At 36.7% G+C, this 144,179-nt stretch overlaps 4 protein-coding genes and 1 long non-coding RNA gene across 49 annotated transcripts in view; 3 read left to right on the top strand and 2 right to left on the bottom strand.

Moving 5' to 3' along the window:
• The window catches only part of LOC136836843 (protein tincar-like), a 559,592-nt gene extending 542,910 nt beyond the window's left edge, over positions 1–16,682 (top strand). Inside the window, exons 14-18 of one of the 4 annotated variants that reach the window (XM_067101418.1) lie at positions 5,168–5,350; positions 12,708–12,917; positions 13,191–13,956; positions 14,758–14,830; positions 15,746–16,682. In XM_067101418.1, coding sequence (XP_066957519.1) covers positions 5,168–5,350; positions 12,708–12,917; positions 13,191–13,956; positions 14,758–14,780 — 1,182 coding nt within the window. In that variant the 3' untranslated portion in view covers positions 14,781–14,830; positions 15,746–16,682. Of the gene's footprint in view, positions 1–5,167; positions 5,351–12,707; positions 12,918–13,190; positions 14,030–14,757; positions 14,831–15,745 lie in introns of all 4 variants that reach the window. The other 3 variants (XM_067101332.1, XM_067101564.1, XM_067101499.1) reach the window with 3 other exon arrangements.
• A 6,494-nt stretch (positions 16,683–23,176) lies between these two features.
• On the top strand, positions 23,177–47,036 carry Lamtor3 (Late endosomal/lysosomal adaptor, MAPK and MTOR activator 3). 4 transcript variants are annotated; one of them, XM_067101140.1, is made up of 5 exons: positions 23,177–23,318; positions 37,354–37,388; positions 40,197–40,255; positions 42,700–42,833; positions 45,735–47,036. In XM_067101140.1, the coding sequence occupies exons 2-5, from the start codon at positions 37,357–37,359 to the stop codon at positions 45,870–45,872; spliced, it is 363 nt and encodes a 120-aa protein (XP_066957241.1). In that variant the 5' UTR covers positions 23,177–23,318; positions 37,354–37,356; the 3' UTR covers positions 45,873–47,036. The 4 variants fall into 4 exon arrangements, with proteins under 4 accessions (XP_066957241.1, XP_066957318.1, XP_066957405.1 ...); XM_067101217.1 differs by having other exon boundaries at positions 23,212–23,357; XM_067101304.1 differs by lacking the exon at positions 23,177–23,318 and adding an exon at positions 27,598–27,620.
• LOC136836329 (5-hydroxymethyl-dUMP N-hydrolase-like) lies at positions 46,161–99,770 on the bottom strand. 6 transcript variants are annotated; one of them, XM_067100778.1, is made up of 5 exons: positions 99,584–99,770; positions 61,266–61,436; positions 60,520–60,582; positions 54,500–54,610; positions 46,161–47,010 (listed from the first exon to the last, which is right to left on the bottom strand). In XM_067100778.1, exons 2-5 carry the CDS (start codon positions 61,423–61,425, stop codon positions 46,850–46,852), a joined length of 495 nt encoding a protein of 164 aa, XP_066956879.1. In that variant the 5' UTR covers positions 61,426–61,436; positions 99,584–99,770; the 3' UTR covers positions 46,161–46,849. The 6 variants fall into 6 exon arrangements, with proteins under 6 accessions (XP_066956879.1, XP_066956701.1, XP_066956792.1 ...); XM_067100600.1 differs by lacking the exon at positions 99,584–99,770 and adding an exon at positions 73,649–73,766; XM_067100691.1 differs by lacking the exon at positions 99,584–99,770 and adding an exon at positions 66,894–67,034.
• On the top strand, positions 89,592–95,168 carry LOC136841638 (uncharacterized). Its single transcript, XR_010854049.1, has 4 exons — positions 89,592–89,689; positions 91,337–91,390; positions 93,024–93,189; positions 94,049–95,168. It is a non-coding gene; the product is annotated as an uncharacterized lncRNA (long non-coding RNA).
• A 90-nt stretch (positions 99,771–99,860) lies between the features above and the next one.
• Positions 99,861–142,408, bottom strand: LOC136835422 (transformer-2 protein homolog alpha-like). 34 transcript variants are annotated; one of them, XR_010852309.1, is made up of 12 exons: positions 140,492–140,689; positions 130,908–131,002; positions 127,099–127,260; positions 126,603–126,720; positions 126,391–126,453; positions 125,410–125,585; positions 124,830–125,017; positions 111,897–111,957; positions 108,149–108,600; positions 103,969–107,700; positions 101,949–102,056; positions 99,861–100,368 (listed from the first exon to the last, which is right to left on the bottom strand). XR_010852309.1 is itself a non-coding variant. In XM_067099054.1 (8 exons), exons 1-8 carry the CDS (start codon positions 142,182–142,184, stop codon positions 109,602–109,604), a joined length of 864 nt encoding a protein of 287 aa, XP_066955155.1. In that variant the 5' UTR covers positions 142,185–142,408; the 3' UTR covers positions 108,621–109,601. The 34 variants fall into 34 exon arrangements, 7 of the variants coding, with proteins under 7 accessions (XP_066955155.1, XP_066955494.1, XP_066955232.1 ...); XR_010852316.1 differs by having other exon boundaries at positions 103,969–104,136; XR_010852338.1 differs by having other exon boundaries at positions 124,830–125,014; positions 140,492–140,648.
• Positions 142,409–144,179: the final 1,771 nt, after the last annotated feature.

Below are 144,179 nucleotides of genomic sequence, written 5' to 3'. Positions count from 1 at the left end.
CGCATTTCGTTTGAGTCAGGAAATGAGCATCGCATTTCGTTTGAGTCAGAAAATGAGTATCGCATTTCGTTTGAGTCAGGAAATGAGCATCGCATTTCGTTTGAGTCAGGAAATGCATATCGTGTTTCGTTTGAGTCAGGAAATGAGTATCGCATTTCGTTTGAGTCAGGAAATGCATATCGTGTTTCATTTGAGTCAGGAAATGAGTATCGCATTTCGTTTGAGTCAGGAAATACGTATCGTGTTTCGTTTGAGTCAGGAAATGAGTATCGCATTTCGTTTGAGTTGTAGAAACACATCGTGCATTTCGCTTTGAGTCAGAAATACGTATCGTTTCGTCGGAGCTGTGTAAACGCGTATTTACTCGCTCGAGTCGTAAATAAGTATTGTACTTCGTTTGAGTCAGAAAATGAGCACGCATTTTTGCTTTGAGTCAAAATGTTTATCGTGTTTCGTCGGAGTCAGAAATGAGATGGTCATTCGCTTTAACCTGCAAAAATGAGTATTGCATTTCATTTGCCTCAGAAAATGAATAGAGCATTTCATTTGACTCAGGAAATGAGCATCGCATTTCGTTTGAGTCAGAAATGAATATCATTTCATTGGACCTCCCGAAAGAGCATCACTTTCATTTGACTCAGAAATAGTATCATTTTCCATTTGACTGAAAATGAGCATCACTTTCCATTTGACTGAAAATGAGCATCACTTTCCATTTGACTCAGGAAATGAGCATCATTTTCCATTTGACTCAGAAAATGAGCATTGCTTTCCATTTGACTCAGAAAATGAGCATCACTTTCCATTTGACTCAGGAAATGAGCATCATTTTCCATTTGACTCAGAAAATGAGCATCACTTTCCATTTGACTCAGGAAATGAGCATCATTTTCCATTTGACTCAGAAAATGAGCATCACTTTCCATTTGACTCAGAAAATGAGCATCACTTTCCATTTGACTCAGAAAATGAGCATCACTTTCCATTTGACTCAGGAAATGAGCATCACTTTCCATTTGACTCAGAAAATGAGCATTACTTTCCATTTGGCTCAGGAAATGAGCATCACTTTCCATTTGACTCAGGAATTGAGCACCACTTTCCATTTGACTCAGGAAATGAGCATGACTTTCCATTTGACTCAGGAAATGAGCACCACTTTCCATTTGACTCAGAAAATGAGCATCACTTTCTATTTGACTCAGGAAATGAGCACCACTTTCCATTTGACTCAGAAAATGAGCATCACTTTCTATTTGACTCAGGAAATGAGCACCACTTTCCATTTGACTCAGAAAATGAGCACCACTTTCCATTTGACTCAGGAAATGAGCATCACTTTCCATTTGACTCAGGAAATGAGTATCGCTTTCCATTTGACTCAGGAAATGAGCATCACTTTCCATTTGACTCAGAAAATGAGCACCACTTTCCATTTGACTCAGGAAATGAGCATCACTTTCCATTTGACTCAGGAAATGAGCATCACTTTCCATTTGACTCAGGAAATGAATGTGGCTTCCATTTTAATCAGGAATGAATCAGAGATGATTGTTGGTCTTCATTTAACTCAGGATGATAAGATAGATCTTCATTACCTCTGAAGATGAATCTTCATTTGGCTCAAGCAATAAATGGATCGCCATTTACCCCAGAAAACTTATGTAAATTTTCATGTGATTCATGGGATGGAAATGGCATTTCATTCGGCCCGACATTCAGATTAATTAAGATGAGTGTTTTTTTTTTTTTTGTTTCATTACATCTCTTAATAAATAGATAAATAAATAATGACTTTAAACATCAGTCGCTTAGCAGTAACACCATTATATGTAAGCAGTATTTTTAATGAGACGCACATACATACATATATATATATATATATATATATATATATATATATATATATATATATATATATATATGTGTGTGTGTGTGTGTGTGTGTGTGTGTGTGTGTGTGTGTGTGTGTGCATCTCAGTAAATATAATCAACAAACAAGAGTTCTTACATTTTTTCGTGCGTAACACAATATTTATAAAAAAACTTTTAAATCCAAAACCCTAGATTATTGGCTATCAGCTATTTTTAACTTTTAAAGGGATAAGCTTAGCAACTACGACTTTATGCTTCGGGGAAATAACTTAGCCCCAGGTTCCCTGCTGATATTAGATCCTAAAACATGGTTGGTCCCAAAAAAAAAAGTCCCAAAAGGCCGACTGCCGACCATTTCGCAGGCAGCATCAAAGTGTTCCCTGGGGATAGAGGCTTGCAAACTACTCTCTCTCTCTCTCTCTCTCTCTCTCTCTCTCTCTCTCTCTCTCTCTCTCTCTCTCTCTCTCTCTCTCTCTCTCTCTCTCTGTACAAAACCATACCAGATGTGGGTTTTTCTGATTATTTCTCATTTTTAAGATTAACAACTCGGTTGCACGTGTTTATACGTACAGTATATGTATAAGTAGCAGTCTATAATTTGATTAACTTTTTATCTGCCAATTCATGCTTGAAGGCAAATTGCAAGCGACCATACTTAACACCATGTGACCCCAGGCACTAGCTATAGCCCCCGGAAAAGACTTGCTACGTAAATACTGGTCACAAAGTGAACATCAACTAAAAAGCGTAGCATTCCATGTTGAATAAAGCAGCTTTGAAGAAGTTAAAAAATAAAAAACACCACGACTTAACTGCTCAATGTATGCTGGTGAGGTGTAGAAAATATCCAAGGATTGTCGGTTTTGAAAGCGCTCAGAGGTTCAGAATATGTTAATCGCTGCCGAACAGTTTTGATTTATATGCATAGCTCCCCAGCAAGAGCATTTTTAGTTTGTAAGGTATGCAGCAGCCTTTTATATTCAAAATAACGTTTAGGTAATTTTTTTTTAAATATTCTTGTTGACTTTCTGCAGATAATGAATGTTATTTTAAACATCAGTAAGAATGGTAAGATAAAAATTACCTATTAAATATTAAATAGGCATTCGAGTAGCAAATAAAACGATATATGCATTTCACCGACAGCCATTTCTGCCATCTACATGCAGTAGTGTCATGATGAAACTGAGATGAGTTTTTAAGATGATGATATTTTGAATAATAATCCACAGCAGTATAAGAGCTCTTACAATAAATGAATTCACGTTTCATGTTTAGCGTTCACTGACCTACAAAATCTGGACGGAATTGCTCATTGGGCAATTATTGCGCTGTGGATGTGAAATGCAATTTATAGTTTTGTGAATATTGGTGGAATAAAAGGTATATCTGCAGAAGGCTGCCTGCGATGAAAATAATATAAGGGATTTGTTTGTTGTCCATCCGAGTGTCATTTGGTTCTAACTTGATGTTTAGTGGAAAAATGGCTGATATTACATTTTTAGTGATACTATTGGCACTTTTACTTATTGAGCATAATTTAGTATATTTTTATTATATTATGTTGACTTTAGAAGAATAGAAAATATTTCGTTATTATGCTCATCACTTTTAATGTGAAGACTTATTGTTGCCCTTGGAAAAGTCCTCATGCTGGATGCAGAGGTCCTCATTAAAAAAGAATATATTATCATTACATAATTTTGATAGTTTTCTAAATCTCATTTCATGAAGTCATTTTTCAGTGTTATACGGAGATTCAATTACTATATTATTTATCGTTTTTTCTATTGGGACATACGCGAACAGTGATGTAATATCAATAGTTGCAAACACAGCACATGGAGGAAAACTCCGATTATTCAAGATGATTGGAAAATCATAGCAGTTTTTTTAAAGCGTACTGCATATGTGCAAGATGAGGGAACATAGGTATAATAGACTTAGCCAGATAAGTATCGTTATCTTATTTCCTAAAAAAAAAAAAAGAAAAAACGTTACTTCCTCGGTTGCCAAAGTTTCCAGCAACTTCCTAAATCCAACTTTCCTTTTCTCATCCCCCCCGATGGTCCTGTAGCATGCCCTGGAGGAAAAGCTGCTGTCTTCAGCTCCCATTTCTAAGCTAATTTTTTTTCGCAATGATTGTGGTGCTCCTGATCTTTATACTCTGGCTCTTACTTGCCCTATGTCGTCTGCGCACAATATTCACGGCTCACGAGGTCTGTAGGGTCCGTGCTGCATCCATACAGATGAGGAAGGCGTCTAGCATATTCCTCTACAATTTCCTGAGGCAAAGAACTCCTGGGTATAGTAAGAAATAATGTAATTATTGCAAGGAATCTGGTAATACAAATTAGATCCAAGAAACATTAGAACAACTTCGTAGGCAAATCCCTTCAGAATATCTAAAGAAATTCAGCCATTGCAGAACTTTAAAAAATAAAATTTAGTGCCATCTAGTGCAATTCTGACCAGATAAGTGAACTATACTTAAATATATTGAGTATATTTATGTGCGCTTGCGAAATGATACGTGCTGATTCCAGTTTACTTGTCATTTATCTCTCTGTTTTAGTATCAGGTAATTGACTTGAATATTGAGCCCACGGGAGGAAAAAGTTTGTAAAGATTTAACTTGAAAGTTATTTATTTTAAACGTATGTAGTTAAAGGAGTGAAGTTTCCAGGGCTTCAGGAGAAGGAAAAGAACAAGAAGGTCAGTATTGAAAGCTTGATAAAGTCATCGTTTTTAGCAAAAAAAAAAAAAAAAAAAGCATGAAGCAAGCAAGGATAGATAACAAGGTTAGTACAAACAGCATGATCCTGTCTTTTGGTTTTAGCAGAAGATGCAGCAGCAAACAAACACATTTTGAAATCACTAATGACTTTAGTGCTTTTGTTAGCTTGGCTTCAGTAACACTTGTCTTGGAGTGAAGAATTTACTTTTATATTACAACAACCAGACATTTTGTTTTATGAGAGCTTGAATTTGGTCTGTTGTTTGTGCTTCTTTCAGTAATTCTCATGTACCAGCTTCTTGGTGAAATAATTTTATATGCTGTGCCAAAGAACCCTTGCACCTGTTCTCATACGAGGTTATTACATACACTAGTACTGATAGTGATTTGTTGACACTAATAAATTTGGAGTAGAAGTACTTAGAATATATATATACATGTGTAGAAACTCAATGAGAAACAGACAATAAACGCCGAGACATTAACACCCACAAGTACACACATCCATATCCATGCTCTCACGTGCAACCTGTAGTGACCCCTGATGACCTGACAGGAGGAGGAAACGGCAGCGGCAGTAGCAGCAGCTACGGCAGAGGAAGTGGCACCCCCGCCCCCTGCCGAAACCTCCGCCGTAGTACAGGAGTCTGAGGGCGTTTCCGCGGGCGCCGAGTTCCCCGCTCCGCCCCCCGAACTTACTGACCCCGCCCACTATCCGCCCCCACCCTCGACACCGCCTGTAAGTAACACACTAACCCACTTCTTCCCCGTAATGAAGTAGCACCGCTTTTTATACCTCGCCTTAGTCGGATTTTTTTTTTAAATAGTTGTTCCCAAGGGCCTTTTTACAGGAGGAATTTTCAACAATGATTGTCATCTGGGTTTCCTCTAGAAATGGGTAAGATTAATCTTTTTCGCCTTGTAAGTACAAACGTGTGTGTGTTTGTTTGTGTGTATAGTATATATATATATATATATATATATATATATATATATATATATATATATATATATATATATATATATATATATATATATATATATATATATATATATTCAGTGTTTTTGTGTATTCATGTTGGTAAACTTTGAGTGATTATATTATGTCTTTTTATTTTAATGTGGGTTCTCATACACAAATGAATCTTTTAAAGTGAATGTTCAAAAATGATTCTTAACTAATGAAAGTTATGCAAGATTAATTGTAAGCTCCTTCAAGAAAAGGTCAAATGAAAACTGGCCAAAAAAAAATTGTTACCTTATTCAATTACACAGAAGTTCACGAACACAGGGGGAATTATCTTTGTAGGAAAATAATTTAAACCGGAGAACTATTGACAAAGTAAATAAGAAGGAATCAAAGCCAAAAACAAAGTACATCAGATGAATATGCAAAACATATGTCCATCACAGAAACGAGAAACTTTAAAGATACTCGTTTTCAGAGTTTTGCGATGAGATGAAACTAAAAAATAAGATTTAAGAGTGGTTACTTTTGAAAATTAGCCGGTTCTTGTATTCGTGGCCATACCATCAATAAGTAAGAACTGAAACAAGTGATTGCATCATAATGAAAGTACAAAATTTAAATACTAGAGGTGTTAGATTAAAGATGCAGGTGAATGAGATACAGAGTAGTCCTTATACAGTATAGTAAGAACAAAAGAGGAAAGTCAAGGCAGTGCTTAGAGGTGGATTTAGTTTTAGTGCAAGGTGGTAAAAAACACGTTGTACAGTATTGCATAAATAAATTACATTCAGGAAAATGTGGCTTTGTTCCTGTTGTGAGAGAAGAATGAGCGTTCCGAACAGAGAGGACTGGCTGGTGTTTTTTTAAATATGGAATAATGTTAGTGCTGTGACATATCAGCTAAAGAGGGTACATAGGACAAATTTTCAAAGTTGTACACTGCTTTTTTTTATATTTATAGTGCAAATAGTTTACTTTTTATCAGGATAAAATATTAAGAAAAGCTTTATGGAAATCATGTTTTTCAGCTCATGTATGTAAAGTATTTAACAGAATTGGATTAAAAATTTAACAGAATTTAATTAAACAGAAGTGTATGTAGTGGTCCCATAAATTTCCCCTTGTAACACTCGTATCAAAAATAAGTAGCATAAATTCCAGAGAATTTTCTCTAACCTCAGCTGCCCACTAGATAAAGATTTCAGATCTTTCATTATAGGAAAGAGATTGTTCTGTCTTTTTGTAAACTTATATAATGCGTTTCATAATTTTTTTATTTGCTTTTTGTAAATAATGGGCCGTTGTAGGTTAAAGTTTTTTTTTTTCTTCAATATGAAAGTTTGTGTATTTTTCATTTACATTCAAAAAGGCTTTCGTCCTTTCACAAACAACTGACACAAGTTTACATCAAAACAGCTTGGAAAGAAGTTATATTTATCACACATTTTTTACAGAAAATTATTATTCGACGCAGCAGAGCGTTGCTTGAAATATCAGCTTATCAGTATTGAAGAATACCCTATGAATAGAGGTACTTTCGTACCACTGGGACGTGCATGCAAGCATGTATACCAATATCCATGTACATATGAGCATAGGTTATGAACATTCATCATTGAATCTTTTGAGATCAGGTTTAGTCTTACTTTCATTCATATGAGATTTGATCATTCCATACGCATATAAGAATGCGTGAACCTGTTGCATGCGTGGAATAATGCACGTGCAAGGAAATTGGAATTCATATTTTCACTACATACTCCGCTCTATGAATTGCACATTATGCAAATTTCATTGCAAGTAATTGCATTATGGAAATTGTTGAATTTGAGTTTATTAGTTTTTTTTCTCTTCATTACCTCATGGTGCCACATCGAGAAGACTGTAAGTTCTTTACCTGAAGGACAGCGCCGCTCCTTTATTGATGGTTTAATCTTGAATAAACGTGAAGGGTCTCCTGGTAAGTTTTTCATCCCATCAAATTTCGTCTTTTTCATAAAAAATGGCCGTGTCTGAAGATGTTTAAAGCCAATATGACATTTGAGATTAACGTTCAGAGTCATACTTTAAAGAAGTATGATTTTAGAGTCGTTGTTTATGTCAGATGAGAGTAAAGTGCACACTTTTAGTTGTTTGTCACTTAGAGGACTATGAATGAAACCAGCCACTTTTCAATGCGAGTACGGATCATGTTTCTATTATTCACATTTGGCGTTGTTCCTGCAGTTTGTGATGATACATTTTATGGTGTTGACAATATCTATTTTGTGTTTAACGTGACGATATGTGATGGTAAATAATTATTAGATAAATGACAGTCTTCACAGGACCATTTTCGTTCATGTAAAAATTACATATCTGGGTTCATAGCATCAAAAAACATGTGTATATAGACAATAATTCAACGCTGTTATCAACCTACAATTTCCAATAGGTAATTTTATCTATACCACTCCCTCTTGACAAACTTGAGGCACATCCCTGCATCAGCAGTCCCGCGATCCCTGATTATCAAGAGAATGACTCGTACAAAAGCTTATGCTGGTGTGCCCAGTCTGTCTAGACAGGACGAAATATCTCATATCCATCTTGCTGTGCCTTCTGGTTGCAATAATCTCCAGCTGGAATGTTAGTAGATATGACTGGCAGTATAACATAAGGAAGACCTGCTGTTGCTCGGTATATATGGATGATGCAGTAAATCTGCAGGCTAGGAAACTTCAGTACGAGTTTGCTACACCGGTTAGAGAAGTTAAGCAACGCTAGTTTGAGCGATGGTAATAAGGAGTTAGGACAAAGGCATGTGACTACCAATCTCCTCATGGAAATTAATTCTTAGAGGCTTGCAAAAGACCTTAGGAATCTTATGTGAGTTGCAGTGGCTCACAGTGAGAAATGACAAGCCAACAAAGTGCGTTCGTCTTCAAGTAGTTATAGTTTAACTTCCTGTGAAATAGAAGAATTAAATGTTGCCTTTGTATTAAAAAAAATGCTCCAGCGAGTTGCTTTTTTTATTCATTATTCATACGAAATAAAACTTCGAAAACTGATCCGATTGGAATCCCTCCAAAACACCCTTCTTTGAAAGATACCATGTCGTATATCTTCACGAATGCATGGTTTTGCCTCATGCATTCCTAGCACCAGCTGCAGCTGGAAGACGTGACTGACATATTATTAGGCACCAGACCAAACGGATGGAAATGTGTTTGTTCATTTATTTGTAGCGGCGGTAGTATGGATTTATACCTTTTCCATAAAGGGTTCCTTAACATAAAGTACCTCCATAAGTGCATAATGATAATATTTAAACAATTCATAAGTGCTTATTCTATGAGTACTGAAGATGCTTAGCATAGAAGTGTTTCCTATGAATGTAACGTTACCCTCACTTAAAAAAGTACCTTCAAGATAGATGGATAATTATAAGATTCTTCTCGACTTTCCCATTCCTATAATGAAAAAGAAATCAGTAACGTAAGTTGTGAGTGGCATTGGCCCTGGAAGAAACTAAAAATAGATGTCTGGCCAATTTACAGCTATGACTAAAAAAATATGCGATGAATAATTTCACTGAATGTTTTAAAGTGAAATGTGATACTCATATGATTACTCAACCTCATTAAGCCTTCTCCTTCTTGTTCTTCTTTCGATTATATGTAATTTACTGAACTGCTTCCCCGTGTAATCCATCTGAATTGCCGATTTCCAAATTACACCGTTACTTTGTACCCATCTAGTGTGACATACATGACGAAATCTTAATATCCACCAAGAATACCAGGGAACAACCTACATCGGGCGTTTGTGTATTAGAGCTCATATGCAGACGATTTTTGTTAGAAATGGAGTATTGAAGTGCTGTGTAATCCGGCATACGGATGTTATTTTTCTAAAACAGAAAGCTGTCTCCACAATTTAGGATTTCAAGAGAAAGCAAAGATTTCCAGAGATTATGGTGGTTGAGATGATCTTGCTTTCTTAGAATAACACTTTCATGGACTAGATATCCAAATTACTCCATCATCCTTGTTAGGAGCATTGTATTTCAGGTTCTTTGAGGGACTGATTTTGCATTATCTTTAGAAGAATTTTCTTAGTAAATATAAATACAGCTTGAATTACCCGGGAAAAATAATGCCTTCAGGGACAAGGGCGTTCCATGTTTCCTTGAGGCAGAGTAGATTAAATCTTTAATATGATCTTTCCAAGACACAGTACTATTTAAATAATGTAAAAGACATGTTTAGTGAAAGCCTTGAATTTAGAGCTAATAACTCGCAACTGTTTTTCACATGATAGAAATACAAGGACCTCTTGTCTCAAGTAAAGACCACTAATACTGGGCAAGGAAAGAAAACAACAGTATTTAGAGAACAAATAAGGCATAAGCATTTCCAAATGGCAATGGCAATATCTCCATGGAGGGAACGGGGTAAGGGAGTAGATTATAATATACAAAAATACATATAAAAGACACATAAGAGACAAGCTTGAGAGAAACTTGAATAGCGCAACCGTATTTTGAAAGCAATAGAGAACGTAATGCCATTTAATCAAGAAAAACTAACAGATAGGTAATATGCACTGGAGGAAGAAGTGTGTGGAAGAGAAAGCGAATGAGGAAGATGCAGTTAAAGGAAGAAGAAGGAAAAGATAAGTCAACAGAGGGAAATCATAAGAACGAGTAAAGCTAAGAAAAAAAAAAAAACTGAAAGTATACAAGAGAAATCGATGGTGACTGTGAGTGAGGGAATGAACTGCGGGGAGGAGGAGTGGATGTTATTGGTGAGGTGATGGGAGTTGGGGGTTGGGAGGGGTGAGGCCTGAAGTCCTTCTCCCCGGCCTTTAAGCCTTTTGGCCCTTTTCAATTTCATTTTGAGATGACTGCAAATATTGCTTAGTACGGACGCGAGGAGGGCTGGAAGGAAGGAGGGGGTATATAGACCGGAAGTCTATAGGGGGAGGGGGAAGGAAGGAAGGCAGGAAAGCTAGGGGTGGGGGCGAAGGGGAGGTTAAAAAGGACATTAAGGATGATGCATAATTTTCCAGGGAATGGAAACTCCTCTTTCGCATCACCATTATAAACGCTACACAAAAAAATAAGAAAAAAATACTTACCCCTCACCTTGGGTCGCCTACTCCCCGCGAAAGCCTTTTTCGTTTCAATAGGCAGAGAAATAACTTTCTATTTCTATTTTTCGTAAAGGGGCTTGAAAGTGTCATTTATGCGAGATTCCATTAGTTGGAGTAATTCTCCCTCAACTCGGTTTGTTGTTTATTCTCTCAGATTTTTTTTCATAGGACTACGGGAGTAATGATGCGGAAAAACTGACGAGTATTGTGAGTGTTAAGCCTTGGCGTAAAGAATAAGTGCGTGTGTTCCTTCGTTTGTGAATACGCATATCAGGTGAAACAATAGGGAGGGAGACGTTGTTTGTTTTTCTGATTACAACAGCTGCATAAATACATCAAAATTAGTTTAGCTGTTGTTACAGAATTAGTTTTTATAATAAAGAATACTCATAACTCTAAGAAAATATGTCCTTTGCCAGAGAAAATTATATCACCTGCTGTGGGTTACATTATGTGGTTATTCTCTGTTTCTGTGACTGCTGACATGTTGATTCTAAATGCAGACCTAATTGTAAAATGTCACTGGAAGATATTTTGTCATCAATTTTCCTCCTTAACCTTTCTCTCAAAAATCGAAAGAAGGTGACAAGAAGAGAGGAAAAGTAGACCAAAAAAAAAGAAGTTCTTCACTTCTTGTACCTTTCTCCCTCACTCATTATTTTCGTTCCATCACGCCTAACAACGTAGACGATGTCAGTGGATGCATTAACACAGGCATCAGCTCATGTTAAAAAAAAAAAAAATACTGGAAAAAATCCTACAGCACAGATGACAGGTTCATAAGAATCTCTCAGGGTACACCAATTTTACTTTTTGTATATATATTTTTATTTTTGTACTACTTTTCAGGTTGTGAAATCGCCCAAGATTCTTGTCAGCATCAAACAATATGAAATTATGGATTTTTCACATATGTGTTAGATAGTTCTGATAGCCTATATGATGCAGTTGTTCTTAATGAAATGTGTGGATAATATAATTACTCAAGACTAGTCTCGCTTGTTCACTTTTGAACATGTTTTTCGTCCAACAGAATAAAATCCTGATATTCATTTTTTGCATTATGAGGTGTAAGGAATCTAGTTTCCATATTATTATTTTCAGTAGTTTATTATTGAATCATTTTAATTTTACCTAAGTATATTTTCTTTCTTTGCATAACTCGTTATTACTTGATAAAAATGTAAAATTTCAAGAGTTAGATTTTTAACTCTATATATATATATATAGTATATATATATAGTATATATATATATATATATATATATATATATATATATATATATATATATTATATATATACATATATATATATATATACTTTTGTTACATCCAACAAAGCATTTAATTAACATTATCGTTGAATACTGGAAAAGAATCTCTTGAGACTCCTAAAGTGTTTTGGGTGCTCTTTTCATTACCTAATTGGCAGGGAATCAGATTATTTCTATAATTTTCAAATTTGCTTTGAAGTGGAAATAAATTTAAAAAAAAAAAACGCAATTTGGGTAATTGAATGATATTTTTCATTTGCCTAAATTATATCTTGAGTTTATTAACACTATTTTAGAATTTCTTGTGCATTCGGCATGTCTTAAGTAGAGTGATAAAAAGAATTAAGGTAGAAGATTATTTAATAGTATCTGCAGTTTCACGCTTGATGAATGATCTAGATTTATAGCTGGTATTCTCATTGCTTCTCGTTCCTTCCACAAATAGTTGATCTCTTACAGTTATGCAAATTATTTTTAGACTATAGTCGTTCATCACTCGAGACCTCATAGTCATTTTAGTTGGGAAGCAGAATTATATTAGTACAGTGCAATCTTCTTTTAAATGTTAGACCCTCTCAACAACTCGTTAGTTTTACTCTGTTTTCATGTTACTGGAATGACATTTCCTTGATTTTTTTTTTTTTTTTAGAATGACTGGGTACCCTGTCCTTGAGCTGAGTAGAAATATTAATGATAGATCATTTTCTCTTGGATAGCCACCACTTCCATTACCTCCTGAGTCTTGTGCCATGCCTGAACCACCTCCTGTAGAGACTCCACCGCCTCCAGCCCCTCAGCCTGTTCGCACCCAGCAACCAGTTCAACCAGTTCAGTTACATCCTTCTGGAAATAATCAGCTTAGTGTTGAACAGCACAACTTAGCACAACCGCATCCTCAGATCAGCGTCCTTCGTGGAAATTCTTTGGTTAGTTCAGAAGTCAGCCTAAAGCTTTACATTTTTTACTTAATATGAAGATTTTAGGCAGTTTTACCTCCTATCCAGATTACTACAATCGCAATTTTTTTGCAGGTTCATAAGAAAATTTAATCTTACGGTAACATTTTGGTATTAGACTTTAGATCCCTAATCAAGTATTTGTTCAGACTCTAACATATTAGTCTTGAGTATCACCTTTTTCAGAAACTACATGTTGCTTAATCTTCAGTGCAAACATTTTATGGGATTTTTGCTTTGCAGGAAAGCAGTCCGGGACGCAGTGGAGATTCCTCTACCCTCTTAGGCGAAGCCCCTCGTTGTTCTGACTCATCGTCCACAGCATCATCAGTTAGTCCCCCTGACAAGCGATGTGACTCTGGGATCCACTCTCAGGCCTCTTATTCCTCTTCTTCGGCATCCCATTCAAAATCTGGATCATCGGGATCTGAGAGTTGTATGCCCATACCTGCAGGAGGACCTCCTCGGTGCTCTAGCGTCGATGACCTGTGCAGAAACCAGCCTCCACCACCCCCTCCAGAACCGACCGTGAAGAGCCTCTCTCTGCAAAGGGGCGCAGTGCCTCCACCAGTCCCTCCATCCAACCATGGTGGACCTCCCCCTACTAGAGTTGGTAAACCCAACATAGAGGTTGTCGGTGGAGGTTATGGATTTTTGCCACCTTCAAAGTTTGTGGCATCAGAGCCAGTCTATAGCGATGCCTCCACACCAGTTGTGATTAAAAGACGAAGTTCTGTGACAGCTGTAGAGCCAGACACCCCTCCTTATGAACGCTCTGGATCATCTTTCACCACATTCACAGAGCCTCAGTTGCCCAGGGCAGTTTTACAGGGACAGCCATACGCAATCAAGTCGCAGACTGTAGCAGCTCATGGAATGAGAGCTCGCCGGCTGCCTGTCGCCGACGCCAAGCATGCCACCATCGCTGGAGTCATACCTCCCAAGGGCTTCCATCAGCCGGGCCACATCGATTCCCGCTACTTCTCTGTGCCCGCCGTTAAGCCGCCAGGTACCCGCGTGCACCCGGCGCCTCCTCCCACCCTCTCCTCCCGCACCCCCTCCCTCCACTAACTCTCACGCCCGTAAGTCACTCACGCCCATACCCCGCATGTGATCCCCAACCCAGAAAAGCTGACCCCCATCTTTCCCCCTCCCTTTTTCCCATTGTCGAACAGTCAAGTCAGTCCTTTAGATTTTTTCGTATTTTCTCTTTTGCCTGGAAGTCCAGCTGTATTCCAGTTATGATTTTAAACGATTTTATCATGAATTCACATCAGTTCATTTCATTCCCTGTGAATCATCCATTATATAGAGAAATCCACATTCATGTCCATACCGAATCAGTTTTTTTTCACACTCCAGTCATCTTATTTGCAAATACACTCACACTTATTCAAGTGTCTGTGTTTTGTACGAGTGTCCACAAGTATTGACTAGTGATCATTCTAAACGTTTCCTTTTTCATTATATCCTTTTTGCTTATACTCATTGATTCTAGACTTTATTACCTATGTCAGATTTCCCAGGCGACGTCATTTCAGTGTTTTCTAGAAAACCGCATGAATTTAAAAATTACGTTTGTTTTATAACCTAGAAATTCCTCTCCCTATTAAAAAACACATCTGGTCCTTTCATTTAGCTTATAGAGCCATTCATCTCTGAGGGCAATTGGCAGTTTTTTCGGAGCATAAGAAATTTGTAAATTCTTGTAAAACATATAAGACTAAATTGGAAGATATTGTGAGGCGTTGTCTGCTTCGAAAGGAAAATTCAAGAAGTCATGTTTTCTGAAATGTGCTTTCTCTTTCAGCTGATGTGCCTGTACGGTTATGATTCTACGAGCCTGAGGCAACCATACAGGAAATACAGTAAAGGACGAATTAGTAAGTACGAAGATTCGCTGAGAGTATTCCAAGGATTTTTGATACCTCAGAGACCCTGAGGTCTTCGTGTGGTCAGTGGAGTAACAGGTGCACAGTGCGGAAAACAGGTCTTTTGAAGTAGCATTAACTACAAACATTTTCTGTAATTAGTAATTGTTGCGAGAATTCTCTTTCCCATTTTCTTACAGTATTTGGAATTTTCTGCCTTCCTCTGTTTTTGTCAAGTCATTTAACCTCTTGTTTTTTTTTTGTTTTTTTTTACAAGGCTGACTTTGCACCCCTTAAAAAGAAAACCCCAGTTTGGGTAACCATATCTGTTGCGTCCTTTCCTGATAAAAATTTATTGATCGTATATCAGTGGCTGTCAACCGGTAAATATTGAAAGCCACAAGAACTTGAAGTGTTGGCTACTGCCTCTCCAGAGGTAGCAGGTATGTGGATATTTAAGTGGTGAAGGGCGCTCCTTTAGACTCAAGTTGTCTAGTAAATCTTCCAAACTTCCATTTTTATATCCTAAGAATAGGTGTCCTCAAGCATGAATATACGACGGCATACATGCGTTTAAAATCCTCACATGGTAAAGAGACTTCAAATGTTGAGTGACTACTGTCTAAACGTGCAAATTAAAATGTAAACTCATTGGTCGTAAACAGAGGCCCGGGAACATTTGCAGTCATTTACTTTTTGCAGTTTTGAGGTAAAAGTACATTCATCTAGACAACAAAAACACGTGTAATCCAGATCATTTAAACTTTTCACGTGTCATGGCTCCTATGAAATAGCTAAATATCTATCTTAGCATAAGCTTAAACAGTTTTTAGATAACTGGAAGCATTCCTGTGTAAAGGTAATTTATGTAATGATATTTCAGGCTTCTTCATTACTTCTATAATAATTTTTCAATCTATTCCGCAGATACTGGTGCAATAGACAAGTGACCAAACAGAAGATTCAAAAACTATTTGCTCTCGTCATTGATTGAACCCAGTGACGGCGGCCAAAGAAATACAGTGAAAAGAACATTAAGAAATAAGGTAAATTAGACCTTCAAATCCAGTGGTTGTCCTTTGCGCAATGAGTTGTCAGGCTTTTCTGTAGAAGATTATAAGCAAATCTATTGGAAAACTGGGTACAGGAGTGAGTGTAAACATAACATTCAACTGTAAGTTGTAACTCCTACATTTTTTGTGAATCATATTCACTTAGTGACAGACTTTGTGTGTTATCGAGGATGAAATTGACCAGAAGTGTCGTCCTTGGTGAACTGAATTACCGAGTGAAGAAACATAAAGAAAAAGGTCACAATAAACTCTCATGAGCAAAAAAGCACATGTGTGCATGTATTGATATACATGCGCAATATATATACATATATATATATGGAACCTATTTCCAGCAGGTCTGGCTACAACCTTTACAGGTGTTGTATTTGTATCATCACTTGTTGAAATTCCTAATCACTTTCAGAATTGGCAAAACGTGAATTGGTATGATTTATCATTCATTTCTGGTTTACAGTATATTGACAAATGCCTTATGACTGATACTTTTTTATTATTATTTTTGTGTTAAATTTCCTGCTAATCAAATGCTAACAAGCAAAAGGATGATTGTAAAAGACAAGCAGCATTTCTTACTTGTTCTTCATTGCGGTATGTTTTATACATTTTAGCTGGTGATACTGATGGGTTTTTTATACATTTCGCTGGTAACACTGATGTGTATGTTTCTGACAATATGTAATTACTAGGACATAGGAAGCTCATAGAGCGTTTCGGTAAGTGTTTTTTCATATCAATGAATTTCATTTTTGCTTTTTAAACAGTAAGGCTGTTCAAGAAACCCAAACAAAGAGGAAAATAATACCTATGGCCATAAATTTGGTTTCATAATAATTCTTCCAAAGACGTGCGTTATTCTCCATTTTTATAAATGCTGTATTTGTGGAATATCATTTCTATGTAGATTTCTATAAGGATGAAACATTTAGATATAAAGAATCCTTGTGTATGGTATCATTTCACGTTCTCAGTTCAAGACAATAGATATATTTATTTATTGTAGTACATACAGTAGTCTGGCTTCAAGTGGTATTACAAGAGGTAACGTGGGGATGAGGTGCTCCTTACACAAGGGCAGTTCCACCCCATGATCGTGCAGATAATAATATTATTATTATACTTTAGATATACATATTGTTAGCCATGGGAATACAGCATCTATATTTTTGATACTTTATTTTTTCTACTTCTATAGAGTTGAGACAGAGTCTCAGACACGTTTCACTCAAGCACTTTTCTCTTCAATATAAAGTATATCATAACTATAAATTATTAGTATAGACATTATATTAGCGAGCACACTTGTACATAGGAGCTTAACATTATAGCATATGATGAAAAAGGGGGCAAGTTTTGATTAAAACAACAGAAAGAAGTGTGTAGCCATCGTACCGAGAGGTTCTTTGTAGCAACGATGCTTTCGAATCTACGAATCAAAATTTCTAGGTAAGACGTCTCGCTCCTTCTTCCTCTCGATGTTTGCATCCGTGCGCTTCCCTGCCCAAGTTATACTAGAAAAAAACGGAAATGAAAAGTTCAGAACAGTTTCTCTCTCTCTCTCTCTCTCTCTCTCTCTCTCTCTCTCTCTCTCTCTCTCTCTCTGACTTGCGTGGGAGACTGTGGACCGTCTGGAAAAGAGAAACTGGAAGGAAAGCTTGTATAGTTTATCCCCTTTGGAAGATCACGAATCTCATTCGTAAATTTGCTCATTCTCTTCATTAAAGAAAACAGTTAGTCGTAACCTGCATTCCCCATCTCATATACACATAACACAGCATTCCATGATGTTCCACAAAACGAGAATTTGCAGTAATTAACAACAAACCAACCTGGAGGTGTGACGTTGCATGCTATTGCCGGAACAGTCGCACGCAGATGAATTTATCCCGTAAGTTGTAGAATTGCCTATACCGAACGCCCACCCCGCCCCCATCCCCAACCTTCCCTAACTCGTATTCGATGAATTTGTTCTTTATTGCAAATGCTGGCTCGCCGTCTGGAACCTATATAGCTGATGCTAAAATATTTATCGTCAACAATTTCATCATAATAAATGAGATTCTCGATAGGCAAACAGTGTCTATAAAAATGTTTACCGTTATTCAACCTATGCTGCATTAGGCTGTAAAAAGGCTTTATATTATGGCTGTATAATGCATATAATGATATATTAAAATGTATGTTTGAAAATACTTTATTGCCTAAAGCGCCTACGGAATCTTACTCAAACAACAAAATCAAACATTATTCCTCGGTAGATACTTCATTTCAAGCAAATATTCAAGTGAAGGCTTTTAGGCATAAAGAGAAACCGAGTTATCACGAGAAATTATTAATATCCAGAAATATAACGGAATGTAGTCACTTCCTTTGATCGGATTGTTTGCAAACATCTAAATCGGAAAACACTTTATTCATTAATTCAAGTTGTTCGAGTAATACTTCTGAAGTTACTGTTCGTATCTTTAGGTGAACCAATTTCCAGTTGGCTCTTCTCCTGAAGATTCCAAGGTTCACGAATGAGACCGAGATTAAATTCACGTAGTCTCTACAAAGGCTTGACTGTTTGATACGAATTGGTTTGTACGAATAGCTAGTAAAGAACGAATATTCCTATATTTTTTACAAGAGCTGTCTAATGCTATTGTTGCTTCAGGTGAGACGAAAATTCTTTATGAAAAACAAATATACTTTTTTTTAATCAAACGCTGTATAGTTTCAACTTCCATAATCATTGCATCGTATTGATAATCCTTTGAATTTCTCTAATCTAACAGCATCTGTCAAAATGCGTCTGAAACTTAAGATCACAGTCGCCCTGTTGACCGAATTCGCGATTACATCTTAGATCTAACTCGGACAAAAGTAGCAAGCAAAATTATTATCTTTTCCTGACTCCTCAACCCCCAACCTGTAACCCGTCTATACCATCTCTAGGATTATGAGGTTGATAGTAGTTCCCATTAGCTCTCCTGCCTGGGAGGGTCACATCCTCTAGCAGACTTACTTCTTACGGCATTAACGCACGAGGGGTGACTTGACCAGCTGGCTATTCTTCATCCGAGCTTCACGTTGTTGACAACCAAGCATACGAGACCACATCAAGGACAAAAGGAACCATTTTATCCGTTGCTCAGGAAGTAGAACTTGAAATCTTTGTAGCAAATGGCTAGTAGAATTTTGCTACAATTTAGGCTTCCCCCGTCTTGCCTTGCAGGAAGACTTGCAAACGTGTACATCCCTCAGACAAAATGACTATTTGACACATACTATCTGAACCTTCCTATCTCCACGGGACTTCTGTGCTCAAGATACATAGATGTTGAACAGAAGAATTTAAGTTTTCATTTTTATACGATAAAATTAGTTGTTTACTGTGTCCATCTAGCAAAAACGCAAAAAATATATATGTGTGTGGAAAGCTTCAAGATTCTTCTAAATCATCATTAGCACATTAGAGATAATGATTCTCTTCGCAAACCAAACTGACCTAACCGCTATCGTACAAGTGTTCCCTTAGAACAAACGTCTGTCGTAGTTGTGAAACCTTTTTAGGCCCAGTATATTAAAAGTAAAAAGTTCAAACTCGATGTTTAGGGCAACTTTACAGTTTAGAAATTTATAGGAAGACAAAGGTTATGAATAAATGACTTAGTTGAATGAAATGATGATGATGATAATCTACCTCTCCACATTTTAAAGCCTGATGCTTGTTCCCGTTAATCTTGTGAATGAGAACGTTGAAATATATCCTCTCTCATCTTGGTATGTCAGGTCATAATGGCTTTCTCTTCGCGTCATTTATGAGAAATATTCTTCAAGGATTGTCCCTATTAACTACAGAGTTACTACAACAAGTTTTACATGTTCCATTTTCTCTCGAAGCATTGCTGGTTCAGACAAAAACGTTTTTGGGTCTAGTGGTTATGCTGAGGAAGCTTCTGGTGTCGGAATCTGTTCGTTCTGCAGGTGATCATTGTCCTCAGTGTACTGAAGCAGAAGATAAAATGTAAAGGGAATTTCATGCCAGCGAAAGGAAAGCGTTTAATCTACAGATTTTCTTGTCAGCGTTATGCAGTTTAGTCCCCTCGACACTTACTGCCTCGACTAGTGGGGCTGGCTGTCTATGGACTGGCTGTTACGTGTACATTCCAGGCATCGCATCTACGCTGCAATGATCACGCCTTTTCTGCAGATCGTCCTCCGACATCGCGAGCTGATTGTCTCTATGCTCTGGTTAATCACGTCTGAACTGCAGCTAATCAGGTCTACTACCCTGGAGTTCACCAGGTTCAAGATGTAATGGTGTATAGGCTGCAGTTCATGATCTCACATTGCGGGGTTGCATAATATTGCAATATGTTAGGTGTAGGATGCGCTGTAAGCCAATTCATTGGATGTGTATACCATTAATTTCCATGATATAGACTTTGACATGAAATCATTAAGCAGTGTCGTATATCACCTGTGTTTTGTAAGTGTGCTATATACAATAAAGTAATGATAATGGCAGTTATGATAATATTTTGATGTTGATATCATAAGACTAAAATGGCCTTATATATATGGCCTTCCAGTTCATCAGAAATTCGTAGATATTTAACATTCAATCATATAGGTCAATACACAAAACAGTACAGTAAGGAATTATAATTTTTAAGTGATTATCATGATCAACTGATTTATATTATGTGACCAGGCAAATGATATCTATCTTTAACACATTATTTTTCATTGATGTTCTCTGCAATTGGAAACAAGTGTGGTGCAAGTATGCTTCTTTGAGGTCAAATTGGTAAAACTTAAGGTTTAATTTACGGCAAATTTCATGAAAATCTTTGTCATTTCCCTAATTTAAGGTTACAACGCTTTAATAAGTGATACAAATGATTATTCTTTTAGTCAACAATTCGATTGTATATGTATGCATATGTACATACGTATACATGAACATATATATATATATATATATATATATATATATATATATATATATATATATATATAAAAAAACATAAACAAAAACGATTTAATTTCGTTAATATAAGACCCCAATCTGAATAACAATGTGGACTATTCTTCTTTTTTTCAGAGTTTGAATAGGTAGATGGTTTAGAATTACGAAATCCATGAATGTAACATATCCTTTAGTCCTTGGCGCTGATGACTTGCTTTGTACGAAGAGTTTGAAACAAAAATCTGCTTTATACCAAATGAAAATAAAGGCCTACGAATAATGGAAAAAATGAAAAAATATCTTAGAATATATTAGATTCACCCCGGAACCATTTCATTGCTAAGGATCATTGCCAATACTTTTTTCCTTTAAAAACTCAATGGAATTTAGGATTAAATGGATTGAATATTGAATATGATTAAATATGGCGAAGGATAATACATATCTGTGTCACCCTTTCCTTGTTTCTGTTTCTCTTTCTTTTGTACTTGTAAACAAATAATTTCCATTGTTTAGATGGACCAAGAATTAAAGAATAGATGAATTATAAAGGTACCCAAAACAGATGTCGCCCAAGTTTTTTATTATTATTACTTTTTCACATTTGAAATATCATGTATAAATCTCTGTGTACACTCCTAGTTGTACTATATCATGTTCTGTACATGAATGTAGCTTTGATGTTGACAGTGCAGTATTACCAATATTTGTGACTTGTCTTTGGATCGAACAGAGAGTTTTACCCTTAAATAGCATTACTGGAGTAACCATTATAGAGTATAACTGCAAAACCCACGCGGTAAGTTGAATTCAGTTTTTTTAACAAGCTCATATGAACTGCAACAAGAGCAGGTATCCAATGACAAGATTAAACCAGTTAAAAATTTTTCACACCTATACTAGTTTTTGTAAGCCTTCGTAAGATTTCCAATACTTTCCACTTTTCTACCTATTAAGGATACTTTTAGGTATGCTGTATGGAAATTGATTTTCAACATTTTTATACCCAGAACATTTTGAGAGAAGTCATTTTTGTGAGTCCTCAAGGAGGAATGGTTTTAAGGTCTTATACTGGAAATAGACTCGAGTCCGTTTATGTGCGGGACGCTCTCGTGAACCTAAGGATGAGCTCAGAGTCTTATATGGGTCGTAAGGAAACGCTGGATCTAGTCTTAAAGGAGACGGAGGGGCTTTGAAAAAGTCAAGCCGTGAGTTGTAAAAAGTAAGATAAGGATAATGTACGAGGTTTAAACGCAAATTGCGGAGGTCGTGGCCGGATGAAAGAAAAAAAAAATAATAGTTCTGTTCGCTCGTTTGCCGTTTATGAGTGGCCGAGGACATAAAGGCTGGGTCTTTCTTCCTGAATACGCCTTAAAGTGTGATTTTGTGCTCTGAGCATGAGTGCCTGTTTAAACCTCGATGTACTGTAGATCTTACAAAAACGATAGATATGTGACAAGCGCTCTATAACAAAAGATTAAAAAAAGAAAAAAAACATTTTATAGGTTGAATATTATTTGTTATTGTATTTGCCATGAATGGTTATGATTTTAAAGATATTTATGTACAAATAACTTAAGTTTATATGTGGCGAGGTGGTGCTATGTGTGTGTATGGCAATGTATTACATGAAGCCATTAAAATGTGAGGTCTCCATTGTTGTTTCAATATCCAATCTCATTTCATATATTTATACCAATTGCATGTTATTTTCGCAAGGAAAGGAGCCACTGTAATCGATATGCAGGCCAAGATCAATCAGTAGATAACGGGATGATGCAACGTAACAGTTTTCTCTTGCTAGCACTATATTTTGGTAGACGAGCATATTTTTAGAAAGAAGGCAAATTTTTCTCAGCATTATCTCTCGAATATATAATGTCCTAGTTCAGGTTTAGAGCTAAAAGCGACTGAAACTTAAACAAGGCTAACTGGTCTCTGCTCAGACACATCTTGCCTTATTGTTAATCATACCCGTGGGCCAAAAGTGCCCCGTTTGATTTTGAAAGTGGCCCGATAGAGAAAAATAAGTAAAAGTATCTCTTTTTTATATACATACATACATACACAGGTGGCCCGGATGACTGTTTTTACGAGTGGCCCTCGTGCTAAACAACTTGGGCAGCCCTGATCCTGGCAAATACCTTGTCTACCTTGGCGATAATAAAGATAAATTATTTTTAATGCAAGTTAATCACAAGTGTGCAGACAAATAAGATTTATATTATACCATTCACTTTACTACACCAGCAATGATTATAATATGGCAATTCATATTTTTTCTTTGACCTATGGTGGATCTAGTTTGTCAGACCGAGAGTCACGGTTGAGTATAACTACATTACTACAACCAAAACGTACACAGTATCACTCCGTCAAGAGTCATAGTTAGTCCTTTCTGTATGGAACGTCGAGGTTCATCGACCATCGACAATCGCTACCGCATATCCTGAACATTTCAAGTCAGTTGGTGAGTAGTAATAGAGAAATTACGCCATTTATAAATGAGGTGAGCAAGTTGAGGGAAAATTGTGAAATTTTGTTTGGGGAATTCACAATCACGAAGTATGCCTAGGCTGGAGTCTGGTTGTGAGAGGGTGGGATTGAGAATGCAGCGCTAGCACGAGGTAGGCAAAGAATAAAGCGTTAAAGTCGAGATGTATAGACCAAGTGGAGGTGCTCTTATAGGCTTAGGTTAAAAGTCAAGGACAGGCGTTGTGGGCTGCCCTCCCGGAGAGTATAGAATAGTTGTCGTAGGTCAAGGCTAGAGCCAAGGATAGGCTAGGCAAGGAGCCAAGATCGAGCAACAGATTAAGACTAGAGTTTCCTTTATGAACAATATCACTTGCTGTATAGTAATTTAAAGCAAAAGCAACAATATGAGTGATTTGCCAGTGGCCAGTAATGAGGTATATGTTGTTAAGCAAGGATAGGTTAGGTTGTAAGGAACAGGACAGGTAGCCCCTGCGATAATGTTTTGAATGGATGGTTTTGAGTAATCGTGTTGTTCATTTTGTGACAGAGCTCATTACTATATGTATTAGTGTTTTTAACATTAAGTCGAGTGACCAAACTATTCCCATAGGCTGTAACCAAAGCCGTTGATTTTTACCCTTAAAACACTGTTAAGTGAATGATGTTCAGTATTTGCCGGTCAGTTACAAAACCAGAGGATTTGATAAAAAAAAGGTAGTTTTATATATATATATATATATATATATATATATATATATATATATATATATATATATATATATATATATATATATATATATAAAGCCAGGTTACTTCCCCTTTTGTCTACAGTTCCTATTTTGTCAATAAGACCAGCGGCGAATTATTTACACGAATATCAACGCTAACGTTGGCTCCGTGATTTATATATAGATATACAGTATACATATATATATAAATTATATATATAATTAGTATATATATACATTATATAAATAATGTATTACTAATTATATATATTTATATATATTTATGTATACACTATATCTATATATATAAATCATGGAGGCAACGACGTTGATATTCGTGTAAATGATTTGCCGTTGGTCTGCTGTTACCATAATAGGAACTGTAGACTTCAAGGGGAAGTAACCTATGGTGACAGTCTGATCAGTACCCTGAACCATTGGGCCCGGCTATTCGTTATCTAGACCTTGGTTCTGTGCAACACATATTAAGCTACTTGGGTAACTAACTTTCATACTGAAATAAATACCCACTCATGTACTGCCATGAAGTATTTTTGTGCAGTAATTCATATATACTTTCCCCATCTGTATTTTTGTTTAGATGTTGATAGATTTAGGCTAATACCTAACTAAATTTATACTAGATTGTAAATAACAAGCACCCGTTATAATGGGTATTAAAAGTATAGGTAACGGCTTGAATTTGATATTGCTGGGTTCCAGAAAAAAATAATTCTGGTCATTTTCATTATTTGAATCTCAAATGAGCTCATTAGACAATCCTAACCAGGAACAAGGAACAATGTTACCTTTCAGAGCATTGCGGATATAGAAACGTCATGATAAAAATTTGGTTTCTCCTCCCAAAGGTTTTATTGCACTTAATGTCCTCCGTGCCAATGCAGTAAGTTGTGTCGAGCACTTGACAAAATAAATAAAAATTAATATTTATAAGATGTATTGGTGTTGCTATCAAAGGGAGAAATTCTAACATTTAGGACCAAAAAGAAAATTTCGAGCAAAGAATATGAGATGGGGCGCAGGTTAAATTTTAAACAGATGATTCTGTGGGGTAATAGTAATAAATATATATATATATATATATATATATATATATATATATATATATATATATATATATATATATAATCAGCTTTCCACATAGCCCCGCGTGTATTAGGTAATACAGTTAATCCGCCTACCTTTTCTAGTTGGGTTCTCACCCGAGTTCAAGAGATCTGATTTCGTTCGTTAAAGTGACCTTTCTCCACTTTTAGCCTTTGATCCCCGATTTGTGATCAGACATATCCTATTTCTTATGAATAAACTATTCCAAGATCGTAAAAAAAAAATCTCAAAACGGGGTTAATGTACGTTTGATATACGGTGCATAGAAGAAATGTAATAATAAAGGCAGGAGAAAGGAAGTTTCATAAATTATGATCACCGCCAATAGTACATCATATGAAAGAAAATGCTATACAGTTATGCAGAATTCACAATGTAAAACAAGTAGAAAATGCTCCGATTTATTTTCGGTGCAATCGAGTTTTCTGTACAGCGGCTACAGCGTATAATAAAGGCCACCGAAAATAGATCTATCTAGCGGTGGTCTCAGTATAATGCTGTATGAGCCGTGTCCCATGAAACTAACCACTGCCCGGTGGTCGCCTATACCCAATCGTTGCCAGAAGCACGAGTATGGCTAACTGTAATCTTAAATAAAATAAAAACTACTGAGGCTAGAGGGCTGCAATTTGTTATGTTTGATGATTGGAGGGTGAATGATTGACATACCAATTTGCAGCCCTCTAGCCTTAGTAGTTCTTTAAAATCTGAGGGCGGACAGAAAAAAAAGTGCGTACGGACAGACAAAGCGGTCGTCAGTATCAGTCTGAATTTTTCCCTCGGAAATATATCGCAGTAAGAGAGGAGGTTGCAGTTGTTAGGATCCATTTGTTAGTATGCCAGTGCGCGCAACTTTATATATATTGTTTGCATTTTCAAGAAAATGCGTTTGATTTTTGTTGATTGCCAATAATTATACAAATGAGCGTACTTTTATCTTTTTTCATGTCAGATCACGCACATAATCCATTAAATCAAGTGGGTCATCATTTTAGAATATTAAAAGAAAACTCACGACTGCAATTTGTTACTTTTTCACCATAATTATGCACTTTGGGTTCGATTGGAGGAAGATAAGTAAATAGTTGTTTTATGTGACAATGCGCCGCTTGGCAGCTCCTTACTTTGATCTTTGGCCACTGGAGTAAAGGACACTAAACTATAATCGCAGTCATTTACGTGATGGTAACATTTTGTCAGAGAGCAGAAAAATATTTAAGGAATCTTTGGGCTAGGCAATTTTCTCAGGAGCAGGCTGGCTAGAAAAGGAAATGGAAGTGTAAGCATTGTCGTGATTACCTCTCAAGTAATGTTTAACCCCATTTACATTTTTCTGTTAATTTTTAACCATAAACGGGGCACCAGAGACGGAAATAACGGGGGGCATTTGACTTGAAACGGGTGGGCCGAGATCACCTGCTACCCCAAGGGCTAGTCATGCTAGTTATTCACGAATCACGTTGCTTTCGTAAACAGTTTACGTTGAATGTGTCTGATTCTACCGATGAAAATATTTTAAGTCACATTATTTTTACGAGTTTGACTGATATGTATTTCCCTATTGTATATGTACTTGAATGGCGGCTAAGTATTTAGCATCTTTTCGTTCATGTGACAGACTACAGCAGCACAGTATAATAAAAACATAACTTATAAACTTGTCGATCGAATTCCTGCGTCTTATATTACTGTTTATGCTGTTGGCCTAGTTTCTATACTTATGACTTGAGTGCTACAACCAAAGCTTGGTCTAGCTTCATTTGCCTTTGTTTTCATCTCTTTGGTAATGCCCATTGTTCCTCTGATATAACTTAACACTCTGTTGAATGCTAGCATGAACGCTTACATTGCATCTGTATGGTATTCATGTACAGTATCCAGTATATGTACAATATTTCCATATAGTGTGTTTTCGAGTTGTTATGCATTTCAAAAGTGGATGGTAGAAGAAAATTTCAAGCAATACCTTGGAAAAACCAAGACATTTTTTGGTTTGGTACTAAAAAAAATACATTGGAGAATATAGAACACGTCACTCATGGATCCGATTTTTTGAGTCAAGAATGAAAAGTTAACCTTGCGGTAATTGCAATATTAGGTTGTGACCTCGCTTGTATGAAAAAATTATTCAAGTTGTAGTATTCGGTCGAGACCCCGGCCTTGTATGAAAATTTGAAGTGTCACTGGAATACTCCTGTAATTAGGCTACATATAAAGGGAATCAGTATTGTTTTGCTGTTTGACAGAAAACAAGTACTAGAACGGTTTAGATGAGAAATTATACCCGAAGTCATATTACCACTTTAGGATCTTGAAACGTTGCATTTTGAACCAAAGCGTTCTCTCTTTTCGTGGGTGAGCACTGAACAGTGATTTCTCTTACCCGCTGAGAGCGAACCTGCCTTTCGACAATCAAGATCGATGGGGCAGGAAATCATAATGTAAGTCTCATCGTTTTGAGTTTGGGGTAATTTATTTTTATTTTTATTTTTCTATCCACTGGATAATATCAAATTAGGAATTGGCCATATCATGGAGTATCGAAAACTCAGTAACTTTGGCTGGAAAACTCAAAATCATAAAAAATGGGTGCGCCAGTTCGTCAAAACAGGAACGATTTGTTGGCCTCAGATCATTAACCATGCCTGCGTCAGGAAACCCAGTTTCCTCAACCTTAATAATCAATTGAAAGAGGAGGATTGTAGGTATATCGGGATCGAAGTTGCACAAGTTGCTTCCAGGGTGTCGCAAGACCTTTGATCACCGCGCACTGCATTGTACAGTAGATTGTGGTCCATTAAACTTAAGTTCCCCTATCATAAATCTTTACTCCTGTAACAAGGTACTCGCCAGAGATGAGATACAAACTCTTGCTGCAACGAGTTCATTGCAGACTCATAATTACCAGGTTCCACGACTCACTCGAGTACAGATAATTATAGGTAGCAAAGGAAGGAAAAGGAAATTGCCGCTGTGCTCATATAAAAATGTAAGCTTACGTCTTAAACTTCGACGACATTAATTAGTAGTGTTTCCACCGTTCGTGTAATTAATGACATGTCAGCACGAGACATTCTTTTTGATCAGGTGTCGGTGCGTAAGTGTTTGGAACATTGCCATTTTTTTCTTATTTACCCATTGTCTCTCTCACTTTTCCCACTTCCGTTATCAACCGGCTATTAGTGTCTCCCTTTTCCCCAGTTGGAACCGGGCGCATCTGGGTCAAAACCATGATTGTATTAATAATATGAAAAGAAACAGGATTTATACAACACCGTTGCCAAGAATTTATTTTTATTGTTGTGTTCATAAAAAATGTAAAATATTGAGAAACTAGTGTAAAAAACACGAAGCAAATCGGAGGGAGGTTGAGAGAAAATTTGACTACTAACTGAAAATATTTCCTATTAAACGTTTGCGTTAGTTTTTCTTTAAACAACCTATGAAAACTTATGAACTAAGGTTCATTACTAATAAATTTTCAAGGTTCAGTCAAATCTGCAGAGGCAATGATTAAGTAAAGCACGTGTAATGCTCATGTTTAGCCTAAGTCTGCCCAGTTTTGGCATGATTATTGATAACTTAACTGCCAATATTATAGTTCAAATTGGGTCGAGATTATATAACTGTTTCTCTTGCCCTTGACCGATACAGGGCACATAGAGAGCTACATAAACATAAAAATATGAAAGGTGCAGTCCTCACGAGTAGATCATTGCCGCACAACTGGCACATTGCAGTCTATCGAAAGAAGAAATTGAAAATAGGAAGGAGTTTATAAAAACTAAATGGTATTACGGAGTCAATAACCTTAAACCCAAGCAAAGGAGGACCCGTTTCATAGGCAAATCCCCTCCCGTACTACTACTACCGCGTACACTAACTGTCAGGTGAGGACCGTCTATCGCAATCGACACTTTAGTACGACGTGCTACGGAAGCCAAAGTTCAGCTAAATACGATGGCAGAGGTAATACACGTAATGGCAGCGCAAATTACAGTTTAGCATTATATTAAACAATTTTTTGGGGTAGTTGGCCAGTGTTCTAGCCTAAATTGACGAAATATGAAACTGCGTTACGGAGAGACGCCCCCAGCCAATTTACATAGGCCTACACGATGCTCCCAGAGTTGACGCTAGGCCTAATTCCAAGTTGTAGTACATGTATAACAATATTTGTGAGAATAAACTGATGTCAGTTTGGTAATTCTAAGCCGTAGTTCCGCGGTGAGCTAGACTATGGCCGTTGACGTTTTCCTATGTTATTTTACTTGCTTTACAAGAATGTAAAGTAATATTTACCGTAATTGACCCTTGAAGACTACACGACGGGGTAGATCTAAGCCGGCATTCTGCGGCGAGCCCCCCACCCCCCTCCATAGCTAATACAGCAAAATTGTAACCAGTAAACGCCCCCAGGGTACGTAGGCTGGTATTTTAAGGGGTGTTTACTAGTTACAGTTTTGCCGTATTAGCTATGGCGAGCCTCGCCGTGGAATGCAGGCTTAGATCTACCCCGTCGTGTAGTCTTCAAAGGTCAATTACAGCTTAGTTACAGCTGGCCTACAAAATATTACTTTAAATTCTTTTAAAGCAAGTAAAATAACATAGGAAAACATCAATTGCCATAGTCTAGCAAACCGTGGAACTACAGCTTAGAATTAACGTCAATTTTTCCCCCAGTTTTTAAGTGTGGTTTGAAGGCTACCAAAATTCAGGACGCTTAGGCCGAGGCTATTCAAGCATCTCACTCCTAATTGGGTTCCTTCCATGACCGATTCTTCTTAGCCTATCTGTGATTTGTACCTTGAATACAAGTCTATTTAGGACAGCATTCTTATGCCTAATAGCATGCAGCCCTTAGCCTAGGCAATACTGTTCCCTGGCCTAACTCAACTGTTACACTGCACAGTTAGCCTGGCATTACATTTAAAAGTGGTATTTAACTTAGGATTTGATATTTGCAAAGCAACTTAAGGAAGAGTATTGAATACTTTCTTACCCTATGTATGATGAGCTCAATTGTAACCACATGCATACATAAGGATCAACTTACATAACTGTTGTCAAAACAATTCTTTGTTCTTTGTGGTTACATTGTGGTAGAATTGCAAAAAAGACTAATAACTTATGGCAATGTGTACAATATCAATTTGGTGCACATCATCTAAAAGAGAGAAATATTGCATTGCAAGTGTATAAAGGGGGTTTCTATTCCTTTCCCCTCTATTGGCACCTAGAACTGTAATTAATGCTTATGTACAGGCAATCATAGACACCCTCAACTTGGAGTGGCCAACTTCACATCTTGATAAAATGAAAATAAATTTTTTTCATTAAAAATGTACTTAGGATACTACCATTAATATTAATGAGGGATTACCTCATTCTATAAGCTAGGTCTACCTTACTCGCTGCTCAAGGAGCAACAAGCCTGTGCTGGTGTACAGCTAGCTTAATCTTCAACAGCAACATAGGTTTACCAGTACTGTGTTGAACAGACCTATAGGCTAACTTATTATATCTTATCAAATCTCAAGTGTAGAGAGGCAAAATATGGGGATTGTTTAGAAATAAGGGCATCTAGGTTATGCTGACTTATGTCTAATAGCCCATACAAATTGTCATTCTGAAAAGATTAGCATAGTCTAGCTAAACTTACTTATTAAAAAACAAAACTAGGCTTGTCAAATATAGTTTAAAAATTCAGGTCATTTTAGGCCTGGTACACAACACAATCCAGAAAACATTAAGCATGCCTGACCTAGGCTATGGCTGATAAAAAGTTAAGTATTTTACACTTTATATATATATATAAAAAAAATTGAGCTAAAAGTAGAAATTACAGTAAGAACATATCATCACAATGTAAGCAGAGAATAATTTTAAAATGCCAACTGGTCCATATCAGTATTATGAGGTTTTGTAGATGTTTTGGGTTGCAAAGTTTTTCGGGAAGCTTCTCCCAAAGTCTTACGCGAACATAGCAGTGACTTTAAAATTAAATATTTTAAGGATTTAATACATATTTATACATATTTACATTTATTATAAAAACGCTTTCAGTTCCACAAGTGATCACATTGGAATAAATTCACATCACTTTGCACTTATCAGAAAGGTTAGATTAATGTAAGAGAAAAAGGATCACTATTCTATAATTCAAAGAGATTAATTGCTATATAGTTAAAGAAAGGGAATGGAAGATACAACATGAGAATTTTTGTACAATTTTAACTCAAGAATGGTTGGATACTGTATTATAGCTCTTCTTTTTATTAGCTAGTAATCTGTTGAGCTCCAATGTCATAATTTCATTTCCCCAAGTTATATTATCAAACCCATGACTTGGTCTTTTTAAATCTATTTAAAATGTTCTGTGGATGTAGAGAGAGTGGCAAAGAGAAATTCAGCTACAAAAATAGTAAAAGAAGTGCGACTGATCCATTGCAGTCTACAGTCCATGAATATGTTAAATTGCATATTCAGAATGCTTATGACCTATGTGAAAATAATGGGCCATTTTTAAAGTTTTTCTGTAGCACAAGTAAAAATGCTGATTAAATCATTCAACTACTAATTATGGTAGAAATGACATGACACATTTTGGCATTCATTTATCATTCTGTATATATTCATTATGTTGTCATAAGTAAATATTGCACAATTATTTAGAGTAAAAATAAATATAAATCTAAACATTAGTGCATTATCTAATCATTCTGTTACTTGATGTTATTGGGATAATTTGGATCCTTAGGGGTCTCCCATGGGAGTTGCTTTCCCCAGAACGACCAGGATTCTACAAACTAGGTATGCATGAAGTTTCATGTATCAGTGCTTTGATAAATATAAAACAACCCTCTTATGTCTAACAGTAAAGGGTGACAGTAGTGAAAAGTGAGTTTTTGCATGGGGAAAAATTAAAACAAGTGAAATATGAGGATACATCCTAACCTAACTTCCAGTAGCCTACCTGACCAGGTTGAGGGGTTTCCTCTGACCTGTGGTGCCATAAATTGCAGCCAACATGTTTCTTATATACCCTAGGTATTTGTGCTTCTTTGTGGCTCCCCTTAACCTGTCTTAGGAGGTGTATACTTCAACATAGATTTTTTAGGTAATGACTCACTTTTGTTGTGTTACTTAAATCCATCGCAGTAGTGTGAAGACAGAAAGTATTCACTAACCTGGAAGGTTTTTGCTTCAAAAAAAGTATCTTAAACTCGAAAGAAAAAATGATTACCATAAATACTATAGCAGTAAATATCTCCAGTAATACAGTATAAAAATATCACAAATTATCGATTGCATTTATGTTAGCAAAAATAACCAAGCCTGTAGGTGCACATATTGTAGGATGTGATTGGAAAAGCTTTGTTTCCATACTTTTAGTCATTTTTGCCAAGTGTAGTGTATACAATTTGTAATTTATTTTCATTACTGAACTTGTGATGTAGCTCTTTGTGCATGATAGGTTTGTAATTATTAGAGAAATGTCTTTATTTTGATGATTTTCATAATAGTTTCAACTTGCCAAAATAAAGGGCAGGCCAAGTTTCCCTACCCTTCTGCTCCACCCATGATTTGCACCATTCTGGTAAAAAATTGTTTATATTTAACCTGTACAGTGGAATGTTATTGGGCAAAGAACATTAGTTTTAACATGTTACAGGAACATTGCAGTATACCTTTTATTTGCACATGGCCCAAGTCCCCTCTCCACTCAAGTTAGGACCAAGAAGAAGGCAGCATTTGTTGTTACTTAATAGGCAGACCTATGCCCCCCACCCCCTCCCTAGCCCGTATGGATGTTAAGGTCATTTTTGCCACTAAAATCTTGTATAGTAATTTCCTTCATATCCAGATTAATACTTCAAAGGCCCTGCTGGATAATGGAAATTTCTGGAAGAGGCATTGAGGAGCAGAGTGTCCAGTTTTCAAGATGCAGGGGAAATATGTTGGATTCATGGCTGGAAAGACCTGTCTTGTCAACAAAGGGTGCCAAAGCATTTGCCTACATTTTAGAGCTGAACAACTGAGTTACTAAAGAAGTGATTGGTGCTGGGCTTGGTTGTAAGGGGGACAGGGGTCTGAAGAAGCTGTCAAGTGTGCTTTAACAATAAGGATGATGATTCTGCTCTGCAGTCACCATCTGCTGCATTTCTCAGATGCCTTCGGCAAATTCCAGGGCACTGGGAAAGGTTTTACATTGATGTTGGGATTCTCCATCACCTCGATAAGCATACCAAAGACCATCCACTTGTGCTTATATAAAGGGGCCGGTTGTAATGCAGACTTGTCGTCGTCATTGCCGTCTTCAGGGTTTCCTCCTCCATCTATCCAGCAGCAACTGCAGCAGCTATTTTGCTGTCAAACAGCTGGAAACCAGGATCACCACACACTTGTCATCCTTGGGAATGTCGTCACCTCCCTTGGTGAATTGGGCATGGAAGTCATCCATGTCAAAGCCTCAGAAGTTGATCAGACCACTTTCCCCCTTCAGGATAAGGTTCCTAGTATGTTCCAACATCTGTACTGTAACATGTTTCCAAGTGTCTGCAAAGCTGTAGATGGGAGATTTCAGTGAATGCTTTTGCAAATTCCCAAGAGTCCACTCCTCTCATGTATGCAAGCCTTGCACTTTATCCTCACCCTTCAGTACCACCTCTTCCAGGAACTTCCTTGATGTACCCATTTTGTTGCAACAATAAGACCTTGGTCCATCGGTTGATTGAGAGCAGTCTTATTAGGAGGCAAAAACATGATCCTAATATGACCTTGTCACCAAGTAACTGGGTTGTGGTAGGATGTGCAGGCGCATTGTTGATGAGAAGCAAAGCAGAACCCAAAATTTAGCAGTTCCAAAGTCCTGTGTCTGATGACACAAAACTTCCTTACAAAAGGGATTAAAGAACCAATTGGAAATATCCTTGGAGGCGAACCAAGCTTTTGCCAAATGATTCTAAATCACTGGGAGACTGTCCATCAACCCTTCATGTGCAGGACATGTGCATTGCCTTGTATGTCCAACTATGATTGGTTTGCACTGATGACTACCAGAAGCATTTGCACATACAAAAGCAGACACACTTTACTTTGAAACCTTTTGCCTGGGTAAATTCATTTCCTTCTTATGAGTGAAAGTGTTAGTGGGCAAGGAACAACAGAACAGACCAGTTTCATCAGCACTGTAGATTTGGCTTAAATGTCTGTTGAAATTCCATCATTCCTTCCCTGAAAGCATCCAGAGCTTCACCAAGATTTTTCTTGTTGGAAAGCCCATGTCGAATCTTGAACTGAACATCAATCCAGCATTACGAGTGTGGACGTTGGCTGCCCTTTGCTGACGAAACCAGATCAAGGTTGACTGTTTAGTTTCCTCATGGAAAGGCTTAGCCATCAATATGCGGGCCTGACTCCTAGGCGTCTTCGTCCCAGAGTCCATTGTGTATTTCTTGAGGTTGTCATTAGCGACTTTGATGTCTTGTAAAGTAGTCTGTGCAGTGCTATATGCCACCATGATTGATGCCATTGACAGCTGGCCTCTGTTCTCTCGATTTCCTTAATTTTTTTTGAAGGGTCTGCACTTTCCTATCCCTCGTAGGTGGTGGTGGGTCACACACAAAATACACAGTGCTACACACAGGAGCAACAGCACCTGCATTGCTGTAGGTACAGCAACAAAAGCCACTTATTGAAGGGAAAAGCATTGCGACACAACACTTAGCAACCATTCAGACAGTGAATAGTGAGAAATGATGCTCACCTGAACAAAGGAGCAAAGTACACTTTGCTACAAATTTTATTGATACTCTTTGAATGTAGCCAATTAGAGAAGGAAGCTTTTAGATGTTATCGTGACGCATATCTCTATCACCTATTCAATACAGTATATTATGACATGTCATAATATACTGTATGTGTTTTTGCCCGGAGCAAGAAAGTTAAAAAAAAAACACGAGTGTTTGCCCACCCAAGCACCATCTACCATACATTTTTGTATTGATGAAGTATCTGTCTAAGCTAATTAAAAGTGGGAAACAAAGTGATGTGTGATGACATATCAAATGACTTAGGGCTTTCAAGCCAATAACAGTTGCAAAGGCTTTCAAGAGGACTAAGGACCATCTACCCCTCCCTACCCATCTTGCCCAGCCTCCCCTTCCTCCACCTCTAAGTCTTAATCTGCCTCCTCTCCTCCTCACAAAATTAGTAGTTCCAGGTAGCCCGCTCACGAGAAATTCCACTGGGCTTCAAAGTGATTGCCTTCCCTTTTCCTAGGAGCAGAAACAGTTCTCGGATCAGCATGCTCTCTCTGGAGATTAAGGTAGAGGCAGTGGTGGAGGGTTACAAAGATAATGTGGCCAAGTCTTCAGTGTTTATTATTGGGAGGAGTTGTTTTTTTGTGTGTGTGAGACGACCTATCCTTGTTTGTACAGACTACAGCTCATTCATTTATTGTTGTGTGACAACCTATCCATGTATGTACAGACTACAGCTCATTCATTTAAAGTATAAATAGTTTGTGTGTGTGTGTGTGTGTACAGTTATGCTCAGTAGTCTGGTTAAACTACTTTAATAATAATAATAATAATAATAATAATAATATGCTAAAACCTGAGGCAACATGATTCTTTTTGTATCGTCCAAAATCTCAGATGCAACCTAATGCCTGCCAAGTAGTGTTAAACTTTTTTTTTCATTTCCAGTGTCATACATGTCGAGAAGTTTGCAAATTCACAGCTAACACTATTTTCCATGTGGTTATATAAACATGATCCCTTTTATGCATTGGTATAATTTGTAATCTGTGTGATTTTTTTTTTTTTTTTTTTTTTTTTACATTGCTTAGCTCAAAGCACTTTGTGATAAGGTTAGCAGCGCTGTCAATGACAGCACTTAACATACTCCTGGGACTGGTCAACATAACTACTTCTGCAGCATTATAACAGTAGACCTAATAAGCTCAACATTCATAACAAAGTTTTCAAAGTAGGAATATGAATTACAACAAGTTTTCTTTGAATGTTGAAGTTTTAGGCTGTGTCCAAGCTACCAGTGTGTTGCAAAATGATATATAGGCCTAAAAAAATAATAAGCCTTCCGAGATGTAGTCTTTGTTACTAAAGAAATTATTCATAGAGATTACCTGTTCTTTGAAGAATAAAAGATGATGATGATTTAAATAGTATGGAGAAGATGGCTATTAATAGTATTAATATCAAGGCCTATGGAACACTTGTTTTTTATCTGGCTTAAAATATTATTTTCTTAAAAGTCATTCTGCTTGCTTTTGGTGTATAATTTATTCATTCATAAGGTGTTGTAGGTTGCCGCCACTTTAATGGTTGCGTCACACAGGCTCCGCCCACCTGTTAATATCAGTGGATGCATTTTAGCTACAGTAACACTGTACTTTCGTATTACAGTACTTATTTACATTTTTTCCAGCTTTGAGGGGTAAAAGTAACCAAACAGGACTATTTGAAATTTTATGGTTGCATTGCAAGTAATATTAATGTTATGACAAATTTTTTATTATTTTAAAATTGAACTGAGGTTTAATGATGACATTTTTTTGTCAAACGCATTGGCGATGAGTGAACAAAAGTTTTGAAAATGTTTCAGAACTGTTTTTCCAAAATTTGGCTACACGTGATATTTTCTTACAGTTTTGAAATATGACAGATTTTTCTCTTATAAACATATTATAGCCTTATTGTTGTATGAAATAATCGTGTTTTTGCATTGAAATAAGAGATAAATATGGAGTATGTTAGTTGCCAGCATGGGAATTTTGAACAGAATCCTTTGCAGTCATGTCATACCGCTTTAGAGCGTGGCTGTACAAACATTTTTATTTCAGAAGTTATTTTGGACATAGAAATTTACGATACATTGTTTTCATATTGATTGCAGACAATTCAAATGTATGTGGTGCAGTAAATGTACAGTAATATTATACATTCAGATTTACATTTTCTTGCTTTATGGATTGTCGGTAAAAGGTTTAAGTATTTTTACTTGATTACAGTAGTAACTTTGCAATTGCATGAAGTTGAAGAGGATCCCCTAATGTAAGCTCTGTGAATAATTGTTTTCACTGTAATGTATGTAGTTTAAGTATATAAAGTTTTTTCAGTGCATACTAAAGTAGCTTCTCTTTTTCAGGAAATGAAGAAGTTCCTCCTGGATATACTTAACAGGTATGTTGACGGACTTGAGGTATGAACTACTTGGATACATTTAAGCTATTTCTACAGGGATTTTCTGTAATTGTTGAGAACTTTTTCATTTCATTGCTCACTTGAGTGTAAAAGACTTTATTATGAACACTAATGTTCATGTGCGAATGTAAATGGCAGTTGTAATCATTGGCAAACTATTCCATTTGTGTATACTGAATACAAAAGGCATTGAAAATTATTTTCATCTTCCTAAATTTGTTATAGGAATTACAGTGTACTGCTGCTTATGATTTACAATTAAATGAAAATGTTACTGTTCCAATTCAGGGTGTATTTTTAGTTATTCATGGGAATATGTTGAAAGTCTGTTCACTTTTTCTTTGTTGCTCAAGAAATCCTGTCAGACCAGTGTTTTATGATGAGAACTAAAACTGTGTTGAATTTAGTTTATAAGGTCAAAAGCACATCAATCCCTGTGCCTTACATGATTTAAGGATCTTTTGAATTATGTTGACAGTTTTTATTGCTAACATTCACTTTCATTTAACCTCAGCACAGTTATGATAGTTTTGGGGGTAAAACTCCAGGTTTTGGAAAGTTGTTTGTATACATGTAAAGGTAGCCTTAAAGAATGAGTACCCCATCAAAGGTATATGAAGAAAATTTAGAGGTGTTTCTCATGTATACTGTATAGCTGCATAAGAGCCTGTTGGTTGAGTTCTAGCTGCATCAAGTATTATTGAAGGAGGTCAGAAGTCATGTGCAGAAATGTTTGGTACTTCTAAAGCCTTAACTTCACCTGTAAGCTAGTTTTGTCTTTCAGCTAAAACTGCTCATGTGATGTTGGGTCATTATTAGTGGATATAACGTGCAGGCTAGTGCTTCATTGAGCTCTTTGCCAGTATGCTAGTACTGCTATCCTGTTTGTTTTGAGATGAATCGAGTGCAAATATTGCATGAAAACTCAAGTGTGGATCAGATCAGTTTGATCAGAGCTTCATGTGCACATTAGATTTAGCGTAAGTTAGTGTATGGTATGTGTATGGTGTACATTATAGGAACTGAAGTTTAATCTTAAGAAAACTTGAAAATAAATTTGTTAATATGTCTAAGACAAGTGATCCCCCTCACCCATGTCTATGCATTGACAGTTTACTTTACTGCATTAAATTCATTTAAAATTCTAGGTACCATTCTTTATTGCATATGCACGTTTTAGAAACCCCTCCAGTTCAGGTTGTTCTCAGTAGCACAAAAGAATTGTAAGCTGAGAGTTTTTAAGATTTGTTTGAGATCAGTCTGTGCTAAGGAAATGATTGTATTGTTTCATTCTGATAGTGTTTTTAATATTGTGCACACAAGTTGATCCATTTTGTATTTGTGCTTGATGCACCTCAAAACAAATGGGAAAGTAGTAGAGCACCATAGTATCCTCAAGAATCTCTACAGAGCACTATCAAACAAAATTAGAGTTTTCTAGGTTATAGCACTCAACTCCAAGTATTACACCCTTCATCCAAAGTAACGATGCATGGTTTGTAACATTCAACTTTTGACTTTCTAACAACATTGCGCATCAGACTTTACATCCACAGTTTCAAATTTTTGTCTCTTCATTGTTTTGATTATCATTTCATCCTACCATTCATGAGTGAGCAAAACTTATACCCAGTGGAAAAGCTCACTTGTGTACAAGTAAACTCTTTGATCAGTAATTCACAAAATTTAGAAGGTCTGGTCACTGCCATGTTATCAGGAGTAAAAAGTATCATGAAAATTGTTCTAATTATTTGAGATGTCAGTCATTTTTTTATGAATGGTTTATTATACAAGTACAGTACTATCCCTTTTCTTAGATGGTTGTTATACTCTGTTTAGATTAAATAGTTTCTATTTGGCATAAAAATATGCTGTTCTAATGGTGTGTTATGTTGGAAATATTGATACACCACTCCACTTTTATATTCCCCACAACCTAACATGAGATGGACATAAGATGGGGAATTGTATGAGCTAAAAACTTATATGCATTTTGATTTTTCAAGGACACTTGTTCAGTTCTTGTATATTTAAGCAGTTCCTATAGTGTTCCATGTGTGAAGTTGACTTTTAAAACTTACTCTACTGTATTTCCTGGAAACTTTGGTGGTCATGAAGTTAGGGAAAGTCTGTATTGTAATGATCTCGTTTCTTTGAGATCAACAGGTTCTAGACAAAACAAGCAATTGGGCTGTAATGACTGATGAAAGGTGACAAACAAAACCAAAAAGTGACCTTAATATTAATTTATTATTTACAAAATTTACAAGTGAGTCAGGTCCAGGAGAGAAAAAAACTTAAAATGACCAAAAATAAACATAGCAATAGCAGGCAGCAGCATAGAGAACTCATGTAATTAAATCATCAATAATAAATTAATAAACAAAATGCCAACAGCAACATACAAAAAACAAACAGGCAGCATAAAAAAATAATACTGAGCAGTAAAACAAACACTGCAAGACAACAAAGACGTAGCCGACACGGCAACCATCTAGCCCTCAGGAACAGTCCTTCAACTCCGGTCGCCCATGACAGAGTTGAGACGACAACCATTGTGGCGAAAAATGCTCTCTGCTGCTCTGCTACCACGCCTTGCTGCTGCCCTGGACCTGACTGAATAAGCCGAACACCTCATGACAGATGTCAACTTGCCAAACAAACAAAGAAAAATGCAAACAGAGGAGGCAACAAGGGAACAATCGGCCAACGATTGTTCTCACGTATACAAATATTTAAAATGTTAGAGTTGATTATATTGCAATTTTTTTCATTATTTTATTCCAGCACAGATGACCTTCTGGGCATAGTCATAACGGATCGTGATGGAGTCCCTTTATTAAAAGGTAAGTTTTGAAGTGATATGTTTTTCCATCACTGAAATGTATAAGAGTGCATTGCTTTGGTAGACATGTAATAGAAGTCAGTGAGGTTTTTTATTGCTTTAATCCTGGCAAGTTTTGAGGAAAGGTTTTGTCTTCAAGACCAGCTAATTAATATTACAGAAGTCTACAGGCCAGAATGCATTGAATGTAAGTTTTATTTTTAAAAAATTATGAACTTTGGGTACAGAAACAATCTGAAAAGGTAACATTTTTATTAGGTAGCAAGAGCATATCTCTAATCTGAAGAAGTCTTGTAATTATGTTACGCAAGAAAATTAGAACCTGTAACCGAAAAATAAATGAAGCCTATCAGTAGACCAAATGAGGTCCAGCCAAAGTAACTAGGAATGTTGATAATACTCAAATACTTTTGATAGTGTCCAGTTGTCAAATGCTTCTCCAATTTTATTGCTCTTATGTTAAACAGTGATTAAGAAAAGAATGAAACATAAGCACATTTACTGCAAAAAGTCTGAGTAGCCATACTATACATGACATCTTTTGATACCCCTAGCACTAGCTATCAGTCCTTGATAAATTGTCATAGCTTTCAAATACTAGAGCAGAAGAAAGCACAAAAGTCATTGGTCTATTGACACTTAAGGTTTGTAATGCTGGCCTGATCTGGCATTAACTCAAAAATTTTCTTAATTACCTCCTTAGCCAGAAAGTGTTGGTGTTCCTCAATACTTTATAGTGAAATAACCCAATTTGAAATACTGTACTACAGTACTTTGTCTTTAATTCATCATTCATTTCAACTGCTTGAAAGCTTATAGGAATTCTCTATTGTCTCAAATTTTAAAATGTTTTTCACTATGACCAGAACTTGCTGATATTTTCTGTCATATAATGTATTTTGTCTCTATCACACAATTTGATAAAGAAACTGATTTTTGTTTCATTTATACTTGTTTGTTCTTTTTTCAAGAGACTCATATGAGGGAGTTATGTCATCAAGTTGAATGGATTGTACCAGCTCAGTAGTTAATATACACCCAACTGGATGTTTCTGTCCCTTTTTATGCAAGTTTTGCTTCAGTTTTTACTTTTCATTTATAAACAAATCATGTAGACTAAGCTTATGAAGGTTTATAGAAGTTTCTTGTTAACTTAGACACACTCTTATTACTAGAATGCTAGACTCATAGGTGTTGCTTGAAGAGCCTGTACTTCAATTACAATTGAAAAGTAAACAAGGGAAATTCAAAGTTAGACAGCAAAGTGGGAATGGAAAAGCACAAAAAGCAAAAATAAAAAAAGTTTTGCACCTGTAGCTGATAGGTTGCTTGAAAGGACCCTGTAGTACCTTCTACAATGTGCTGTAGAGGGACTTAATTTGACCTGATTGGGTAGGGGAACAGGAGATTTTTTTAAAAGAGGGACTGATAAAAGCCTAGACACAACATTGATTAGGAAAGAACAAACATTTCTGAAGGCTGACTCTTTAAAGTAAGGGGAATTATTGTTTATGTTAGAAAAGAAAATTGGGCGAGCTGAGGCAAGTAATTTGGAATAGTGTGGGATATAATTTTGCAATTGAAATTATGTACTCACATTTAGGCATAATTTAAGTTGAGATTTGATTTGTATAATAAAATTTAAAAACGAAATTGGTTTCTTCTTGCAAACCCATCACTTATTTATAGCTTGCATTTGCAGCCTTTAAATCCTCAGGCTTGGCAAACTTTTGTATAACAGATACAAGAAATGTGGTACAGCAATAGTACTTAATGTCTCATGGCTCCTCAGTTCCCTAGCAGTCAACTGCTGAACTTTTTGTGGCCTAGACTGTTAGCTCTGAGAAATCAGCAGGGTCAGGGAAAAGGAACTTGATATGTGAGCGTTAGGTATTTGTAAAAAAAAATCAGTTTCTTTTTTTTTAAAAAATGAGTTTTTCACAATAAACCCATCATGGGTAGTCGGAATCATAATTTAGGTGGAATGTTTGAGGTCCTGAAATTTCCAGAGCTGGCAGAATGTAACCTGGGGTTGGTGATTAAAACTAACATTGAAAACTACATGAAAAGTGAGGCAGTTACCTGCTTTGGAACTGGGAGTCCAGGTGGCACTTGTAGGTCTGCTATTGTCCTTTAAGTCTCCTGGACAAAAGACCACAAATGTCAGCTGTATATAAGTGATGGGTTTGTATGATTTTTTGTTTTATAAAATTAGATTTTTAGTTCTTTTTACCAGAGGTTAATGAATTTGTTCTTGAACACCCAGAGTATAGTAATACACTTTCTGTTAATTGTTAAATAGTAAGCCTCCAAACCTAGACTTCAGTTCTTTAATGTTTTTGAAATTTTAAGTATTTTTCTACAAAGTATGTTTTTACATAACCCATAGATTTGATAATTTGTGATAAACTTACACACATGATGATACTAAATCTTATATTTCAGTGTCAACAGAAGATGCTCCAGAACTTGGAATGCGTCCAGCATTTCTTTCTACATTTGGGATGGCAACTGACCAAGCGGGAAAACTAGGCATGGGAAAGAATAAGAGAATGGTTTGCATTTATGGAAATTATCAGGTATGTTCCCTCATATAGAATCGTGTTTATAGTTAAAAACCAATGCTTTAAGGATGAAACTGAATATTTAGCAAAGAGTAAAATGATAATTTTTAGTAATGATTTCAAGAAATTACACATAAAATAGCTGTATTTTGTCAAGCATTAAACTTCCTGCATAGTGGTTAGGAGACCATTCATACTGAATGGGTGATATCACAGGAAGTCCTTTGTAGCATGTATAGGGGGTTGCTTTGTAAGATAGCAGCAAAATATAATTGTATATTCTCTTAATTTAGCTTAAGAATGTCATATTTCTTAATATTTTACATTTATTTTATTACTTACATTAATTTTGGAAATAGCCATCTGTTGAAACTAAGGTGAATGAACAGATTTCAGTAAGGATTCAGAGGACAGCTTGTCTTAAGACATGATAACCAGTGTATGGCCTCTGATCTGATCGTAGATTAAGCTCTCCTGCTAACTGTCCAGTTGATATGGAGAAATTACGTAATTACATGAAGCATTGCCTATGGAGGACTACTTTCATGAAGGGATGGGAAGTGACCTAATAGTGCTAGCTATATCCTGATTGATGAGCTTTGAACTCTAGTCCCTCTCTGTTCCTTGAGATGGATGAGGTGAGACATTTCATTGGAATTTCACAACAAAATTTAAAATCTTATCTTTTCACAGCTGAAATTTTAAAGTATTGGTGTCTTTAGAACACTGAAGAAAAATTGTGGAAAGGACTGCAAGAGAAGTATTGTAAAAGGTATACCTATATTTAACTCAGGGTCAAGCCTGGATGTGATTTGCCAAGTAGTGTTCTGCATGGTGTACCTTGGCAGAGCTGAATGCAAATGTGCTCCTCAAGGAGTATAATCAGCGTTCTGGGAACGGATATGGCTCAAACTGCCACCAAGACTTTTTTGGATTTTAGAAATAGTGACAGCAAGGACAAAGAAGCAAAGTTCAGCTGTACCCACAGCCAGACGAGAGGAAGACCTGCACGACTGTGTAGAAAGCAACCTTGGCGCCCACATTGTAGATCATTGAGTGGTCATAACTGAAGGAAAGGACAGGAGTTAGCAAAGTAGGTGGATCCTTTTCCTGTTATCTCTGTGTTAGTGTATACCTTCCCCAGCACTTCAACCTCCGTGGCCTCGACCCTGGGTGGGGCATTCAGCCCCAGTGACTTTGCCAGAGTAACACCCACCTCTAAGCAAGAGAACAAGCTTTGATTCTTCTCAGAACAAAGTGGTACTGATGGATGACATGAGTGAGGAACCTCCTAGGGATCTAAGGTCCCTACAGGATGAAGATAGAAGACCAAATATTGTATAGAATTAAGGCCAAAGGCCAAGTGGTGGGACCTATGAGGTCATTCAGCGCTGAAACTGAAATTGTTAGGAGAGGGTGGAAAGTAAGATGGGAGAAAGAGAATACAAATACAGGTACAGTATAAGGAATGAAACAGGTTGCAGCTAGAGGCCAAAGGGAGGCTGCAAAGAACCTGAAGTACTGTAATGCCTACAGTGCACCACATGAGGTGCACTGATGGCACTGCCTTGCTACAGAGCCTTCAGGATGAATCCTCATTTTGAGAGGTCTTGGATTGGGTTTTGGTGTATTTGATCTATGAGAACCCTTCCAGCCATCTGAGGAAACATCAGTTTCAGAACTTCCGAACTCTACAACAATGGGCTTTAAGTTACTCATGCATAAACACTTTGTGACCCAGACCCTACACTCTGGGACCCAGACCCTCAGTCATGTAGAAGATGAAAGGCATAAGTCCTACAGGAGTGTACAATCAACTTATGGGTTTCCCTCATTTTTTCTTGTTAACAAACCAGAGACTTGAGAAGTTTCTAAACACAAGAGTTAACAAGTTCTTGTCTGTAGAAACTGGCTCAGTCATGCCATACTGAGGGCATATATTGTACAGGAGTATCCTTGTGAAAATTCTCCACAACCTTGGCCTTCAAAAACATTATGAAATTAACAGGCATCATTAGGGTATGTGGAGTTAACACTACTCCTTGTGGTTTTGTCACAGAGATGCAACTCAGTTATTTAGGCAATTTTTCTTTGGGCCATATACGAGTAGTTGTAGCAGGGTGGATTGTACAAGGGTAACTATGGGAGTGGCTACTGTCTCTCCTTGCCAGGGCATTTATGTCAAGACATCATAACAGGTAAACTGTTATCTTATATAAAAGCTTGGGTAAATGTTACTATTGACTACATTTTAATTTGTATTAATTAGCATAAGGAAGAACTAGATCAGTTAATGTAAGGCTACTTGCAACATGGCTAATAGCTATACTGTATTGTATTGCTTGAAGATTGAGCAAAGACTGGTGAGGGCAGGTTAGGAATTGAAAGTAGCTCTTAGCCATTAGTAGTCAGTGTTCTCCTTTCATTGACTTCTTAGGCTTTTCCTTTGGATTTTTGAATAATTACTCAGCACATTCCACTACTGTACCTCACATCACACTTGATCCACTACTCTACCTCACATCACACTTGAAAATAGGAGTTAATCAGATTGTAACAGTTCATTAGTACAGTGCATCCTCGACGGGGGATCCGTTCCAGTGCCACACCTTAAGTTGATTTCTGCTGTTAGTCGGTTTTTTTCCGTTATCAGTGCTTACGTGACGTTGCAAAAACTTACAGCACTGTAAGAGCTGTTAACTTAATTCCTCTTCGTGCTGTTAGTGCCGTAACTTGATGCAACATCAAGTTATGAAGCTGTAAAACACCGTTAACTGCACAAAAAGTGCCTTTACGATCGAATAGCCGTAAGTCAAGGACGCACTGTATAGTATAATTAATTTCAGGAGTTTATCTACTTTTGTTAGTGAATTCTCCTTATTGAATTTATCTTCATCAATATTCTATTATTTTCAGGTTGTGCATTTCAACAAACTTCCCCTTGTAATAACCGTTATTGGAACCAGTACTGCCAATACAGGATTGCTAATGGAGTTAGAGGACCAGTTTTCACACATCGTCACTCAGCTAACTCCAGTTGTAGATATTTCATGAAAAGATAGGTTATTTTTAGTTTTGGTAGTGTATAAAAAGTGTACTGTATTCAATTGATATTTTTCCATAAATCATCTTGAACAACCTTGTGGGTTTTATATAAAGCATGAAATGGTATATACTATCAGTATATACACAACCCACTTATCTTTAACATAATATCTGGTCCTTGCCATTTGTAGTCTGCAATAAATTAGAGAGAGTATAAAAGAATAAACAAAGAAGGAAATAAAGGATATTAATGAAGCAACTTTTTTTATATGTAAGGTAAAATTATATTTAACCATGACAGATTTTTATGAATTTAATTATAAAGTACATGGATAAAGTACACTGGTAATTAAACTAATTCATAACCTTTCTCACATATGTTATATGCAAAGTTACTAAATTGGAAGGGAAAAAATTGCATGGTATGCCGTGCTTATTATTATAGAAAAACCAGTAGTATTGAAGGAAAGAAGATTGTGTATTAAAAGATAGGTCTCTGACTTAAAATCAGAGTGAAGGAGTTGTGTACTACGTGGAATTTAAATGATGAAACAAGACTTGGTGTATCATCCTTGGGCAAGTCCTCTCTATCTGTTCCCATGCATTTAGTACATTGTTGAGTAACTCTTTGATATATTTCTTTTCCAAGGTAACTGACCATTATATATAGAATAAATGGAATATCACAGACTAATGTTCCAAGCCACTTAATCCAGACATCCACATAGAATATAGATTTAAACTTGGTTTAAAATGTGGTTGTACTGTAAATTTCTGTAAAATAATTTAAAAGGCTTGTATAGTCAGGTCAACAGTTGTATAAAAATATTGTGTGATCATCATACATCAAAAGTTGTAAAATTAGGATCACCTGACACTGAAGATGTGTGTAAAATAATGCAAATATTCTCTACATCAGATTCATTATTGTGTAGTCAGCTTTTAAAAAATCTTACATCATTACTGTAACATTAGCAACTTAAACCTTACATTGGCTCATAATTTTTCCAGTCCAGACTATCCTTTCTGTTTCTCTGGGGAACATTTTTGAAGAAATCATCTAGTATGGAAGGGAGATTCTCTTCTTCATAATCTTGTGTTACAAACACCCCTTCTTTCTCTGCTCCACGGATCATTGCTGACAGTCCTGCAAAATATATTTTAAAAAATTCAGATAATGATTTTTATAACCCATTAATAATATACAGTGTATTGCCTTATTTCTACGGATGAAGCCATTCCCAATTACACCAACTCATGTTGGTCAAGATGAAGGCCTTGACTGGGCATTCCCTGTACCGCATAATTCCCAATTGCATCAACGATGTTGGTCAAGCTCAGTAAGGAATAAATTATACATACTATAAGTGAATATGTAGGAGAAACATGTTTTGTACACTAAAATTTGTTTTATTACAATTCCATTAATGATTATTTCTCTCTGTTCAAGAGACGAAAAATGAGCAATAACCTCCGACAAGCACACAAGAACGAAAAATGAGCAATAACCTCCGACAAGCACACAAGCAGTCACGTAATCACAGGATTGGTTTAGGATAAAATGGTAGTCCTACTCATCAATCATAAATAATTCTTCCTTCATGGAATCGTCCCACCTGGATTCTCCATGTTGCCTGCTCTGTTCCTCCTTCATGGATGAGAGGGCTGGGATGACTGAAAATGCTGGCTCCCTTTCTCACCTCCCCAAAGGGAAGGAAAAGCCTGCAGTTCTTGTCGGTGCCTTGGTTGGAGGGAGGGCCTACAAGGATTAGGACTACTTGGCCTTGGCTGTGTGGTTGACCTTTGTCCAAAGCATTTTGAGTGTTGGCTTTGCTTCTCTGATGATGCCTGGGAAAACATGTTATCCTTTAAGTCCTCCCTTTTCACGTTGGCAGTCCTCTCTTTTGCCAGTGTGATCAAGTGAGGGAGAGTCAGTGATGGGGCTATTTCTGAGGTTCAACCAACACTCCTGAGACAATCAATGGGACATAACCAAGAGGATGGCCTTTCATCTTGAGGATGGTGTTGTCCCAAACATTGGATATTTGTCACATCTCTACCCACTGGAGCCATGAGGGCCCTCACCACTAGCCAAGTATCCATTGGGAATACACAGCCATACTGTAACCTAAGGAGGAATGCCAATTTGACTAAGATCCAGCAAAGACAATGCCCGGAAGGCCCTCATCACCACTAGCTTGAGATTGGCCACCTCTTGAGTATTTTGAAACGTACGCCCTGCTGTTCAGTCGCTCCATGGGCGTGCTGTTGCCAAACCTGTCTCTAACAAAACCACCTAATCTAGATATCTCTCCAGCTTTTTGCTGGACCAGTGTGCCCATGCTGATGTTGGTGGCAAGTACTGGGGCAACAACATCCATTCCATGCTTAAGAAAGTGAAAAGAGGGAACTGGGGTGGCTGGACAGCACAAAAGAGATCTGGAAAATAAGTGAGATGAAGTACGAGTCTTAAAGTTAAACTGGGAGAAAACCCCATAGTTGCACAAGGAAACGGAGGTAACATAACAGGCTAAAATGACAAAAAACTTAAATTTTTAAAAGTAATATATACAGTATGGGGTTTACTTTCAGTGCAAGCTGGAACCAGCCATTTAATTAAAAACAAGGTGGTTATTGGCAGTCAGCTACCAACAGTAGGGGAGGAAGCCCTGCCATCCAGTCAGTACACATTCACTTCACCTTTTGGCCCAATAAGCAGAATGAGGGGGCTAGAGGTGGGCCATTTATGTATAGACCTGAGGTTTGTATATTAGGAAAAATAAAAATTACTTTAAAAATTGGTCATTTGTTCCTATACATATATCACCCCTCTGTCTTTACATATGGGAGACTTACCTCTCACTACATATGGGAGACTTATCTCTTGGTGAGAGGATTCTGAGCAAATCTCTGAACTGACTGGTAGTTCACCTCACCTGGGGCCTCTCTTCTTGGTCATAAGAGCGAAAGAAGGAGACCCATGCCTCTGATCTCTTGAACGTGTGATGTTCAACCGCCAGACTTCTGGGCCTTTTGAATTAATGGGATGTAGCATCACTGATTCGAAGAAGGCTTGGATGAACCCATATTGTCAAGGACAGTAAAGCAGAAGATAACGATACCTAACACGTTTGTTCATTGTCAGTTCCTCTCTCCCCTTGCTAGAGAGAGGGTAGGACTTGCATCTATTAATCCAAATTGAGCTAGATTATAGATAGGATACTCAGTCATCTAGAAAATCTGCATGCACACCCATCCAGCATGTGACTGCTTGCTAACCGTCATCCTGCCCACAGGGAGAGGAAGGTACAAAAGAGAAGAGAAAGGTAGGAGGCTAGTCCCACAGACACCCTCTCTTTTGCAACCGTACACCTTGGGCAAGATGCCACCTGTCCTCAAGGGAAGCTGGGTGAACTACATGACTGCTAAGCATTGTCCCAAAGGTAAAAAGGAGGTGAATGTGGTCTGTCATGACCATATTCCTGTTCTTAGTGCCTGTCTGACAGGTTCTTCCTGAATGTGAGGGCCAGACCATTACCCCTGACCTTGTGAAATCTTGCCCAGAATGTACTGTTGTCCACCATGTCAGCTGTGGAGTACATCTGTTTGATCATCACACGAAGTCAAAAGAAATGGTGCTCTTGGACACCACTTCTTGACCGAGCCGGAACTAACAAGGAGTCGTTGGCACTCAGGCTTGAATTTCAAGGTCAAGTCCTCCAGGTCGTAATGCAGACAGCCTTCGGTCATACCCTGTTGACAGAGCCACCAGGGTCCTTAGATCTGAAATAGTCACACCCTGTTGATAACCTGGCAAATCAGAACAACAGGAAGGCGCAATCTTTAAGACTTGTACCATGGATGTGAAATTAGTTTCACAGACGCCAACAGCATCTGGTGTTCCCAGTTGGTCCCTGTCCAAGTACTGACCAGACCCAACGTTACTTTACTTCACTGATTAGACAAGAGGTGGTATGGCTGTTGGCTATTTATGCCCACAATCCAGAAAGACAGAGCCAAATAGTAATAGCTTCGGTGTGTCAAAATTGAAGGTCTACTGGGCTGTCTTCAAAGGTCAAACTATCCTTTGGAATGTCAAGGTGCCAAGACCAACTATCCCTAACACCGACCCTAGTGACCGAATTTGTCTGCCATTACATCCATCTTGCCTGGAATGTGTCTGGTTGGCTGTTGGCCGAGTGTGCTACTGCCTACCTTTGTATCTGCACCGTCCATGTGAGAAGATGAAAGAACACTAGCCCCTTTCTAGTTGACTATGGAACTACCGTGGTACCGTTGCCTATCAACACCACAGAGCACTTGTCCTTGGATCCTGAGACTTTTGAAGAGGTAAGAAGTTCTGGGATATTGAAGTGCAGGTTACGTTAGGTTGGCCAACCCAGCCCAACCCAACCTATTAAGTGCAGGTGACTGCAGTTCTGGTTGATGCCTTGAGGCACTTAGTATCTCCGGAGGGGAAGTATGTAACAACATTCTAACCATTTGACTAAGTCCTGTCTCTCTTTTTCCAAGAGAGGAAGGGAAGGAAAACGGAGTTCCTTGTCGATGACCAGGAACCCTTCAATCTGCATTGAAGGGAATGAAGGATAAGCCCGCCCATGGAGAACCGGCACTCCCCGGTGACGACAGGTGACCAAGAATGACTTGCAACTGCCAAGCTGGCTGCCCCTGTAAAGACAGGACAACCTCACTGCTGTATCTCAGCCTCACAGATACTTATTCTTGCTTGGGTGAGAGTTAGGACTTCTCATGTCCATGCAACTCTCAGGCTGCGACCAAATCCAAGAAGTCGATCCTGTCCTAGAAACGCTGAGCATCTGTGCTTGCCAGAAACAATCGATCATCAATATAAATCAGGAGACGTACCCTGAACAAACGTGCCCTATTCGAAGCCAAGGTGAGAAGTCGTGAATATGTTGGGAGAGGTCGGAAGCTCACAACAGATAGCATGGAGCTGTCTGCTCTGAAGGGGTATGTGAAGTCTCCCCTGGAAATGAAGCAGAGAGACTTGCGGTAGGATTGATGAGTGAAAACTGGAAATACTTGTCCTTCAAACCCAACAAAGGACTCAAGTCTGACTTTCTGATGGTTGCAAATACCGAGTGAGTGTCATTTCTATCTTGAACCGAGTCTGCTGAAATGGGTCAGGAAAGAAAGATGTACGGCTGGTTTCCAATTACCCATCACTTTCTCTTCAAGAGAGGGACAGCTGAAAAAATCGAGGAACCGGACTGTTAAAATTTCCACAGCGTATGCATTCAGCATCGCCTTCCATTTCCCCACAGGGAAAGATTCTTCAGCGAGCCGGAATGAATTTGTGGACATGAACCGGACGGTTGATGAGGAGTGGTACGAACATGAAGGGAAGTTGATATCCTACTGAAGGACATCCACTGCCCAGGTTTCAACCACCATAATATGATGCTTACGGCTATGGGCACTCCCCTACCAGCAGTCACACATGGGGAGGAAAGCTGTCTTAGCATCTTATACCTTCCTCTTACCCTTACTTACTCTTCTGGGAAGGGAAAGGGGTTTGAAAGGGACACCTTCAATTGCTTCTGTGGTCCCAAAGGAACTGGAGAACTTCACTGACATCTCTCGAAGCTATTGAAAAACTTGGTTGTACACATGGCCAGTGGCTAAGACTGATCCCACTAAATATCATACTGATGGTGACTAGGAGGAGAAGAGGATCGGTCCTGGCTCTGACATTTCTACCTGTTACACACTTGGTTCTCTGTGTACTCCTCCATAAGTGGATAGGTACTGACGAGTCTCAAGCACTTGACAATTTCTGACGACTCCAGTCTATGTTACAACTGAGTCATTGAGGAATGTTGAGGGAACCAAAAAGGAAGGCGTAGTATACACTTTCGAGCCAATCCGAATGTCAAATACTCTAGGGTATGTGAAGGCAGCGGACGATCCATGGGAAGAGAGACAAGACCCATACAGGTCTTGGAAAGTGGTCATATTCACACTACTGTGAAAAGTGCTATCTATAGCTATCAATGGATTTTTCCACAGCCTGCTTTCTTCACCCTCAGCAAGTAAAAGCCTGTGTTAAAACATGGTGTTGTTATTGGAAAAATAGCAGTTAAACCAAAAGAGATTGCAACATTCTGCTAAGAATGGGATATTCTGCAAAAACAAATATTCAAATATGTATTTCATTATTAATAAAAATACAGTACTGTACTCTAACCCTTATAGGATAGAGTCAAACCCAAACATGTAAGGATGAAGCATATCCAAAGGAGGGAAAAAACCGAAAATTCAATTTTTGTTGGCCTAATATTAAAAAATACATGTATCAAGTGAATATGATTAACATTCATACCCTACGTGAATTTTTAATGCTGAAATTTAGATTTTTTAATATATGGCAACTCATCAAACATAACTGGAAAAATGTATAATGAAGATAACTTCAATATGGCACTCTGCAATGCGGGGAATGCCGCAATCCAATGTGATTAATTTATTATTCATATGGTTTGTTGTTAAAACTGAAGTATTTTAAGAATGTTCTAAGTAAGTTAAATAATCATTGACAGGAATAGCTACTTTTGATCTGGTCAGAGTAGTTACGGCTTTGGTTCTTTTTCAATTCCTTATAAGCCTATATGAGTAAGTATATTTCAAAATTTACACTGGCTTCATGTGTAATTTGTGGAATAATAAAAACACTATGGCAATAGTTATGAAGGGCTCTATAGCACTTATAGTCACTGAACATTACAAATTTCTGTGGTAGCACATTCTAAATAATCTTAATTTATGCATAATTCTTTTTTATATATAATCAAGATGAATTCAACTTTAGGAGGAATTCTAATCCTCATATCTTTTGATTTGTTAAGCTGATTAGCTCTATTTGACACAAGTGGAGCATGAGTACTTATGAAGACGTCTTGACTTGTATTTTCTTCACTGCTTTAAAACGCAACATTACTATTAGCAATGGACTATATGGAAGTCAAATGTATGGTTCTGTGAATTATTAAACTGCCCTGTATGTTGTGATATTAATTTACAGCCCTAACTTGCAGAAAAATTTTTTTAAATAAGCTACTGCAGGTTTTATTTTAATAGTATCACTACTTTGGAGGAAAACAGATGGTGGATCTTAATACCTGAAATGCTGAAATTATATCAGGAAGATAATAAACAATCTTAAGAATTATTATCAAGGCTTATGAGACATATTCTAATGAAGACTAGTAAGTTCTCACTGATTTTTGTGCGTTACTAATCTTTAAGACTTGAAATCCTATGAAATCATGCAACATCACTTTTGAGCACCACCGTACATTGATATTATATGATGCTCATGAAAAAGTGAACATTGCTGCAGCAGCTGTAATCCTTTGTCATTAACCTGGATGTTTGGTATGAGCCATAAAAACAGATACTGAGGGAAGGGTCACTGAATGCAACAAATATTTCATAGTTTGAGGCAGTCCACCAAAATTCCTTGCTTTTACAGTCTTAGCTGTATATAAGTTGATAAAATTATGACCACAAGATTATAAAGTGAGCACTTATATGTCTTAATTCACAAATTTGGTTCACAGTCCAGTAAGCTCAACAAAGCCTTTCACAAACAAGTACTTTGTCAAGGTCTATTGATTATCTATTTATTATTTACTTATTTAAAAATATTTTTATTATCTTTTTATTTATTTTTAGTTCTTATTTATTATTTGTATTTATTAATTTTTATCCATATTTATTTATATTAATTTTGTTTATCTTAATTTAATTTTATTTATTTACTTTTTTTATTATTTGGATATTTTTATTTTTACTTATTTTTATTCCTTTTTATTTATGTAATTTTATTTAGATTTATTTTATATTTCTATTACAGATATATTCTTATAATCAAGTCTGCACATACTGTATTCACGAGTTTTGACTGCTACACAGCCTTAATACCTTTGTAATTTTGTGTGCTATGTTTGTAACCCTTTATAGAAAAAATTTCTGATTCTTCACAAATAAAATATCTGGCTCTTTTTCTCCAGTTCTTGCAGTCTATGAAATAAAGTTTTCTTCAGTAACTTCTAGAAAGTATTTTTCCTATGTCCTTCCATTTCTTATGGGTAATTCCACAGCATCAATTAATTCTACATAGAAATAAAAAATATGGAATGATAATATTATGGAAAGACAAAAAGTTTGAGTGAAAATTTTGCCTTCAATTCTCAAAATACATTTGAATGGTACAGTACTAAACTTTCACAAGGATGACCAAGTAAGTAAACAGTCAGTCATGATCCCTGTAAAGCTTTAAATCTAATGTGATACAGTTTTGAACCATTCAGTTTGGAATTTTTTTTTTTTTTTTTTTTTAAGGCTGACAAGATTGGTAACATAACCTTTACATTATTTAGCATCTAATTACATGAAAGCTCCTGATATGCCACATGAAAAAAACAAGACAATCCCTAATTGAAGTGAGTAAAAATGTTAATTTTCTTGGTCTCTATGTGATGTTAAATCACAAAATTCCTAGTGAAAAAGAAGAATGGCACAAATCTAGATCGACACTAGATTCCAGGTGTTGCATGAAATTATTCCTGAAAACTAAACAAAGCTTTACTCACTTTTATCTGGTTGTGGTCGATATAAACACAAGATTTTCTTTTGCATAGCTACTCCTCTTCCTATTTCATAGCCAACACCCAATGATGGCTGGGTAACTTCAGCCACAATAGCTGTAAAAGACAATTGACAAAATCAATACCCGACTTCTTAAGAAAAATACAGAAGTCAAGTCAAACCTGTAATCATGAACAATTAAAAAATTAAAAATAGTTTGGCAAGACCAGAAAATCAGAAATCTTAATTCTCATAGGATTGGCCAACAGGGCTTCTTATAAAAAGAATAAGATAAAAGGTTTTACTTAAATTAAAACATTATACAAAATAATTAGATGTACTGAAACAGATGAAGACTAACAAAATTTCTTCACGGGATTTGCATCCAGTACTTGCCGTTTGCAGTCAATTAAAATCTGGACATTCAGACAAAACATTTTATGGGTTAACTTTTATTGCATTCTCTTCTGTAATTGTGTTGGGTATGTGTCCAACTGCCTGGTGACGTAACGCCACTTTAAATTTCTCTTTTTTTTTTTTTTGTACTGATAACAGCCGTAACCCTAAAGCCTAATAAGTGTTTGACTGAATGATTGGGAAACATCTGGGACCAAAACAGCCACAGTCACTGACACAAAGATTCGAGGTACTTTGTAAATTTAAGAAGAAAAGTAGGCACAGAAATAGGACCAAAAAAAAAAAATATCATTCCAGCTAGACGACAGAGTTTTGGCTATGAAATCTGGGACATACAAGAGACCACCCCAGGACCAGTGACTGGTGGGAAACTTCTCGTAAATGAAAAGCGAGTATGCAACCACACTCAAAATAGGTGAGAGCAAAACCAAGAACACAGTCTTGAGGGTTAAATCTCAGACACATGACAAACAGTCTTGAGGGTTAAATCTAAAAGACACATGATAAACAGTCTTCAGGGTTAAATCTCAAACACATGACAAAGGTTTGTAAGACAGCTTAGCAAGACTACACAAAAACTAATGTCAAATCCTAATTCAAGCTTTCCCCAAAACTCCAAGAACTGATTTATTTGAAGTGACAAAGGGTCAGAAATACTCTTGCCATTGCCCGAGTAAAAGCACTGCTGAATGAAGACTGAAGACACAAGGTAGAGTGATAACTCATGATAGCAGACTTAGAGGCAGAATGCTTTTCTGAGGGAAAAGCACCCCTTTCATTGCATCAAGCAACAAATCTAGCCCTCTCTGCTTGTTAAGAACTGTGGAGAAATATCTGTAAGAGCTGCAACAATGTCCGCAACAACCTCCACAAAGCCTCTTTCTAAGGCTAAGTGCATAGGTCCCAGCCTTTGGCCTAAATTCTATATTCCAATCCAATCCAATCCAATCTTTCTAAGACTAAAACTGATATCTGCCACACATGAAAATGCCATGATTGTGGATGAGAATGAAATTTGGGGAAATCAGACAACTGAAGACACCAAAGAAGAGAGGCCTGGGTAAAACCACAAGACATTCCACTCCTGCTGTGGGCAAGAGGGAGTGATGAAGGTCATCTAAAGTTCACTGAGGACCAAAACTTTACCGGCAGACAAAACAGACTAAATGCAACAGCATCCAGGTTGTCCCATACCTGAAGATGGCAACTACTACCCAAACTACTGGGTCTCTAGTAAAGAGGTCTAGCATGCAATTACAAGGCAAATCAGTTCTTAAAGGGAGTTCCCCACATCTACCACAGGACCTTGAGTAAAAAGACCACTCCAATAAAACAACTTGATCCACCCTGCTTACAGCATCTGCCACTATACTGTGGACTCCCTAAATGAATAGAGGCACAATGGTGACATCTTCCCTTTGCTCCCACACGATGATCTTTGTAACCAGCAGAAAAACAACTCTGACCTTGTTCCTCCTTGATTCCACAGATAAGCGATGGCAGTGGTAGTGTTGGCCACAACACCGAAGCAGAAACCCAACAAGATGGTCATTAATGCTCAGAGGCCCAAGAAGAGTGCCTGAAGTGCTATGAAAGTGATGTATAAGCAACTCTTCTCTGGACTAGATACACTGAACCAGCAACTCTTCTCTGGACTAGATACACTGAACCAAAGACTGACAAATGGACTACAGATATATTGGCTGAAATGTACAACAATATGAGGAAGTTCAGATCACAAGGTACTATAGGAACTTGCTTCAGCACAAGAAGCAGCAATCAACTCCTGTACCTTAGTGTCAAACTAGTCAATGAACTGAAATTGAAGAGCAGATACAACTTGAGAACTGAGCCTCTCAAGAGTAGCTGGGAGGCCCTCGAGACAAGAAGAAATCTGCAAAAGTGAGAGTAGACAGTTGGGGTTGATACTTGTAAAAGGCTATTTTGAGGACATGAAGTCCAGAAGTCTGGAGAAAGGGACATACAGGCGGATAGCTACTCACAACTAGACACTGGCAGTCTTGGCAGGGCGAGTCTAACACCATGCCAGTAAAGGAAGCAAAATGTTCCTTGACAGCACACCACTGCCTAAACCTACTCTGCTGGTGAACCAATCATCACAAGAGGTACATGAAGGGTTGTAAATGGGAATCATTCTTCAAGGAAGACATTAACCCTCTTGCGCTTACGGGGGTTCCTATAGCCGTACCTGCTACATGACTTATGCCGTGGAGGGAAAAGTGGGGCTCGCGCGGAAAGTAAATTGTGTGGAAATGTTTGAACTTTCGGCATTTTTACAGAGTGCAATTATCAGATTTTCCAACCAACTCATGTTAACTTTTGTATCATACCTAAGTAAGGAATAAAGATAGAAAAAAATAAAGGTGGCAATAGAAAGCTGAATAAATTTCCTATAAAATGCACAAAAGAAAGATATGTGTGTTGTTACAATAAAACTGAGCAACTGTAGTTAGATTACGGACAATTTTTTTCCAAGAAAATATACAGCAATGATTATTATATGGAAACGTTGATATTTTTACATTTTGCTGTTCAGCACGATAAAGTACAAAGAATGGCTGTTCGAATGATATATAATATATGCACAATGAAGTTATTTACAGATGCATAAATTCCAGCCGAACTACAGCGTTCAACGAGTATATATATACGCTGACATTTTTCATAATTACTCGGTAACAAAATAATGCTAGAAAAAAGTGAAAACTACGATGGAAAGCTGAATAAATTTCCTAAATATATATATTACATAAAATCAATAGGTTTTCCCAGTAAATAATAGAGAAGCTGAAGGTCATAGATGTAAGTTTTTTTCACGTAAGTCAGTGTTCACTAAAGATTTTTATGCAAGCGTTATCTTTACATTATGCCATTCAGTACAGTATTTCTTTAACCGGATTTTGCCATTCAAAAATCATGATTACAATGCTCTGGGTGCATTGAAAACGATACATTATTATTGAGTTTTATCAAAAAAACCTTCAAATTATGATTATTCTGCCATTTTGGCCGTTGCGTGCGTAAGCCGAAATAATTTCTGATGAATATATTTGAAAAGCGTACATCGTAAGCAACCGTTGGGGACTGCCTGTACATACACAGTGATTATTTACAAATGCAAACAGGCGTACAAAAAATTATTCACGCACTTTCGTAAACCTAAGGCGAACCACAGCGGCTTGGCTGTGTTCTTGAGTGCTCATATTTCACGTTACATTTTTTGTAATTACCATTAATGAATATCACTCAGAAAAAGTGAAATTGCAATGGAAACTTGAATAAATTTTCTATAAACAGCCCACGTAAAAGCAATAAATGTTCCCAGAAAAACTTGAGCAATTGAAGCTGAAAGACAGAAATGTTGTTGAAAGACAGAAATATATGTAAAAAAAAAAAGAAGTAAATTCTTCACTATTTATCTTATTGAAAAACACTTTAAATATTATTCAAAATACTCAACAACCACTTGCAAACACTTTTATAACAATAACAAAAGCGAAAGCACTTCACAAACGCAGATAAATGGCGACAGCAAAAAACGTGACAGTGCTAAAATAGACGTGCTTAACTTGGTCAAAATAGGAGGTGAAGTGCTTTAGTTGCGGGAGGACTGTGGCGCATGCAAGATACCTATCGGTTTCCTGTTTATGTTTTCTTGTAGGTCTAAGATCTGCCCACACAAGGGCGCTGTCCTCGTTTTTACCAGATGACTTTTTTTTTTTGGTGAATTTCCCCCAAAATCAACTCAAGGATGATGTGGAAATCGCGTCATCGGAGCACTTAAAGCAAAAAATGTATTGAGCGTGTTTCGCATCATCAGATCACCAGAAAGTTAATGTGCTGCAGAACTTGCTGCTCCCATCAAGAAATGTATGTTTAAGCAAAAAATTACAGGGAATAAGTTTTAAATATAACACACTATAAAGAACAAGATCCACATCACTTAATAATGAGCACAACAGACAACAAAAAGGAACTGTTACGGTGGTAGCTGTAAACACAAAGTAAATGTAACTAATCAAACATTACTGTGTAAACAATGAAACTTTATATGAACAAGGCAAGGGTAAAATTTATGTAGACCATTACATTTAATAGCCAAAACTGCATTCTAGAATTACTTGAACAATAAAAACATATTAATGGAAAAAGCAACTGGAAAGCTGATAACTTCTAAACATAATTCTTTACTATATTAATGTAGTTTATACTGGATAAAAAAATTTTATGCTCAATGACAATATGGATAGGTAAAAATATACTGTACATAGTGGTTGGTAAGCTTTCCTCGCCGATATATTTTAATAATTTCTTTTATTTATCCATAGCTGTTATTACTTACTAACTGCTACTGCACCACCAAGTAAAAATATTTTAAGCTTAACCACTGTAAGGCAAGGAACATTTGAAGTTTTAGCATCTATATTTTGGACCTCTTGTTGTTTCTTTTTGACTGACAGTAAATTAGCAAAACACTGCCACTGCATTCTTAACTTATTAGAATTATGCACTGCTGACAATGTGTAATTTTAAACCTTCCAAGGTGTGGTATTTACAACTAGCTTATTTTATTTCCTTAGGAAATTTTGAAATCCGATCCATTTTCTGATATTTTTTCCAAATGTATATGTTAATGTCTATTTTTCATTTCAAGGATATATGAAAGCAATCTTAGACCTACAAAATTTCACACACTTATAACACATTCATACATAATCCCAGCAGTTTTAGCCACTTTTTCCCACAGTATGGTGTTATTTACTTCAAGTTTCCAACATACAAAGATATAATAATTTGCTTTTAAATAAGTTTGACATGACAGTGCTGTACAGTTCAGTATAAATAAACGGTAGTAGTTTCCAATTTTTCATGTACATATACTTATCATGCCTGTCAAACAAGCAATCTAATTGAATTGAATTGAAATGAATATACAATTTAGGCCAAAGGCCAAGCACTGGGACCAATGAGGTCACTCAGCGCTGAAATGGAAATTGACAGTAAAAGTTTGAAAGGTGTAACAGGATGAAATCCTCGCAGTTGCACTATGAATCATTTCTTAGGAGAGGGTGGGAAGTAAGATGGAAGAGAATATGAAAGGAGGTACAGTAAAAGGAACCAAAGGGGTTGCAGCTAGAGGCCAAGGCACACTGCAAAGAACCTGAAGTAATGCTTACAGTGCACTGCATGAGGTTCACTGACGGCACGGCACTACCCTCCTAGGGGGGACAAGCAATCTAAAGATTTATAGAGAATGCTTTTTTCATAAGTGTAAAGCCAACTAAAAGAATACTTTTCCATAATTTTTTGTCATAGATTATATCGTTATAATTTTTAAGCTGTGTAGTGTATGCCCAATGTCTCTGCAATTTTTCAGATATGTAGTGTATTCCCAATGTCTTTGGTAAAATTGAGACACTTTAAATTCTATAATGTAAATATACCAGCATATGCAATAATTATCTTCAAGCCATTTCATCGTTAAAAACTAACAATACAGCTACCAACAAGTAAGGTATGAAACTCAAGGAATATTACAGAACCTCCTTCAACCCTGAAGAAAAAAGGAACTGCACAAAATACTTACCGTCACATTCTGTCAAGAGTCGCATATCCCTATCATGTATCTCTGGGTCAGTTTTTGCCTTGCCTGTAAAGGTTGAAAAGTATTGTTTAAAAAAAGTAAAGGGCTTCATAAAAAACCAGGGCTTACTGTAAAAGTTAAGTATATAGAGACTGTTCACTGTTGTCTCTAATCAATTTTTGCATGTACAGTAAAAGATTTTGATAGGCTCTCTATGAAATAAAGGACACTAAAATTCTTATCTTGATGCTTGTAATTCAAGAAAACATTTATTTCTGTGAGTAAGGGTTTTCACAGGCACCAAATGTATCATGCCATCTTTGACATGTTTGATCTGCACCCCAATCAAATACCATTACATTGTCTTTTAAGAGTTCAATGTTAGGGTTTTCAGATGTATATACATACCTGTACATTATTTACCCCCCCAAAATTTTTCCCTCATCAGTAGACATGAAATGTTAATATTTTAATGAAACATGTAATGACAAGCAATGATTACTAGGGAACAGACACTGTACTTATGAATAAAATTATGTTTAAAATCTCATTAGTATATATGGGCTGTTTTCACAGAGATCAAAACCAAGTTTAATAATGTAATATAACATATGTCTCAATCTAGGGGAGAATAAACTTCAACATAAGCCACTATTAAAATGAAAATTGCTTTTAAATAAAATCTATAAAAACTGCATAAACACACAAATCTTCAGCCCACTTTTTAAAAGTTGCTTTCATATACTGACCTTCATTACTTCCTAAATGTGTAACATTTGGGTCTGCAACAAATGGTGTTAAGACTGTACCATACTTTTTCAGCATTTCAACAATACGGCCATAAAGATCAACATCACCACGACCAGCCCTAATACTTCCACAAAAATATATCTTGCGATGCGTTGCCATTTTTTATTACCCTGCAAGTAATACACATAACACAGTAATCACTTTATTGACTCACAAAAGTACATTGTATCAGACTATCAGCAAATATAAAAAAAAGGCAATTTTACATTCTTTATTTCCTAATACTGTATACACACCTTAGTTTACATATGCATTCATTGCAACAATGGTAAGAGTTATGTTCATATCAAAGAACTGTTAGGCTACACAGTATATTGCACTGTATTACAAATGAGGATGCTAATATGTGTTCCAAGGCTGGAAAACTGGACAGGGATCTCAGAGTGATATATCTGGGCAGTGTTATGAAAAAGAGAGATGAAAAGGAAGTAGCTGGACCTAGAAAATTATGGAGGACGGGCATATATGAACACCTGGACCAGATGGAATTTCAAGCAGGAAGTACACATGACAAAATGTGGATAGAAATGATTTCATATCCAACCCTCTACTGAGAGAACCAAGACTTACAAATTATGATGATGCTAACTAGAAACAAGCACTGTTGTTGCTGGTGCTTTAGTGATCCTAGATCTAACCAGTCTGGTGTTCCGGGTAAAGTTTTGAGACCTATGTCACTCTTTCACTCTTACAAGTATCAGAACTCAGTTTAAACAGTATACAGTATTTAGATGATGCAACTCTAATAAATATTTTCTTGTTTTTCCAACTCTACGAAATATTCATTTATCTGTTTCCTTCTCTACCTCTCTATTTATAAGCCATCTATTCTGTGGGAACTTGCTTTTGAACTTAATAGAACTATTCCATGCTATTGTCCACTTAATTTGAAAAAAAAAAATCTTTTCAGTGGTTGCTCTACTTAGTTATCATGGCTACAGTTCCAGCCTTGCAAACTGGCATTAAAAAAAAATTGCTTGTATTAATATTTAATGATTCAGCATACCAGTGCAATATTTTCTGTCATTCTTTTACGATAAATTACAAAGTTGGGCCTGATCCGTTTTGATTTTTTGCTTTCACATTCATTAATCCAAACATTCTGCCATTCATTGACTACAAAGGGTTTTACAAATGTTCTATAGCCACTAATACACAAGATGTCATGATAGTTGCAGCTTTGGTTGCTTTATCAGCTTCATTTTCTACAGTTTGACCATATCCATATAATTTTTGAAGTGAAAATGTTTCAGAGAAATTCATGGTCTTCAAGGTTTGTGGCAAATACATGCAACAATAGTATGTATGCATAATAATAACAACAATAATAGGTATAATGATTAGTAATAATTATATCAAACAGAAAAATAAGTCATGTATTGTAATTTTTACAAGTGATATATCACACCAAAAACAAAAGCAATAAAAATGAATCATTTAACAACAGAACCCTTGGTAGTTTTGGGTGCTTATTACTGTACTGGAAAATGCCTCATCACTTGGGTTTTAGCTCTAGCCTCCACTAGTAAATTTTCCCCTATCACTGAATTTTTAGCTCTAGCCTCCAATAATAAATTTTTCTCATCACTGAGGTTTTAGCTCTAGCCTCCACTAATAAATTTTTCAAGTTCAGTACAGTACATAAATAGTTCATACTACAATAAAATTTCAAAATATTTGTCCGTGTGATAATACAAGAAATGCAATATAAACATGAAAAGAAAAAACACAAAAATACTGTACTGTTTTTACTAACAATTACATTACAGAATGCATACAAACTCTGCAACCATTCAGAATATTCAGAATACAAGTATATAACTGTTAGAACTAAACAATTTTGGGGTGAACAAGACATGATGAAAAAAGCTTTATTTGAGAAAAAATAAGTATATCTTAGTTTAACCAAACCACTGAGCTGATTAACAGCTTTCTAAGGCTATTGAAGGATTGGATTTTATTTTATGGCTAAGAACCAACTGGTTACCTAGCAAGCGGGACCTACAGCTTATTGTGGAATCCAAACCACATTATGACGAGAAATGAATTTCTATCACCAGAAATAAATTCCTCTAATTTTTCATTGGCCAGTCAGAGTCGAATGCTGGGCCAACAGCGTGCTAGCTGAGAGCTCTACCCACCCCTCCAATGAAGAACTGAAAAAGCTAATATAAGTGATACAGCTAGGATAGAAATATAGAGCACTAAGCACCCGTGTGCAACTCTTCACATTCACTCTTCCAAATAGCATCACCATCTGGCATACTTCCAGTCATGCACTGCTTAGCACAGTCTACTCAAGTTTCTTACCATACCTAAGTTTCCCTGATGACAGATTTTTTAGAATATAACTGACAAATGGTTCCACATGAATACGAAAAATGAATACTAAACTGCCCACTTCAGCACAGGTAGGTCATTAATATAATAATGACAGCTGAATACATAGCAATGTTCAGCAAGGTTATTTGTAGGTATGGTCTATTAAAAAGCAATAAAATTAGGAGGGTCTAATAACAAAAGTAACTGCAGCCTTATATGTGTCAACACTTAAGTCCTGTGGTGTTCAAAGACCTATGCTTGAACATGGCATAATCTGATTCTGTACCCTTATCCACAAATTCCATAAAACCACTTTCAGAAGAGGCAACATATCTCAATCATTTGTAGTTTAAAGGCAATTAATGTGTACCTTGTTTCTATCATTATCCCTTTAGCCTACCACCCTCAATAACAAACACTGTACAGTATACAGTACACTGCCTAATTCTGAGGTTTGTCATGCCAACCAAATACTAACATTTATGACAAATTCAAATATGTCAATGTTTACATAATTTTCTAGCAGACTGGTGTATGCTCTATGAAATATTTATCTTTTTGTACTTCTCATGATCTTTGAAAATTGGTCTAGTTTTGTAACAAACTCCAAGCCTGTGTATCAATCATTGGTATGACCATAAAAACAGTTGCCATTCATCCATTCCAATCTTAGCATACCAATACAGTACAACATTATCTTAGTCTTAACCCTTCCAATACTGGGGGTATGCATGTTTGCATATCTTTAGCAAAAATTCATATATGTTTTATTGTGAAAAGTAAGAGCATCTAGTTTTGGATGTCAGAGTGATTTGCCATTCAATAGTTTTGAAACTGCCAGGAATCCTAAAGGGTTAACTCCCAAGGTACAAATCTGGAAGTTAACCTAAGTAAACCTAGGTCTATAGGCCTATTTCTCTGGAACCCAGCAGTATGGCTGCCAGAGTAAATTTTTACAAAGCAGCCAAATATGAAATTTACAACTCACGGGGGGGAAGAGAGATTGTCTCCATCCTCCCTTGAACTCCCTTAAACTTTGCTAAATGGTGTTATACCTTAAATTAACCTAACTCAGGGAGGACCAAACTGCAGATTCCTATAGCTTCGGGCAAATTCCAAATATGGTGGCTAGTAAAATAACGCCAAATTTTTAAACTCGTATATGTTACTGTACTTTAAGAGTAATTAGCTGCCTTACTGTTACTTTTCACTTATTGGACCTGGGCACTGCTATAACCTGAAATTTATTTTTCACATTATGGCCTATTAGGTTACACATCATGAAAATAACAAAACTGTTTGTTGTAAGTCACATGAGTATCTTGAAAATATGTTTTGGTCTGTTTTTACTTTTAACAATTCTGGGGATGGCAAACCTGCACCTACCCCTCCCCCAGTCTGATAAGGACCCAGTGTCCTACGTTACATTAGACTGGAGACCAGTTATTTATTAAAATATAAAGTGTCAAAGGTAAGGGTAGGCAGAAGGGAGGTCTGGGGACATTTTATTCTTTTTTCTTTTCCCCCACCCACAAACCAAACTTTTTCACTATGGTTCTTCATAAGTGTAGGATACAAGGGGGAGGGGAGGTTCTAGTATCTCTAAAACTACTAATAAGCCACTTCAAAAGAACGTCAAAAACTTTCGAAGCACATTAAAATAATTAAATTACAGTTCAACTCAAGAATGCGATAAGGTTTAAAGTAGAAACGTACCCATTCTAGCCTACATAAGCCTATGTTATCATGGGCTATTACAACTTTGCCTAACCAATACCAGGTAGCCAAAGGCTATGTCTACACTACTACACAAGATGATGCCGAGCATTTAGACCATCTTCGCCAAGGACCTAACATGTGTTACTATGTCAAAGATTATTTCACCAAAGTAGGCCTACAGCCACTTTGTCTTCCGCATGAGAAGTAGGTCCTTAGGATATAGGCAGTCCTCGATTTTTCCTCAATATCGGATGTTCTCGGCCTGGATAGACCTGGATAAACTGTCATGTCATAAGCAAGAAAATTCATAACCTTAACCTACAAAAAATTTAGACTATCGAAACATCATTGAAACACTATCTTAAATCTAAGCTACCAGGTGTAGGTTACTGAGGATGAAGCCAGTCTTTATAAGTGCAACAATTACAAACTTTCCAGGTTTCGATAAGTAAATTAATTCTTTCGCAACCTTTTTCAAGAAAGGCCCTACCTTGTCTTCTCTTTTAAATATGGCCTTGGCAGATCTTGAAGAATATCTTTAAATGCTCCGTGGTCAAAACTGGCGGGTTCACAACTTTACGACGCTTACCACTCGTCTGTTGGCCCAGCGGGTATGGCAGCCTGGGCAGAACCATCCACTTAACACTTATCAGAGCAGTCTGTCTTAGTCCTATGGGTACTGGACTTCGTCCCGCAGTGTTACCAAAAATAACTTCCATTAATGGCATACAAATGTCACTGGGAATATTAATCAGTTCTAGTACCGGTAGAACTGGAAATATGAACAGAATAACCTAATGTAACGGCTTTCTGCTATTGTTGAATGTTGTCTATGCATATACAAATGCATACTATGTTTATACACTAAGTCATATCTTGTAAAACAAATTAAACTCGAATACAATAACGTTTTTGAGGCTTAAGGATTGACTTTTCATCGTAACTATACAATTATAAAATGTAATAATTTTAAATTCAAGAAAATCCTCAACTATTTAAAGGTTGACAAGTTCATGGTTATTTATACTTCAAGAGAAGCCTGGTGCGACATGCCCACAGCATCCTAGTGTTTCACAGCAACTTATAAAGTAATGATTATTATTTTTACTCGTCTTTTCCAAGGTCAAACACTATCTAACCACTCGTTTCTCGCACAGACAACATCAATGTAACCAATATTGACCTTGGCTTAGCTATATACATTCAGGCCAGGAAGCTACGTTTACTTGCTGTAATTCTTGATTTGGGAATTCTTTAAACAAGGAAATACTGCACTGCATATTTACTGAAAAATAAGCAGTACTGGTTTCCCCCTCACCTTTCTGTTATTTTTGATAATTCAAGGATGGTTATTACCTACAGCCTACACTCTCAGTTCTTAACAACCAAGTAAAGCAATTCATTCTCTTTTACGGGCGATTTTTGCCAGATGTTGACTTTTGGTAAATATACTGTTTTCATCAGTCTAGCAGTGCTTTGTCACCTGGATCACACGAAATTCAAACCAAAATCTGAACATCTTTTACCTCTCTGCCTCTCCCAAGGGTGCCCTTTTAGAGGAAATCGCTCGTTGTGAAGTTATCAACGTTAATGTCCATGTTGAATTACTTAATTACCTACACTGTATCCTATAGGGCTGACGTCGTAGTTCCTCTCTGTCCCGTATTAGACATTATTCACCAACGTTCATGATAGCATACTTTCGTTTACATTTGCGCTCACGTATGCATTAACTCAATTATGACAATTTTCAGAGTGGTCTTTAGTACGAGTTAGGTAACTCTCTCTCTCTCTCTCTCTCTCTCTCTCTCTCTCTCTCTCTCTCTCTCTCTCTTTCTCTCTCTCTCTCTCTCAAAATACTAAAATAACCAAATTACTTTATCTCAAATGATCTACGTACACGCAGTAATACCGAAAAAAATATAACGGCAAATTGATGCACAGATAAATGACCGAAGCACCCTATTAAATCAAAGAATTCAGAGCAACATTAGTCTAATACCTTAGGCTTAGATCTTTAGGTCTTGGGTTGTTTAGTGCGGAGCCCGAACGATAATTCTCCAGACTAGTCATAGTATTGTCAAGTTCGATAAAAATAACAAGGGTTGGATTATCGTTTACGGTGATTTAAATTTACGAGGTCACCATAAATGTGTGAGAAAAGCTATCATATCTTTCAGACGTATCGTTCAATTGTGGGCCGGCTGGTGATAACCAATAACAGAATAATACATAAAAAAATAAATTACAAATTACGTTTAACCATTTACAAATCTCTCAATCTCTCCTGCTGAATCCTATTATTATGATAATACTGGAATGGATGAATGTTTGGCACTTAGGCCAAATAAATACTATTCATCGCTTAGAAAATATAGTCACATCTATCTTGGATTCTGATATATCACAGGGAAAGGGTTATCTTTGTTCTTCAAGATCATTGGCGATGCGAGGTGAAGATAATGGTGTCTAATCAGCTGCCAAAACAAAGGATATGAACTTATCAAAAGAGCACTCATCAAGGCGACAGTTAAATGATTCAACAGTGCCGAGATTGTAAACAATCATTTGTTCTTGTCTTACATAATGATAATGATATTAATCAAAACGCTAGAAGGAAAAATATTTCACTATATTCTGTAAATGGTTAAAGAATGGTTATATGGAACAGGGCCTCTATAAGACATCAATGAGCGATTTGTTAGATTAAAAATGTACAATATTTTGCAAGCAAATACTCATGCAGCAGCTACATGACTAACACAGGCAATGATACATACTGTACGTAGCCCATAAACAGCTTCTCAACATGGAAGGCGCCTTCAAAAACAACAAAATAATCACTTCCACGTTAATCCTGTAACTATTAGATAAAGGATAAGCCCAACATTAGTCGATCTTTTTGCATAAACTGACATTTCTTACGTATGTGAACACCACTTGCAACTCTCCCTACCCTAGATATGCCCTCAACCTTTTATCTTGGACTTGCAAAGGTTTTTATCTTGCACTTCCAATCACCTTTGTAACCTCACTTCTATGATGACAGTTGGCAGGGCCGGATTAAGACCTAAGCACTTAAAAGATTCTGGTGCCCACCTTATATATGTAATTCAAAATATAAACAATAATAAACCATAAAATAACATTTTATTTATCGAAATTAAACAAAACTTTCAGTAAGATGGAAAATAATGTTTATTTTTGTATACTAACACTTTATTTACTGTATATTTTAAAAGTTTTCTCCTACTTTTTTTAACTGCAAAGTCTTTGATCTGATCCTCAAGCTGATCATCAGCGTCTATGCTTCATAGAGGTAAGGCATCCAGCCTGCTTTGTTGCATAGTTGTTCTGATGGGAATGGTACTTTTAATATACTTAAACTGAGAAAATGTACGCTCAGCTGAGCAATTTGTGACCATCATTAATGTTAAAAATATAAAAGGCACACTCAATACTGTCTTCTAAAATTATTTCACAAAGTTCAGCATGACAATCTTTTTACGTTTTTGTTGCACTGAACTTATGGGGTACATGAATGAAACCGCTGAAGCTCAGCTGAGAAATTAATGTTGAAGTCCTCTGGGTAAGCTTTAATCAGCTTTGGTCAGCACTGACAATACCTTTCAATGTTATTAGATGATGAAGTGACATTATGTAGTACATCAATAGAAAAGGAAATCTTTGCTTTTTCATTTCATCTCAGTTTCAAGTTTATCAACAATTGTGTAAAAGGTGGTGATACGAAATTTATCTCTGGTATTCAAATATACTTTTGTTACATCTCCGTCATTAGGTATACCTTCTTTCCGATACGTTTGCGAGTTGTAGCTACCTTGTAATCAACATCTGGTAGCATTTCCTTTGTAGCTGCCTCATATCTTTCAAATTCAGCTCGTGAAATGCACAGTTGGTCAGCTAATGATACATACAGATCTCACGTTTTTAAGTTCGCATCCTCATTTTGTAGAACTTGGCTTACTCAGCGAAAATTCTGCGAAATCTCATTCCAAAAATTCAACATAAAAACGAATTCTAGCCCTTGCATCTTATCTGCAATATTATTTACTTCTCTTCTAGCATCTTCCTTTTGTGACTGGTCTTCGGCTATTGTATAATCTAACGCTTCTACAATTTTGCTGCTGTTGCCATAGAATGTGCCTCCCATCTGGTATCAGAGAGGGATTTTAAGACACTCATTTCCAATACAACCTTTAAAAATTTTCCACCGGCTGCTTGGGGCTGAAAAAAAATTAACTGCCTCTGTGACCGGAGTCAACAGCACTTTGGCCTACCAGATTTAGTGAATGAGCTCCACCGGACACATATACATAGCAAACTTGTTTGTTTCTCAAATTTTTTGTTGCATCCTCTTATAACGCCCAGACATGTTAGCAGCGTAGTTGTAAGACTGACCTCTACATTTTGAAAAGTTTAGCCTACCAGCTTCACGTAAGTACTGCAACACTTGATTTGTCCTTTCCTCACCGGTATGGCTTTTCATTTTCATAAAGGTTAAAAGCGTTCAATAGGTTGTCCATCTTTTAAGTACCTAATTACAACACCTGACTGATCGATACGTGATAGATTGGTGTTGACTCAACCTACAAACTAAAATAACCAGATTTTATTTCATCAACAATGAGCGCATGGACCTCCTGTAGCCATTAGTAGAATGAGTTCCTCACAGGTGGTTCTGGACAGGTAAGAAGGATTTCCTTTGCCAGAACTTCCTTATTTCGAAATGTGGCCTGCTAAAAATGGATCAAACTGACTTACGAGTTCAAGCATCCCTAAAAAATTCCCATTTTCTTAATGATCCAAACTTTTCTTCCGTTCCTCGAGAAGCCAAGCTAACATACGAATAACAGCTATGACACGCCTCAAGACATGTTCCTAGCAATCACACTGTTGCTGAATTTGTTTCTCCAACTGTTGCCCCAACCCCGCACCTTGTCTGCGCGTTAAATATGTTAGCATAGTCTCTCTCGGTGAGCAGTGCTTTTTTCACGACATCAATTACAATAGTATTTCGTGTCACTGAACCCTTCTCTTATAAAAAAAATTCGAGAAATTTTTCAGAGCACACAGTTTATAAACAAAACAATAAACCGATCCTGTTGATGGTGATACAGTAACCACTCTTGTGTTTCTCACCATTGGCTTTTGTCCCAACAAAGTTTCTGCGAATAATACCTTACTGGTTTGCCACTACTGAAATGCCGGTAAGACTTGTCAAATGGCCAATTGTGGTGACAGTCACTGGGTCGACAAGCAATCCAATCCAATAAGCCACATCATCAGCCGAGAAATCAAGCCACAACCCTGGATCCTTTGCTACACTATGATGTACTTAATCTTTTGCAGACAGAATAATTTCAGCGCCATCACCATGGTCTACCAAGCTTTCATTTTCACCAATTATTTCAGCCCCAAATTGTATTGTAACTTGAATCAACATTTGCAGTAGAGGTATCAAGATTATTTACAGGCAAAGTGAGATCAGTAATGAGACGTGCTAGACAATATATATATATATATATATATATATATATATATATATATATATATATATATATATATATATATATATATATATATATATATGTGTGTGTGTGTGTGTGTGTGTGTGTGTGTCTCATTACTGATCTCACTTTGCCTGTAAATAATCTTGATACCTCTGCTGCAAATGTTGGTTCAAGTTACAATACATTCTGGGGCTGAAATAATTGGTGAAAATGAAAGCTTAGTGGACCACGGTGATAGCGCTGAAATACCTTATCCTAAGTTTTTTGTCTTAATCTTGGGGTTCGAATAACCATACACTGCACAATTATTCGGCATAGCTATAAAAAGTTCTTTAACAATGTATTTTGAATTACAGCGAGGAACTATTTGTTTACAAGGTCCAGACTGTGTAGGGTGGGCTCATGGCCCACTCTATGCAGTCGACCCGGGTGATTCATCATTAATCCCATGTCTGGCCGACCTGTCTTTAGTTGGGCAAAAATATACTTGACCCTCCGAGTCATTACCGAAGCTGAAACTTCGCAACCTCTACGAGGAATATAAGAAGTTAATCGTACGCCCGAAACGGGTTATTATATATATATATATATATATATATATATATATATATATATATATATATATATATATATATATATAATATAATAGGAGGGTCAAGTATATTTTTGCCCAACTAAAGACAGGTCGGCCAGACATGGGATTAATGATGAATCACCCGGGTCGACTGCATAGTGGGCCATGAGCCCACCCATGCATTCTGGACCTTGTAAACAAACAGTTCCTCGCTGTAATTCAAGATACATTGTTAAAGAACTTTTTGTAGCTATGCCGAATAATTGTGCAGTGTATGGTTGTTCGAACCCCAAGTTTAAGACAAAAGACTCAGAACAAGGTATTTTAGATTTCAAAGGGAAACTACCGAGATACGTGGCTGAATACACGTCGTTGTGCAGATTCAGTCATTCCTGAAAATGCGGTGATATATTCTGTGCATGTCAAACCCTATAATCATGTATTTGAAATGAAGTCACAGCTACTGAATATTAAAAACCCTAACAATAAGAGGTTATTAAAAGAAGACGCTGTGCCATCTCTTCATTTGGCAAATGGTGTTTAAACTCCCTTGTTGCCTATGTACATGAATAAAAAATTAATAAAAATTATATATACATAAATGTAATATATATACATAACGCATGTATATATATTACATTGTGTATAATTACTTATAAAATCTACTATTTTCTCTCAGTTAATAAAGCTCAGGAAAAAATGTATAAAAACCTTGTCATCTAGTCGGGAGTTGATGTACCAGGTGATATATTTTTTGCAACAATACCTGTATTCTGTAATTCAGAATTTGGCACCTTAACAACGTGCTAAGAATTTCAAAAAATTTCGAGAAAATTTAAACCTCCAGTATTAAAATGAGGAAATGAGCAGATTTAAATATTTAGCAATTAAATACAGGTTACACGAGGACAAATTTATTTTCATTTATTGAACGTTTCAGGTACTTTGGGTAATCTTCATTACAGTCACGTCATGTTTGTCTAAGATATTGTTTAAAACAATACAAAGATAGAGATGTTAATTACTTGAAGTTCTTACCCTTGTCTATCGATAAGAAGAATTAACTTACATTTTTGACATAGGCTGTATCTTTTATCAAAATAACCGACGTTGTTAAATAACGAGGTTACTGGTAGACTACCATTAAAATAAAGTTGATACTTAACTGAAACTATTAATACAAAGACGAGGAAGATTGTCGATCGTTCTGTTGTATGGCTGAGCCAGTACCCACGTTGTGGGTCCTGCCAACGACGAGCCCGTGTGAGGTCATTGTCTGGCCGACCTGCCTACCCATCTTTAAACGTCTCTGAAATATATATATATATATATATATATATATATATATATATATATATATATATATATATATATATATATAATTATACGTATACAAAAAATTATATTTTTTCCTAAATTAAAGATTAACTTCAGAGACGTTTAAAGATGGACTTTTGTAAAAATATACTCGACTTTCCATTAAGTGGGTCCTGAGTTAATCCTACTCCCTAACCGGTTATTTTGAGGCACGGGAGGCGAGGACCATAGGACGGTCAGCTCTGAATGGTTGACCCGTGGGTAGGCCTTCTGTCGAGGTCGACAAAATGATGCATCACAGAATATGAACGTAAGCTCAACTTAGGATAGCTGTTTCTAGCTTAAAACTTTTGTTTAATCCACATTTTATACAAACGTTATGATGGCATAAAATATCAGTTCGCCGAGTATTTGAAACTTCTTTCGTTTAACTTCGGTCTTGAGAGACGATGCTTTTTTCATTTTAAACATAAAACCTGTACGCTTTTGCAACTGCTTATATAACACAACGAATTCAGTATTAAACAAGTAATCCCTTTCAAATATAATGTAAAAGATATGCATGAGGCCTGAAAAAACTAAGGTTTCTATCAACATGTTCAAGACAAATAAGCAATATATAAAAGATTACCTTTTCAGTATATCCGAACAGGCAAAAAACTGATAACCTTGAAAACAGCCATAGTTCAGCTCGGCTAATTATTGCCGGCCACTGGTTCTATTGAGATGATGTTTATGAAGATAAAAAGAAATGCAGTAAAAATAACTTGCCTGTCATGCTCCTCGTCAGGTATTAAAATTCCATTCATTTATTATTATTATTATTACTATTATTATTATTATTATTATTTTATTATACCTGCAAGTGAGAGAGTGACGGTGAGCGATCTCTATGACCCAGCGCAGCGACTGAAGTAAAGCTGTCGAATTTCAATGACTTCGTTATCTTCGAATGAAATCCCTAAACCTGTTCAATGCGTTTCCACGACTGGCTGACTTACTAAGCATCATTTCTGGAGCTGGTTTGATATTTTTTACCAACTTATTTTTCTTTTAGTTTTTTATGGCTAGCAGTGTTACCAATACTGAGCAAGAGTAAACCTACCAATTATCCTTATGGGATGCGGCTTTCTTTTACTCATTTTATTTACAATGGACGATTTCTTGATTTTTCAAAGATACTTTGTTGGTTTTTATACTCTGGGTAAAAACATTACTTTTATAAAAGCTACATTATGAATAAAAACACTAGTTAAAAAGTTACGTAGTAACACACAGCATCACAAAATACGATCACTGATAACTGAACATGAATAAATATTACAACAGTTAATTCTAAATTTATCAACGAACCGCAATTTTTATTGCCCATCGGAAAACAAATAAAAAAAATATATGTCCATCGGACATATATTTTTTTTTTATTTATGATGAATGAGTCCAGCATTTTCATCAGCGAACTGAGGTACTTGTACGTAGCAAAAATTATTCATTCCAAATAATATGACGACCTGAATCACAAAGCACAACAGCATACTACATTTTGCTATAATATACTGATGATGATTCCCGATATACTATACAATGGAGATTGTTCTGGCTGTATTTTGATGATACCGAGACGATACTGTCTCTCTCTTTACATATTTTTTACTTATAAAATATTAATAACCAATAATCATCAGTGTCTGCACAAATGAATCGAACCGGAAGGAGAAAACACGTGATGAAGAATCAAAAAGGCAGCTTTCAGGAATACTTTGAAGCTGTAAACGAAACATCAGCTTTCCTGATCACGTTGTAACTTTCACAAACGAAAATGCAGGCCCATCAGAGCGTGGTCACGATCACAGACGAGACAATGAAAAACATCTCCATTAATCCACTTGCATGATCGTCTATACTTTGTAATTACACTGACAATGTCCAAGTATATTTAGTTCTGATTCCGATTCAGAGGAATAACAGATTGAAAATGTACGATGTATTTACTAACACTTTAACTTATATTACTAATATGGCACGTCTACGTAATACATGTGTACAGATGCTGATAGGATATGTACCGCAACAACTAATGAAACCGAGAAAATAATGAGCAGCGAAATTACAGCTAATGAATTTAAAATTTACGGGTCACTAAAAATAGAAGAAATTATGAATAAATCAATTACTCAAAACGGCTTTTCTGATTAGATTGCAGAAGGGAAAAAATGAAAAGGCAGACATTAGGAACGTGTGTTCGGGTAAAGTAAAAAAAAAAAAAAAAGTTTGGAGGAAGGAGGAAAAAGCAAAAAGTTTTCAGTTTTGATGGGCGAAGAAAATTTCGGTGACGCAAAAGAAAGTCAGTGGTTTATCTCATAAAAATGATTAATAACAGTCGTACACATACATTTGCTGCACTGCAACTGATAATGGAGAAATTTTGTTTGAATGAATTAAAAAAAAAATCAACGATTTTTTCAGTTCACAACAACAATAGCGGTCACTCTAGTAAATCAACCGGTGAAGTTAATGAATAAGGGTGAAAACGACAGAACTTGACTGAAGTCCGACTAGGCAGGTCTGGATAAAAAACGTATAGGAAATAAGCAAAATGGAACCAGAAGTAAAGACAGCCACATTAACACACCAGAGAAAGTTAATAACGAATGGAGTGGGCACAGAGACTTGAAATCATAAACAAGATTGCATTGAGGTTGGAGTGAAAATACCATGGCCAATGTGAAACGTGCATAAGTAGTCGGTGAAAGTACATATCAACACAGACAGAATGCTTAAGGTTTTACTTCCTTTAGCAGACAAGAATACCATTTACTCTGGCAAATTAACTTGAGAACCAGTGCATTAAATGTATTAAAATTTCATGGGTAGATTCACCGGCTCTATGGCCAATTTCCGCTTTCATTAAGAACATTCTGTTCCTTCCATGAAGTTACCAAACAAATAAAACAGCTTAATCACCCAACAGCAATAGCCTGAACGCTAATAAGCCCAATAACTTTAAATATTTAAGGAATAACGCCAGCTTTCCAACATCAACCAAGTTTGTACGTAATTCTGCAAGGTTTTCCACCTGTAAGACCAAATACCCTTTCATTTGAGACAGAATACTGTCTACGGTAAATACAACATTACTCACCCTTGATTCTAATTGAGAAGTTATAATCAGAGTCGCTAATTACTCTAACATGGCGAGAAAGATCATACTACGGGCTCTAGACGTACACATCTGACGGGTTTATTAATTTATTATTAAAATGTGTCAAAATATCAATGATTATCGACGCCGATTCAATTGGGTCTAATAACGGCGTTGTTACGATATTAAAATAAAACCTGAGAGAATTTTTTTCTATCGAAAATGGTACGCAGTGAATAAGTTACTAAACTTACGTTCTGTAACTGAAAGACCTAAACTGTCATGACTACCTCCCCCCATCCCCCGAAAAAAAGGCAGGATTATGCAAGGAAAATCCGATGATTCGAGTTCTAAGCAAGAAATGTACAGGAATGACAAAATTCTTCTTTCTACTAAAAATATTGAACATCGATCCGTGTAAAAAAAAAAAAAATACACTGCGCAGAACCTTAATCCCTGACAGGTTGGTCAATCCATCTCAAGGCCAGTGCAAGATATGCATTTGAAGCTGCCTTCCAGAGTTTGACTGGTTCCCTTATCACCTACTTGACCAGTCCATACTGTCTTATTTTTAAATCCTGAGACAAAGGAGCAAGGTCAGAGCACGACAGCTAAAAATAAAATAAATTTCTGGAAACTATCAAGGGGTTTTTGGTAGTTTTTCTGATGAAATGAACACTAAAATGATTTAAGATATTAAACGAACAGTCTAAAAATGGAAATAACTTATTGTCATTTCCATTTTTATTAGTTTTAAGGAAAACATTTCACTAAAAATATTGCGGTAACAAGCACGGGCTTATGCTCATTGATTTTTGCGAACAGACGACACAACATCTGGTAATCAACACTAAATACTTGTACTGAATAAAAAAACATGCATACATACACACAAACACACATACATACATACATGCACGCGCACGTGTGTGTGTGTGTGTGTAGAGAGAGAGAGAGAGAGAGAGAGAGAGAGAGAGAGAGAGAGAGAGAGAGAGAGAGAAAGTAAGCATGATCTTGTTGTTCAAGATAAGTTGTCTCTTCATATTCAGAAATCCTAGATAATTTCACTACACTATGAATATACTTTTTAGATATCTAAAAAATTTAAATACAGATATTAATGGATTTAATACATTTGACAAAATCTTAGGTTTCTTTCTTGTTCTGTTCAACAAAGGAGGACCACACCCAAGACTCTCTCTCTCTCTCCCTCTCTTCTTTTCTCTCTCTCCTTCCGGCTAGTCCAAGTAATGATAACGGTGAACATCTTTCTTCAAAGTTGCTTATTTTCTATTGACCTGCTTTAGAATGGCTCTGTGTTGAAGTAAAAGACTCGAGTGAAAAGAAGAGTAGACCTCATACGTAATAATAACCTGATAAGGTCTAAAATGTAGTAAATAAGTTGGCAATGCAATGCTGATGGATTGGCTTTCATTAATTTGTTTTAAATGATTAGCCAATGCAATGCTGTACTTTAGTGGATGGTGTTCCTAACTGGACCATATAAAATCACGCTTCCTTAAAATTATTCTAGTTACATAATAAAACTTATTCTAGTTACATAATGAGATTTACCTTCGTTAAAAAGCAGTATGTAATTTGGGTCCTTCATCGATAAGTACCTATTATGAAAGATCAGTTTTACGTAATTATTCATTTAAAAACAACGATAAACAATTCAATTTGCAACTAAAATCATGGAACTGCGGGTCGCTAACTTTGGTACTTTCACCTAAGATGGAGATATTTACAACAAAAAATCACATGCAAAATGTTACAGGAATTTTCTTAGCCCAGCGCATTTGTTCTGAAAGTTCACTGAAATAACAAGCAAAATATCAATATTCTTGCCTATATTTAGAAATAATGTAAATAGGTAAACTCTTTAACAACACCATAACACTAAAGAAAAGATTCTTATGCGAAAGAGGCTGACAGCAAACTCATTTTTTCTTCATATCAACAAAACATGAAAAAGTCAATCTGAATGCAATTTTATAAAGACAAGAAGTGAGTAAAGTTCCTGATATGGAATACAGAAGAATAAGAATATCCAAGTTTTCGCTTAAATTATAAACTTCTTAGCAGAACCTAAAGAGATGGAAAACATTCGGTACCACCTTTTTCCTTCTCATACAGCATTTTATTTCTCTTCTCCCTACTAAGCTTAAAGTTAATTGCTCTCTCCGCAGAATTTGTAACATGTACTTGTGGAATGAACCCAGATAATCGTTAACTCGGCTTAACTCCGTCCCACCTAAGCTCCATACGATAATGAATGAAAAGAGAACGCACAAAGTGGTCAACGAACATCTGGAATCTTTCTGCTTCTTCCACGCCATCATAATTGCCTGTGCACACCATCATTTAGAACAAGGCAAAAATGAAACTGAATGACCTAGCACACTTTCTCAGAATCGAATTACGGTAAGTGCCATCTCACCTGCTTGGAAAATACAAATAGAAAATGCACACAGTTTCTGACTTTCGACGGATGCATTTGGGCGCTCAGACTTTCTCTCTTCGCGTTATGTAAGCCGCAAGATTTGAGGAATTAATGCACGGCAATCTTTCCTCTCACAATGACAAATACAACCAAAGTAGTTGTATTAGTTGTATTACATCTGCCAATTTGCAACTTCGTTTTGTATTATATCTCTTCAAAGTTTTTTTTAAGCTGACGGTGAATTTCCACGCGCGATGTCATTTGCATATCCCATAAAGACACTTGTACGTTCTCTTTTGCATGGGCATTCAACTTTAGTAAGAGTATATTAAGCAAAATATCAGAGTCGTCACTTAGGGCAGTTCAACAGTTACAGCAGAGCATTTTTTGGCCAGCTGTACGGGAGCAAAATGTTCCTAGGACCCATATAAGCTGAACAAGATTTTTACTCATGTCTCCACCGATCTGCCCTCACTTACGTTCAATGATTTCAACCTCCCACACATTAAACTGCATTTTAAAATATCGAAGGGCCTGAAAGTGCCTTTCTCTAATGTTTATGAAACTTTTCGAATGATTAAACAGGAGAAATGTTTTATTTTCTATTGCCGTGTCTGAATCATATGTGTAAACTGAAAATGCACTATTAATATATTAATATGATTATTTTTTCGTAGGTGAGTCTTTCTTTTCCTGTTTTAGAATGTCATTAATTTATAAGAACTTTTAATGTGAAATTGGAAGAAAATAGGACCACCGAAATGAAAAAAATTACTGACAAAGGCTACGATACACTCGAAAATTAGTTTTATCGTAATAAGTATACATCCATTTCACCACCGATGAGAACATTTTAGAAATAAAAAAACAAGCATTAAAAGATCATGATACAGAGAGAGAGAGAGAGAGAGAGAGAGAGAGAGAGAGAGAGAGAGAGAGAGAGAGAATTCGGCTATAAAGCTAAGCAATGGGGGCACTTTCAGTGCTTTGGATAGTGAAAAAGGGGAGCTGGAGTGGTTGGACAGCAAGACTGATAAAAGAAAGCGAAGTGGAGGTAAAGTAAAAGGCTAAAAAGTGGGTGTAGCTAGGGGCAGAAGGGATGCTGCAAGCAACCTGTAGTAATGCTTACAGTGCAGCACATACGGTGCACTGAAACCACTACGGCCCTTCCCGGGGAAAAGAGAGAGGAGAACGGGGGAGAAGTTCCCATGCTCATACAACAACACGCACCCACACGTAGAAACGCTTAACATTTTTTGCATGTCAGCGGTGAAAACGTGCATAAAAAACACACACACAAACACACACTTAACTCGGCGGCTCAACATACTTAAATGTGACCTGGTCAGTCCCTCTCTCTCTTTTTATCTCTCTCTCTCACATACACACACACACACATACACATTATTATAATCTAAACTCACTGTGCACTGTATTATGATATATGGATGGTATAATAAATTTACATATTAGTGATGAAAAAATATATTGTTTTACTTCCTGTGCTTCCTACTGGACAAAAGTGAATTGAAGAGATTATTCATCTAATCAGTAAATTAGCCCCTAACTTTTTCGTTTGGCATCGATGTATATTTTCTAAGATATATACTACTTTAGGCTAATGGTCTGTTGAGCTGAAGAACAAAACCTCCTGCCCCTGTGAAGTTTTAGTAACAACCACCAAAACGCTATATCCTTATAACGTATTTCGTGATAAGCAATTCCCGGATTACTTTGCCCAGTGACTGTTTCTTCGAACCTACTGCTCTGAAATCCTTTCCCTTCTTCCATTTCCTCTAATCTATAAAATATTCTATTCAATTTCATCCTCTGTCTTTCAAGCCGTATCAAGCATTTCCTTCTGAAGCAAATCCCACAGTCCTTTATCTTTTCTTTTTGTTGTCATCATTAGGCCTGGGTAAGAAAAGGCCACTAGCCGCCCATCCCTTCTTGTATAATAGTACATCAAAGGGGCCACCAAATAACCAAGCTATAAACAGAATATTTTTATTATTGTTATCATTACTGCCTCCGGCATCGAAATTTTGTTTTATTTAGGTTGTTTTTTTGTCTTTGTAGACAGGATTTTTTTTTTTTTTTTTTTAAAGAAATCTAACTTTTGGTGAGAAGGGACATTTTTAGGGTAGGTTCCAGGCTTTAATAATGACAGCCCTACGGAACTACTGCAGATTTGTTAACCTAAATTAATCATTGCTTTTGCACAGAAAAACTGACAGGAAATTATCATCTCCTCTTAACCCGTAAGAATTCGTTTCAATCCCGTTTCTGACTGATAAAAGTATGTCCCCATATGTTGGCGGAGGTATAACCACTATGTGAAGTAATGATGTACGACAAATGAAAAGGAAAGAAATACTAAACGTGTACAGCATTAAGATGCACAAGCTGAGGAAATTTATTTACTCTTCTAAGAAATCGTGCAATTCAACAACGAGAGAGAAATTATCCAATTGAATTTAATAAAAGGCGATCGATTACAAAACATGTGCTGCATTCCGATGAGCTAGCGAGAGTATCTATCCAAAACCAAAACATAGTTGACAAAAAAAAGAAAAACTAATAAGAAAAAACTAATAAAAAATAACTGACGCAACCACAATAATCACAGTCGACACCGTTAGAAGTGAAAGTGGTACAGAGAAGGACCAATAATATTTCAGAATGTTTAGGACCGATTTCTTACCTAACCGACAAGAGATCATATAAGAACTTCAAAACCTCAGAGAATATCAGATTGTTTACAAAAGAACTGACGCCTCACCGATAGAAGCACGTCGAGGCTAAGCAGTTGTTTGAAACAAATTCAACGAAATAAGACCAAAAACTGACAGGATGCCTCTGACGTTCGACATTCCTGTTGGAGTTGTAGATAATCTCGGAAGCTTTCAGTTCCAGCCTGGAATTTTCCGTGAGAGTGGAAAGCTTAGGGGCATACTGTGAGTGAGCACCTGGAAGAAGGTTACAGGTCAGGTGTGACGATACTTCAGAAGCTTCCTATTCCAGATTGTCTATAAAGTCAGGATCTGGGCCCAGACCATAGTACGTCTCAACAGCAAGGTTATGGGTTCCTGAGCAATGAAATAATAATCTGAATACCTTGTGAAGAAAAACGACTTTGTATTTAATGCGGAATGATGGGCATTGGTTTAATTTGTGTCACAAACACACATACATACAGAAGAAGAGAGAGAGAGAATGTGGTACCTTCACCAAATTAGGTACAAGGGCATCGTAAGCGATGTGCCCTATCAAGTATTTGGAGTTTATTTCATAAAAATAACTGAGAGAAACAGTAAAATCTAGACAGTTTAAAGCAATTACAATGTATCTTGCCATCTGCGGTTCACCCGCACCATCAAGAAAATCTGGAACCACACGAATCACCTGTATACGGAACTCACCTAAACAATCACTTATGTAATTTAGGAACGCATCCTGTTTACCTCAAACAATCACTTATCAAACTCGAGTTAATATAATCCATTTATCTGGCACAACTATCTTTAAAATTTCAGTCAATATCTGTCTCACCCAATCTACCCCGTATTTCACTAAGTTAAGCTGGGGTCACCGTCTTTTTATTTAATATGAACCAAGATCCAAAGCTTCGTGATTTTAATCAAGAGACTTGGAACTTTATCATTCGTGGTGCAGATTCGAAAACCTTTAAGTAAAGGTTCTCTATCGTAAACTGCATTTCTATCGTAATATGGAAAGCGATTCTCATGAATGTGCATTAATAAAATGACTCTAAGATTTAAAGGGCCGTCGTCAGAATACTTATAATATGAGTGTAACTTATATCATATATTAGCATATTGTGCTGAAATTAAATTTAAAAGAATACAATTCAAGTTATTAAAAAAGCCTTCGCTAGAGAAACTAGCCCATGAAAGCTGCTTTTTGTATTTTCTAAATGTGCTGGGTGCAAGCCATGTGTTATCAAATATTCCGTCAAATAAATTCTATTACTGTTCACAAACTCTTGCTGAACTCGCCGCAACGAGAAGAGAAATACAGTAAAGTACAAGTGAAAATAACATGTAAACAGATTAATAGATCAATAATTAATCTCAGTATATAAGAAATCGGGAATAACAGCGACTAGTCTTTACATCTAGTTTTGATCATAAGTTTTGTAATAATATGTCAAAAATGGCGAAAATCAATAATTGAACCTCATGGCAAAAGACTGGACAACATTGCGGCAGGGATAAAGGAAGAGGCAGCGGCTTACAGTTTACAGATATAAGCTAAAACAAGTGAAAAATGCGCCGAAGTGTCTTCAGCGCAATCGAGTTTTCTGTACAGCGTATAATCAAGGCAAACGAAAATGGATCTATCTTTCGGTGGCCTCGGCCCGATGGTGGCCTGTCCTATATCGTTGCCAGACGCATGACCTTGACTCACGTTAACCTTAAATAAAATCAAAACTACTGAGGCTTGTGGGCTGCAATTTGGTATGTTTGATGATTGGAGGGTAGATGATCAACATACCAATTTGCAGTCCCCTAGCCTCAGTAGTTTTTAAGACCTGAGGGCGGACAGAAAAAGTGCGGACAGAAGAAAGTGCGGACGGAAACACTAAGCCGGCACAACAGTTTTCCTTTACAGAAAATTAAAAAGGTGCAACCTAACGTCACAGCCGTCCGAAATAGTACACTGAGCGATAAACAATTATTACTAAAAGAAAAGAATTCTTCACAAAATGCATAAACGTCTTGCATAATGAAAAGCGTTACCATTAGAATTTATTATGCATACGTCGACCCCCAACACCGCTAAAGAGACACGGGTATATGCGTAGTTAACAGCCCTACCTCGTATAAACGTTCACTGTTACCGAATCTCGAAGCAGACATTCTATGATCGTAAGGTAACTGTCGTCACAGCTACCAGGATCACCGCCACCGGCCTATTCTAAGGAATTCAGTAATCCTTGTAATAAAATAATTTAGCTTTCAGATAGGACACACGTCGCTCAATGCAGGTGGAATTAGGAAGAATACTTTTGATTTCATCATGGTGTCAATAGAACAAAGGTCTTCAGTAACAAGATCTAGCAGCAAGTTTTCAAGGAGTTATGAAAACAAAACTTCATCATGCACTTACATAATTAGTAATTACTGTATTGTAAAAATATTTAAATCGGAAAATAAATACCGTTAATTCAAAATAACTGTATAGTTAAGAACCGGCAAATCAAGATAAATGTAGTGATATAACGTTAATTTTTAGCACAATTTCTTGGCATTCTGCTAAACAAAAAGCAATGTGTACCCATGTCTTCCCGTGTGTAACAGCCTACGCACTTGCTCGGTCTAACCTCTCTCTGGATGAGATTTGGATTTTGGTATTGCTTTATCAGCAGCATTTGTAATGAAATCAACACGAAATTTATTAGTTCCATTATGATCTTTTAAATATTCATATGGTCACTGACATTAAACGAACAAGCAAAAGGCATGCGTATTTATGAAGAGTTGCTTGAAGCTCAGCCCTTTACCTTCCGGTGTAATGTTTTTGAAAATATAATGGCAGTGCCTGGAGCCATCACTTCAGTGTCGATGCAAAATTCGCATATATTCTGTACGGTCTTACATAAGCAAGAACAGGCCCGAGACTAGTTTTATCACTAATATTTTGCGGCGATACGTTGGAAGATGCCCCAAAACGTACTACTGCTTCTTCTACTTAAAAGCAGTACAGACTACCCAATGCGCTTCACTAACCATCGATTATACTTGCAACAAACTGGTAATATTAGCTGTAACTAATTTATTTGGTCTTTTGGCAGATGTGCTACGTGTTAGACGGCCGAAGAAGAAAACAGACGAACAAATTCCAAATAAGCAAGTTGCAAGCGAAGCCAAGCACGCTAGCCTGCTTGGTCGCTACCTTTTATGGAAAGTCTTGGACCACTTTTACTTGTTCATTTCCGGTTTATGGCCCACACTTTCAATCTTTAAATGGTCTTTGTAGTGAAAACGTAACGGTCCACACATCCATCATTCAATGCATCGCTTATATTTATTTATGTACCTGCAGCAATCTTCTCAACGATAAGTTAATTAGCGCTTTTGCTTTCATTACAGCATCCGATCTCATATAGGTTACTGGCCCCTTGGCACTTTAGAGTTTGAGACAAAAAAAAAAAAAAACAGCTTATATACATGATGAAATTTGTAATAAAGAAATATGATGAAGTTTAATCGTTCAGATAAAATAAAGGGATAACTTCGAGACGAGAAACAGGACTGGAAGAGCCTAGCACGAAGCATGAAAGAATAATAATAAATAGATAATAAAAATACAAATACTTAGAATATAAAAACGAAGGTATTCGCAAACCGGAAAAGCCCAGATAACAACGGTTACAATTGGCGTAATATCTACATTACCCACCTTAGATACTGTTACTGTGTTTATATATATATATATATATATATATATATATATATATATATATATATATATATATATATATATATATATATATATATATATATATAGAATTGTTTGCCTTGAATCTGTGTCACCCTTCGTAGCTCTCGAGATAATGATAAATTTCTCATACTGGCGATACTGGTCCCGTCAGTGGAATTAATAGAACTTGCTTAGGAGCATAAAAATTAAAAACTGGTTTAATGCATCAAACCATGTCAGCAGACTTAAGTTTTGATTCCGGTCACAGTTGACGACTGCTCTCGTTTGTTGAATAGTTTCTTTAATACAGTATAAAATTATTGCTGTAAATAACGGTCCCTGTTTATGATTTGTGTGTTGTATTATGTAATATCTCTCATATGTTTTATGGCTTGTTTAACATAGCAATGATCGCTGTCAAGTAGTATATATGTGTGTGTGTGTGTATGTATGTATGTATGTAAGTACGTATGATGTGCACACACAACTACGAGCGTATTTGCTAAGTGTATCTCAAGTACTGATTTAATTGATACTTAATCCTGGCCCGTTTTTAAATGGCAACGTAGAATCAAGAACCAGATATAATGATGACTCTAACAGAGTCTCAGAACGAACGACAAAGAAAAACTCCTACCCTGGGAAAATGTATCTGGATCTACATGACTAGACAAATTAATGCTACATCAAAACCTGCTCCTACGCCTCTGAGGCATCCTCTTGACATTTCTCATAAATCGCAGTGACAGTGATTACAATAGCACGCAGTCATACGTAGACAAGCCTCATACATATATAAAAATCACTACAAAACCCTCATAAGAAATCATATGCCTTCTTTTTCACTTTTACGTCTGCGCTGATAAGTAAAATACTCCGAAGACGATGCTGTCATTAATTAACGTACAAAATACCTTCATCAGTCCGTTCGTATCTAGAACCTTATAGCTGAGTTTACCTGCATTTGTTTTGTCTCCTATATTTTCAATTTTCTAACACACTTCAAAACTCCTTCCCAAGAACCCCTATGCTAAATTTATCTTATCCCAGCCTAAATCTTGAAATTCATTCCTGAAATCCACAAAAGCTTTTCCAAAAGATAATATTATAAAGTGAATACAGTAACTGATTTACGAGTGATTTTATGCGTAGAGATCTGGATCTCTGAGCGAAAGAATCCTTTGTAGGTGGGCAGACGTTTTTTTTTACCCCTAGCCAAGGTATGGCAGCGACCCACTTAAACTTACGTAAGGAAAGCTACTCGGCCGTAACTACGAGTGAGAGGGGAGTGTTCGTTCGTAAGTATGTGTATATGTGTGTGCGTGTGTGTGTGTGTAAAACAATTCGTTTTTATAAACCTGTTGTCCTGAAGTTCTGAATGGCACAAAAACTCCGTGGCTCAATATATTCGTTCGTAAGTGTACTCTGAACAGTCATAAAAAATGTGAAATTTAATTCTCTATCTCACCAAGTATAACAAACTCCGCTTTTCAAAAAGAGGCAGGATTAAATTATTTCAAAAACACAAACGAAGGCACTGAACTCAGCGTTCTTAAAATTAACGGCGTGAAAGAAGTTTAATCTGGAGTGGCTGACTTCCCTAGGTATCTGCGAGATTGTGAAGTCAGGTGTAAAAAAGGCTAGGAGTTGAGACCGTCACCAAATTAAAGGTTATTGACCTTAGTAAAGGGCTCTACTGCTGATGCCTGTATAGAAGACGACTGTTTCCTGACGCTTTCAAAGCGCTGTGTCTTTACCACAAAAGAATCTCCCTTACTATCTATCTATATATATATATATATATATATATATATATATATATATATATATATATATAATATAAACATATATATATATATAATATATATACACACACATATATATAATATATATATATATATATATATATATATATATATATATATACAATGCACATCTTGTAAAATACAATAACTCTCATACTGCTTTCATTTCAAAATCAATGTAAATCGTCTCCTATGTAATGAAGCAAACAAGCAAATGGGGAGAGGGGGTTCTATTCATATGACAATAATTTTTCGATTTCGTTATTTCCCCTTGATAATCACTAAGAAGTCAAATAAAATCTTAAACCTATGTACCTTCTGACAGGTGTTATTTATTTCATATTTTTAATGTTTGTTAAGCAACATCGTAGAAATCCTCAGCCTCCTAATGTTTATTGTGAATATCTGAAATCCTTCCCGTTAACATAATAAGAATCAATGGAAAAATTCAAGAGAAAATGCCCAAGCAATAAAAAAAAATTTAAATTTTTAATAAGTACATCTCATAAGTTCACAGATGTTCATACCTGTTAATACAAGTGTACTATAAATATACAGATGCATGTCACTGAGAGAGAGAGAGAGAGAGAGAGAGAGAGAGAGAGAGAGAGAGAACCTTTCGTTTCAACTGACTTGATTTACGACCTTTCTATGCGCTAACTACCAAATACTGGTAAATTCTGCATTTTACTCAAAACAGCTTTCACTGCTGGTACAGAAATGAACCCCCCACCATGTCACTATGTCCAAGGCACCTGCTTTTATGATACAGACACGGTAGCTAAGATACTGCATTATTTTCTCTCTGTACACAAAGCTTCAACAATAATCAGCACTTACAATCCTTATTCGTGGTTACGAAAAAAAAAAATTACGGCATATAAATAAATGATATCTCGTTACACTGAAGAAAATCCAGCAATAAATACAAGTGTTCACAGTACATATATTATCCACTGTAACATGCCTTACGGGACAATACGGTTGGTGAAAAATGGCATAATTTCCAGATGTGTTATTAGGAATATTACTACTATGTTCAGATACATCCAAACCATGAAACAACAGGGAACAGAAAACAGTGCACACTAAGAAGATATATGATAATTGATGATAACGGATATTTACCAACATTTTAGTACGAGACTCATTGCAATAGATTTTACGTGAGGAAGAAGATTTTACCGCAAAGTAGATTTGATTGATTAATGAAATTTCAGCTACAAAGCCAAGCACTGGGGGACTATCAGCCATTCAGCGCTTACGACAATGAAAAGAGGGAACCGGAGTGGTTGGACAGCGGAAATGGAGGTAACAGGTAAAAGGCTAAAAAATGGTTGCAGCTAGTGGCCGAAGGAAGGCTGCAAACAACGTTTAGTAGGCCTAATACCTACAGTGCACCACGTGAGGTGCAATGACGCCACTATAACCGCCCTACGGATTTGAAATTTTTGGGACTATAATATAATATTTATACAGCCAACAGTCTCTAGATTTGCTAATAATTTTTTAATTTATGATCTAGAGATTTAAATTTACGCTTCGTGGGATTATTGTCCTCTACGTACTGCTCTAAAATATTCTGATCTTTAAAGAAATATATGGCATTATTTTAACGCAACAAATAAAGGATATCCCAGCTTGAAAACTTCGAACTTTTAGGATGACTCCCCTAATCGCAGATAAAACTTAAATTACCAGTGACAATAATTGGTTGAAGGTGGGCCACAGAACAGCCTCTCTTGAATTTTTTTTTTTTTTTTTTTTTTTGAAATTTGGTTTTGATCTTTGAACTAATGTATGAATGATTTGAGTTAACATTCTGACAATGAATTTTCTCAGATTTTGAAACTAGATTCAATATCGTATATTTCAGACGCTTTAGTCAGCTATGGCTTTTTCTTGTGGGCTTCTCTGATACGTTGAATATCTATTTATCTTCTGGATGTATTTAATATGTCAAACACTAAACAACCGCGGAGAAGTCTCAATATAATTAACATTCTAGTGACATTATCCCCTATTTTTTATCAAACTGAGAGTAGCTTTCACTTTCGTTTGTTTCCCTGTTCTGTTCAAAATTATGAGTTGATAGCCAGAATTTCAATCATTGCGGCTACATCTGTAAGGGAGCGCAGGTTCGAATGTCATATTACCGAAAAGTTGAAAGAGGGAGAGATTTAAGTCTTTACATCTGGAATGAAGTCTTTTGTATGTATGTATGTATGTATGTATGTATGTATGTATATAAATATATATACAGTATATATAATATATATATGTGTGTGTGTGTATACATTAAACCGATGGCAAATTAGTACCCGCATTCAGTATCTTCCAGGTACTACAATCATTTTGTAAGCTACTTTCCCGAAAGTACACGAATGCTATTAGATTTGACAGTGAGTAGGCAAAGCTTGCAATGCAAGCCCAGAATCAACACGTTTTTCCCCACCCAGTCTTTCAATACAGTCAAAAGTCAGTTTTGATTTCATGCACACATAATCATCCTGAAGTTATTCGAAACTGGGTAAATAAAAAAGCAGAAGGTTTAAGCTATTCTTTAAAGTTTAATGGAACCTTTTCCAAATACTGAAAGTAGCTTGGATCGACAACCAAAAACCTTTACCTCGTTCTTTTCTACTGCATTGCAGTGTGATTTTTTTTTTCCCCCGAAACGCCGTTTTACTAGTAAAATTATCCATGATCAACAGATTTCTGTGGGCACTGACTAACAGCATTATAAATAAATAATCAAACCACAGTAACAACAATAATAACAATAGAAGAAATGATCATAGCTTTACGAGACCATAAACATCACTTCACATAGGTTTACGATTACAACCTGTTTGCAGCTAAGATGATGATGATGATGTTAAAGGAGAGAGAGAGAGAGAGAGAGAGAGAGAGAGAGAGAGAGAGAGAGAGAGAGAGAGTCACCAGTCGGTAACCCAAGATATAAACCGGGCCATTGCCCGGCCGAACTCACTCTTCGGTCGAGTTCTCAGGTATTCAAAAGTTAGTGCAGTTGGAGGGTGTCTAACGAAAAGACGTGAGGTACGTACGTATTAGGGGCAGGAGTTTACTTTTCTCTTTTTATACATATTACCACTATTGGGTACCTACTACTCTCTATTAGATCTGGATTAAATTTAGCTTGCTGGTATAAATGATTAATGTTTAGCATAAAACACTGCATTGCGGTCATTTGACAATCGAGATCGTGGCCGGGTCTTATTTGAGTAAAATGGTGTTTGCATCTTTCTGTTATCTCAATGCGTTATTTACTGAATTACATAATAAACATTTATCTACAAATGCTGAAATAAAGCGGCAATGCCGGAATAACTACAGTACTTTTGCAAAATGACAAGAGAAAACAAAACTGTCGACCGGTAGCTGTAACGAAATTGTCAGGAAAGAGACAAGGGGAGGGGGGGAGGTACATTTAAAATTCTTTAATAATTTCTAATAATTACAGATCGTCCTTGATTCTGGGGATACGTACTCAAATAGAGCTCTGTGAATGAGGAAAAATAAAATACACGTAATACGATGCCCGCGAGAAGTCAGTGCAAATATATGGCAACACCTGAGTGCGTGCAGTGCACTGATACATAAATAAAAACTTCCTCAGACCAGCAAAATAAATTTATCCATACACTGGTAACTCATGTATTATATAAACCAACCATTTTTATTGAAAATCCACGTATCATTGCATAGCCTATCTGGGAATACATTTTTGGTAGAAGCAGCGAAGAGCTTATTCATTAATGATGCATAATTCATATATATATATATATATATATATATATATATATATATATATATATATAATATATATATATATATAAACTGTGAACTCAACGTGTCTTTCCCCAGTTTATTATCGGCTGGCTGCGTTAAAAAATGCAATACTTTCTTCTAAGGCAAAGTCCATTAATCTCTGTCTGTCTGTTAGTCTATCTAGCGACACCTTCTACTGACTCACCCTGCATTTCTTTAAGTTAATGTATTCATCTACAAGGTAATAAAATAAAAAACAAAAACAATATAGCTCATTGATCCGTCTTGTCTTTCCCCGCAGTAAAGACTATACACAAATTACATGTACTATATGTAAGAATATAAATACATATATACATGGCCGTATGTTTCAGATAAATAACCACAATCCTCTTGGACGAGGTAATTTATAACCATACAGAACCCCCAGACGATATGATGCATAACCATAGGCACACGCATTACAGCACAAGGATTAACATACTGTACTGCATGTATGTTGTGTGCTTTTTTTTAATCTGCTAGCTTAGAAAATTCAGTTGCTCATGTTTTAATAGGTTGCATATAATTACGTATTCTTGTGGTTCCATGGCTATATCTCATTTGTAAATTTTATTATTCTTTTGGTTTCTATGTTGATTTCGTAAATAACATACCTTTTTACGTACAGACGCTATATACGCGGCTTACTACGCTAGCCCATCATTATTATTGTATATTGCGATGTGTAAACTCTGCGGCATAGTGGGTCTGGTGCCTCTATTGTTCACTTTAGTATTTTAATGCAGAAAAATAAGAACATCTCTTTATCTATCCGACTGCGCTGAAAAGCACCCGCAATCGTACCACACATAGTAACAGTTTCGTCATGCCATAATTCGCGCTCATCGGCTCATCCTGACCCTTTTGTTTCAGCGTGCGTAAAACTGGTCTTCACTTCCCAGACTCATCATCATGGACATGAAAGTGGTAAGTAATCGGGTGTCAGTAGACTTTGCTGACCTCTCCGTCCCTCCACCATTTCTCTCTCTCTCTCTCTCTCCGAATTCCATTTAATTTATGCAGTTTTTTCCCACTTTATTTCGTAAAATATTTTTTGTCTCGCAATTCGTTTGTCATCACGTGAGAACCTTTATCAAAACAGCTTTCCGAATGTGCTTCTTGATTGATTTTAGTAGAATGGTGTCGTAAAAGCGGTGGTCATCGTCATCGGAATGTCTCATTTGTGCAAAAAATGACTGTCTTGGTTTCTTCACAAAAATATCGAGTTGGCGATGCTGAACCAAAAAGGCTGGATTGTCATAAAGAAAATACGACAACCGTTATATAGTTCAAGAATTTAGAGATATGACTCCTCTCATAAACCTGATCTTTAGCAATTCTACTCCTTGCCCGGAACTTGTTCCAAGATGAATTCCACCGGTCCTAACCTGCACCAATAGAAGTTCCTCGTATACGCCTACATTTCAGTTTTCGTTGAAATCCCTCTACAGATTTCCAGTAATTCACCCTTCAAAAAAGGAGGGAGGGATTTCGTATCGTCACTGAAATTCACCGTACTATTCCTAAATACATAAATATCTTGGTAATTTCTTTCAATAATGCTGATAGCAAAATAACTTATCATGAACTCGGTGATTTACCAAACAGAAAATTTCGCCCGATTGTAACCAACACATAGGCGACTTCTTTAAACAATTAATTACTGAAATGTAAGGGTAAGATATATAGATATATGCACACGTATGTATGTATATATATACGTGTATAATTAAATATATATATATATATATATATATATATATATATATATATATATATATATATATATATATATATATATATATATATATATATATATATATATATATATATATATATATATATATAGAGAGAGAGAGAGAGAGAGAGAGAGAGAGAGAGAGAGAGAGAGAGAGAGAGAGAGAGAATGTGTGCGCGCGCGCGCGCAAGATTATAAATACGCAGCTAAAAGCCATATAAAACCAAGGCCTAAATAAATAATAAAAGATGAGTTCAAGGATAGAGAAAACAAGAAAAACAACATCAGATTTGAAACAGAAGCAAGGCAGTATGGTTAATGAACCGGAAAATTTCAAAACCAGTCAATCGACAACAACACTGCACTAAGACAAGAAGCAGTCTAATACTTGTTAGACTAGAGTATGGAGGGATGGAATCCCAAATAATAATAATAATAATAATAATAATAATAATAATAATAATAATAATAATAATAATCATCATTCATTCAGCCAAGCGAGTCAAAAGTAGGGCAAACAGCATGATTTTCGAAACGAGTGTTTCAAGTTTTCCCTGCATGTATGCAGCAGTCATACTAAATAAGGATCAAAGTAAAAATCTTGCTCTTACGTTTTTAAATAATAATGAAACCCCATTTCCATAAAACCAAAGAATCATTGACTGAAAAACTATAATTCCTTGAAAATCATAAATAGGTTTAAAGGAGACTGACCCGACTTATGATTGCATTGCTGGCTTTACTTGCATTGTTAGGTGAAAAGTCACGGTGTGTTTGTGTGGCACACCGAGATCATTTAACGACCTATCAATTCCCTTTCAGCTACTACTGGTATTCTTGTTGTGTGTGTTTGCCCTAGTATCTGTCGACGCACAAGGTTTCATCAACCTCCAGAGACGGAGAAAGCCCGGCCAGAGGCGTTATGGCGCAACAAATTATGGGACACACAAATTCGGCAAGAAAGGATACTCAGATTTAAGACCTAGACGTAAGTCTTATTTTTACGTTTGCGTTTTGCTTTATTTCTCTTGGGCTGTTTCTCTCTCTCGTTCGTTTAGTTATCTTTCCTAATTAGAGCACTGTACTCTGTGGAAACCTGCTTAACTGTTTCGCTTATTCCTTATGAAGTGGTGCTCATCAAGAATGAAGATTTAAATGTCGCCAAACCCTTGTTTTACCTCAAACCTTTGGATCCGGCCTCGCCATCTAAGCAACCTCTTGACAGAGTTTCCCTTTTGTTTCTGATTTCCTCTTTGGCGAAAATATTTACTTCGATTTCCTTTATATTTTTAAAACCTTTCTTTAACTTTTACATTACTTTCCTCCTTCCACATCTTCTTCGTATATGTAACATGTAGTTTCTATTTTAGATATTGGCTGAAGGTATCACAACGGCATTGTTGTTCTTCAAGTACAAAATTATTGCGTTCTTAGGACCTGATTTCATCTGTCTTTTTATTTTCTTTCTCTTTGTGCTCGAAAACCAAGTCTTCCATTCGTCTCCATTCTAATATAATTATTTTGTATTATTTGAGACTTCTTCCATTTTGGTTTTCTGTTGTTATTTGTTCTAGTTTTCCTTTAAACTGTTATTCATACTCTTAAACGAATTATTCATGAGTGTTCTTTTACATAATTCACTTATATGTTAGACATATTTTAAATAAATAATTCATACATAAAACTAAATATACTTTTATGCATAAGAATAACTTTCCCCTCCAATAAAAAACTTGAATATCCATAAATAAAGTCATAATACTAACTTGTATGTTAGGATACAGTATTTAGTAGTCTTGAGCAAGAAAACCATAGAATAACATTGTTTCTATCATTTTCCTCTTTAGCAAACAAGCAAAGGATAACTGGATAACTGGTCTAGCATCGACATCGCAGGCTTTCTAAAGTACAAAATAGTTTTCCAAGCTCTGAGAGTCCTCCCACTGTTCACAGCTACCAGATCACTTGAGTGGATCATGAAATCCAATGAAGTCATTATGATGTTGGCAAGTCAGTCATTATTGAAAAAGTGCACACCTTCATGTGTAATAAGACAGAAGGGTTTTCATGCAGCTTCCGCAGAACTGAAGTTCCATACAAGAGAAAACTCATCAAGAGTAGAGTAAAAATCGAATAAAATTAAATCAGGTTCACAGACTACAACAACTTTGTCACAGCAATCAAAGAACATCAGATGGCCAACTTCATCTAGGACTTTACAAAGCTTTGTCATGGAAGATCCAAGAATGATTTAACGACCACAAGCAAGAGCAAAGATTCCATTCTACTGGAACAGAACCTTGCAAATACTTGCTGGTTGGAGGAATTGTTACTATAGAGATTACGCTTCCTGTGATGGGAGTGTACCTGTTATATTTTTTTACTGTTATGTTCTTAAGTTTCAGTTGTTATGTAGTTTAAGACTCAGTTTAGTAACATCCAAACTAACAAGTACAGTAATGTTGTTTTCATCAAAGTTACCCTTCAAACATTATTCCTGGGGTGCATTCACGCTAAGCCATAATGTGGTAATTTTGATGGCTTTAGTTAAAAGCAGTGACTGGGTACAATTAATCAAGTGCCAGTCGATTTTCACCTGGTTCTATATGCAGTACTAACAGTTTAACACGAGCTCGTTTTCTGATATCTTACTAAGTACCAAAATTGCACATAGCAGTTTATACAAGCGGCATAACCTGGAGTTATGATTATCTAAATACATTATCAAAACAATGCACATACATACAAATAGAAATTTTCCACAAAACATTGGCTACCTATTCACTTAGGCATCAAGAGACTTAGGGTACCAGAAAATGAGCTGGTGTAAGGCAATATCTTTTCCAAGTGCTTTTGCGTGAATCAAAATAAATTCTCCTACCTTGTAACTTCCCTATGCTCTTCTATTTCTACATTATTCTTAGTTTGAATATTTACTAAAGAAATAAAAGTTAGAAAACATTCTTGTAATGAATAAATCCCCAAAGAATGTTAGTTAAATACAGCTTCCTCAAATTATGGCACCACCAACTGAGCTTCAATCTTATGGTGCTTTTTCAGTGCTACTGATGGCGCTAAGGGTTAGAATAGGCATCAAGTTAAAGGCGCTGTAACTTCATGCAACATCAAGTCAGCGCCGTTAAAGCACCAACAACAGCTAAAAATCGACTTACCACAGAAATCAAATTACGTTGCAGCATAGGAAATGACCCCCCATTGTAGGTCAGGGACGCAATATGTCTACCACCAGGTTTATCGATCATCAGAAATGAAAGATACGATTGATTTGACATGAAATGGTGCCAAAAATAAAGATAAAGACCACTGACCAGGGTTGGCAAAAATGAACTAATTTTTGTGGAAAGCCTGGCTCCCTACTCCATGATAAACCGAGGATGGATGTCACAAAGACCATAACTTTCCATATCTAAAAACATCAATAGATCTGCAGACTAAAAACAAACTTGTGTTGAAAGGTTCAAGCATTCTGCAGTCAAACCATAAGCATGGAAAAGTTTGGAAGAAGGTAAACAAGAATCAATAAGCTGGGTCTGTCCTTAGGAAGAGATAACTTCTGGCACTAAATAAATCAGAAAAACTATTAAATTTATTCACAAGTTTTGTTGAAGAATGGTTCAGAACAAAATATAACTGCCTATACTGCAGTACACAGCCAAGGAATGCACATGGATAAACCACAGCTTATGAAGTGAGTTTCCATGGAAAATGGTATACAACTCACTCCCATAGTCAAAGTTCAGTAATATGTTGCCACCTTTTTTGAGTCTTGGGAACTGCTGTCTAAATCCAAAAATGGAATCATCATCATAAAACACTACTCCCACAAGATGAATGGATGATACATTACAAGCACTGAGACTTGATGTTCATTCAGTACTTGGTATGACAAAATGGCAAAATGACATGACAGATAAACACTCAGAAAACTCCATTTCACTCAGTTTTCTAATAGTTAAATAGTTACTCATTTTCCTTTCATTACATTTATTACTAATGGTTTAAAAAAAAAATTATCCATTAACAGGTAGGAAAATGAAAACACAAGTTTAAACAATATGACCAGAGAATATCATGACAGTAATCTTATTTCTTTAAATGTATTTTTAAAAACTGATGAGTGCAATAATGTCATCATCTCCCATAACTTCAGGTAAGGACTTTCCATCATAATGTAGTTACAGCAGTGCACCAAAGTATGCTCAGCTGATGATAGCTAAAATGTACTGAGTTGGGGAGGTATATGCACTCATCATCCAGCTTACAACTATTTCATTCCCATCAATCTGGAAAGAAGACAACCAATACCTTCAGCTGCTTCTCAGGCTTTTAAATTTCCTTATAAAATGGGACCTTACGAGTCGCTTCACGTCCAAATTGGGTATTCTGTACCATGTGTAATATGGAACTGAGTAAATAGCATTTCTTACGTTTGTCAACCCGTTTTCCAAATTCCCACATGGGCTGGGACCCAATAAAATCATATGGATTACATCCAACAAAATATGTAGAAAAGCCTCTCCTAAACCTTACATAAAGTTGGGTGACAAAGTTACAATTACTTATGGAGTCTACTGTGCTCTTAGTCTAAACATATTACTGTATAAAATTCTTAGTGTTTTGAATGGCACACTATACAATGGTAGTTTTGCCTCATAGACTTCACCTTCTAACACGTGTTCAGCCAACTCCATCTTCAGCAACGCAAGTTCTGGTACAGTCCACAGTGAAATAGATTGTGGTCTTACTACACCAATCTGTCATTTGAAAGGGTTTTGAGCATCATGCTGTTAACCTTTCTGAGTTACATTGCCCAATAATCATTAATGTTGGATTTGGATGGGAGCTTTTTAGACTGGCAGTATAATGCAACCGAGTTCCTCTCTTCTAATCTCTTAAATACTTCATAACAGCCAACATAAGACAGTTGTTCAGAAAAATTCTGGGCTTACCCAAAGACCAATTGTGGACAATTAAATCAGTTTTGAACTATTAGCAGCCATAGACCAATATGGACCTGCACAAAGAATAACAACTGAGTCAAGACCATCAGCTCCTCAGTTAAAATTGGGCACCATAATTACAATATTTAAAGGATTTTAAAAACATTTTTAATCAGTCTATTACTCGACCACTAACCTTTTGCAAATGTATTACGTAAAAATTTTCACCGAAATCCATTTTCATCAACCTATTTCCTTGATAACTGAACATTTTGACAATGGATGGTCACAGATACAGTACATTTCAGTGCCCTGGCAAGTCATCAGTGAACTGAAAGGCTTTAAATGGTCTAGATAAGGCATCCATGATATTGTTAATAGCTAAAATAAAACAAGTGAGATATTGTTAATAGCTAAAATAAAACAAGTGAGATGACATACATTGCCACATGGGATTCTTCCTTCCTGTTGATATACTACGTCCATTTTAATGTCCCAGATAAGAATAAGATGAATTTATGAACTTTATTTCTTCCCCTATGATATTAGTTTTGCAGAGTTGCTTAATGCCAAAAATGCCAAGTAGAACCATGTCCCTTCAATATCAGAGACCCAATGGTTGGTAAAACCCTGCTGGATTAGATTGGTGAAGTGTATGGGCTATTTTTGTGGAAACCAACTTGATAGTGAGAAAAATTTATTGCTTTCCAAGGGCCACACTAATCGTTTTATTTCCTCCATCAGTTTGCAGTTACTACTAGTTTACTGGAAAGGGAATTAATATTTGTGAATACGTGAAGATTAATTTTTAAAATACCTTTGTTGAGTTGCTTTTTTAACTAAGTATCGCACTTTTAAGAGTAAAATGCATTTTTCCTAACATACAAACCCGAGGTCCTGTACATATGGGGGATACTTTCAGCTACGCCGAAAGTATCCCCCATATGTAAAGGACCAAGGGTTTGTATTTGTGTAGGAACAAATAACTTTTCAAGGTCGTAAACAAGAGTTCTGATTATCTTCTTGCAAAGATAACCTTCTATAGGGGTTAGGAACAGCCTAACAAAATTGTAATCTTTGGTCCGCAGGACGTGGCATATTTTCCAAGGTTTACTTCATGAAAAATCAAACAAGCATCTTTGACCCAGGTAATACAGTAATAAGGCCAATAACAAAAATTGAAATAAGAATAAAGTCAAACTGATCACCACACAAGCAACTTCAAAGTTTGAACCTCCAAGTTCCACAGATTCAATTAAAGCATTTGGAGGATCATTAAACAATTTGGTTACACGAATAGATCTTGAAACTATGGTACTGAACCTCAAAAGAAATACAGTAGTATCACTACTGGAATTAACAGTATATCAAATACTACACGGTGGATGGTATATTCTGGGAAGACTGGGAAGATCTGAAGGCCATGATGATCAGAATTATGATAACTGAACACTAAGCTAATTGAACATAAGTGCCAAAAGTTAATATCACAATAAGGTACGATGTATTTGACATTTTTCCAACAATTTCAGATACAAATCTGCTGAAGACCAAATGAGAACAATGTTCAAAACATTTTGTCCGGAAAGAGTTATCTCCGAAATTTTTCAGACCTCAGTATAGAAATTTTTAATGGAAAAATAGTCTGCAGTAGTATGTATGCATGAGTATACTGCTATATACAAGAAGCTTTTGCCAACTTCCTCAGGTTGGCAAAAGCTTCCTGTATATAGCAATACACTCGTTACATACATATTACTGCAGACTTTCTTTTTCCATTTTAGATCATGAGAAAGTGATATCAGATATTTTTTGTACAATTGAAGATATAGGCATAACTAATTATCAAAAGAAAATTTGCAATAATGACCTCTGAAACTTGAAATGAGTTACAAGTAATCAAAGTAGTCAATGAAAATATCTGGGTGGGGGAATAAATGTCCTAGACCTGCCAACAATCGTACTTTTTGTTAGGTTTTAACACTAACCAACATACTTCGTACCATGCACTAATTTCAGATAAATTTTTACATCAATCACCAACTACATGTATCTCATTATTAGGACAATGTTCGCCTTAAAGGCCAACCTACACAATACTGTATCCTGGGATTGGGTTACTCTTTAAATGCATAAATCAACAGCATTCAGTAGTTCCACATTAAATAGGAATTTTCTCCTGAAAACTAATAACTAAGATAACCTGTAATACACACAATGACTTTGGTTACATACAGAAACAGAGATTTCTTCTGCTACCTCCTTTCGCTAATAATTATGGATATGTCAACATTGTGCATCTGTGTAACTTTGCACCACAGTAGTTAATTCTGAATGGCACAACTGATTAAATCATCTGAGACCTACTGAACAGGTAACTGCAACTGCATCCCTACAGAATAAAACAATGTTTCTACTTACCAACACCTTGCAATTGTTACTGAGGATTTGATGGACAGAATATTGCCTGAATTTCATTCTATTTAGCAGAATACTTGCTGAGCATCATCCATTTTTTTATAAATTAGCAAAACTTTACTTAGCACTAATCATTTTGATTTTCTCTGCATGGTTTCAGTAGCTCTTGACTTTCTTATATAGGCATTTTCTGTTAATGACAGTACTGTATGAGTTATACTTAAAATGGTACAAAAATCTTATATAATGCACACCACAATTGTGTATAAATGACAACAAACAAGATTGGAGAGTTTATTTTAAAAATTCACAACACTACATGTATAATGAAAAGTATAAATTTTTCCCAGGTAAATACAATTATCTTTTTATAAGAAGTAAAACTGATCAGGTAATACTGGACTCTAATGACAAATCATATATTTACAACTTAAATACTTTTGGAACTTACATGGCTAATTTCCTGAAAGCTTGCTGATTTCTCTTGTTGGTAGATTCCCTATAAATTTGCAGTGCTGCCTGAGAATAAGATGACATTCCATTCACATTTGTTGTTGTTCATTGCTAAAAGATTTCCTCCTTGTCGATATAAAATATGCCCATTACAAAAAATAGTGCAGTAGTTCCTTATATTTCAATTACTTATTTCCATACAGGGTGTACAATTTACACCTATAGCATTCCAGGAAGTGGCTGCTTCATCCTGTTTAGATCTTTCATTTTTCAGACCCACTGCTGATATCAACTTCTTTGGTCACCAAGTATGCCTCCACTGCTTCCTTTTTACTCTGGAAAAATAAAAAGGGGACTTGTAAAAATACTCAAAATACATGGGCAAATTGAACAACTTTTCATATACCAATTTTAATAACTGTTTCCTTTATTGTTGGCTAAAATTATGGCCATGTACTTTTTTTTTTTCATTCCAAAGCTCAACTCAAGCTTGCATTAAGCAATACAGTACAGTAAGATCCATACCAAACCTTGGTATGGATCCACCTGAAAAGACAGGACTTAATATATAAGATAAGTAATTAATACTTAATTGCCCATTTCAAAGCAACTTGCAAAAAAAATTTCTTTCTGTATGTGTAGTTGGCATTTTCCAGGTTTTTCACTCAAGACAAAATCACTACCAATATCAAAATGTTTGTACCTATAATACCCTTTTTCCCGTCCTTTCATAATGAATTCCCATCATTCACTTCTCAACAAAATATCATTCAGTTTGTCAAGGAAAGGTTACACTGTACATTAAACTTCAACTCCTAAAAAACTTGTGGTTTTAAGGATGTAAATCATTTCATGAATTTTTATAATGAATTGTTACTACATCCTCCTCAACTATAAATCCCTCAGTTAATTTTTCAGATATAACACTGAGGGTTCTTATCTTTTTCTTCAGTTTTCTCACTATCCTTAGTCACTTTCAATGAAGGCCTCTTGAGTGTCATTGGGACTGCAATGATGTCATGTAAAATTTCCTTTCTTAACATTCCAATGACATTACATGAATTTACCTTAAAAAATTAAAAAGTTATGCATAATTATGACATTTCTCAACAATGGAATGACATCTGGAATGTTGGGTGATGGTTTAATTACCTCCCATAAAATTGGACTATTTAAAATGTCCACTACTAAAGAGTCCATATATATATATATATATATATATATATATATATATATATATATATATAATATAAATCATATAGTTTTACCCTAAGCATCCTAAGGAAAAAAAAAAAAAAAAAAGTTTTACCCTAAGCATCCTAAGGAGAAAAAAAAAAAAAAAAAAAAAAAAAAAAAAAACGTTTTTCATGGAGCAAAAAGAAATTTATTAAAGCTGATATTAGTAAAGATTCCCTTTCTCATCTAATTTCAATGCATTATTACCACTTTTAAAGGTATCGAAAGCACAATCTTTGGCCCTCAAAATGAGACTAAAACCAGCATTCTGTTATGCAAAAGAAATTTACAGCATACAACAGAACATTTTAAAGCTTAGAAGTGGTAAACCAGAAGTGTGTGTGTTATTACACATACATTTTGAAATGCCCACATAATCTCAGGTTAGTGGGGGATTTACCATCTCCAAAACTATAGCCTACATACCATACCCAAAACTGGTCTCCACTCAGTGTGAACACTGCAATACAGCTTGTTTATCATCAAATACCCTCTTCCTCCAGCCTGTAGAGGTCTCCTACTATTACGTTTATCAAGATTTCTAAGCTATCCCCATACTCCTTTATACAGCTCACTGCAGTTTTTAGTGCATATTAGATATAAAATAGCATATGTCACATACCTTACACCCATAACCAGAAAACTGTATATTAGATATAAAATGGCATATGTCACATACCTTACACCCATAATCAGTCTGATGAAAACTTCTATTGCAGGACTTTAAGAGATTACAGGTCACATCTCCTGTCCTAGTCATCACATGCAAGTACATTAGAAGGATAAGCTGGAATGTTAAGAAAGTATAGAATTAATTATAGTGACAATTCTGATGGTGATACCAGTATCATATATTTAGCTGTAATTTACACTAATTATAATTTCGATCTTCTACATACTTGATAAAAAGGGATGAGGAAGTTAGAAAAGTGGTAGACTTCACGTAGCCAAACGTACACCAGTAGGAGGATTCAAAAATCATGAAAAGGTCAAATGTACTGTATTAACTAGCCATATTCAGGAATTAAGACGAAGTGCAAAAGGGAGAACATCATCAAGAAAAGCAATTTCCTATAACAGGAATATCTTCCTTGTAAATGCTAAATCTGATGATGCTTTAACTTGTATAAAGCTAAACATAAAGGCATAAAATTTTTGTTTTATTCAAGATATACAGCAGCAATCCATAAAGTCCAAGCTTACTAATGTCAGCTAAACTAAAATCTTTGTTTTGCACCCTAAGGACTGGCCTCATACTCTCATTTAATCCATATGACAGTACAAATTTACTGTATAACACACGGAGCAAGGAAGAGAAAAGAATGAACGAATACATGAAATTTGGGCTATATAGCAAAGTGAGAGAGAGAGAGAGAGAGAGAGAGAGAGAGAGAGAGAGAGAGAGAGAGAGAGAGAGAGAGAGAGAGAGAGAGAGAGAATTATATTCGACACTAATTCGACACCTTGGACCACCCCTTTTCCACCCTTTTCTGCTAAATGGAGAGCAAAGATGCAAACAATACACATCCAATATCTGAATTATGCTGCTGGTTGAAATTTGACCAGTTACATGTGCTGCAACTATAATCAGCTACTAAGAACTGCATTCATTCACATATATTCCTTACTAACTGCAACACCTGGTTGCTAGTTAGTATAAATTCCATTCAAAGTACCTCTTCTATGAGAGAAGAAAGGGTTGTGACTAATGGCAAAGTCCAATTTGGGGAAAAAATCTGAGGACTATATAAACAATTGAATAATGATATAGATAATTTTTAGAAAAGAAACAATTAGTTTGGTTAAATTACTACATAAAGAAAATAATGAGGTTATTATACAATCCCCAAACACTAACAGATTAACTGTGATACAAGCATACTATTACAAAATACTATACATACGTATTACGTTATCAGGTCAGGCTTTCTGCATTAAATCTTGTACAAACACTTACTGAATCTGTAACCACATAAGTGTTTGCTGTCACACACACTATAGCATTTACCAAACATACGACCTAAATGACATAAATGTACCAGACAACAGTGGATGCTAATTGCAAGTTTATAGACATGGCAAGCCACGCGATGATGACATGTAATGTTTGTGAATATCCGGTCTGCTTATTGTTTTTTTTTTACCCTGTGTACTGCTGTGACTGTGCACTTATCAGCTATTACAATCATTAAACTGGGTAAAATCCTTTAAATCCTAAAACATGCTCCACATATTTGCTTTTATACCCCCTTGAACTTGGTTCTTACAGACATCAAAAGACTATGAGGTGGGTGGTGGCTACAAAATACTGGTGATTCAGGACTGCAGTGTGGTGCATAATTGTATCAGGATTTAAGATGTAGCAAGGGATGCAAAAAACATTCCTCAAATACCCTACGGTCAAGTGTGCAACTAATTCAAAGTAAGGTACAATTTCTTCAAATTGGTTTTTTTTTTTTTGAATGAAAAATGGAGCAATATAATATTGGGCTTGATTAGTTTTATTTGTCATCAGCAGACTCATTCTTCCATAAAAGTGTCATTCAATAGAGGATGATTTTCAAAGACAGAGCAATGAGTATGACTAAAACAGAAAGTTGCATATACATAAGGCTTTTTGTTCCAAACAAGTACTGTATAATTTCAAAGTACAAACTGCCCAAATAGCAAAACTTCAAATTTGCCATCAAACTACTTACCTCTATAAGCTTTCTTATAGAAGAAATCAGCAGGCTTTCTTGAAGTTTCTTCTAAATGCTATGCTTCACTCATCCAATTTTGCTGTGTTGGTTTACCTTGAACATGGGGCTGCACAAACCACATTTGTTCTTAAACTAACGTGGACTGAAGATCATCAAGGAGTTTCTCTTTATAATTCAAAAGTCCATTAAGAGTAAAGTATTGACAACCATATTCAAGAAGTTTATAGTATATAGAAGGCATACAAGAAAATAAAATTTTAAAAACTGCATTACACTATGATACTATATCTGAACCACCAATATCTGCTGCCACAAAATGTGTGCAGTCAACACAAATTCCCTGCTGAACTAACTAAATAACAAGAATATCCTCCAGAGGTATGACTGTGCAGATACTAACATACTGTGCTAAACATTTGTAAGTAAAGCCCACTTCCATTCAACAGCATCCTTGTCACATTTACTCAACATTCTAATTTTTCTTGCTAAAATTTTTTACTATCTGTATCTGCATATTTCACACAGTACTTTATGAATATTCAGTATGTATATTTTCAAGTTAATAAAGTTACAATTTAGCTCCCAAAAATATTTGCAACCTTGTCTATGGGCTGGTTGTACCAGTTAAAAAAATATACATTACGTACTATATAACGTAAATTACCAGTTGTGCAACGCAAGGTCATTCAGCATAGGCTATATAGGTTTTTTCTGCTCAATGAATGAAATCTGAATTACTAAACACATTCCAAAGATAAATGCTGCTGATGGGCGCAAAAAAGGCCTTTCTTGACTCTTACCTATACTGTAGTACTAAATTACATGTTTACCTTATAAGAATCTAATATGGTGGATGTAAATTTCTTTCACGGTTCTAACTTTCTTCAATGGTATGAATCTGAATGCAAAGAAATTATTGAGGTATTAAAGCTTGAAACTACTGATCCCTGTCCCTCACAAAAATACCTGTATGACACAAACACCTGTTCTGCCTTTAAAGTTCTACAAAAATAATCACAATCCTTATATGCAAGAATGTCATCCAGAGGATGCAGATGAGGACCTTATCTGAAATGAAAAATAATTACAATTCACACGTTTCAACTGAATTCTGGTCAATTTTGTCCGGACCACAGAATCAGAATATTCAAGCTATTAAGTGGCTTTCCAAATTAAATTATACTGGTTCAATACAATGAGGTTCAGCACATGAAGTGCTTGAACAAAAATATATGTTAAGATAATTTCCCTCACAGCAGGAGAGGGGTTCGGAGTATTGAAACTGCCATATACAAGTGCATTCCAAAGCTAAACAGGATTCTCAATGGCAGACAGAAGGTTCACTTGGTTTGGAAGGTCTACTGGTTCCAAAAGAAAAATTTAAATGTCCAAAGCCATAAATGTTTCCACATACAGTATACATAAGCAAATAATGAGGTTGAATGATCTGGTAGAGGGAAGGACTTTCTGACAACTCCAACATCTGTCAATGTTCTAGTGCACATGGGCTGGAGAGGGAGCAGATAATGGTCATTGAATGACCTGGTAGAGGGAAGGACTTAGGTACAGTTGCTTGTGGTGTTTTTATTGCTTTCGTTCATATTTACAGTAGTGTAGTACCTTCATCAGGAATGTAAGCCTTCCATACCCTCAACAATTAAATGTCCCCAGCACACTTTTGTCCAATCTTCCTGGAACTGGCACTGGCAAATACTTTCCATCATCCATAATCTGCTTTTAATGCCTTGCCATGTGGAGTTTGAAACCTCTAAGTTGACAGTCTTGATGCTTAGTATAGCTGGCCTAAAGAGACTGGTTAGGCAAAACAACATTTCATGTAGCTAATCAAAAGAGTAAAAATATTTTTCTGATTAAAAGTGTCCAAGATTCTAAAGAATTTTTTTTATATGATTTACGGAAGAGTATTATCCTTGCCCCCAACAATGACCTGTACTGCCATAAAAAAAAGTCTTTTTAATACCTACATTTAAAATGAAAATGGTCAATTCAATTTGTAAAAAACTTGTCTTCCAGCTGATTTACCACTGTACCTGGTCTTCAGCTACTGCTTTTCATGTCGAAAACCTGTTGTGGCACAAATATTGATATGTCCAAATTTAAGTGCTAAATCTTTATCAACAGAAATTCCAGTCTCTCACTAAGCAGAATATCTGCAGCTTTTTCTCTGCTTAGTTAACAAAACCTGTCACCTGAGAAAAGTTTATGATCAAAGGGTTTGCTAAAATACAAACTTGACTATTATGCTCATTAAACTGAAAATGATGTAGGTTCAAGAGAAACTTTTTGATTTTTCATTTGCCACTGCAAGTTGTTAATGAGACCAGAGCCAAACCTCTAGTTTTAAATAAGTGAGGCTAAAATATTACAGCTTTACAACTGAATCACATTATGTGCTGTATCAATTAGAAAGTCGGTGGGAATATTTTTTCCCCGTCGTCAAAATTTACAGATTAGGCTACACATATAGCGTAATATGAAAAGAATGCCACAGCCTTTGGATGATCTGAAGCTATTACAGAAGCCATTTACTTACAATACGTACAGAGTCCCTTTAATGTCCATAAAGATGAAAATGGTAAACTACTTCATAACAAAGCATTAGGAACTTTTACAACAATGTTAATTTCCCCAACTCCTCTGTACCTACAGGGGTGGGGATCCAAAACTATTTATTAGTTATGCCAATTTTAATCAAATTTCCAGCCACGATTAAATCACAACCACCATTAACATCAAACCATCCGTAAACAATTTGACTTGCCTGAACAACAGTTAAGTAATAAATGCTGTGCACTCTTCACTCCCAATATAGCACCCAGTTCAGATTTGCCCAGTTTTTTCTTTTACTACACATTGCATAATTACATTGCCATATCTCAACAGGAAATGAAAGGGGAGGAGCTTGCTGACACGAATAATTTTAGAGATGAATTGGTAATCAAAACGTAAATAAAGTAACCCAAGAATGTATACCATTTCCTTTGAGCAAAATTTCTTCAACTCCACGTGGAACATTCCTAGCCAGTTTGTTTACCTCAGGTTAAAGAAATAAATGCTTTCCTCAATACCCAAAGCCCCATATTTTTCTTAAATTATTATAAAGGACTGCCTCTGTCTCCCATCCACAGTAACATCTAATACTTTTGCGCTTTAGATCTATTACTCATACGAATAATTATTTTCCCCCACCCTATCTGTTTCATGACAAATCCGTCAATAGTCAGTACACACCTACTGCACTCTTTCAAAAGTGGAACAGTCTGAACCTGGCAGCACTTTGTGCATCTCTCTCTCTTTCTTTTTTTATACACATGAATGTCCACATTGATTGCAAGTCACCATTAAAACAAATTTTTAAAAATACATGTTACTGACAAAAAGATGAAAGGAAAAAATTGGAGATGGTCAAACTACCTCCGACAGAAAAGCATTTCGTGTTCATAAATGGCAAGCTGGAAAGAGAACACTGAAAACAGTAGCTATGGTTAATCATGTCCCTACCTAGAAAAAATGGACAGTCAAAACATGGCTTGCCTATCCCATTTATCAAATTTATAAAGTTTTTCCTGTATTTCATTAAAATACTTTCATTACAGCTAATGATATTTCTTGTTTTAGAAGTATGAAAAACCTATGAATGATAGAATCCTCATGAAATTCATTTTCTGGCAATGATGATCTTGAAGATCCAGTATGTTACTTGGTGACCTGAAAATGTGAAATCTTAATATGCAATTTTTTTTTTTTTTGCCGCAACCTGTGCTTCCCCAAAAAATTATGTAAGCCATGACACCATTGCACATATATATATAAACACATGTACATCACTAAATTATACACAAAACACAATGCAAATAAAAATATTACAAGTGTGTATATCTAATACACCCACATACATTGACAATTCATGGGCATAGGTTGCTGATAGATTAAACAAAGTATTAGTTATTTAAGACCACATATCAGTGTCTTTTTGTGTATAATAATACACATAAATGTGTTTATATAATATACTGCATTTTTGGAGGTTTGGTGAATATACCACACAAACTGTGTAAAATGTATATATACTTCATATCTATTGCCAGTATTTATGAACTGAAAATGACTGTATGTAACGAACAAAATGCTGGAGTCAAATGAGATGAAGGATTACCTGGGAAAAAGTTTTTATGACATTCCCTGACAGGAAGAAGCGCTCTGAGATGATGGGTTGGTGCTTGGCCAAGGTGACAGGTGGACCATTCGCACTTTTGCCAACTTTTCTTTCTCCCTCTTTTTCTTTCTCTTCTTTGCCAGTATCTTGACCTATCAATTACTGTACTTCCCTTCTTACCCTTTTCTTTCTTGAATCAACCCTCTCCCCGGACAAATATCTCTTCTTCAAATGTTTTCATCCTTCGTAAATGCTTCGTCAACTTTCCCGATTAGCTTCGTAAATAATAGCGGATCTTCAGAAGCTTGATCTTAATTTTCTAGACTAGCTTGAAACGCTCGGTTTCTTAAGTGATGAAATATTCCAGCCAATCAATCTTCGCCATGATCTTCTCCCTAATGAGCTTCTTATATTAGATTTCCTTTATCTTCCAATATATCCTCTCTTCAAGCCTTGGGATGACAAAGAAAAATTGTGTTAAGACCGGTTTTATTTATACAGAAAACCACAAACTCCTTTGTACAATATATCAGAAGTAGATATAATTAAACTTTCAGAAGCTGACAAGTCATGGAGAAATATCTTGCTGATAATACACACCCACACTTCTACTCTACCTTTTGCTCTCTCATGCACAGACCTTTTTGTTGTGGTAAACCCTAATTTTAACATAATACAGTACACAAAACAACGAAATACCATGAGACATTAAAACAATGAGCAATGTTTAACGTAAATAACCTATCTACAACTCAAGCTAAAATTGTTCAAGTATCTAATATCATTCTATGATGATGACAAAAATTAAAACAAAAATAAACATTAATAACAACAAACTTGAAAGTTGCATATCCTCTCATTAATTGTTTGTGGTAAAAAAAAAAAAATTATCAAATTACAAAACATGTTTTTACAAGAGGTACTATTTTGATTCAATTAACCTCACTCTGGAAGCTATTAATCAACATACAATGATTATTGCTCTATATACATGATATAATTAAGGAAAGTTTTACACACACACTGTACTCATTTAGAAAACAAGTTCTTGATATAAGATTTCCTTACAAGCAGTTACTTACTCACAAAATTTGGGAGCATAATTAACACAAACTAATGACTATAAAGAACTGTACTTTCCAAACTGAATGCCTTATACCTAAAACTCTGATTCAACAGAAAACATCCTGATCTATTGCTAAGCTGGCCATTCCAAGAACACAAATTGTTAAATATTACTTAACAGAAACACATACCACTTTTTTTTTTTTTGGAAATTACCTTATACTCATTCACGTTTATAAAGGTAATAACATAACGATGCACTAACATCATTCAGCAAGTATATGATATTTGAACTTTCTTTTTTCATAACACAAAACAAAAGAATGGCAACTGCATCTACAATGTAAGATGTTTTCTATTAGAACTGAGCATTAATGACACCAACACCTCAATACCGGCTGTAGCGACCTGAAAAAGGATAAAAGATATACAGAGTCAACATGAAAGTAAATCTCAATAGAAGATATTAACAAAGAACAAATAAGAGAATGGAAAATTTTTTCATCAAGGAAGCTTAGGAACTGTAATTAATGGAATACAGCATACTATTCATCCTTTGTTATACTTTTGGGATTGATGTATAAACTAACTCTGGAAAATACATTATCATTCTATATACAAAAATAAAAATGTAAATTCCAATGTCCCTATAAAAAAATATAAATTCCAATGATATTCCTACAGCGCAAATATAAATTTAAATCTAATTTCAAAATCAGGGCCCAAACTAATTCAGCCTAACTGTTTACATATTTGGTCAATGATTTGATATTCATTTTGAGCAAAACCTGTGTACAGTAAACCGGCCCCTGTATTCGCAGGGGATGCACAAGCCCAGCCCCGAATAGCTAAATCCACGAATACTTAAAACCCCTCTAAAAAAACACTTAGAACTGCCTATTTTGATAGTTTAAACACAAGAAAAACCCTCTAAAAATGCTTACACCTGAGCATTTTAGTAGTTTTATCACAAAAGGTGCATTTATTCGTGAAAATATGAAAATACAGTAATTAGTGGATCCACGAATGGGCGAATTTTCCACAAATAATGGGTAAATATGTTTCACAGAGAAATCCGCAAATATGTGAGTCTGCGAATCATGAGAACGCGTATACAGGGGGTTTACTGCACTGTGATTATTTAGCTATGAAACTCTTACTGATTACCTATTAACTGTCTTAGTTTTTTCCTATGTTAGTTCTTTTTAATGCACACAAACCATTATATTATATGAGCCTTAATTGCTATGCAGATGCTTGTGCCAGTCAAAACCATTTGCCAGACAAAACAGACAACCATTACCCAGAGATAGAGAGAGAGAGAGAGAGAGAGAGAATCACAATTGCTGAAACAAGATGAATAATAGTAGTAGGAATAGGGGAGAGAGAGAGAGAGAGAGAGAGAGAGAGAGAGAGAGAGAGAGAGAGAGAGAGAGAATCACAATTGCTGAAATAAGACATGAATAATAGTAATGGGAGTAGGGTATGTGATAATAAAATGGGTTAGTGTGCATGGAAGTGGAATGAGAACATACAAAGTGCAACTGACAAGAGGCCTCAAGCTCTCACATGAAGCCGGCAGGTACAAGTTCATCAATGAAAAATTCATTAATGACGATAAAAACGAGTTGAAAGGAATGAAATTAGCATTTCAACCGAGCAGAGGTTATAAGAATATTTGGGAAAGCAACATAGCTAAGCAATGATGGAAAAGATATGTAAGGATCAAACCTTTCGAAAATGATAGAGGCAGTATTTTGCTATCCTGTTAACGAATAAAATGCTAATAAATGAAAGGAAGTTGGCAAAATAAGACAAATACTGAAAATAACTGATGAATGATTTCAAAAGGCCCTGATGAAGATGAATAATGGAAGCAAAGCAGAATACCAAGTGACTTGATAAAAGCAGCAGGAAGTCTGTTATCTATGAGTTTTATTAACCCTTACAGTCCAGGCTAAAATATATATTGACACCCCTAGACCAGGCAAACTTTAAGATTGGTCAGGAAAAAAAAAAAAAAAAAAAGCACAATGCACATGGTATATCAATTTATAAAAAAAAAAAAAAAAAAAAAAAAAAGTCTACCTTCCACAGCTAGTTGAAAGTGAATATTTCCAACCCTGTGCAGGGCCTCTTTTCTAAGACCCGTAAAATTTTGAGAATTTTAGTTATACATTTCTTTTTTAATTTTGTTTAATTTAGTAAAATCACAATTACTAGTCACATAATATCATTACGGATAAGAACTAAAATCAGTAACAAATTCTCAGTATATTTATGGTAAAATAAAGATGTGCTGAGATGGGCAGATGCAGTACAATTTAGTGAGTTGTACACTTTTTCTAATATTTCTTTGTACTTTAGTCTACAATATTACATTTACATAGCTGAGATACTCGTAAAAGATAAGAACTAAAACCAACAGCAATCCCAGAGTAAATTTTGTGAATAAATACATACAAGATGTCCTGGGACTGGGAGGTGCAATGCATTCTCCCAAGAAATCTTTAGTCACACTCATCTCCCCTTATCCTGTACTGTTTTAGTCACACTCATCCCCCCTTATCCTGTACTGAAGTACAAGAGTTGCCATAAGTCTTTTACGGCCCCGACAAGTGACTTGAAAAATTTTCCCCGCAAAATTCGTTCAAACTGTATGGCGCGAAATACTGATTCTCACCTGAGGCAAACCGGATCGAACATCTAGAGCTATTATTGCGCCTCACATGATCATGCCCGGCCTGTAAGGGTTAAAATATATAAGAACCTGATAAAGGAAGCAACAAGAGCAGCAGAGGGGGGGAAAGTGTTACACTAGTGGTATATAAAGGTACAACGAATGCAATGCAATGTGGAAATTAGAGAGATGACAACTGAGAATGCCATGAAAATATCTGAAAATGTGCTGGATGAAAGAAAATTAAAAAATGTGCTACATAAAAGGCTACGAAAAAAATTACATTTTCATAATAATTACATAGCTAACGTTTCTAACTCGCGCGGCAACTGTTAAAAAAATTTGTAGTAGCGCTTCTTCTGTTTTTGTGTAAGTGAAAGACCCCTTCCACTATCAGGTAACACAGGACGCACCCTGGCAGGTAAGCGCAATTTGTTTGTGCCCTTATGTCCATAAGAGGGGAGGAGAATGGGCTCTGATTCTGTAATTACTCGGTAAGTATATATGAAAATTACTTTTATTACAAAAATGTCATTTTCATTATAAGCAACTTATCACGTAATTACATAGTTGAATCCCACACTGAATGCATGTGGGATACATGGACATAATCTACTCCAAAACATTAAGGCATGGTAATGACTTTGGAATAGAAATAATTTGCCAGCATTGAATGCAATGCTTGCCGTTTCCTTACCTGGTAAGAGAGCTACTGCAGATGAATACTGCCCCTGGTTGGTGCTCATCTTAACCCGTAGTGGTGTGGCTGGTGAGCCGTAAGTCTACTTAAGTGGGAGCTTTGCAGCGGAGGAAAAGCCTGATGGCTAGCAAAGCATACAAAAGGTGCTCTTGCCTTGGCCGCAGTAACAAAATTAAAAACAACCAGACAACACTGTCACCTATTCTGAAAACACTTGTAAGAAACACCACAACATCTCCACTAAGACTGGTAGATACTCCAGGTACATTGTACCCAGGTTCCCCAAACTCGAAAACCCTACAACATGGCGAAAGGATAGGAGAAAAAAGTGGTTCCTATAATTCCTCACCCACTACCATGCCAGCTACCGATAACAGCCCCAAGGTACTGCAATCACTGAACACTGTTTCCACTTCCTTCAAATAGTGAGACAAAAAAATAGACCTGCACTTCCAGGAGGTCAATTGAATAATGGAAGTCAAGGACATGCTAAGCCTGAAAGCCAGAGAGGTCAACACTGTCCTAATATCATGAACTCTGTCCTATTCAGATAATATCAGAGAGCCCTGACTGGACAAAGTTCTCTCTCTTCTTCCTTGTGACAGAGAATACTCATTAAGTTCTGAATGGTAAATGAATGAGGCCAGGGATTGAACGGGTCCTCGTTCTTGGCCAAAAAGCCTAGGGTGAAGGAGGAAACTGCATCTCCTTTGGAAACCCTACCATTATATCAATGGCTTGAATTTTACTAATACATTTAGCTGTAGCTAAAGCAAAATGGAAGAGTGTCTTGCGTGTGAGATTCCAAAGGGAAGCAGAATGAAGGGGTTCAAAAGCTTGACCGATCAGCCATTTCACAACCAAATCCAAATTCCAAGAGACCAAATTGTCCTGCCTCCTATGCTTAAATACTGAGCTAAGCATATCTGATACCCTTTAATGGTGAAGACAAATTCCTAAGAGTTCCTCAGGTAAAGAAGGAAATCTGCAATCTGTGTCACAGAGGTCTCAGAAGTTGAGACATTGCGGTTGTGGCACCACCTACGGAAGACTTACCACTTGTCCTGGTAGACAAGGCTAAAAGAATTTTGCCTGAATCGTGCAATAACCTCTGCAGCTCCCCTTGAAAAACCTTTCGCTCTGACAAGCTTACAGACAGTCTGAAACCTGTCACGGCAAGAGCAGACAACCCTTGGTGGTGTCTCCTGAAGTGGGGTTGTCTGAGTACAGACAGTTTTTGAAGGATGGGTCTTGGATAATCTACCAAGAGCCGAAGGTCTGGGAACCACTTTCTCAGGGGTCAAAATGGGGTTATGAGGGTCATAGCTGCGTTGTGGTGTGTCCGAAACTTGTTTAACACTTGCCTGATCCAGCTGAAGGGTGGGAAGGCATACAGGTCCAGGTTGGACCAATCTTGGAGCATGGCATCTATTACCCATGTGGGAGGATCTGGGGCTGGAGAGCAAAGTAGAGGAAGGCGATGGTTCTTGGAGGTGGCATACAGGTCTATTGTTGGCCTGCCCAACTGCTTCCAAAGGTCTAGGCAAACCAGGGATCCAGGGTCCACTCGATAGGAAGACCAGCTTCCAACGCCTCAGCTCGTCTGCCATCACATTTAACTTCCCCCTGGATAAATCAGGTGACCAGAGTCACTCGATTTTGTTCTGCCCACAGGTGTAGTTCTCTTGCTGCCAGGCAGAAAGAAAAGGAATGCGTGCCATCATTTCCAAATATATGCTACGGCTGTGTATTGTCTGCAAGCACCATTACAGTTTTGTTGTGGATCATGGTCGAAAAACTCTGAAGGCCTAGCTGAACTGCCTTCAGATCTCACATTTATATGTAGTCTTTGCTGATCTGGGGTCCATGTACTGGATACGTCCCAATTCCCCAGTAGGGCTCCCCAGCCTATGTCTGAGGCATCAGAATAAAAGTCTAGGTTCGGGCCTCGGAGGTTGAAGGGGCTTCCCTTCTGACAGCCACCTCTGCAGGTCCAATTTGATCTCTGGGGTGATCGGAAACACGAAGTGTCCGACAGTGTTTTTCTGTCCCAGTTGGCCTTCAGATAAAACTGGAGAACTCTCATAAGAAGTCTGCCAGTCGCCAGTAGGGTCACCCACTGCTGAGCCGAGCAAGACGAAAGGGCTAGAAAATCCTGGACCGTGTGAAGACAGCTGGAAATTCTCTTCGGAGAAGAAAAAGCCTGAAAAACCAGCGAGTTCAGAGTCATCCCAAAATGGAAGACCCCACTCCTGGATAAGAAGAATCTTGTGTTAAGTCCTTCATGCACTTTTCCTTCAATGGGAATTGAAGGAACCAGTCGTCTAGGTAAAGACTGACGTTGATCCCTACTAAGTGGAGTCATTTCAAGAAAGAAGCGAGGACCCAACTGAATACTTGAAAGACTGAAGTAAAGGGTCCAAAACTGGTACACTTTGTCCTGGAAGACAAACCTTATATATTTCCTGCAAACAGGATGGATAGGAATGTGGAAGTATGCGTCCTGCATGTCTAAGGTTATCACCCAGTCGCCCTAGTGAATGGATGAAAGGACTGAATGACTGTCTCCATTTTGAATTCTGTCTTCAAGACAAAATGATTGAGGGCGCTTGCATCAAGTGGTCTCCAACCCCCCAAAAAGGCCTTCAGTGCCAAAGTCAGTTGTAAAAACCCTCCGTGCTGGTGTTCTTGGCTTCCTCTATGGCCCTTTTCTGGATGAGAGAGGAAACTTCCTCCAAAGGGGCCAAATGTCTCTCGGATCCTACAGAGTACGCTGTCAATGTGATGGGAGAAGTGACTAATGGTGGGCTCTCCAGGAACGGGATGACGTAGCCTAGCCCTCCTTCAGAACTTTGATGATCCAAGGCTCTGCTCCTTTTATCAGCAACTTCTCCCAAAACTCTACAAGTCTGGCTGCTAAAGGTACATGAAGGACTTCCTTCTCACATTTTAGGTACTGGCTTGGAGGAGCTCTTCTTAATAAACCTGAACCAGACATTTGTATGGTTCCTGAATGGTGCCCTGGCCTCCCTCCACGAAAGGGCTGTTGTTGGAGGGGTGAGGAAGTCCAGGTCTAAAAGGCAGTCGAATCCTCGGAACACTTATACAACTGGAACAACAAGTCTTGCATAGATTTCTTCTGAATCTGACACAATCCCCTTCACTGTGTCCTGAGGGAAGAGATGATGCTGGTCTAGGGGCAGGAACAATCAGGCCACGGCCGACTTCTGAGTCCGGGTGACTCCCTTGGAAGTAAAGGAGCGCTAGAGCTCTCTTATCTTCCATACTCTGAAGGTGGATAGAGCAGAAAGCTCTAGAGAGCCATCTCTAATGGCTTTGTAGGCACAGGTCAAAACCCCAAGCCAGTCCAAGGTGATATCTCCCACTGGATCCTGGTGGTCCTCAATATTCTTGGCCACTGTGCCCACAATTCAATCCAGGAAACTAAGGATTTGAAGGCGTTAAAAATGTCTTTGACTAGATTCTCTAGTTCTGCAGAAGAAAGCTTTATCTTCAACGACAAGAATAGTTGATTAGACCAGAGAAGTCCCCTTGGGAGGAAGCAGCGACTCCCAAAGAAGGAGCTTCGCCAGTCATGTAAGTCCCTCGCGGATTAAATGAGAGGGAGGAAAGCGAAAAACGCTTTGCTTTGTTCCCTTGTGGCCAAAAACCAGCCTCCCATCTCCTTGAAGGACTTCTTAGAGGACAAAGAAGGTACCATCTTGGGAAGTCTTGTCCTGTCGTCCAGTTGATTCCTCATCAAAAGAGTTGAAGCAGGCGACGACGGGGCAGCTGGGGTGAAAAATGTGGGAAAATGTGCCAAAAGGTCCTGCAGTAAAGCAGCATAAGCCAAAGGAGGTGCAGGTTCTTGGTTGACCGCCTCCTCTTCTGAGGAGACCAGGGACAGGATATCATCCCAAGAAGTCTTGGGAGCGGAGGGAGCTTTCTTTAACAACTCCAAATTATGGGCTAACTGCCGCTCAACCCTTAGTGGACGGATTGAGCCTTAGTGTGAAGTAAAACAGGTCTGGGGAGGTGGACAGATTGAGCTCTTGTGTGAAGCAGAATTCCACACCAGTTATGGTAATAATGATTCGAAACAAAGGTGCCAATACTTCTATAAGCTATAAATTCACTAATGACAGCTTTTATACAGGCGTGTGAGCCAGGCCAGTATTAGTAATGCTTTGACTTCAGGGGAAACTTCTGCATCTCTCTCTCCACGAGTCTTTTGTAAATTTGCTTGTAAATATCCAAGGGTTCCTGTTGGTTTTGTTTTTGTCTTTTACGATAGTCTGAAAGTTGTAAATGTAATTTTACCTGAAAATTGCAAAGATTATTAGAAAAAGCATGTAAGGTAAAAAAAAAAAAAAATTTACTGAATCTTCCTTCTAAATAAATTTATGAATATTTTACAACAAATATGCAAAAAATTTAATACTGCTTTTATTTATGTTTTGATATTGTGTGAAATAATGATAATTTGACAAAATCTGAAAATTTATTTATTAGTTGGTAAAATTTACAATTGTCTTGTAAATGAAATTTTAAAGTTGTAAATAAGTAATTTCAACTTCTACGTGGAAGGTAGGGAAAATTTTTTAGAATTTTTTTATTTATACAGTGTGAATGTACGTGTCATTATCTTTCCATTAATGTGATTTTTTTATTTTTTTATTTTGCCGACCTCAAAGTTTCCCTGCTGTGGGGTGCTGCACATTGATAAATTATGCCGTCCCTTAAGGGTTAATAGGAGCAAGAGTAGGCTCGTCATGGTCCAAAGGCAAAGGAGGTGACACTTTAGGTCTAACTGGAAGAGGCAAAGGAGACCGTGGTCTCGGAACAAACAAACAGAGGCGATGGGCTCCTTAGAGCGGGCGCCAGACGTTTGGAAGATGTCGGGCACTATGAGCTGTTCCTGGGCGCTTGGGAGCCACGTAAGGGCACTCAGTCATTAAGTGCTCAGGTGAGAAGGCCTCCGGAATGTCCCATGTAGACAGAGGTGGACACTGACGGACAGGGGCAGGGACAGAAGGGTCCACAGCGTAACTACAAGAAGGCTGGGGACTGCCAATAGACTTCTCATCCCGCTTAATGGGTAGCGAATCTGGACAGTGACCAACATCTTCGGAAGGGCACTTAAGTGGTCACGAAGAATCTAGGTACCGTTTGTGGCGTCTCATGTCCACACCCTAGTCATCAAAAGAGCTTGAGGATAATTGATGAACATCCAAAGACATGCCTTTCCAATGGCTGTCTACCAACACCTAGGACTTTGCAACAGGAGTGGCTGAGGGGGTGACTACCCCTGAGCAAACCCCACCATCCTACCTTGGACTTTAGGTGTATCTTCTTTCAGGTTTAGGGGAGCAAGACAGGGACCTTGGTCTAGGAGAACCAGCAGGACAGACAGTCACCTCCTCCATTGGCACTGCACTCTCACTTGTCACTTTATCAGAGAACACTTTATCCATCACTTTAAGTGAAGCTCCTAACTCTGCCACTGTATTTACTGTAAGGTTAATAAACTTATCAAACCTGGATTCAAGACTGGCATTGGCATTAGGGTTGGAAGCAAGGGAGCCAAGCACAGGAGTAGGAAACTGAATAGTAGGAGGGCAAGGAATAGGAGAAACAGTAGGGATAGGAATAGTAGGGTGAGCAATAGGACTAACCTCTAAACTAGGTTTAGGTGTAGCTTCTACAATAAGAGAACGTCTCTCAGCCCTAGAAGCCGCTTTCCTCTTCCTATCTCTAATTTGTCTAAGCGAGACTGAATCTTCCCTGTTTCTATCCATGAAAAGTAAATCTCCATGTTAAGACCAAAGGTCTTCTCAATGCTGAACAAATGACAAATTTTACTCAATTTTGTATTTACCTGAGGTCTTTTGACAGCCTATTTAACAAGCCAACTGCAATATTTTACTTGAACTGCTAAAACCTGACATAATTCAGAAAAAACAAGGAAACTACTCAAATATATAATAATGACGCTATCTGTCTCCTGATAACCAAAACAAAGTGATTGTAACTTTTACACAGATCTGAAGCTGACAACTGGAAAACAAAAAAGCTGTTAAGACTGCAGGTTTAGCATACAGATGGCAAAACAAATTGAGCTTACCTGCCAGGTTGTTTCCGTGTTCCCAATTGTACTTTATGGGGTCTGTCACCTACACAAAATCACCAATAGCACCACCACGATATTTTTTAAAAAGTTGCTGCCAAGTTAAAACATTTTATATTCATTATTTAAGCTGCTTATATGAAAATTCAATAGACATCATTTTCAGTCTGGCTTCCAAGCCAAAATTCTGATTTACAAAGTAGTCCATATAATGCAGGTAACAGTACTCCCTTAGCTTACATCAAAGCCTTGTGGATCTTGAAAAGGCATCTGAAAGTTTACTAAAACAGTTAAATAGGCACTTCAAAGGCAGTATCAGAAAACTTACTTAGCTAGTAGGCTACCACCACACCAGACCTATGGTGCAATGTGTTTCAGTAATAAAGGCAGCTAAAAAAAAAATGGGCCCCTTAATGCTGCTCCACACAGACAACCCATGTACTAATAGCAGATTTCATGGGAGGGAAGGTGGAATGTTTAAAGCAAAGAGGAGAAAAAAAATAAATAAATAAATAAAAAAATAGTAGTCATATGGTTGTTGTGGGTGTAAACTCTGTAATGTGAGTCAATGCAAAGGATGGCATCATAACAGGTGCTCAGAATTACTAAATACCCAAGGTAAGAAAATTTCAATGTATGAAATTCACTAAGACAAGGTGTTCTTGAAGGAGATAAAAGAGACCTGCAAAAATACAGCATGCAGAAAGAGGCTATCCACAATAAATAAATATGTACCACTGGTGGAGATGCAGAGATCCCCAAAGAATACATTACAGGTATTACCCTACTTACAATGGGGTTGGGTTCCAAAAAACCCATCGTTTGTTGAAAAAATCGTGACTTGAATATGGCCTAGCCTACACTAGGGTAATCAGTACCATCTATATATATATGGTAGCCTAACCTACACTACACAGTATACTCTATACATATATGGTATAGTAATTATCAGTGTCAGCTAATTCTGAATGTTCAATGCAAGATTGACATAAGTCAGTATAAGAAAATTGAATAACAAACAAGGCCTGGCCTGCACTTGAGATATTATATCACAGTAATCTTCTACATTATACTCTATTCTATTTTCACATATTAACACCGTATTATACAACCATCAAAATAATGAATGTGCATCTTTTCCATGGATCTTTTAAAAGATGCTTTACTACACTGTATCCAATTATATATATTCTCCTATTGCTTTTGCATTATAAATTACAATCATAGCGATCAAATGTTTTGTTTGGGAATCGATCACACGATGTTTTATTTCTGCATTTAACTCAGTTCAGTGGGTTTTCTTGCTTCCAGTTAGTGTAAATGAATCTGTAGATACTTTATTTATATGGGACATATATTTTTTCATTATACTGAGAAAATGTTTTTAAGTCAAAATATAACTTAAATATCTTGTGAAATTAATTTAGCTATTTTTTAGTTAATAGATGGCGTTGGGCTGGCGTTTGGGGGCATGTTTGTTTTGTGTGAAAAAAATCAAGATTCCGATTTTTTCTTGATTTCATCATCATATTACAAGCTTTTCAGATTTATCTTTTATCGGGCATGAAAACAGCAGCAATGTGTGTTTCTTCCATGCCCAGTAGTTTTGATTAAAATACTTTCCAATTTTGTTTGCGTCGAGTTTCATCCATGTTGCCAATGTACGCATAATTTTTAGTCATTAGCAGCTGACATTCTTTTCTCAGCTTCAACTACTACAACAGCTAAAATTTAATGTAGCAGTATATTTCCTTGCCGATCTTTTCTCAAAGCGATAAGGGTATAATGTAAAACATATCGGTATAACGTCATTTTTAACATAACTACAGTAACTGTTTAATCGCATTTGATGGTTGAAATACAAGCAAAACAGTTGTTATCCGATTGGGTTATTAGCAAAACAAGTTTCTCGGGTTATTTATGGCTGTACTCATTTTCGCAAGAGTATAAGGTTACTAACATTACTTTTATCATTCTCTTACTTTTTCAACTAGAAAATGGAATAAAGAGATGGAGGAAAAGAAGTTGGTCTCTCTTGCTGCCAGGTTGTACGCTGTTGCCTGTGCGAAATTTAAAAAGTTTCTAAACATTATTGTACCGGTATTAATTGCTAACTCCATCGTAAACTCGAATTATCGTAACTCGTGCACTACCTGTATCTACAAATGCACAAACATTGCAAACAAACACTGACCTATTTTAACTTCAGACACAACGAGAGCAAATGAGGTCAGCTCATTGAATTCATGCACCTATTCTAGCCTCTCGGGCCAACATATCATACACCGCACGCTGCCTGATTGTACGCTGGTGCCTGTGCCAGTCACCCGCGAAATTTAAAAATAAGTATTTTCAAAATATTGTCGTATCGATATTAATTACTAACCCCATCGTAAAAGTGAATTATCGTGACTCGAGCACTACCTGTATAGAGATTGAAATGGTTTGACTATAATATGAGAAGGGATGAACAACTGGTGAGAAAAGCTGAAGATATAAAAGTAGTATGAAGACTAGTAAGAAGGCCCAGGAAATTATGGAGGAAGCAGACAGACAAAAACCACTAAAGAAGGAAAAGCACATTTAAAATATATACAATGATGTTGTGAAATCTTTAAGCCAATGATATAAAGTTAACAGGATCACAAGGCAAAAACCCTAAACTCTTTTAAGGGATAGCCAAAATGCTTTGTTCACGCGAACTGCCTCACCCATTACAAACTGTCATTACTTTGAAAGGGGTTTTGTGTATGGAATTGAAATGGTCTGTATAAGTTAGCAGCCTTTCGCTGTCTCATGCAACATTAAGCCACTTACAGTTAATACAGATGTGCTTTCTCTAATTAAAGTAACTAAATCAGATATGGCTATTATCAAATACACTCAGATTTAGGGAGTCCAACAATAATTATTATGAAGACTGCAATAACCTTCGGCGAATAACGAGGTCTAAATTCATTAATCAAGCCATGTGCCACTCACAAAAAATATCAGGCTTCTAATCCCAGACATTCCTCACAAGAACACAAAATCATACATGATAATCTTATGCCCTGCACACATAATATTAACTTTCCACTCCAAAAGAATTCCCTGGCAAGTTCCTTGAGTTTGGTACATGTACCAGGTCACTTTTTTTTTGCCCATTAATACAGCAATTGGAGGTCTACTGTATATGCTTCCTGGCAACTCTATAAAGGGTTAACAGGTTCCTCACAACACCTTGTGTGAATAACCAAAACCTATATAATATACAGCATTAAAATCATACAAATTTTAGAATCCCTCACAGAGTAAAAATTTTACTGCAGAATTCAGATAAAATTGGCTACTAAACAATATGGCATAAAATAGTCTCACTCAACATCCAACATATACATCATAAGATTACAAAAAGCTGGGCATGCTGGAGAATTTGTTACTACCACAATCACTATATTAAATCACGTTAGAATATATTTTGAATGTTTGGGGTATGACCACATATCAAAGGTCAACAGTGTCAATCACTTTCAATACAGATGTAGTACCAATAAGTAGCCACTACCTGAGCCAAATTTAAAACAAATGCATCAAAAATAAGCAGTCCAAAAATTTATCAAGTTTGAGGAGAGAAAAGACCTTCCAAAGAAGGAAGACAACAAACATCAACTTTTGGTTTCTCACTATTAGTGACTGTCCTATTAACAAAACAGACTGCATGTAAGGCTCATATATAAACAGGTCAGTACAATCTGTGACAACCCCCCCTGAAAAACCTATCTACCCACATCTAAAATTAGGGATTACTAAAAACATTTGTCAATCCTTGTGTATGTAGGATACCAAAGTATCAAGACGTGCCATAAAAGTATTTAAATGTTATTTCTGATATGCAATTTATTACAAACTGCCTTACCTCTATTAAGGGGATCGGCCGGTTTCCGACTTTTAACGACAGTTGTTGATATATAGGGGTTTGTTAAAGGATATTGTGTGGAACTTCTGGGAAAAAAAATTTTGTTCAGTGACCTTAGGTTTTGTGACGCCAGAGCATTTCGGCCAAATGGCCATTTTCAAAATGCATCTCCTCCTTTACTTTTTTGGTTTTAAGGGATGAGATTTGAACCACGTATAAAACACATATGGACCTTCGATACAAAGCCGATTTTTGATTTTTCAATTATTTTTTCTATATGAATTTTTTTAATGAAATTTTCCCGGAAAAATTACAGAAAAAAAAAATTGCCAAAAATCAGAAACTCAAAATATTAAAATCCCAGGCTTTGTTTTTAATCTACCATGTTTCCCCATGTTATATTTAAAATTTCATTTAGATTGGTCCCAATACTAAGGAGGAGTGCATTTTAAAGCTTAAAAACTTATGTTTTGAGAAACGGGCCTTCAAAGTTTTAGTTACATAAAAAAAAAAAGGGACTTCAAAGACTGTGTTACAATTAATTCTATGGTTTAATTTTTATTTTGGCTATTAATTAATGCAAAATGATTATAAATAAGAATATTAATGATTATTTATGTGCTAAGACACATTCTTATAAATTTTAGGTTCCTGGTCCCCTGTCTGATCTTGCTGCAAGGTATTACTCTAGGGTATCATAGTTGCCTACACTTTTTTATTAGTGTCTCGAATCCATCCCTTTGCCAAATGGATCCTGGGAATTACTTTACATTCACAATTAGGGATTAAGTGATTCAAGTAATTCATCAAGTCTTGCTTCACTTATTATGATCATTTATTTTTCAGGATCGTCTATAATATCAGCCTGAGCTACTGCTTTCTTTTTCTAAAATATCTTTGCCTTTGGTAGTGACGAACAAATACAAAGCGTTTAGGGGTGGATGTGGTTGGTCTCTGGTCAGCAAGAGATCGCTGCCTGCACCGTTTGATGGGCGACAGCTCTCTCTCTCTCCGTCAAGCTCATTCCCTCTATGGTACTAATTTCTTGAACTCTTTCTTCTACTTCTCAAAGCTGGACTTTTCCATTGGCTTTTCCGCATTCTGGAAGCATGAAGTGAACTCTTGGACCTTTTTAGGCACGGAAAACAAGAACACCGCAGAAAATACAGAGTTCAGTCAAGGCTAGCGAGCATGAAAAACGGTCCTTCTAACCCCAAGTTTATAGGCAACTCTCGGCCACAGTCGGGCGTCATGGTATGGCGATGTGCGTTATCATGGCTAGAAATAACTAAAAAGGTGCGAGTAGGATATTATTGACATTATACATTTCATTTCAAAGGAAGTTTTTCTACGTAATATATATCGCCAAAACTATACCAGACTAAATCATTTAACGCTACTGGTGTTTTATGGGCTATAGTTATTGTTACATTTTAGGCCATAACTACAGAAATACGGCAAATTTTTTTGCATAATATTTAGTGGACACATTCTTGAACCTATACTGACCATAGAATTTTTTTTCAGCAAATCGAATTTTTAAAGATTATTGGGTTTTTTTAGGTGGCCGATCCCCTTAAGAGTATAAATTTTATTGCATACTGTAATGCACTACAGCAGAGATAAACCAGTCATTATGGTCATCCTATGACAGCTGGTCAAGCGTTTGAAGCTCAAGAACTAATCTATATATTTATAAAATAATGATTTTCTTATGCATAACAGTAATGCCTAACAGGAACACTCCTAGAAGTTCCAAAACAACTATTTCAAATAAGTACTGTCACATAACAATGTTCCACAAACCAAAAACACTTCTTATGAAAGTATTTTAAATCACCCTATGTTGCCCTAATTTGTCATTTTGTGTGTTTATAATACGTAACATTAAGGGATGGCTTCAATTCCATAATCTTCAATGCTTCTCTTGTAATTCTTTTTTTCATACACATAGAAATGCATATATATTAAAGCAACATGCATACTGTAGGTAAATGAGATTCAAGCATAAACAAATGCAAAACTCCATGTGGAGAAAAAAAAAAAAAAAAAAAAAAAAAAAAAAAGAGAAAAAATGGAAAAAAAAAAAAAAAAAAACTGTACCAAGATTCAAAATTAATTCAAGTGCTGCTGTTGCTTTAATAAATATTCTAACAACCCATCTATAAACCATTCTTTGCAGTTCACTTGGCTAAAAAATGTAGTACTTACGTGGCGAGTAAGAACGAGATCTTGATCTGTAAGAATTTCTTCCTGAGCGGCCTCTACGATATGGTGATGGGGATCGTCGACGACTTCCTCCACCACCACCACTACCATAGCCACCACCATAACGCCCTCCGCCACCTCCACCACCACTCCCACCACCAGTTCTTCTTCCTCCATAACCACTGGACCTACTGGAAATTAAAAATGTTTTACATACGTAAAATTGAAACAATAGAGAATATACTATTTAATGACATTTAAACATTTACCAACCTAATTTCATGCTTTACATATTGTCAAGCCTTTACATCTTTAGAATGAAGTAGACTGACAAGTTGAGATTTACAAATCTCATATACTTGCCTCTAACCTTGAGAAAATATATTTCTATCAGCAAGTTGTGAGAAGCAATACTTCTTCAGTTTCCAAGCAAGCAATAAAACTTATTGGTACATGAGAATCACTTTTCCAACATAAAAGAGCAAAGAGTGTAATGAACAGTCCCAACATAAAAGAGCAAGGAGTGTAATGAACAGTCTTAAATTGCAGATCGTATAATTTCAGTAATTTTCAACATCCTTACTTTGTAGGTCTTCCCATGTAGATACCAGGGGTAGGTGTGTGTGCACGCTCTGTGATGGAATAATCTACCCTAATCCTGCGGCCGTCTATTTCCATACCAGTGCATTGTTCTTTAGCTTCTGTGGCATCATCCATATGCTCAAAATATATAAAAGCAAAGCCACGTGACCGTCCAGTCTGAAACAAAACACAAGGTGAGAAAATTCAAGACGTTTAAATAATATGGGCAAAAGTTGAGCTACTGAATCTTATTCTCAGCCTCAATGTCCAAATGGGTCCTATTGCTCAGTCTTCCACAAAAGTTTTTTAAAAAAGCCAATGGACTGGGAACTCTTGGTTTACCAACACAAGGTATAGGTCTTTGATGAAAGGATTTCCAATCACTCTGAAATACTGTATTAGAACAAAATATAAACCTTGCTATATCTCAAAGGTATCAACTTGCTTCACTGACGTTTCTTTTATGCAATACTGTACCTCTATTGAAACCACTCTTTTTCAACTACAATAAATGTTACATGTTGCGCCACAAAAACTTTGGAATATATTTGCTTATACATCAAGCCTGGCTTACAGATTTTAAAAATGTCAAAGCCACAGAAGAGTTCAGATTACACAAGTTGGTTTACTTAAAATAATTACACAAGCTGGTTTACTTAAAATAATGAGATTAAAATTAATGTTACAACAAAAATAAAATAATCAAGCACCATCTGAGACCTTCCCTCAAAAATTAAGGCACCTATAAAAAGTTAAATGTAAAGCTGGTCGTCCATATTTGCTACATTTCCATTCACCAAGGAAACATTGCAAATTTTCTTTAGTTGACCAAAACAAGGGTTGATGTGCACTTCATGAGCAAATGTAACTAAAATGAACTTCACAAAATTTTCAAAAGTTTACAGCACTTTAATCAAGAAAATAATGTGTATGAATCACTGGAATAATCAAAATAAAGTAAATTAAACTATACAATACTCACTTTGGCATCCAGAACAACTTGCACTTTTGACAGTGGTCCATATTTTCCAAACAGATGGTGAAGCTGTTAACAAAAATGACACATCAGTTTACTCATATAAAAGGCAATGTATGTATCCAAATAAGTACATGCCAATTTCATTAGGTTCAACCACATGTATCTCAGGTATAAAATATATATTAAAATATAACTTCCAATTCTTATTACTGTACCTGTCTCTCACTGGTATAGATGCTTAATCCAAACACACCTAGACACGTACTGGGGCTAGGGTCCTCTCTGCTTCCATGATGTCTGCGGCGAGTAGACATTGGGGATCTTGTGCGAGATCTAAAATTTTAAAAAATACATAACACAATCCTGATCCCCTATAATTACATCTAGGAATAACTTCTTACTATTGACTCCACTGAATACTGATGTACTGACTCCACTGAATACTGATGTTCTTTAGAATATGGTACAAATGCTATACATTTGATTATGCTCTTGTAATTAATAAAGAAAATTGTATAATGGAAAGTTCAACCCATAAAACATTCATTCCCCTATCACAGACAGCTTGTATTTCATGTTAAGGTTAAACAAAAGCAACTGACCATGATGATTTGTCTTTTTTTTTCTTCCTAAGCTAAAAATGCTATGCCTGTACTAGTGCTTAAGTTTCAAAAGAAATTAGTGCTTCAAAAAAAAAAAAAAATCACTTACCTATTGCCACGGCGGCTCCTGGAATAGGATGGTGACCGAGAGTAACGTCGCCGTGATGATGTAGAATACTTATCATCTCTGTAACGTTCTTCGCGGTACCTTGGAGAGGTAGATCTTCGTGAGGAATATTTATAGCTATCACGGCGGTCTGAAGAACGTGACCTAAAAATAAGAGAATATATGAAAAAAAATTTTCTCACTATGAGAACATGCAACAATCTTTATTTAAAAACCAAAGAAAATATGTTTACTGTAATGCCAGTGATACTGTATACATAATGTGACTCAGACCTTCTGTTCTACATTTGTTGGAACACAGTGCTGCTTTACTGGCAGCAGCATCGCAGGAACTTGATCTTCTACAATTTTTATAGAGCTCCCTCCAATTACACATTCATGTCAGTAAAACCAGGGGACACTAAAGATCTAAATCATTAAAGAAAGAGAAACTGAGGGAAAACAAAGGATTATAAGCAATGATGCTGAGGCTTTGTTAATATCATAAATGGTACACCGGAGGAAGCAACCAATGGAGTAAAAAAATTAACTTCCACTTTTGGCATCACTGGTTTTGCTGCCCTAGTTTGACAATTACTTTCTTTGAACTAACTTTTACTGGTTTTGCTGCCCTAGTTTGACAATTACTTTCTTTGAACTAACTTTTACATCAGATAGACAATCTTTCCCCGAAAGGCAGAGTGCTCCATATCCAAACACTACCCTTTATTTTAAACCTATATATATTATATGGGGTTTTAAGTTCCAGAGTAAATATGACATTTTCATAATAAAATTAAGTTTGATGTATAATTACCAAGAAATTACATAGCTAACTTTTCTATCTCGTGCGGTAACTTTTTTAAATTCACAATAACGCTTCTGTTTTGTCTAGATGACAGCTCCCGCTCACTATCGGGAAACACAGAAAACAACCTGGCAGGTAAGCTCAATTTGTTTGTGCCCGTATGTCCATCAGAGGGGAGTAGGGCGGGCTCTGATTCTGTATTACTTGGTAGTATATATAAAAATATTTTATTAAAAAAATGTCATTTTCATATAAGTAACTTACCTAGTAATTACATAGCTGAATCCCACATTGAATGGAGGTGGGACACAAGGGCATATTCTACTCCAAAGCAATGCCTTTGAAATATGAAAATTTGCCAGCATTGGATGCAATACTTGTTGTTTCCTTACCTGGTAAGACAGCTACTGCAGGTGAATACTGCCTCTGGTTGGAGCTCATCTTAACCAATAGTGGAGAGGCTGATGAGCCATGGGTCGTCTCTACTTAAGCAGGAGCTTTGCATCAGAGGATATGCCTGATGGCTAGCAAAGTATACACAAAAGGTGCCCTTGGCCTGGGCACTGTACCCAGATTAAAAAACCCGACAATGCTGTCACCTACTCTACAAACACTTGTAAAAAATACCACAACCTATCCAGACTGTCCCATGTAGACAGAAGTGGATGCTGATGGACAGGGGCAGGGATAGAAAGGTCCACAGTGTAACTAAAAGAACGCTAGGGGCTGCTAATAGACTTCTTATCCCGCTTAATAGGAAACGGATCTGGACAGCGACCAACATTCTCAGAAGGGCGCTTAAGAGGAGCGTTTGACGAAAAAATCGAGAAATCCCAATTTTTCCTGATATTTCACATACGGACTCTTACACCTCCACTATATTCTCAGAAAATTTTATTAAAAAATTCACAATAGTTTTGGAGTTATAAGCCAAAAATGTAACCCTACTACTATCACTGAGAAAATTACATTTTTCGAATAATGTAATGATAACTTTGGTATATCAGTAGTAATTTCAATACAGCTATCAAAGAAGAATATCTAAATGCGGATTATGGCAACTATATCCTACGTAAGTGCGTAGAGGCTCTGCTGGGTGAAGGAGTGTACCCACTTGGGCGGGCAATCAGTGGCAGCTCAGCTCTCGACGAAGCAAGACATTGCGCTGCCCAACCTCGCCCGTGTTTTGACACACTTTTCATTCAGCGCATTATATTACTTTGCAAGTAAATTTTTTGTATTTCTCTTGGCTTTGCAATACTTTGGTCAGAAGAAACCATGCTAAGACCAAGAAAATTTAAACATCTACGTTCCATAAGAGAAAGGAAGAAAGGACGTCATGAAGAGGGAGGCACCCAAGAGAGAGGAAAGCGGGGGACCAGGAGCCTAAATATATAAAATATAATTCATTATCCTAAAATAATAATCACAGAACACCAATATAGTGTAACATATCAAATTTGTCATACAAACCTCAAGTGTGAGACAACAAGCAAACCATGTCATTATAAAACTTTGGAGGCCGATATCTCAAAACTAAAGTTATCGACCTTCAAATGGAAACTCAGACATAACGTGAATACTCGAACTGCTAGAATCCAACAAAATTCATAATTACTAGGAAGCTAATCAAAAGTGTAATAAACTATCTACAGTATAGCCTGCCATGCAACCAAAAATCACAAATTTTTACAATAACTTGTATTTTTCATAACTAACAACCTTGCAGTCTTAACATTAGGATAAATCTAGTGCCAGCTGGAACTGATAAAACATTCAATAGAACTGTATATGCAAGGAACTGGTGGCATGTGTCCTCTGTCACAAGTTAGGTGAAACAACCACCGACCCAATTCTGGGACCAGTGGTGTATCAGTATTCTTCTTACCGCCTTTGAGTGAAGACGTCTTGTTCTTTCTCTCCTCCCTAAAGCTGGTTCTTTGTTTGCCTGTGTTTTTGTTCTGTTTCAGTGTGAACGTTTTGTGTACTTGTGGGGAAGAGTTGTGTTTATCATGGATACCCAAAACCCTGCTACCTCCATCTCTGGTTCCCATAAACCTCAGCCACTGCTGATTCTGGAACATGCCCCTTGACTGGGATGCGACTGTCCCGGCTCAAAGAAGAAGAAATGATACTTCTTTTCTTGGCACTAGAATCAGACACAAGTCCCTAATCCTCCAACGCTTGACTGGAGCATGTACAGGGGAGACAGGTGACTGCGACAAGGGTGACGAAGACGACACAAAAGATTCATGTCTCTTCTGGGACCAAGACTTTATGCCGAATATAGACTTAAGGGACGCGTACTTCCAAATCCCAATCCATCCTTCTTCCAGGAAGTTTCTTCACTTCAGTCTTGGGGGATGGTACTTTGCTTCGGTCTGATGATGTCTCCACAGGTGTTCACGAGTGTGTTCACTTTGGTGTCGACGTGGGCTCGTTCTCAGGGGATCACACTTCAGAGATACCTCAATGACTAGCTGGTCTTGGTGGGTACCAGGGAAAAGCCGATTCAGGACGGGGATTGACTACTTCATTTTGCCACAGCTTAGGCATTGTGGTAAATTTGGAAAAGTTCATTCTATGCGAAATAATAACTGGAAAATATGAAAAAAGCTGCTGCAAAAGGTGCCGACGATTACATCAAAGCCAGCAGAAACAAATTAAGCTTACCTACCAGCTTGTTTTCTGTGTTTCCTGATAGTAGGGGGGGGGGTGTAAGCTGTCACCTAGACAAGACAGAGGCGTTACCACGAATTGTAAAACCTACCAGCTTGTTTTTTGTTTTTCGCGATAATGGAGGGAGAGCTGTCAGCTAGACAAGACAGGAGCGCTACCGCGAATTATAAAAAAGTTGCCCAGCGAGTTAGAAAGGTTAGCTATGTAATTACTTGGTGTGATATGAAACATGAATGTTAGCTTACAAGCAGATTCAGTTCAAAAATACAGTTAAAAATTTAACGATTTGATAATTAATAACAAAAGGGAGATAATCTCAACTTACCTTGACCTTGAAAATGAAGGATCCCTGTCCCTAGACCTGTCTCGGGAGGGTGAAACCCCATTGAGGCTTCGTCGTGGGGACTGACTCATCTTTATCTGTGTTGAAGAGAAAGTTACAAACTTGAACACCACTGTCATTTTTAATGATTATCACTACACCATTTTAACTTTATCAAGGGAGAACCCAGATATACACACACTGACATTTAGGCTGACACAGACTAGTAAAGTACAGTATATCAAAACTTTTACCATTGGAGAGAGGATTTATGTACTGTACACATACAGCACCGTGTTTTGTAGTGTCACTTCCTCACAATCTCTTACTTTTGGTAATTCTACAGAACAAGTCCTCGTGAAGATATCCAGTCTGAAATTTTTTTTGGTCTAACAGTACCACCATGGATGTAAATACTGCAATACTACAGAAGTCAGATCATTCCTAATATCTAATAATTACAATCAGAAAATAAAAAATGCTAATTGAGGCTACATTTTATCAGAAATTAAAACCAAAATGCTCACTGGTCATTTCTTTTCTAATTTGACACTTCATTGAGTTATGGGACGTTACTCGTCTTTACTGCATATGTACTGGATCCTTGTATTGAGTATGAAATACTGAACTCCAGACAAATCTGTAAAGTATGTTAAGCTGAAGCCTGTAGAGGTGCCAGTGTACTACCTAAATAGTGATCTTTATAGTTATGTTTTTCTGACTTTCATTTCTGTGGAACATGGCTCCTTTGTCAAGGTCACATTCGGTAAGGACTCCAGGGGGGCCAGAGCCCTATGCCAGACAGGTAAGGGGGCAGAACCCCAGGTTAATTAAGTTATAAAGTAGTCCAATACTTTGCTCTTAAATTAACAGCATTCGAGCTCAGTTTAGTTTTAGTAAGACTGCATCCCAGTAATGTTCTTTGCTAGATTTTTGTGCTCTAAAAATCTTGGGGAGATTGTTACTCTTGATATGCATTAGCTATGTAATTATTTCACTTGGGCACTGTGCTATTTCAGCTTTCCCAATCCCAGAATCCCAGGTTCTCACAGGAGTCCCCAGCATTGCTGGATATAGAGGAGGATGAATTGAGTGACAATTACTCAACCTTAATGGATGTTTGTGGTTTTCCTCATTTTTTATGCACACAGACTAGACGTATTTTTCGTTTAAACATTAATAAAACTTCAGCCAGACCTGTTTTGTAGAACATCCTTACTACAATGTTAACACGCAAGTTACAGTAACAACCCCGTATTTGCAGTCTCACTATTCGCGGATTTCTCTGTGGAACATATCTACACATTATTCGTGGATAATTCACCCATTCGCGGTATTTTTCACAGAGAAATATTCACTAATTACTATTCTTCAAATTTTTATGACTAAATGCACTTTTTGTGATAAAATGATTCAAATACTCGGGTATAAGCATTTTTAGAGGGTTTTTTCGTGTTTAAACTATCAAAATAGGCAGTTCTAAGTGTTTTTAGAGGGGGTTTAAGTACTTGCGGATCTTAGTTATTCATGCTGGGGGAGGGGGGGGTGCAGTAACCATCCCCCCCCAAATTACAGGGCTTTACTGTACAGTGAACCTCAGACTCAAAAGAGGGATGCGCCCACACCTCATAGCTAAAAATATAAATACTTAAACCCTAAAAACACTTAGAAGTGCCTCATTTTGATAGTTTTTCAACGCAGAAACCCCCAAAATGCATATACCTGAGTATTTTAATAGTTTTATCAAAAGTGCATTTATTCATGAAAATATATGGAAATACAGTAATTAGTGAATATCTTCAGTGAAAATACCATGAATGGGAATTTTCCACAAATAATGGCTATGATATGTTCCATAGAGAAACTCCACGTTGCGCAGTCCGCGAATCATAAGAACACGAATATTTTATGAGCTTGTAGAATCTAGATACTTTAACAATGAGAAAAACCTTATAGAATACTGTAATTTTTCAAGTACTGAGCCAAGGAACAAACCCTATTTTTAGTTTAGTTGCCAGCAAAATGCGAAAAACTTTCACCATAAATTCCTGGAGCTTGCAAGTCTCCAGCAGCAAAGTGAGAATTAGTAAGTGAAGCTAGGGCAAATAAGTCAACTACTTGCAAAAAGCCAAGATACTTCAAAGTAACAAAAGAATATGATCCTGGCTGGAAATACTAGACTCAAGATCCCAATAATCAGTATTGCTGGTCAACTCATGTCCAATAGTAACCACTCTGTACCCTCTCTCCTGAGCTCAAGCTGATTTCAAAATTAATACAGAAGCAGTGTGTTACTGGATTCTTTTGCAACAACTACTTGGGCCAGGCTGTCAAGAATCAGTACTGTTATTCAACTTTTTTTTCTTATTGCAATCAATTTGCCCCACCTTATGAGTGGCCAGATTTCAGAATGGAGAGAGTAGTGTTACTGGGTCCTAATAATTAAATAACTTTGGACGGTTAATGGATGGTTGGTCAGTACTCAATGTTTTGTGCTACACACGTGACGAAGCTGAAAGTGAGTTTGCATTTACTGCACATTGATCTCATTTAATTGGATTAAAGCTGGTCCTTAATACTAGCCCTTTATTTGCAAATTTTGGAAGTATTGAGATATGAGGAGTTTGGGCACTTCTAATATCTAAATTGGTCAATACCATCAACGATTATTTTACTAGTACCAGTCAATTATTTGAATCAAAAGTTTGAATTCTGATATTAAAATCTAACCATAGGCTATTCTAAAGCAAAGAAACCAACTATTAATTACATCACATATGTGAATGGTAATACAATTCAACACATTCCTGTCAGTGAGAAATGTAGACTTGTTCAACTCATCCTGAAATACCTGAAAATCAATTGTGAAATCAATTATTCATGCTCTGAGAAGTTGCCAATCTTTACATAGTTTTCCTGCTATTTTTCATCACCACCACCTCCCAGTGACTCAAAGGGCCTCAGTAAAATTCTGCCACTCATTAACTTTCAAATCTCTACCCATCTCCAGTTTCCCTCCCCTAACTTTTGCTAACACAAATTTTCATACATACATCACTGAAATGAATGGCAACCAAGGTTGGGTCTTTCCCTTGTTCTAGTGCACCATTTTTTTTTTAATCAAAACCTAACACGCAAATCAAAACCTAACACGCAGCCTGGGACACACTTTTTGCTAATGATCAATGACAGGCCTTTAGACAAATATTGGTCTATTTTGCCTTTTGTTGTGATGTGCAGCTCCTGCAGGCAATGTTGCCATGAACTTTTTAAAATCTTATGAAGAATTTGGACACTTCTGTGACCCCAACGGCATGGCGCTTTTCAAGGTACAAAATGAACGTTACGACAAAATGACTCGTGATGATTAAAGTAGCACATTTTTACATAAATAATGCATGCACTATACATTACTTTTATGAAAGCAATTTTAAATTTATATGACTGACTTCTGCCACATCAAAAAGATTTGAGGTGCTGCAAGTTTCAGTGGCCTAACCCTCAAACATGGCGATATTGAGTTAGTGGTAGGAAGATATAGAAAAGATGTGTAATTTTCACGTGGGAACAAGTTTCAAATGAATATCACCCTTAATCCCCCCCAACTTACAATTTGAAGTCACATGATATAAATTGGTTCTGGTACAAATGGAAAACTTAAAAGCTTAATATCTCAAAACTATGTTTTTGCACTTAGGCCCCTCTGACATGCAGCACCTTATATGATTAGGTATTCCTTGGTATTCTGCACATCAGTAAGGTTAAAATTCTTCCTATTGTTCAAGATCATTCATATTCTATACAGGTTCAGGGACACAGATCCATAATAGATAAGTGCTCCATCCATGGAGATCTGAGGCAGAGTACTATGTTCACTGAGTGGCCCTTCTAACCTAAAAGGAGTTGGAGCAGTCCCTCTGCAAGGTAAGCATGTTAGCCAAATTAAGGTTTGGTCAGACAATGGCAACATGTTTGGCCTTGGATAATTTCATGTTGGCCAATTGGAACAAAGATCAATGCTTGTTCAAACTGCCTAGAGTAAGTTTACATAACACGTCATTTTCAAGATCTGCAGATCAAGTCTCATTTTGGGAAGAAACTGAACAATTATCATCATATATCACTGCACTTAATTTTAACCGTCTGAAATTGCAGTGTTGCAAACTTCTGCATTCCTACTTACTATCCAACACCACTCTGCTAAAACTAGCACTTTTCACAAAGATATAAGAGATTAGTAAAACTGAAGACTACAACAGTGGCCTGGTGCCTGCTAGTCACAAATTATTCGTGAATATTTGCCACCCTTTATTTACCCTGTTGTTTATATTAATATTTGCCATCTTTTATGTTTTTACACTCATCCCCACAGGTCTGGTAAGAAACACAGAACCTATTTTGGGTTTATGGACTAAATGCACCATTACCTCAATGCACCAACACTAGTCTGAATGTACTGAGTATATGGTCCCAATGCACCACTTCCTAATTAAAGTGCATCTTTCCTCGTGGTCCCAATGCACTACCTTAATTCACGTAACTCTTGCTTTTCGGGGAACTATATGGGTATCTATAATCACTTTGAAGGAATATTTTCCTTGATATAGTGAATCATTTACAAAATCTGAATACATTAAGCTATGAGAAGATGATTAAAACTAACCAATTAAAATGCATTATTCCTCATGGTCCCAATGCACCAAATTAATTCACTTAACACCTGTTCTTTGGGTAACTATATATATTCACTTCGCAAGATTATTTTCTTTGATAAAGCGAATAATTTTAAAAAGTCTGAGTACAAATAGAATATTAAAAAACCAACAAGACACTTTAAGACTTATGCCACAAAATTTCATATCATACAGACTTAACTGGAGTAAATATAAAATAAAATAATTATTGACATCATATATGATAAAAGGATAAATGATATAAAAGCTTTAGTAATGAAATAAGATTCTCTATTCTTTAAATTACTTAACTATTTGTGACAAGCTAAAAACTTTGAGATTTAACCACTGTAAGAATGAAAAAAATTTTGAAACCAGAATCAACCAGACAATAAGCGCATATATATATATAGTGTGGTGCATTCAGACTATTTACAAAGTGGTACATTCAGACTAAGCGGTTGGTGCATTTAGACCTGGCTGGTGGTGCATTAGGTCTAGGTTAATGGTGCATTTTGTCTAGTTTCCCTATTTTGCACGTACTGTATTCTGGTAATTACCAACCCAGAGGGGAACAGTAGTAGTCTTCAGTTTTAAATTACACTTTTGTTTCTCAAGTATTAAACTTCCTACCAGCAGCAGCTTCTAATGTTTTTTCCTAACCTAACACTTGGAATGTTTTACCACAACAAGCTAACCACTGTTCTGAAAGCTCTAACAGACCCATCGGGCATGGGAGAAAGCACGTATGAATTCAATGACAAACTAACCTAACGTAGGATGAATAGAATGTGAGACCACAATTAACTTGGGAGGCCCACAGGGGGCAAAGCCCCCTGGCCAGGTCATGGCATCAAATCTGAGGTTGGGTTAAGGGTAGTCTGCAAGTCATAGGCTATTCCATCTGAAATACCTGCTAGGCCTACATTAGCCTTGCCCCCTTACTTTGCATAAGAAGTACACAATAGCCTAACGCTGAGTAAACTTAGGCTATAGCCTATCATCATGGTAGCCGGTCATTTCGCCACACTATGGAGTCATTTTGCCCACTATATGGGGGGGGGGGCAGCAGGGAGTGGGGAGGAAGGGGGGTTGGAGGAAAGGAGAAAAGAGAGAGAGAGCAGGGAGGGAGGAGGGAAGGGCTAAGAGGAAGAGAGGTAGGAGGGATGGGGTGGGATATAAGCTGGCAGGGAGGAAGAAGAGAGGGGGTGAGAGGGAGGGAGGAAGGAGGTGGAAGATAAGGGATCGGTGGATAATAATAATAATAAGAATAATAATAATAATAATAAAAGTTTTTCTAGTAAGGCAGTCAATGAGTGAAAATATACTTAATTCATATGAAACTATTCACAAAGCCTATGGAAGTGTGTGTGTGTGTTGTTTGGTGGTTCATTACCTATGTTTTGTAATTACTGATTGACCATAGAATAAAACAGTTCCTGGCAAGATGGTAGACTGCACAGACGAGTGTATTCAGTGCCTCGTACCTGTAAGGGCAAGGCAAGAAGGTCTGCAGTGCGACATGTGTGGAAGGTGGCAACACAGGAAATGCAATACTGGCGTATCTCGTGCTGATTACTGGGCAGCTGTGAAATCCGGTATTTCCATTGATTGGAATTGTAATACTTGCACCTTCACTGATGAACCAACCTCCTATCCAGTGGACAACACAGCCACCCCTGCCATGGAACACGAACCATACATCCCTGCAGTTGAACAAGAGTCTTCAGTTGATGACCCACCAGATTTGCCAATGGAACTAGAGGATTCACTTGACGACCCAGCCATACAAGATACTGAACTGCAGCCAGAAAGTGAAGTTACATTCCAGCTCTTTGAAAAGGACACACAGCGTGGTAGAGATAAGCTCGTTGACAGTCATGGGTACACTTAAAACAAAAAAATGCAGCGATCGAATGTAACTCACTGGCAGTGTACTAATCGCCCTAAAAGTAACCCATGCAAGGCACTAGTAACGCAGAGAAATGGAAAATATGTAAAGAACAACATGTTGCACAATCATTCACCACCAACTGGCTCTGATATCGTCACTAAAGTAACATTAGAGGTAAAGAAACTGGCAGCACAAGATCTGTTTAAACCAGCGACTGCTATAGTGGATGATGTGTTACTACAAGAGATAGGAAGTGCACCATGCCCTAGTCTGCCTAAGCCAGAACATTTGGCAAGAACAGCAAACAGACATAGACAAATTGTAAGACCGACAGAGCCCAAAAACCTGAATTCTGCACTAGAAGTAAATCACATTCCTGACGATTTTCTTATAGGTGACGTATCAGTTCGTGAACGCCGCCATTTGATCTTCGCAACAACAGAACAAATAGCACATCTAACAAGGGCCAAGTCATGGTACATTGATAGCACGTTCAAGCTATGCAGGCACCCTTTTACACAGCTGATGACAGTCAACGCTTTTGTGAGGGCAGACGACCATGCAAAACAAGTCCCCTTACTATTTGTCATTATGTCTGGGAGAAAAAAAAAGAGTGACTACAGAAAAGTTTTCAATGAAGTTATAACTAGTCTACCAAATGAGCCTCGTGTTCAGCACATAACAATAGACTATGAGAAAGCACTGTGGAAAGTCTTGCCTGAGGTTTTGCCTAATGCCAAGGTCAAGGGATGCGTATACCATTGGACGCAAGCTGTATGGAGAAAGGTTAGTCAATTTAGCTAATTGCCTACAGATTTTTCATTTATAGTACCTGTCGAATAGTACTTTTAAAACAAAATGGATCACCATAATATGACCAGATTTTTTTTCTTTTGTACATTACAATGTCTAATTTCTTTGTTTTGAAATACTTATGTAGGTTCAAGAGGTTGGTCTCTAGCATGCATACACACATGATGACAGGACGTACAAATACTTACGGAAAGTGATGGCCCTTCCATTTCTGCCTGAGGCAGATATAGGTCCCGTGTTTGAACGGCTCTCACGTCAAGCTACCACAGCCCAGTTACAGACTATAATGCAGTACATTTCAAGAACATGGATCCACAACTCCTTATGGCCAACTTCTAGCTGGAGTATTTTCAATCAGTCTATCCATACCAATATTGACATTGAAGGCTGGCACAATCGACTAAACGAACGTGCTGCAGGCAGATGTAACCTCCAGTTTTACCTCCTCGTAAGCCTTCTCCACAAAGAGGCTAAATTGACATCTATCTACAGAAGGCTAGTATCCGAAAAAAAGCTACGAAGGATACAAAAAAAAAATATAAAAACTTACAGGGTAAAATATTTACTCTTTGGGAGGAACACGTGAGGGGTAAGCGATCGGCATATCAGTTGCTGAAAGCGTGTGCTCACCTGAATGGCCCAGTGCGCAGCTGAATCTATATTTTAATCAAAGTTTTTAATTCTTTGTCACTATTTGAATATTACGTATATGTAATTGTCTTTTAATCAAAGTTTTTTCTTATTCTTTGTAACTACTTTTTGGTTAATTCTTTGTCACCACTTGTACATGTATGTGGGCGAATTGACTCTTATATGTGGGCGAATTGACATGTGGGCGAAATGACCGTAATTCATCATCATGTATTAGTAAGTAATTTAATAGGTTGAAAAATAACTACCATGTCAGGCTCATCATAACTTTGCCAAAAAATTCATCCTGTACCACACTAACCTAGGCCTATGCGAGACGTCTTCAAACCACACTCTGCACAATCATAGGCCTATGATGCAGATAACAGTAAGTAGGCTAGCTGCTAAATTCTTATGCTTTAAGGTTAATAATAATGGTACTTCTAAGTACTAGCTCCAAACCTGTTTGTACCTTGGAAATTAGTTTTTTCTACATTTTTAGGGCTTCTGATACTGGCAGGGAGTTTGTTTGTTGTCAGCCAACTGTTATTTGCCCCCTAACTCTACTCAAAAGTAAAGGGGGCCCGTGGGAATTCAGGGTTTTAGATGGGGGAGAACAGAAATGGAGTGGACATGTTTATGTCGAGGGGGAGCCCTTTGGAGGGGAAAAACGAGAGGGAGCCATTCGCCAACAGGAGGGAGTTAAATGCATTTCACCATGTTTAGTACTGGCATTGGGGAGATGGAACGTCCCTTCGCTGTGTTTGGTACTGGTCTGGGGGGGGGGGGTTACCCATGCATTAACAAGTTATTGCACTTGCCGGAGAGGATATGAACTGTTCCAAACAGTCGTACCCGTGCTCTGTCTTGTGAAGATCGCGTATGGAAACCCCTGTTGGATGGACTTCAGGGGTTAATTACATTCGTGCGACAAAAATTGAAGAAAATCCATAATTAGCAACCAAAAACCTGTAGAAAAATAAAGTTAGAAGGAAATTGCCGCCACAGAGCTACTAGTTAGATCTATCGTAATAATAACGGCCAGCAGAAATCTCATTCTACTACTGGCAATAGCCTGCAAAAATCCTCATTCTATCAGTGACGAAGCCCTGCAAAATTCTCACTCTTTTAGGCCTAGGGACAACTAGATGGCCTACCATAACTACCACGTACGGTAGGCTAGGCGTAGCCTTGGCTATTACTAGACAGAGTATAGCCCTGACCTAAGGTAGGACTTCCGGTACAATGTTAGTTCCTTGTCCTTTACCTAAGGCACCCTAAAAAGGAATTGGCCTTGGGTATGTTTACCCTACGCTATGCCACCCGATTACGTAAGAATCTATGGGGGGGGGTCGATTCCCAACGGAAAGTAAACTATTTTAATTCTGATAATTTGCACAACTGAAAACAGTTAAATTTCACAATCAACTAGTAAAAGAATGAACGGGTAGTACGTGGCTTGGTAACTATGCCTCGTGTTTAAGTTTAGTGGCGATGGTACGCACCCTCGGCGGGGGTCTGCAAGCTATAAATTAAACCAAACTGATAACACCGAATAAACACAATTCCCCACTTACCTCCTTTCAACTACTGCCCCGACAGTAACGTAAGACTGTAGAGGTTGTCGACGAGGCAAAATGATCGGGTTTCAGCAACACAAGAATGAAATATACGCGGAAGAAAAGGACAACGTTCCGACTACTTTGTTTACACTTTGGGTAATGGTGGGAGACCGGGCCAGGTATAGGAGGGAAGTGCGCGTGCGCTAAGACTCCATGTTTGGTCCGTTCTAGAAGGCGGGAAATAGTACCAACCATTATTATGAATGGCCAAACACCGGGTAAAAAGAATCAGATTACAATTTTCCAAATAAAAATAATGACATAATTATCGATTAATTTAGTCTCTCGTTGGCTAAGCTTAGCCAGCATTGTGGAGGGGCAACAAAGAAAATTGAAAAATAAATGTTTTGTTTTGATTATAAACTATAGCAACCGTTACTTTCTTCTGTCGGCGTGTTTCTTTCATTTTCCCTTGTAAAAATAACGCAGTAACATTAAAATGTCGTAAAAATAAGCAATAAAAGACAACAAAACAAAACCGATTGTAATCAAATGAGCCTCTCCCCAAGGTCAGTAGTTTCAGACATATTTTCCCGCTAAAACGCACGAGGAAAAGAAGGAAAGTAAACGTAAGCAATGCACGATAATAATCAATATAAATCTTTCTTGCACGCCATTCTGTATGGTTTGAGTATATGCTTGATCTGAATTTTAAATTCGTCAAATAATTTTATACATTTTTGCGCTGTGCTATTTAGAGCAAAATACAGTACTTTAGTTTTGAATGATGCCGCGGAAACTGGAGATTCCGCACGTTGCTTGCTATATGATGTTGTTCGTATCAGTATGAAGATGGCGCTCTTTATAACTACGAACACGCTCATTCTTTAATGTGTATATTTGTACGTATATATACATTATATATGCATGTACATACATGATAAGTATCTAGGTTGTGATTTCCATTCCATCCTTGTGTACATACGATAAATGTAGGTTATTTTGACAGAAACGCTAGACAGTATATAATATTCGTACATATTCCCATAGAGAAAAAGAATAATTCTTATCTAACATATCTGACAGGAAAGCATTAAAATTAACCATGTTGGATAACTTTGTCAAAAATGGGTAGTACTAGGTCCTCGAAGGTCAAAATAATTGGCAGACCACAATTTTCTTTATTGCATAAACGGCACAGACGGAGTGGCGAGGACAATAAATTTCAAAATTCAAATGGAGAATTTGCGAGGTATATTCCGCTGGTGACGGTTGGTTTGCATTATCACTGATGTGGACTTCTGAAACCTGCTCCACCAGCGTAAGGTTTAAATCGTGACTGTAGATAAGGTAGTGGCAGATTTAAACGCATTTTCAATAAAATTGACTGAAGGGATGACCATAGTCAGGCGATGACGTCACGTTGAATCACGTGGGGGCCGGGGCCATTCGGCAAACAATGGGCAGTCTGTTGGTAACGCCGGGAATACTTTGAAATCCCCAAAAAAAAAAAAATAGGAACAACTGGCCACTCTCATTTAGTAGCTAATGTACTAAAAAAAGCCTTTCTTCTCGCCTAATATAGGTATAGCAGTTAGACGTTAAAAAACTACGAACCAAATCTAAACAATAAAAAAAAAAAAGCTGATCGCCAGCGATCACTAACCGTCATTGAGATGCTAGGGTGCTCACGTTGATAATGGAACATGCTGGGTGTTTGGTTGAATATCTTTATTCTACAAGCGCATGCAAAGAATAACACAAGCTGATTAGATTAGAGCAAAGTACAGACAGAGGCTGTGTGTTGAGGCGGTAACATCTGGGCTGCCGAGAGATAGCCCACAGCTCGTACACTAAAAAACCATACACTGGGGAACACGGCACTGACGGCAGCCGGCAACATACACACTGTCAAGTATATTCGAAGTGACTATGAAGTGGTGAAATTGTAGTACCTACCTTAATTCTGGTACCCACTTGGTCCTGATTGTACCAAACTCGTATTTGTATTCACTGACGCAATAACGAGTAAACAGTCTTGTTAATCTTTCCGTAAAATCTCTCATGGTCCAGTAGAGAGAGGAAGGGGTTAAGGAGGAGCAGCGTAGAGCTAAGAAAATAGTTATCCATACACGTGTACGGATAGAAATATAGCAAATAACAAAAGAAAAAATACAAAATTAATGAAGAAGAAACATGTATTCAAGTAAGCAACGTAAGTTCTCAGAAATCCTTTATCTGAAACATAACTGGTATAAACCACTGATAAGTGTTCTCACGAGATCATTTATGGCAGACATATATCTAAAATATAACTCTTGATGGGATTACAGATTCGATAAGGGAAAATGTGTAGTCTCGTGAGAAAGTTATCGGCCACAAGAGCTAAAAAAGAAAAAAGTTTTAATAATCATCATTTTCATTGTCATAATAATTCAGGAGCGGCTTCACGTTTCTTCATAAGTCTCTCTGCCTTAACAACGATAAGGTTTTTGGTCAGGGTATGAAAAAACTGATATGTATATATATATATATATATATATATATATATATATATATATATATATATATATATATATATATATATATATATATTATATATATATATATATACAAGCTTTCTTGGACAAACGGATACTCGTTAAAGTGGACTGTTTGTCCAACAAAGCTTGTAACTTTTTCTGAATAAATACTCCATTAGATACCATCCAGTTTGAATTAGGTCCTTTTAGTAATATATATATATATATATATATATATATATATATATATATATATATATATATATATATATATATATATATATATATATATATATATATATATATAAAATAATAATACAAAAAAAGAAGCAACGACCAAGAAGATAATTCAGAGTTGAATATGATTAGCATGAGAGGTAGTGAACAACGCTCAAAGGGCAAAAATAAATACCTCCACGTAGGTGAATATGGGACAGCTTGTTTCCAATTTATTTCGCATCTTCTTAGCGGGGGCGGGACCTCCAGCATTGTTGACATTAGTTGTCGTGACCACACCATGTGGTTGTACTATCTTTATTATTATTCAGAAGATGAAATCTAGTCATATGGAATAAGCCCACGGCGGCTACTGACTTGAAATTCAAGCTTCCAAAGAATATGGCGTTCATTTTGAAGAAGTATGAAAAGATAAAGGAAAACACAAAGAAAAGTGATCTCCATTATTAAAGAAAAAAAATGGATAAAAAAATATATTTAAATACTGGGAGAATAGTATTGGGGTAGTAGTGCACTGTATCTTCGCTTGACTTTTGAAGTTGCAATTGCGTACTATACTAAACAGGAAGATTTGCACAGCTATTTGCAGATTAATGGTGCTTTAAATTTACAACAATGTCATTTTCTTAATTCAAAAGATTTTTCGTTTTCAAGTGTGATCTCAGAGTGAGTATTTTCACAAACCAATTGCCTATGGCCAATATCTAATTCTATACAATACCGCGATTATTATAATCAATTCGGCAGTGGTCAACAATTAAACTAGGGTTAGTTATGTCACTATTCTGGAGGCTAATAATAATAATAAATAAATAAATAAATAAATTTATTTACAATAATGGAAAGCTAACCTGGGAAACAACGTGGAATCTTTCACAGAATTTTAATCTTGTAAAACATTAGCTGTTTAAAAAAAAAAATGTAACGATTAAGGCCGCAAAGCT

This window comes from Macrobrachium rosenbergii, chromosome 1, assembly GCF_040412425.1.
Source record: "Macrobrachium rosenbergii isolate ZJJX-2024 chromosome 1, ASM4041242v1, whole genome shotgun sequence".
Taxonomy (NCBI): Eukaryota; Metazoa; Arthropoda; class Malacostraca; order Decapoda; family Palaemonidae; genus Macrobrachium; species Macrobrachium rosenbergii.
Note: the sequence above shows the minus strand (reverse complement) of the source record. Positions and strands in the feature narration are given on the sequence as shown.

Bases quoted from the DNA above. Each gene is read 5' to 3' on its own strand.
- Lamtor3 (XM_067101066.1), top strand. The intron at 37,389-40,196 runs GTATGTTGACGG...ATTTTATTCCAG, and splicing joins CTCCTGGATATACTTAACAG to CACAGATGACCTTCTGGGCA. The intron at 40,256-42,699 runs GTAAGTTTTGAA...CTTATATTTCAG, and splicing joins TGGAGTCCCTTTATTAAAAG to TGTCAACAGAAGATGCTCCA.
- LOC136836329 (XM_067100778.1), bottom strand. From the start codon at position 61,425: ATGGCAACGCATCGCAAGATATATTTTTGTGGAAGTATTAGGGCTGGT. The intron at 54,611-60,519 runs GTAAGTATTTTG...TGTCTTTTACAG, and splicing joins ACTCTTGACAGAATGTGACG to CTATTGTGGCTGAAGTTACC. The intron at 47,011-54,499 runs GTGAGTAAAGCT...TATATTTTGCAG, and splicing joins TCGACCACAACCAGATAAAA to GACTGTCAGCAATGATCCGT.
- LOC136835422 (XM_067099054.1), bottom strand. From the start codon at position 142,184: ATGTTCCATTATCAACGTGAGCACCCTAGCATCTCAATGACG. The intron at 127,261-130,907 runs GTAAGTTGAGAT...TCTTATTTTTAG, and splicing joins CCTTCATTTTCAAGGTCAAG to GTCACGTTCTTCAGACCGCC. The intron at 125,018-125,409 runs GTAAGGATGTTG...TTTAATTTCCAG, and splicing joins TACATGGGAAGACCTACAAA to TAGGTCCAGTGGTTATGGAG.